Here is a 144,179-nt window from a genome sequence, read left to right as displayed (position 1 = left end):
ACCTACATCTTTGTAGTTGATGGCAAAACCCAGTTAATCCTCAAGGAAATCTCAGGAAAGAAGGGAGGTTAAGACACAAGTCTGAACTTCAGAAACTGTGGTTTAAAACTGCCATTGGCACAGTACCCTGTGTGACCTTTTGAGATTACATCAAGTTTGCCTGTTAACACAGCTGTAGTCTGTGTGGATGCAGTCCCAAGATAGAGCTAACCACCAAGCTCAGGTATTCTGAGGGGAACAGGAGGAACAGCCTTGAAATCAACTCCTGGTAACCTCCAAAGTGGAGTGGAGTACTGCCACAACAACACTAGCAATACCTGATCTCCCTAGTGTACCATCCAGGCAATCCATGTTCACACACCCTTCACAATGGCTTCCATTTCTTGGAGAGGCACCAAGACCATCTATGCAAGAGTGCCTCAGTTTGGCTTCTTCAGCTGTAGAGATGCTGAGAGGGCATTCTCCTGACTATCTCCCAGACCCATGTCTTTTTGAAACTGGCTTTGTGATGAGCCTCCCCCTGAAAATGAAGGAAAGATGTACCACTTGATGTGCCTGTATAGTTTATAACCACTTCACAAGCTCAGTGTCAATGTGTGGTTTTATGGTATCAAATTCTGTAAAGATGTAGCATCAGCTGAGCTTCCTAGGTACCTCAATTGTTAAAATAATGATCTTTTGTAATAAGCAGAGCAGTTATCTCATGGCCAAATACAGCCCATTGGGTTGTTCTTACACTGATGCCATAGAAAACTATTCAGCATAGAAGAAAATGCCAGGAAAATATCATAGAATTGGAGCAATACTTTTTTCTTCTAAATTGAGCAAGTCAAAGAATTAGCTCAAACTAATTTACCAGTGTATGAACCCAAACTCTTACGCATGATATGCAACGTATCACAGACACTTAATGCATCTGCTACTCCATAGCTGCATTTTATTTAGCGCTCTGGAAGTACAAATGCTTCCCCACTAGTGGAACCACATAGTTTCCAAAAGCTGTCTTCCATTGAGAAGACAATTGTTTTCTATAGAGATGAGAAACAAATACCCATGACCCACGTCACCTTGCCCCAGCAGGCTTTTGCTGCGGCTTCCTCTGTGCAAATACAACAAAGTCTGGCAGCAGTCAATCCTGCCAGCCCACACTGAGCCACCACAGAGTGCGTAGCTATTTACCCTTCCTATTAATCTGTCAGTGTTCTAGTCAAACACATAAAACAATATGGTGTGTGCATATCTTGACTAGTCATTGCTAAGTTACTGAGGAGCAACATGAATGAGTGGAAAACCATGCAACAAACTATAACACCAGATTTTTAAGGTATGGAATATTGGAGTTTTCAATTGTCAGTGCAAAGGAAGCATCCATGGTGTTCGTAGCATGGTGACAATAATGCGAAAGCCAGAAACTATGGCCAGTCTGCCTCTTTCAGCGTACAATAAATGGGTCCTGTTTGTTTTGCTCAGATGCAGATTTAATCCCAGCTCTTTTATGGGCTCACTGCTCTGTGTAGTCAGGAAACAATCAGGAAACTTGGGATCCTGTTCCTCGCTTTACTCCACACAAACAGACTGCTACCACAGTCCAGAAACCAATGACTGCGGTTACCAGGGATGTGGCACAGTTATATTTTGAAGCATTTGGAAGTCTAAATACTGTTTACTTACAAACCCTATTAGAGAAACCCATCTGAATTCAAAAACCATGTAGTGGGTAACCCTACATCTACTCCAGTGCTCCTTACTTCGATAAATTCAGCTCAGTGGTAGTAATTCTTGCCCAGAAAAGCACATTTAAGAGCAAGTCAGTACATGTTGTCAGGCTGCTGAGCCAAGCACAGTGCTTGCCCTTTGCAAAGTAATAATCTTATTTGATGATGCTTCAAAGCTCTGTCAGAGTTGAAAACTCACACTGCCTGCTATCTCTTTAATCCATTTCCTTACCATAAACAAAAGGAAGAGCATACATATGAGAAAGCAGAAATAGAGGATGTAGGTCAAAGGGTATATTCTGAGTGTCAGGAAGACTTTATCTCAAACAGAATAGTCTTTCTGCAGTCAGCAAACTCCCCAGAGCCAAGAAATAATGCAAAAAAAGCATGACTATAGATACCACAAACTAAATGACAAGTACAAATAATAGCATACAGGCATTTTCAAAAACCTTGACTCACTCTTTGCTTTATGGTCAAAAATGTTCTCCTTTGGCACCTCTGGAAGAGAAGATAGATTTTGCTTACGTGCACAAGTATGTATATAAATATACATGTCTGAAGCCAAACAATTCATTATGAACAAAGGCAAATTAGAGAGTTGTGGCTGCAACCACTTCCATGCATAGAATTATACTTCTAACTAGGCCCATCAACTTCAGTAATGCTATTTATATATTAAAGTATACAGATGGATAATCCTGAAAGGTTTTAGCCTTATGATCTCACATTTGATTGGTATTAGCAGAACCACACAAGGCTGTAAAGAATGCCTGGATCAGGCTGCAAAGAATGCCTGGATCAGGCTGCAAACTAGTGATTTACAAAGTGATAAATTGCAATAATTAATTATGTTGTAATCGTCCTAGCCAGTATCCACTTGAATATGAGGTTCATTTTCTGATCAACTTCAAGTTGACCAAAATAGGCCATAGTATACATTTCTCTGGGCTTTTGAAAGATGAATGGTCCAGGAGTGTCCAAAAAAGTGTCTGGAACAGATCCAAAGGCAAAGAAAATATCTTAATCTCAGTCCAAGCTCAAGTGACAACTAGTGAAGCATACAGAAAGCAGATCTACCCCACACAATCAAGCTATCAGTCTCAAGTATTTACAGGCAAAATATCACCCTTTGAGTAAACCACTGCTGGTCATGTTGAACTTATTTAACCTCATTATCAAAAAGGACAGGTAAGCACAGCAGCATTTCAAGAGGAATTGGAGAACCACAGTTTCATTGGTAACATAATTAAGGAGCTAAAATCCCTGACTCCATATGGCACTGCAATTTCTTTAAACTTGCAAGGAGATGCCATCTATTCACAACCCTCTTCTGGTGAAGCCCACACACACTGGGTACAGCAGTAGCTCCCCTGCCCCACTTGATGCTGCTTGCTAAGGTCTATGAGTGGTGTTTTTACCAGCACACACAGTCAGAATCAAGTTTGCAAAACATATCCCAAAGCTGTCCCAAATGAAGGAAATATATATATATATATATATATGAAAAAGGTTATGTTTTAGCCAAAGATAACAGACTGCTGTTTAACTCAGGGAAATTCATGCAGTTACCATTTCTGAGACAAACATGTCTAACTCAAAACAGAAGAGGAACACAGGCACATGCACTGTATTTGAAACTCCTAGATGCGATACAGTCATTGTGACTTGCTGAAAGGGGGGGAAATGCACAGGATCACAGTAGTGTGTCCCTGCACAGCAAGTTCACTGAAGTTTTAAGTGGGTCAAAGCTCATCAAGGCAACAGGTAGATTGTTTCATGTGTTTCAATTTTACAGTTAGGATCTAAGGAGTAACAAAACCCTCACCATTTATTCCAGTCATCCTAGCACAAGAGATAACTACTAGAAAAGCAAGAACTTTTCACTAGGAACCAATGTTTTGAACTATAGTACTTTTAAACTGTAGTTTTAAGAGGACAAGCCAGACCCGTACAAGGTTAAATTGCAGCAGCAGTTTTCACACTAAATTCTTCTTGTTCAAGTACATTCAGTGCTTAAACAAAACGGAAACTTTCATAAAACATGTTCAAATTGTTTGAGGAACAGAGAAGATAGTTTATTAAGAACCAAGTAGATCATGTTGTTCAGTTCCTCCTTTATCACAGCAGCTCCCAACATATTGAAGTTTGCAGGAAAGGTGTACAGAGGAACTGCAGATCTCAAGCCAGCATTCTTAAAACTACAAAATAGTAGTTTACCTTTGTGGATCCCTCAGAATTGAAACTCTCTTTCAAGTGACCTAAAAGCCTGCTTGAGTTTAAAAAGTCACGCTTCAGTCTAGACTCCCAAATCAATCAAGCATTGAGGAGTGGCATACAAGACATGAGTGACTCTGAACTCCCCACCTTCGCTTCTGTGGTTCAGGTAAATCATACATCAACAAAATTGCATGCATAATTATATTGATAACTGAAAAGAGGTAGGATGAAGCACATGAAGTTTGGTGGCACTTGAGGCTTTTTATTATTCTTATTTTTTTAAACAAAGTTTTTAGCAACAGAACTAATGAAGACAAGGACTTTTTATATATATAATTTACTAACATAAACCAGGTTTTGTTCAATTTAAGACTGTAGAGTATATATAAAAAACACACACCACAAACAACATATAGAGAGAAATGTGAAGTCTTAAGGAGTTGCATACAAAAGGGAAAAGTGTGAACAGAAAAGAATAACAGCCAAGGATCTAGAGAAATGTAGTAAGTTATATTAACTTTTTTTTTCATGGCAAGAAAGTCTGCTTCATACAAGATTTTAATTCCAAGCAATAATGAACAACTTTGGCGGTTCTGGGGGCAGAAGAGGTTTCTCCCTAGGCAGAGCTCTCCTGGATGCTAATGAGGACCTTTGTTACAAGTTTTGAAAGAAAATAGCTGCCCATTCTGAAATGAATGGGGGTGTTTACCCCAAGAAGTTTGTGGGCCCTGACTCACAATGCACTTACTGGAATGAGAAATTCAGGGGCACAGAGATGTCTATTAGCAGCCTGAAGTTGGTGAAGCAGAGGAGCATTTTAGTAAGCCCACTTTATCATAGTGTTTTACTTTATTCTAATATTTAAGAGGAAGAGGAATGGGGGTTTTAACAGCCCAATATTTAACTAGTTTCTAGCATCCAGGCAAGAAAGCCTCGACTGTAATAGTGGGCCCTATTGGACTGGGTGCTGTAAGGATGCTCCTTCAACTTCAATGCAGACCTTTGCTTAATAGAGCGTGGTGATTTGGTAGCTATTTCAGACACACTTCAGAAGGAATAATAGAGTCTTAGCTCCTGCCACATCTTTGCAGAGCAGTACTGATATCCTGCTGGATTACTAGGCTGATATTTCCATTCCTCTTTTCATCTCATTTCTCTGTCTCCCAAGCTCAACATCATTTCAATGCTGGCATTTGTATTCAGTAATATTTCTGAGGCTTTTCTACACTCTATAGTCTCAGATGAGTTAAATAACCCACCATTGTGTACAATTGTGACATGCAGTGTAACTTGAAAACAATGTCTTGCCTCTCCATATATTTTTTTGTACGTCCTTTACAGCTCCCTCTTTGCAAACCACAGGTGTTTGCAGGCATAATGCTCCCAATGCTGTAGAAAAGAGTTTATTGTGAGGAGCCTTTTCTTTGCCACTTGTCCTAAACCTGTTTGCAAAGTGCTACATGCGTTCTACCGATCACCATAAAAATCAAGGAACAAGAAGTCCTCTGTAAGCCTGCCCAGCAGTGCCACTATGACATCGGTTGCGACAGCTTTGTGACCCTGCATTGTTTTCCTTCATTCACAAGCCTTTTTCTTCGCTTTTCTTGGGTTTTTTTTCTTCTCTCCCTCAGACACACACACACACAAAAAAAGAAGGGGTGAAACCCTTATAGGCATTTTTATCTACTGTAAAAAAAAAAAAGTGTGTGCCAGGATAATAGATTACCAAAAAACAACACCCACCACCACAAAACCCACAACACAATGTGACAGCTACTTTAGAGAACACTGTGTGGACTTACAGTAGTTACAGTTTCAAAAAGCACCTGCAAACAAGTGCAGATACCATAGCAAACTGCCCTTAGGATTTCTTCTTTGTTTTTCCTTACATGGTCCTTCTTTTTCTTTAAGTTCCCCCTTGCCTAAAGTCAGTAATGAATTTATGTGACAGCTATGAAGCTAGTATTAAAATTGTGAATAGTGGCTAACAGTGCTCAAGCCCTTAGTGCTAGCATCCTCGCACAGCAGTGAATACAGGGTTGAGGCTGGTGAATGGAACAGGAGCGAGGCAGGCAGCCAGGCTGATGGCCTGGGTTTTCTCTCTTATTTATCTGTACATCAGCATCTGAGGAGAGGGCTGGGTGGGGGTCATAATGGAAACAGTAAAATGCAAACCAGGGTTCCTTCTTGGGTTCCTGCCAGCACATGCTTTGGGAGAAGGGTTAAGAAATTAGCACAGAGAGAGAGCGGGGTCATTTTTGGCTGGTTTTTCTGTCGGCAAAGGGACTGCCATCGGGAGATGCAAAAAGAGGGAGTGAAAGGCACCAGCTTTTTCTTTTATTTAAACGTGTTTGAGTAGACTGAAGGAGTTGTGATCACAGGTAGATATAGGACAGAACAGACAGGACAGCAAATGGAGGTAAGATCCCTAAAGGTCTCCTCCCAGGGCAAGTGAAAGCAAATTTCTCATCTCCTCCGTTTTGTTTTCTAAACACATGCACACAAACAACTTTAAGGGGGCAGGATGAAGAGAGAAGTGCACAATGCAGCAGCAAAGGGTTCTGCTAGTGCAGAACAGTCTGCAATGTTGCAGTGTCTCCTCACTCCCATGCTGAATGGGAAATAAGGCCAAGGAGCGTGGGAGGACACTACGACACACACAGAGTTAAGGGGTCTTATGGGTAAGGGGAGATGGCTGCATCTAGAAAGAAAACTGTGGCCAAACTTTAATTTGCCTTGCTTGCAGATCGCTTTCCAACAGGGAAAGAAACAGAGCTAGAGTTGGTAGGCAGGGTGAAAGCTCAGACTTCTCTCTGCTAGAAGAGCTGACGTCTCTGGTGAAGACAAGGGCAAGGGGGAGGGAGGATGTTATTAGCGGCGAAACCTCAAGACCAAAGTTGAAGCCAAAGAAGAGAAAAGGAGCAATATGATCAATATGGTTTCATTGTCAAGCCCCGCTTACCTCGGCGGGAGACCATCTGCTCCCTGTCAATGCATCACCTGCTTGTCTGGCCTGTTGGCTGGGCAACGCGCAGGCGGGGGGATTACGGGGGCAGGAGGGGGGGCAGGGGGCCCATCTTGGGGCTGTACCCCCACTGTCGGGGCAGGGGAAGGTTCACTCAGGCTAGGTGGGAAGCTGGGTGGGCTCTTCGGGGCTTGGCTATTTCCAGTGGAGGGCATAAAACAAGTGGGACGTTTCTGGCCAGCGGGGCAGTTTCAGGAAGGCCCTTCCCTGTCGCTGGAAGTCGGCGTTTTGCTGCACGCGCTGGATTTAGGGATGCATGAGTGAGCCTGCCACAATGGACGCTCCGAGACGAAAGGGCAGCAGAGGCACCCCTGCAAAGGCCGGCCTATTGCTGCTGGAGTCACCAAAGGAGAACAAGTCACAGTGCTCTCACCTCCTCTCAGGATGAAAATTCTGTGTGCTAAAATTGCTAAGCAATTTTAGTATCACCACAAAGTCACTGCATTTCAATAGGCTGAGTGCAGGGGGAGGGGGTAAGCAGATGTTGTATAGCAATGACTGCACATAAGGCACTGAGTCTGTGTGTGTGAACCAAAATTACTTTGGTTTTTGAACAATTTTAAATACTTTTGATATTAAATACCATCCACTTAATAAAATTAAGCTCCCTGTATATAGGTGTTATACTTCTAAGTCAGCAACACCAGGATCCTGGGACAGTGTCACAGCCTCTTGCCTAATAAATGAACCCCTTGCTAAACATTTTGGCCTGCTGAGTTTCTCATGAGCAAACTTTTGAATTTTTCTAACTCCAAAAAGCAGTTCCAGGTAAGGACAAGTGATGCACCTGAGAAGCCAAGCAAAACACTCACCCTTGCAGAGTTTTTCCTTTTTACACATCGCTCATCACAGAGCAGACTCCTGAGATGAAAATCTATCAACAGTTTCCATTACAAGCAATTGTATTTGAATATTGTTATGCACTGCAAAGCTATAACTGAGCAGACTGAAGCAAATATTTCCAATTTTAGAAATACCTGCTGTTACATGGAGCAAGCACAATCCAGCAGTGCCAACACAGAGGGGCTGCAAATTCACAGATGACATGACCTTCAGTAAACGTCGCATTACCAATGTTTTAGTGTCACCATAAGCCAAACAGGATAGCATTTGACTTATCCTTCTGAGGTGAAATAAGGGCTAGTAGCCTAATGCTTGTAAAGCTCTAAAGCCGTGAGATGTTTTAGTCAAATAATCTTCATGAAAATGATAACTTACTGTACTTACAAATGAAATTTGTTATAGTGCCACAAAATATTTTTCCAAGCAGTTAAATGAAAATATCTGGTGCACACAACGCATCAAGATGAAGAAAGGTGTTTTCTTGTTAGTTTGTAATCACCACTGAAGCACTTTTTCACATGATGCCAAACTTGCATCTCTGAAATGTTAATGGAGTTTTCTATTGTCATGCTGAACACAAGTAGTACATGCTTTTAGACATTATTGCTAATAGTCCTCACTGTTTGAATGAATCAATAAGAAGAAACACGAGTCTTAAAGATGGATATTTTGTTTCCTAGAACATTATTGTTCTTTTAACTGTCATACAGCTTAGACAAATCCACACAGAAGGAAAATGAAATATTTGTGTTCTGCATTTACTTTGCTTTTTAAAGAGTATAAGTTTAAGAAGAGAAAAAAAAAGGTTACTGCATCAATTACAAGTTAAATGTGGAAGAAATAGCAAGAATCACTTCTAGGAAAACTGAAATCAATAGTTGGATAACTAATAGTGAGAAACAAAGGTAAAGTACACGTCTCATGACAATGTATAAAGTACTTCTGCAATCTCTTTACCAACTTGTTTGGGGAAGTGTTTGTATGTCCAGTGCTAAATGTTTTTCTTGGGTTTGGTTTGGTTTGGATTTTTCCATAATGAGTATTTCAAAGGATTCATTGCTTACAATTCAAGATGTGTAAAGCATTTGGGACAAGGAAGCTACAGGAACATCTTGGTTTATATGAAGGGCTTCTGTTATTTCTTCACTGCTTATACACAGATTCACAAAGGCATTTAGAAGGCTCCATCCACAGGGATGTGATATTCTGAACACCTTTTCCAATCTGAACCTTGGAAGTCTAAACATCAAGACCTATGGTGCAGAAGGGGAGCAAAGTGAATATTCCAATTCACTTGAGAAAATAAGTCCATCAGCTCAATGAATATCACTATAGGACAGTGATGTTGTTAGCTCAAGTTCCTCACCAGCATTGTACCCAACGAACATGCGTTGGATGACATAGACATTGATTCATGGGCTTGTTTCTCAAACCAGAGTTGGCAGTGACAAGATGCTTTGTCAAAGCACTGAAAGACAGGCTTCCTGAGACAACTGAAAAGGTTTGAACCAATCATGAAAGGACTGGGTGCAGATATGGAACTGGGAATTTTCTTACACTCACCTTCTTATTACTGTCTAGAACTACCTGAAGGGAGGTTGCAGCCAGGAGGGGGTTGATCTCTTCTCTTAGGCAATCACCATCAGAACAAAAGGACACAGTCTCAAGCTGTGCCAGGGGAGGTTTAGGCTCGAGGTGAGGAGAAAGTTCTTCACTGAGAGAGTTGTTAGCCATTGGCATGTGCTCCCGAGGGAGGTGGCGGAGTCCACATCACTGGAGGTATTCAAGAGGGGATTGGACATGGCACTTGGTGCCATGAGGTCTTGGGTTACAGGTTGGACTTGATGACCTTTGAGGTCTTTTCCAATTTTATTGATTCTATGATTCCTCATAGGGAATGGGCACTCTCAAAGAGCTGAGGTTGCATGTGCAGGCTAAAATTGTGTCTCCTTGATGGCATCACATTTGGAATCTACAGAGTGGTACTTCCCTTAAACATATTAAAAATTTCTTATGTACGTTAGCTACAAAATCCAGTGACTTTTTTTTTCCTGATTAAACAATTCAGTTTAGTTAAAGAAGTCTTTTATAATTTGTTGTCACAAGATTAAACAACTTCAATAAACAAAATTTTTGCACAGGATAACTTTGATTTTTTAGGAGTTGACTATTTGTGTGGGAAACTGTCTTGAAAGAAAGCTCCCTGTTGATCATAGAATCAATTTTCTAACTCACTGCTTCACTCATAAGGCATGACAGAATTCTTCAATCAAAGCTAAAAGAGACCTTTTGAGATCATCTGGTCCAGCCTCCTTGTCAACTAGGGTACACAGAAGCAGATTGCCCAGGATCATATTAAGGTAGGTTTTATAATGACACAGATAAAATCCTCCAGTCTCTCTGGGTAGTTTCCACAACAACAGCCACACAAAGTGTTTCCTTGTGTGCAGACAGAATTCCACATGTTCCAGTTTGTACCCACTGCCTCTTGTCCCATCACCAGGATCAGCATGATATCAGGCTGACAGCACCAGATATCAAGCAGAAATTATCCCATCTTTCCTTCCACTTGCTCACATTTATCAGGAGTTTTACCGTTTATACTGTTAGTACTCAGAGCCCCCTTTAACATCAAGTCTCCATTAGATACTACTATGAGGCATTCTCTGAAAAGGACAACTTCTGATCCAAACAAGTTTGCATAACTTAAGCCAGTATCCCTTAAAAAAAGAGAGACAAATACTGAAAGGACTAACAAACAGTTGCAGGTAAAATCAGTAAGATGTCTCAGTTGCACAGGCCAGCTGTATGCAGGCTGTCATGCATATGAATTATTTTAATGATCATTTGCTCTTAGCTAGCCTTCCACTGAAGAAAAGATGAGGGGCAGCCCTGGAAAAAGAAGCAGCAGCAGAAAAAAAAAAACATAGGTGGGGACAAACCTTTTGTCATAATCAGCATCACTGAAGAGAATGAAGGGCACCTAGAGTATTTTTTAAAAAGAGTCTGGCTATAACAAACAGCCATCCTGTGGAGGACAAAGTGAAAATAAGAAGCCAAATCAAGATCGTGAAATATGGGGAAAGCTGCAGAAATTACTCCAAGATGATGGTGACACTCTCCATGTGATGCAAAAGAAAGACCTATGTAGGTACAGTGGATGGAGCGGGCACTCAGGAAACTACAGAAGTTAAATTAGTCTGTAGATAGGAGCCAGGAAGGAGCAGTCTGTTTTCATGCGACATAACAGAGATGTACCAGATGGATTTAGACATAGCACCAAGATGAAGGAGAAATTAAAGACAAGTTAAAGACTGAAGAATGTTTTGTTAAATCACTTCAGTTATGGTAAGACTTTCTCATAAGACCACCCACATCATCCAAAAGCCATATTCTGTTCATGCAATCAAGGATGCACATTTTACTGAGGTCTCTAGAGGTAACCAAGGAGTAGCAATGGTACTTGCTTCATACTTCTATTAATTAGAGTCTGGATGAGGAGAGACTTCAAAAAATCCATTTCAAACTATATTAGCATAAAAATAAAACCCAAAAACTTATACAATCTTGAATGACTGGTCTCCAGACAAGAGAAACTTCCTGTTGTCCTCAAAGCTTTCCAAGCCTCTACTACCCAAGATGTTATTTAGTGTTCCCAAGAAAAGCCACTGAACAACACATTTCAGGGATGTTTTTGGTCATTTTAGATTTTCACTCATTTCCCAATTGATGCCCATGATGTTTACATTATACCCTTGTTCTGCTGCAGTAATGATGTAGAACTGCACGCTGTGTTCACACACAGATTAAAATCAAGTAATGCTCAAAAGTCAAAATATGCCAATACTGTGCTGTCAGCAATCCTAAAATGACAGGTCACAAGAGTAGATGTTGTGGTGTTTTATATTTTAATTCTTTTTTTTTTTACATCCCAGAGATCACAGGTATAGTCCTGTGAAACCCACTGGTGTGGAACATGTTATCCATTTCCCCAAAACTTTTTCCATCCCTATCACTATCATTTCCTAGAAGTTTATTGTTTGGAAGTTCAGTGCAAATATTCTTAAAAGCAGCACTAAATCCTTAAAAGGCAGCAAAATTTCATTTTACCTAACTACACAGCGCACAGACATTGTGTTATATCCTCATTCACACTCAAAGGAGCCTTCTTTTAACAATTACATTTCTAATAAATTAAGCACTGGAAAGATAATAGCCTGTACATTTAAAAGCCCATTTAGAAGAAAATCTACAGTTCCCTTGGACAGATCTGTGCTGTCACCCTTTTACTGACTGTGCTCTTTGGGCCTGGATTCACTGTTTTATTTTAGAGAAACCCAAAAAAATATTCATTTTCTGTATGAAACAGTTCAAATTTTACTAGGATAGAGAGAAAGGAGCCCAGAATGCACTCTCCTTTTTTGCAAAATTATCTATGGTTGGCAAGAAGAAAGCAGAGCTCCCTGGTGTCCCCAAATAGCACAGATCTAATACAGTGGTGCAGCCTCTGCTCAGATTGGAATTATGAGCGTGCCAAGATGGAATGACATGAAATGCTTTCAAATATGAAAAATTTGCCAGCACAGGTAAATAAAAGTATTTGGGCTGAGTTCAGTGATGAGGAAAAATTACTTTGAAAGACACTGAGCCAATTAGGTGGTAATGAACACAGAGCTGCACTTGATATTCCACTCCAGCACACAGGGGGCAAGCGTGGGTGGGATGCAGAGCTGGGTCTCCACTGCTCCTGCCATGCATCATTGAGGCCATACACAGCTTGGCCTCAAGTTGATTATTGCTGCTTTTCAAGGGGTTGTCAAAACATGTAAACTGCCAGCAGGAGACACACTTTTATTAAAACTGCCTAGTCTCCAGTGATGTTTTTCAGTTATGAAAGCAGCATCTTTTCATATACCCTGTGCATGTGGGCAAGAGAGCATGTAAAGCAGTGCAGCAATGTTCCCAGAGAACAACATTTTCATTCCAAGTAGGTAAATTGGATGTTTTTGTAGACTAATGTTCTCCATACTGTTACATGACAATGAGATTATTTATTGTGAACTTACAAATACACTATATTTGCAATGTGATCAACCCAAAGGTTTATGCTGTCAGTCAGTCACCTGATTTGTTTTCAATTCTTATGTCTTAGCTCATTGTTTTGGATGAGGACAAGCCCAATTCAATATTGTTTGTGCATATGTCTACACAGACACATGTGAGAACAGATGAGGACTTCAACACTAAGGTTTTGGACGTGTCAAAACACCCTTATCACTCAGTGTGTCTAGAACCCTCTGTATTCATTCTGCAGTGCCTCCTGACTTTCCCCCCAAGAAAAATGAGGTGAGGATGGAGCCCAGACGTCCCACAATGCCTGCATAAGTAAACTCTAGAGATACAGGGATATAGGTGATACAAGCATGTCTTATATGGTCTATGTCCCATTTCAAAACCAGACAAAGCATTTAACAGTAATTTCTCTGATATTTAGGACCCTACATTTCTAGACTTCTTTAATAATCTTACCCATTAACAGGGCTAGAAGAATAAGACCTAAAGAGATGCCATGGATGCAATGGACATAAGAGGATGAAGGCTACCTTCCTTCTAAGCAAAAATCAGGTAGAACCTGCCTTCCATTTGCAGAGAAATGCAGATTAGTGCATATGTGAAATTACAACTAGAGGTCTAAATTTTGACACAAATTCTGAAGGGCTGGATGTACACACCTGTGAAGGAAGCCAGGAGCTCTCTTTTGAAGGCCTCTGAATCACGGCACTTCAACTCAAGAGCCTGGCACAGGGAGCAAGGGTTGCAGTGACATAGTGCATACCCTCATTTCAGTGTAGGGAAAGAGCAAAACCAGGATAGCAAACAAGGACTGACTTTTACCAATAAATACCTTTTTTAATTTATGATACATCTTGTTAAAAGTGTCTTCTAGACATCGAACTACATAGCTGGTGTTTCATACCTAACCCACTCTGCCTGATTTACCTGAAAATACTAAAACATGCTGAAATAAGGAGCTAATGACACTTTAATGACTCTTTTATAGACATGTACTGCTTGAAAGCACAAAATGGTGAACCATTTAAGGATCCCCATATTTCTGGAGAGTTTCACCACTGGACAGAATTTAATTGCTGGTTTTGAATAATTTGTGTTTCTGGCACAATGTGGGGAAGTCACTGCGCCTGTAGGAGTTCTGTTTAAGTCAGTCTGCCTCCTAGCATTCAGACACACAATATTGGTGACACCTACTTTTTTCCCCCCCTAAGAAACTCAAAGGACTCCAAAATACCTTAAAATTTGTGTGTCATTCTCTTTTATCATAGTGGGCACTCTGGACTAAAGGCCATCCTTCCCTACATGCAATTCTCAGACCATAGTGGGGATCATCAACATCAAATTCAAGCTCAATGATTTACAGTGAGTTTGTCTACCCTGCAGGCAGTAGTCACATGTCACTGTGGAGTTTGCTGCAAACTTGCTGCTTCAGGCACTTAGAATCATAGAATCAATAAGGTTGGAAAAGACCTCAGAGATCATCAAGACCAACCTTTCACCCAAGACCTCATGACTACTAGACCATGGCACCAAGTGCCACGTCCAATACCTTCTTGAACACCTCCAGGGACGGTGACTCCACCACCTCCCTGGGCAGCCCATTCCAATGCCTAACAACTCTCTCTGTGAAGAACTTTCTCCTCACTTCCCCTGGCGTAACTTGAGACTTAAACCACCTGGGCTTCAGCAGCAGAAAAAGCAAGGCATTGTCTAAAGTTCACACAGAAGCTAGATAAATGATCGTTTCTTCTGTCACGCTGAGATGACACTGCTACAATGAGATGTCTGCTACAGCTACAGGGCTGCTGTGGTTAGCTGAGAGATAGCTCAGCTGTTTCTCTGAAGGAGCATTCATCACAATAAATAAACCCATCCACACTGAATATCATATAAGCAAGTCTTATAGTCCACCTATTTCTAAAATCTCTATTTCCAGCTTTTTAGAGAGAAAAAAAAAGAAAGTTTTTTTTAAAGAGCTTTTTTAAACACCCTGTTCACTTTTCAGTGAGGGACTATGTTGCAAACAGTCTGTCATTCTTCAATTAAAAGCTGTATAACACCACATACGCTGCAGGAAATTGCTGAACACGATTTATGCATCAGTGCTTCTGACTCTTCCATGTCTTTTTCACAATGTTAATGTTCTTGTCATAATTTGATCTAGTATTTTTAAAATGCTCACTCAAAATTAGGAACAGAAGTATAAATCCCAGAGGCAGAGGTGCAACTGTCTGAGAAGCCATATCTTTGAGACAGTATTACATGTAATTTCTTCAATAAAATTTATTGGACAAAATGCTGAATATGAGATAGCATAAAGCAGAAACTTCCTTTCATCACTGTTCTCATGTCAGTTTGACAGTAAGACTCTACAAAGCTTTGTTCATAGGGACTACATCACAAGCTGGAGGTCACAAATCTAGCCTCAAGGCAATACATAGAACCATAGAATAATTTAGGTTGTAAAGATCTTTCAGATCATTGAGTCCATCCACAAACCTAGGACTGCTAAGTCCCGAAGCACAACATCTATGTGCGTTTAAAATTCTTCAAGAGATGGTGACTCAACTTCTTTCCTGGGCAGCCTGTTTTTCACTTTCAATGAAAAAAAATAATTTCCTATTATCCAGTTGCAACCTTCCCTTGCACAACTAGAGGCTGTTTCCTCTCAACACTTGTTACTTGGGAAAGTTCTTCCCATTTTCCTCCTCCTCTCTCTCTTGTTCTTCTACCTTCTCCATCTAGTCTCCTGTCCTGCCTTTTCTCACCTCTGTGTCCCTGGGGCTGAGGACAGGTAACAGACTGGCCTGATGCATCATCACAGCACCTTTGGAAAAGACCTTGCAAAAATGCTACCCAGTAGGAGATGGGGAGGCAACAAGGATATAAAGGAGGGAACTTCTAGTCTAGAAGTTGGTGGACTCCAGCTTCCTCCAACTGAAGTTAGCCAGTGTTTAACCACAGGATGTCAGTGGCTGCCACGTCAAGCTCTGGTATGTTCAATTAACAGAAATAATTCCATGATAAGAAAAGATGCTTATCTACCTACACTTGCCTTTTAAATAGACTCTTCTCCATTTACTTCATGCAAGTCTTCATATTCCAACCCATTGCTGATATGCTACCATTCTACCTTGGGCTCTTCATTTTAGCTAGCACCACATGAAACTGAGTGCTCTCAGTTCCCTATTCCTGGTACACCTGGCTTCATCAAGTGAAGTTATGAATACAATCCATGCATTATCTGTATGTTTTTTTCCTCATTCTAAGACATATTAGACCATTTTACACTCATAAACAACAAATTATTCCTTTTCCAGAAATTTGCTCTTCAGAAGAATGAGCATAATCATCTGGGCTTTAGTAACTGCGCAGTGTTCTGGTGAGAAAAGAAAAACCAGCAAAACACAACCCTGAAGATGTTTGAAACAACTTAGTTCTAAGTCACCTTCCCAGATGAGAGTATGGAAAACAAATGTTCCTTCTAAACAATGGACTACCACACTTATATCTAATCCCACCCTTGTCTATGCTAACATAAATCAGGACAATAACTAAAGCAAATAGGGTGACATGGGGTCAAATAAGTTTGAAATCTGAATGAAGACCACACACTTTTCATCCTCTAGCAACACCCATAACATTTTGCTGTTGCTTCTCCTAGCCAGGCCTCATTTTCAGGTTCCAACATCCAAGCATTAGACTAACACATATACATTAATGGATTTAAACTGAACAGAAACAAAAATAAGCTCAGTTAAACAACACTCTTCAAGGATAAGTCAGACAATCATAAGCTCTCTGATACCATTTCCTTTAGTGATATGTAGGATTATTTGAATAGTAGTCTTGATATATATTTCAAAATGTAAATAGCCATTATAAAAATTTCCCATCTGGTTCATTTTTCATGGTGTGGCTGGCTTAGGAGACCCTTCTCAGCTTGGCCAAAGGCATCAGGGGAATACTTCCTTCAGTCTCTGACAGCAAAATGTGATTGTCATTGACTCAATAGAAGGGACATCATCCAAAAGCTCGCAGAGTTCAGCTGATCAATGGTGATTTGAGCCTGGGGCAAATCAAAAAGGAAAAGATTCCAGCAACTGTTCATTGTCCAGAATGGCAATAGACTCACAAGGTAAGAAAGCAGCTCTCCTCTCTGCGCTCACTGATATCTAAGAATCAGGGAATGTTATTGTGTTTTGGGGCCACACAGTGATGCATTAACTAGTTCATAATTAAATGTATTTCACACATTTTAACATGTTTTGCTGCAGTGGCATTTTCTTCCCTTTTTTGTTTTCCTGAGGTTTTTTCCCATAGCTGTTTAAATTCAGCTGAAAATTGCTAATGGAAAACATTCAGTTGAGGTGCAGTGTGTTTCTGTGTTTCAATCTAACTGCCATGGAGAACTTTATTTCAATGTTTTCCTTCTTATATTTTTGGATTTTTTCCCCAATTACCTCTATGCTTTTTTCACTTTTTCTTCCCTTTTGTTTTATATATTGGAGCTCATATCTTACTGGCTTTGGCACACAGATTCCTTCTGTAGCCTTGGATGGGAGTTTATCATGCCATTCAACTGCTTACAGTTCATTTTAAGCAGTAGATTTTCCCTCTTCAGCTTGAGATAAAAATCCTTAAAATCAAAGGCTGCTAGTTAGAAGAGCCTACATTTGAAGTGCCTTGAAGTCTTTGGTTTTCCTTTCATTTCTATGGGCCTCGGATCAGCTTGCAAAGTCCTCTTTGTTCATTTATAACCACAAAGAGGAGATTCTCTTTCATTTCTCAGAACCACAGCCACTCAGATAAAAAAAGATATTATTTTTTTTATAAGTGATGTTATGGATTTACAGTTATTTATTGATCTTATAAGTTGAAGGCTCGTTATGAGTTTCCTTTTAGAACCCTGCTAAGGATCTGAGAGAGATTAGCCTACACACAGAGACTGGGCAGGTCTAACCAAGCTGAACTCATGTCTGCAGAAGACCCACTGAAAAAAAACCATTCCCTTTGGAGCGTGTTGTCAAAGTGAAGCCAAGCACGAGCCTGATGTGGCTTGCCAAAGACAGTGGGGTAAATCAGGAGCTGGGCTTGGCCCCACGCGCCTGTGCTGGAATCTGAACTGTCACCACCACATGGAGCCAGGATTGACTTATTAAGAGTTTGACGAGAGGCACTTGGTATTCTGCAAGGAAGGCAGCCTTTGCCTGTGCGTTGGGAATGAAGGAGTTATGGCGTTTCTATGGGTCCTGCGAGTCTTTTATTTCATTCAGCTCTCCACTGCTGCACAGCGTGAACTGACTGAGCCCCAGAAGAGGTTAACGAGCACAACAGCCATCATTTGTGAGGAGTGGGAAAGAGCCATGTGCTGCACCAGCTTCTTTTCAAGGCTCCTGATTTTTTTTTGTCTTCACACTGGCACAGGGGCAAGCACCCAGCATAGCTTGTCTTGAAGAGCTTGGCAACACTCTCCTCTCCTGGCAAACCTGATGAAGCCAAATAAAGTAATCTGTCCATTGTCTATTCCTTCGCTTGGGTGACTTTAAAGTTGGGGGAAAAAAAGAACTGGGGGGAGGGGGATAAGACTTTTGGATTTGGGCCCCTGTTACCATTCATACCATAAGCATCTTGCATCTTGCTTTGGACTAACTGAAATTCTCTATTGAAATCTCACCTATTAAGAAGAAATTATTTTTTGAGACAGCTCCCTCTCCCTTCAATCTTCTCCCCTTTTTTCTGAAGCCATCATTGCATAGATTTATTCTATTCAGCCCTCACATTAGCAGATGTGAATGAGAGAATCTGACTGAGCCTGTCAACGCAAAGAAAGCCATGAAAGAAGAGAGAGAAGAAACATTACACAACCATAATGGCAGCCACAATGGAAATATGCTGGCGTGAAAACAATTAATGCAATCAGTGCTCTAAGTTCACGGCTTACCCTGAAACCAAGCAGCCCCTGGAAGCACGAAGCTTGTCACAGTGTTGGGGTAAACCCCAAGCCACTGAGGAAACACAAGTAAAAAGGCTTTGCTGTGCATACAAAGCTGGTCTGGCAAGTGACTTCTTTGCCTTAAGCTTTTACGGCAGCTGCCACATACCAAAGCCTTGCACAGGGTCCAGAAGGTGGTGGAGGTAACATACGACAAGCTTTGCCTTGCTGACGTGTGTATATCCTTGCAAATACATCACAGTGTGTGAAAGCTGCTCTGAGCAGCCTTTCTCTCCTCTGCCCATCCAAAGACACAAAACCTTTCGCTTCCCAAAAAAGCAAAAAGCCAAAATCCAGAAGAGGTTTGCAAATCAGTAGCCCAGGGGAGAGCTGAAATGCTTTCTTTTTGTAATCTGAAGTGTTCCAAACAAGAGCAATACAAATTGTCATCTAGAAAACACTGAAATAGCTGGTTTCAATAATTTGTCCTTTCCTGAAAACAGGCTTTGTAATAAATAAATACCATCCCAAGAAAGAAGAAAGAACATTTTCTGGAGGTGTCTAACTGGCTCTGTTACAAGTATACTCCTCTACAGCTGACTTCAGATGTCCCTCACAGCAGTTACGAGCCACACAGGACAAGTAGTCCAGTACAAAATTTGCATAGCAGAAGTACCAGTTTCCTAAAGCTCACATTACTAATGACCCATGCTAACAGAAGCAATAACTGGACCAACAAAAAGGCACCTCCTTATCAGCCTACATGGCAGCAGATCTAAAACAGGATTAAAATTCATAACCTCATTTGGATATTTTGCCTTCCAGAATTAATATAAACAAGAAAAAGGAAGACAAGGGAAAGAGGTGGAAGTTTTCCTCTCTGAGGTGTTATGCTGTAGGAAGGGTTACAAAGAGAGAACTTCTGCCAATGTCATTGGTTAGATATATGACCTTCTAAATCTGTAACCATCCACCGGGCCGAGCAGGTATGCTGGGGAAGGAGTTGCTAAGGCTCTCTCTCAGCACTGCCAAAGATTTCACCCACCCATTACCTTCATTTCAAGAAGCACCCCAAGAGGTCAATGAATTCTACCCTTCAGGGCAACCTGATTTAGAGTCTTCTCTACAGCCTCAAATTTAGGGCATTTCTTTGACCTGCTGCACACTTACAACAGCTCTTTGACACAATTGCCACTAGATCTCCAACCTGTTACGTACACACGTGTAATTGCTCAAGAAGGCATGCAACAAACTTGCCTAGCTCCCATTCCCTCTGCTCATATCAGGATTTATTTTTAAACTACCTTAGAAATATGAATTACAGACTGAACAGATTGAAAATATGTTTGGGTGGGGTTTTTTTTGGGGGGGAGGAAACAAAAAAGGTTATTTACACAGGAATTATTTGCCTTTTCTAAAATAGTATTTGCACATAATATGTGACAAGTTACCAGCTGTCTCACCGCATTGTACCATTTCATTTGCATCCTGTTTCCTTTTAATATATCAATAAAAACAATGGTATACATATTGTGAGTCTATTATTAATCCATGTCCTTGTTCAAATAGAAATGATTCCTCAAAATGCAAAGGAGATTCATCAGGGTCCTTTCCCTTTCTTTCTATTTAAAATAATCTCTTTCCTTTGTAGTTATAAATAAGGCTTCTTCCCTTTTGTGAAGTCTAGGGTAGCTATCAGTCACTGCTGTAGGTCACAAACTTGTTACACACTGCAGTGATAAATCACTGTCAGCAGGCAGCTACTGTGGTGTTAAAACAAGACCCTATCCCACATTAATGAAGCAAATTAGTCGAGTGGACCCGCACTATCCCTCTTCACCTGAAAATCCTAAAATACACAGTTGTTTTCCAGAAGTAAGAGTATCCAGCAAGTCCTTTCTCCTTTCCATTTTCCAGAGGAGAAGAGCTTTTCCCATTGAGCTCTGAAGGAGTCTGGGGGTGTCCCAGAGCAAGCTCTGTCAGAGAGCAGAGTTCAGAGATTTAGGGGGACTTTGCTTTGCCATACTAGGCCTGGCCCAAGAATCAGTCAGTGAGCCAGAGACAAAGATGATAAGTGACATAGAAATTCTGGCACTAGAGAAGAAAGACTGAACAATGATTTTTACTGTTACAGAAAATAAATTAATTTAGAGTCAGTGCAAACATATGGTGCTATCAAAAATACCTCAGCTTGTTAGGAGAACGTTTGCTGAACACCAAAAAGTAAACCAGGGATTGAGTGCTGTACATCAACTTTCAGATGAAAATCCCAGCCTCAGCCTTGGTACACAATGGAATTAGTTCACATATCAAAATTTAATTTCACAATGACAAAACTGTGTGTTCATCACCCAACTACCTTATTGCCCTGCTTCCTGAGCAGTCCCTAAGGCATTACTGAAGTTATCCAAAGGAGCATATTTTCTCCATTTCTTCTTGTTCAGAAAAAGAGTAGACAACATAAACAAGATGTTATAAGCCTGCTATGCTAATTAGATTATTACTAGAACGCTCAACTTCTAACTATTTGACAAAATAAAAGCAGAGAAAATGAGGAGAGCAGCAGCAAGCAGCAGTGTTTGCCAGCTCCCTATTATGACAGGGTGTAAATAGAGGTTAGGCTCATGCCTCCGTCTGCGAGGAGGTCACATCAAACCGCTTTCACCCCACAGGCAAGGTGAAAACAAGACCACACAGACAAAGAGGAATTGAGCTTCAGCTGGCATGACTGGAACCAATGCCAGTCAAAGAGTTCATTGAACAGTTCAATCATTTATCTTGACAGGATATGATTCTTTTCAGGCTCCTTCTAGCACTCAGGCACAGCCAGCTCCCTAAATACTGACACAGTATTTAATAGCTCTAATGATCCAAATGAATATTTAGTCTAGAAAATTAACTTTTGATAACAGTGGCTGATATGCCTTCTTATGGCATACTGTGTTTGTCAAATGTTATGGTAATTTATCACAGGGGAAAACAGAATGTTAGCTTTTATGGATAGACTCCTGTACTTCTTTTTAAATGTAAGTTTAGAGAGGGCTTTACAGTTGTCCATACCACACAGGTCGCCAGTGTACGAATTTGACATCCTTAAGGCCAAAACACATACCTCTGTCAGTCCAGAAGAAGCAATAGTGTTCTGGACCTCCCATTAAGAAGGGTTAAAATTGTGTTTTACACATTCATCCTGCTTAGCCTGACTTCCAAACCTGCAATTATTGGCAAAATTTAAAATTCTTGTGAAATACATTATTGACAGAGGGAAAACAGAATTTTAATGAAGATTTAGGTCTCAGTTTTCTTGTAGCTTTGGTCTGACTGAGGAATTTCCAAGCTTCACAGGAATCATGATGCAATAGGGGCCATATGGGGATAAAAACATCCAAGTTTGCCATAGAACTTCTTGCCAGATCCATCATGTGCTGTAACACATCACTGTGCAGCTTTCCATGTTTTACCATTGATCTTAAGGGCAGTGGATCCAACACTAATTATTTTCATGGTCCCACCTATAACATCTCTAGGCCAATTGGACACAAAGTCAACAATCTGTTCTCCTTTTGAACCAACCTTTGATAAGCTTCCTCTTTTCTTACAAATAAGTCACTTTCTCTAGCTGCTGTTGAATAGATTTTTAAATTACCTCCTCAAGTGACACATCACAGATTTCCTCCCCCTGTTCTGAGAACATTTCAATTGTATTCAGGGGGCAATTTCTCTACTTTCTGCTGCCATGAAACCACTTTTTGGACTACAATGAATACAGTATTCAATCTACTTGATAGATTCATCTTTGGCATCATTAACAGCTTCCCAATAACAACCAAAAATCAGCTTAAGTGAAACGTGCCATCTCGACCAGTTGTACTTCAAACATGCACCTAAATCCAAATCTGCAAAAGGACTAAAGTTTCAAAGTGCAACTTGGGCAGCAGTTAAAGACCAGTCCTCACAATGCACCTTAAACCCTATAGCACAGCACTAAATCCCGTTCATAACTACTGGTACAATTACAGCACCTGCTTTTAAAAGATACATAAAATCTTCATTCAGTGCTTAGAGAATCCAGCTTACCTCACTAGGTTGTCATGTGCATTACTTTCCTCTTCCAAAATTGTCTACCTATGCTCTCTTTCTACATCACTGCCTCTATTATAAGAGGTAGCAAGTAGTATTCTTAGCATTAATTACCTCTTGGCTCTGTGTGATTAAACAGACTTAGCATCATTAATCTCTTACAGAAAACCAGATTTTCCAAGAGCTTCATTTTAATACTAACACATTGACACCAGGGCATTGTGGTAATCATCTTTTAATAGCAGTAAGACTTAAAGTTATGCCATTTGCTATGTGTTCATGTCAGAATTCATATTTGCCACTATTCATAACAGAAACAGGCAAAATGTTTGATCTGATATTTTTAGATCAACAGCATCAATATAAAAGTTTTCCTGAAAAAAAAAAAATTATTATGCTTTATATTCCTAAAATAAATGTTTTGAATTTTTTTTTGTTAATTATCTATTTCCTATAAATTTTACCTGGTACTTAGAAAAACAAGTGCTTCTGACCAAACATTTACGGAGATATCTCTTTAGGAATACAGTGTTTCAGCATGGCAGCACACCCAGAGGGATAGCACATTTTGCAGAGAAAAGATGATGGGAAAATAACCAAAGAGAGATCAACTCTCCCATTTCCTGAATGATTGCTCTAACAGCTAAGCTGTTCAAGAGAAGGCAAGTGAAAAGTGATACCAGCAACACTCACGGCATGTGCAAACAAAAATACACATAACATCCATGAACCGTGTACAGCCTGAATTTGGCAAAGGCCACACCACGTGGGCTACTTTGCACTGCAGGTGGGGAAGAGCTGTTGTACTTTTTGCTGGCAGGCAAGGACTAGAATATCATAGGATCATAGAGTCATAGTATTGTTTTAGTTGAAAAAGAGCTTTAAGAACATGAAGTCCAGCTCCAACACCTTACTCTGCAAGTCTGTGCTAAACCATATCCTGTAGCACCACATCTGTGCATCTTTTAAACGCTTCCAGAAACAATGACTCAACCACCTCCCTGGGGAGCCTGTTCTAGTGTTTTATAACCCTTTTCAGTGAAGAAATGTCTTCTAATAGTTAATCTAATTTTCCCCTGGTGCAACTTAAGGCTATTTCCTCTCTTCTGATCACTTGTTACAAGGGAGAAGAGACCAACACCCACGTTGCTACAATGTCCCTTTCAGGTAGTTGTAGAGAGCAAGGAGGTCTCTTCTCAACCTCATTTTCTCCAGACTTAACAACCCCAGTTCCCTCAAACATTCCTCATAAGATCAGTTCTCCAGAGACTTCACCAACTTCCTTGCCTTTCTCTGGACATGCTCCAGTATCTCAATGTCCTTGTTGTGAAGGGCCCAAACTGAACACAATATTCAAGGTGTGTCCTCACCAGTGCTGAGTACAAGTCCTACTTGCCACACTTTTCCTGATACAGATCAGGATGCTGTTGTTGGCCTTCTTGGCCACCTAGACACACTGCAGGCTAAAGTCCAGACAGCTGTCGATCAGCATCCCCAGATCTTTCTTTGCTGGGAAGCTTTCCCTAACCCAAGCCTGTAGTGTCACATGGGGCTGTTGTGACCCAAGCGTTGGACCCAGCATTTGGCCTTGTTGAATCTCCTGATTAGCTTCAGCCCATTGATCCAGCCTGTCCAGGTGCCCCTGTAGAGTCTTCCTAGCCTCAAACAAATCAACACTCTCTTCCATCTTAGCATCACCTGCAAACTTAGTGAAGGTGCACTCAATGCCTTCATCCAGATCATGGATACAGATGCTAAAGAGAACTGGCCCAGATACTGAGCCCTTGGAAGCACCACTTGTGACAAGTCACCAAATCAATTTAAGTCCATTCACTACCACTCTTCAGGCTTGGACACCCTGCCAGGTTTTTATGCATTTTTAATCATTAGCAATACAAATTAATACACTAACCTGGCAAGCATTTATGAGAGACTGGGAGGCATCTGTTCACCTCTCCACCAAGTTACTGAAGCCCATTAAGTGCAACAGGCTTTTAAAAGGATGCTTCACCCCTTTTCAGGCTTTTCTCCTTCCAGGCTGGCAGTTTTTCTAGACACACACAAACTGAGAGAGCAAGAGGCTCCCCAGACCTTGGGACAAAAGGTAGGTGAAAGCAGGAACAGAGGTGTTCAGGTATTATTTGTGCTTCTGAGGCTTTCACTGTTTCTACTGCACAGAGAGAGCAGGGTGAAGAGGCACCCAAATGTTTTGTCATCCATGGAATCTGCATCTTCAGCTGCACTCAGGTAGGGTTTGAATTGATATGGCCATACACTCAAGCACTTTCTATGTATTAACTCAGTAAAGAGAACAAAATCCAATGCCCTTCTGAAGTCAGCAATAACCAGAATGAGAGAGATTGTTAAATACTTCTGTAAAGGACTCTGCAAGATAAAACATCTCAGTGCATCTATCACAAGGAAAATAATTACAGAAAAGCAATCTGTAGCACTGCCTGGCAAATAATAATTCAAGAAATAGAGAATAAAATGCATTCTACCAAGTACCATAAATTGCAGTTTCTGTAAGGGATTTTTATGGTGTTATTAAGTTTGAGAGACAAGCTCAAGTGGTATAAATAAGAGAAAAAAGAAAATACAACTTCCACGATGTTATGTTACGAAGCATACTTCCTTGTATGGAATATGTAAGGCAGTCTCACTCCTAATACATTTGAGATTTTCTGTTTCATGTCCTGCAGATGATGTTTACAGTTCTGTGAAAGTATCTAATTTCCAACCAATCTAAGACATTACACCAGGGGCAACCTGAGGTTAGAGCAGCAAGCCAGTCTGAAACTGCTCAAAAAACACTGTAATTCTTTCCGTCGTGCAACCTTTGCTTTCAAAGGATAGAGCAATATGCTACTCACTGCACAGGCTTTTCATAGAAACCAACAAAATATAGTTTAGATATTCTTATCCAACTTTAAGCCAAGAAAACCAAACACCCAACACCTTATGATATCACTACCACATTTGTTTAGCTCTGAACGAGTGTCAGATGACCAAACACTTTTAATTTCTCTGCCCCAAAGGGTGAAAACAAGTGTTAAATCTGCACTAACATCTTGCTTTTGGGTAAAGAAGTGATAGATGAAATACAAAGTTTCTGGATGATGATACATGCAAGGAATTTTGGCTGAGAAACTGACATAATAGGTTTTCTTTTGCAGCACTGGCAAGAATAGGAATAGGTGATTCAAGATTTGTGAATCGTTTAAGACAGACAGCCTGCTCTTCCAAGGAGTGTAGATTCCCAACTCGGTCAGAGCTATACCCATTTATATGACTCAGACATCTAAGCTGCAGAGTGCAGCAGCCCTTTACAAAAGCCTCTGAAAAAGATAAGTGCATACAGAATAAAGTTCCTTCAGTGGATTAATGACTGACCAATACATAAGAATTAAAGGAATGGAATAGACATTAGAGAGAAATTATTGACAAGGAAATGAGATGCATGACTATGCAGAAAGCATAAGTGAAAGTAGAGTTAATAATGAGGCAACAAAACAGATCATGTTACAAAACAATATTTGGTGAGGTAAATTGTAAGGCCAGTTGGGTGGAGAGTGGCAAGTCAGGGACGACAAGCAGTGAATGAAATCCTGTGTTCATTCACACAAACATGGAAAAATAACCATGACTTAAAGATAGTCTTCAAAGCAGATATACAGACCCAGGAGCCTTGTGGCTCCCTCTGAAACATCAGTTCAATGTTCAACAGCAGGCAGTATACACAATATCAAGACTTTTAAGGAGAACTGAGAACAAAACAGGGAAAATACTGTTATATAGCAACAGAAATCTGAGGCATAAATATCGTGAATGCAGCTTGACTCAATCCATTTCCAAAGCAAAAGAGGTGAGCTAGAAAAGGTTTTATCACAGAGAAGGACAAAACTCAGAACAGAGCTCCTGACAGACTTCCATATGAGGAGAAACTAGGTAAAATACAACCTTTGTGCCTGGAAAAGAAATAACAGGAGCAGAAAATTGAGAGATATGATTCAATTCCACAAAGTCACAAAGACAGTATTAGCTTATTCCTCACACCTCAGCATGTAGGGATGTGCAACCGTGGTATCTGACAGGGCATTTGAAATAAAAGAGATGGTTTTTCATGCAGTGTGCAACTACATTGTGGAATTTGCTGCCACAATATGTTATGGAGGAAAATAAAGAATAAGCCCCAGGTGAAAATAGCTGCTTACAGGTGGAATACTGAAGTACTTTGAAAATATTATTCTGCATTTGGCCTGTGTCTTATACTCTTATGCTAGATGTCCAGTACTGTCATGAAGACAATACTGAACTAAATAGGCCTTTGATTTTTGATGGTGTGGTTGTTGCTATGTTCTTGCATTTTCACATACATTAAGGGTTAAATTCAGAATGCTGTCTTCACTCAGGAGTTTTGCCAAGAACACAAATTTGGGCATTTTGCCTCTTAAACACTGTGGCAGGAATTAGTTAAATCCAAGTTTGTAAAGGACACAATGCTTAAAAACTTCAGAGCTGTCCTCGGGTGCAAACTCTGTGTCAATACAGCCCCTTTTGCCCTTATTCTTTGATCTTGAGATATAAGTCTAACTGGGAAAAAAGATAATCACTCTCACTCTACTGTAGCTCCTTTTGTTACTTATCAGCAAAACTGGAAACTTTCCTCAATAACTGCATTAAATTTTTAACGTGACAGATCCAATAATGTATCTTGCACTGATCCTGAACTAACAGTAGTACACTCAAGTGCAAGCTATGCTGTTTTTGCTGAAACTTTGCTTAAAACTGCTCAAATGTTGAGAGCATCTAAAGGCAAATGACACACAGGAACCAAGAAAATTTAAGGTTGATTATATACATGTTTTTGTGATAAGAACGTCCAGAAAGAGACGGGTTTTACAACAAGACCCAGATGCTATTTACTCACCTAAATAATTATGAAGTTTTCAAAGGAACTCAGCACTCTGTGTGCTGAAATCTTTTGAAAACCTAGTCATAATAGTCACAATGGGAACTGAGCTCTTTTGAAATACTAGTCACAGCCGAGAGTGCCAAGCCAGTGAGAGCTGGATCTCAGACAGAAAATTTGCTTTATAACATCTCTTGAAATACTCAGCACTAGTTGATGGGAGCAGATGAGTGTCTGCTCTACCCTATGATTGCAGTCTGCAGCAGGTGAACAACCAGTAGTGATTTTTTCCATTATATTGATTTCCCAATGGGAAATCTGGGTCCAAAACCACTTTTTTCCTGAAGGAAGATACTGGTTTTGAGGAATCAGTTTTATTTTTCTTCAGAACATCGTTTCCATGCTCTGCAGCTTCCAGGACCTCCAGGCAGCCTGTGCTTCCCAGCTTGTGAATCCACAGAAACCAAACTAGTATGTAAGAAGGAAATCTGCCTCTCAATCATGATTCTGTAGATTTTTGCCTAATGGGGACTTGGAAAGAATATATGTATGGTCAACCTAGGCTCAGCCCTCTGTAGTCCTACAAACTCTGCAGTTCTTCATGCTTTCACATTTCTAGTTCCTTGGAGTCCTTATGCCCATAAATTGCATTTTAGTTCAAATCCAACACATTTTCTGCAAGAAAGAGGAGTTTGCTTATTACAGGTTCTATCTAAATGCTGCATTGGAAGTCTGTGAAACAGAGGTTTGTGCCTCATTCCTCTCAACCACAAACCTATAAGAAATACGATGGTGTAGCTATCTACAATTAGACAACATGAAAATAAGAAGCTACACTAGTAGAAAACAGGAGGGACACAGTTTAGAGGTGACCTGGCTGTATTACAGAACAGCTGGACTTGATCTTAAAGGTCCTTTCCAAGCAACACGATTCTGTGATTCCATGCAAATGTTTTCACACTTTCACAGTCTGGCGTGTCCCCTCTGGGTTGCAGTGGAGTTCCCCACGCAGGGAGCCGCCTCCCGTACCATGGGGACCCAGGAAAGCCTTTCAGGTGCTGCTGCCTGCAGGTTTGGGGCCCGGGGACATTGAAGCCGTGGCTTGGGCTCTGCTGCCCTCCTGTGGTCCCGCGGGGAGGGTCTGGGGCGCTCGGAGACAGGGAGCTGGGGAGGGTCCTGGGCACGCTTCCCTCCCGGGACCCCCGCCTGCCCCTACCCTCTGATGCCGATGCAAAACAGCCTCAGGACAGGGCAAACTTGCCTCCGGAGACGCCAGGTAGAAAGCCCACCTTTGTCTCTCCCCCTCCCAGCAGACTGCTGCAGGACAGACTTAAGAAAAACAAATGCCTGCACTGAACGGGAGAGCGATGGGGGATACAACTGGAGAAACTGCATTTTATTCTTGTACTAAGCCGTCCAGAGTTTTTCTTGTGAAGCCACTGACGCACAGTCATAGTGAAAGGCAGACAAACTATAGAAAGGCAGAAAGAAGAGAAGATGTACCCAAGGCAGAAGGGAGAACAGTTTCTCCTCATCTTTCAGCAGTGGTGCCAAAAACACATCCTAATCTTCTTTATCCCAAATCCAGGTCTATCTCTTAGGGCAATGGTTTTCAACCTTTGGTGGCTTACAACTAGCTAACACAGGCCTGGCAGCACCATACGGCTCTCCCCACCAATATCAGATGTCCCTGTGGGCAACTTGCTACCCTTGGGTCATGGCTTAGGGATTACCATGCTGCATGCCCACATTGTGTTACTCATCCAATACAGCACAGACCAGATCCCTTCAGCCTGATGTAAACCAGGGCAAGTTTTACAAGGATGAGGACTATGAAAGATGGCAGCAGGTTATTCTATTTGTGGAAATTATGCCAGCTCTTATGCATGATTTTCTTTTTCAAAGAAGTTTGGAGATGGCATTTCCTAGACAAGATAATTGGCTAAAATCAATTCACTATAGCTGTAAACACGCACATTTGGATAATGTTATAAAGGCAGCATTTAAAAGGAATCATTATCTTCAATTCAGTTCTATTACTAGTAAATTATTAACTACATTAAGGTAACTTTGTTTAAGTTGGGCTGGCCAAAACAAAAGCATTACTATGAAAACATACAAGCTCTACATAAACCCAAATTACAGCAAACTCTCTTCATTGTGTAGAGCAAGGAAGGAAGTCAGCAGGTAATAACACCACAGTAACAACACAGCCTCTGCTGCTTCCCTCTACTCCACAAGCTCCCTTGCCTTATGGCATCTGGATTTGCCAAACACCCCAGTCCTACCATGGGCAACTACAGAACTCCAGAAGTACAAGTCACACATACAAACAAACCCAGTCCCCTTCCTGCCTGGATGTTTATAAGCTGGAAAATAGGTTTGTTTGAAAGTTGACATCAAGATCTGTCTGAGTTACCCTCCTATCTTGTGTAAGCTCCTCATTTGTTCCTGGTTCTTGATATCCTTTGATAATGTCTTCAATCTGAAGCTTCTTACATGCTGACGTTAAATAAACAGGCAGATATTAATTCAAACTACTAGTTTATTCTGGTGCATTTATGCAGCAGCTCATAACTGTTATTTATTTCATTCTAAAGCTGTGTCAGATTTGTACTCCATTACATATGAGATTTAATGATTCTGAAGAGCATTATATGTCAGGAAGTGCCACAGTGTTCAAACAACTCAAGATTTTGTGCTGTGGCAGGACCTTCTGTATTTAGCAAGCTGACAACAGTGTGGGATCAGAGTCATAGAATCATAAAATCAACAAGGCTGGAAGAGACCTCAAAGATCAAGTCCAACCTGTCACCACAGACCTCATGACTACTAGACCATGGCACCAAGTGCCACATCCAATCCCCTCTTGAACACCTCCAGGGACAGTGACTCCACCACCTCCCTGGGCAACACATTCCAAAAGCTAACAACTCTCTCTGTGAAGAACTTTCTCCTCACCTCAAGCCTAAACTTCCCCTGGTGCAGCTTGAGACTGTGTCCTCCCAGGCAACCAGCGCCAGAACAAGAGAAGAAACCAACCTCTATGCATGGCTTATCAAGAGCTACAATGCAGGAGATGCAGAGCAGAAACAGGGACACAAAGATAGCTTTAATATTCTTCTACACCATCCACATCTCCAGTTCCAGGTTATTTTCCTTCACCCCCATGGCACCCCAAGAAGCTCTATAGCTTCATCCCCCAGTACATCTCAACCTGCATGTCTCACAGCTGAGCATGAGGAAGGATTCCTATAAATTGGGGACTTACATAAGTTTATATCCTGCTGGACCTACAGGACATGAGGCCCTTACTTGTGGCTTGAACACGAATCTTATTTTTTAAGTAACACTTCATTAAGGCATCGAAGGGTAGCAGAGGCACCCATGAGCAGTTCCTGAACTTGTGGTTGTTCATTTCAGAGCATGGCACTTATTTTAAGCTCAGCCTTATAGCTCCCCCACCTATTACATTGTCCAAGTCAGCACCGTGTATGCTACTCTCCTCATGTCTCCCTCGCAAAGCCCTCTCGGCTCTGGCCTCAGCTAGAATGCCTTTTGTTTACAATTTCACCAGCTGAAAGACTCTTTTGAGTACAAAAAAAAAAGGGGGAGATTGAGGAAAGAAAGAAAGCTGAAGAGGCCACTATGAGGATCTAATCTATGGCTAAGACCACCCCTTGACTGGCAGTCTGCATTGCCATCAGCTGTATGCATCATGAACTCATTCGGGTTTAGATCAGCTGTCTGTGCCTTCTCCCTCATTAACATTGATAAAAGCGATGGCCTCTGCCGGGCGTGAGGCATTCCTCAGCATACCAGCTGCAGCTCTATCTTCATGCATCCTCTGGGCTTGGAGAATTAATTAGTTCTGATAGTCACCATGTTTCAAAATGATGGCTGTCATAACCCCACAGATAAAATTACACACCCCTAGAATTTTCCACATTGCCCATTCAGGCTCTCCATAGGCCACCGTTGGCTTCCTCAGATGTATGGCACTGGAAAGATTTAACTTGCCAACTCTTTTTTATAAATCTCTTTGTTATGCTCCAATTAAGTCTGTGTTAATCAAAGGCAGTATTTCCCAAATATTCCCCCCCCCCCCCCTTTCGCCAAGCCTCCTCCTAGGCAACTTGATGGTTTGTGCCCCCCTTCCTCCCACCTACAATTAGCATTCAGACATTTCTCTTGGCAGAGCCTAAGCTTCCCTCCCCCTAGGAAGCTTTCTTCTTCTGAGCACATTTTATCTTTTTCTACCCCTCTGCAAGGTGCTTTAGCCAGTTTCTCAACAAAGAGCAAAGTGACTTTCCTCAGACATGTGGAGCCTCAAACTGTATTCAAACACCCCCAGGACAGTTTTCCTGCTGGGACTAGCTCTAAAACAGAAGCCACATACAGTAAAAAAACAGTTATTCGTTTGTTTTCTGTTGCTTACTTTCAAATTACTAACTGAGTATATTAAATTTAGCTCAAGACTGCCCTCACCCTCAACACTAAGACCTCACTAATGAAGCTGATTCCCTGGGAGAGAGCTTAGCTGCAAGCAGGGTGTGATGTACCAGAAAAGTAGTACCAGATTTTATTATGCAGAGTTCTAAAATGTTCAAACTGCAATTTCTGCTAAAAAATGCTCCTATTTCTTTCTTATTTCTTCCTCTAAAATGGTGCTTTTGTCACAGGATTGCTTGTGAAATGGCTGAGCTTTGTACGAATTTCTGAGAGGTCATCATATGCTGTTCATCCGTCTCTAGTTGAGAGAACATTGTGTTCAGAGATTTCAAGGGAATGATATACAATAATCAGGGGGTTTTTAATGCAAAAAAAATGATGCAGTTATCAAAACCACATAGAGGAAGGTGAGTTCCAAAACCATGTATCTGTATCTCCACTTTTTTTTTTAATTCACTTTTAAAATTACCTCATGCTCCAGACACCTTTCTCTGAGGAAGAACCACCAGCTTATTGTAATGCTGAAACAAGCTGCAGCACAAACCACCATTTTCCAAAACATCTACAGAAATTTACCATCACGTTTTCTTGGGTTGGTCGACACTCTCAGCACAGAAACAGAAGCAGCAACTTTGAAGAGAGAGGGTAGGTGGATGAAGAATGTAGAAAAACATCTAGCTTACATCTACTTAAAGTAGGAGCATCCAGTCCAGGAATGCGATAGCGGAGCAGAGGAAGGCTGTGATGCACACAAGTGTATGCCACAGCACATGGTGTTTGTAGTATTACAGCACACACAGTGACTCCTACTAGTAAATCTTTTTCACTGAGCTGCTTGCAACCTGAAAGTTTCCTGAAGTACAGAGGTGACTAGTAGCTGAAATAAGCATCTAAGTAACTGGGATACATAGAATACATAGAATAAACCAGGTTGGAAGAGACCTTCAAGATCATCGCGTCCAACCCATCAACCAATCCAACACCACCCAAACAACTAACCCACAGCACCAAGAAGTTTGTGGAAGTGGTTTCTTCCCCCTCCTTCTAGAGTATGCTTGGAGTCTGGTATTTCCTTAATAGTGTCCACTTTCTTCACTGGTTACCCCTAAAAATGCTTTTGTCTGGCTAATGAGATAGAATAGAATAGAATAGAATTAACCAGGTTGGAAGAGACCTTCGAGATCATCATGTCCAACCTATCATCCGACACCACCTAATCAACTAAACCATACAACCAAGCATCCTGTCAAGCCTCGCCCTGAACACCCCCAGCGACGGCGACCCCACCACCTCCTCAGGCAGCCCATTCCAGTGGGCAATCACTCTCTCTGTGTAAAACTTCCTCCTAACCTCCAGCCTCCTAACCTCCAGGATATACACAGGGAGGCTTTGCAAAGCCTCTCCATGTCAAACTGATCCCAGCTTTCAGTTGTTTTTGTGCTCACAGTCATTGTTACTCCCACGGTCCTTGATCTCACTTCCCTCACCTCTACCAACATTGTTTTAAAAAAACTAAAATATCCAAGGGGACCAACTTGATAAGTATACTTGTATTTTGATATTTGCCATCTAAGTCTTCCAAAATATCCACCTTTTTTTTTTTTTTTAGGAACCAATGAGAACCAAGATCTCTCCACCACTCCAGGTGGACACAGAAAGAGGCACAGCACAAAGCTAAAATAAAATATCCTGCTAAAGCCAAAAATAACAGTCAGAGTAAGAAATGCAAGAGCACAAAGGTCTCAGATGAGCTGTATAAGCAGCAAGATAATGTGAATGTGACAGCTTGCCACCATGACCTTGGAGAAGAACAGTCCCAGAAACACATGGGCTGGATAGCCAGTACAGGATATAAACACACCCGGGGCAGGAGCTGGAGGATGGCCAAGACAAAAGTCAGCACATATGCAATGATACACAGGGTAGCACACTGACAGGTGAAATCCCCACTGGGGATCCTAGAGGCATGCAGACCCCTTGGTGCATTGCAACCCAGGGAACTGGCAGGGGAGGGGGAGGAAGGATGAAGGTTCCAGGCTGCTGATCCCATCACCATCATGCTTCTAAAAGCAAAGGGCAAAATCTGATAGTCAGGGCTTCTTGCCCACTCTAACTGCACATCAGCACCTGACATCAGTGACTGCCCCGTACCTCAGGCACTGGCCAGACCACCAAGGCAGTCTATACCTGAGCAAGGTGGTATGCCAGGTCCCTAGCTGGCCAACAGACACTGCCACACTGCACATGATGCTTTGAGCACTGGGATGTCTCCTTCCCACTCCCTATATCCCCAGAGAGCCCTGTCCCAAGTGCCACGGGACATACTAGGTTGTCTTTCTGTTCATAGCTGGGCAGGAGCTCACCAGACAGAGTTAATGTTAGGGCCTGGCACAGTCTCTATTTAACCTCAGTAAATGAGGAAAAGTCCTGTCACCAAAATGAGAAAAGGGTAGTGCAGTCCCTCCCGAGCAGGGAAAGCAGTCATCCTGGTGGTTAGTGGGGAAGCCACATTCCAAAGGGAGAGGAAGGAAAAATAAAAAAGGTTTACTTTACACAAATGCCTATACGGGAGGTAACAGCAGATAACAAGAGAGCTGATGTGTGTTGCTTTTTATCTCAATCTACAGCACAGGAAAGGGACATGCTTGATTTACAGCTCCTTTCATCACTGCACTGCACTTGCCACTGCGGTGGCAACAGGCAAGAAACCCAGCCCACCCCTAGCTTCTGTAGAAGCTGTCAGCTCCTGCCATCATGCACACAAGGACCAGGCATACATGTTTTGCCCAGGTAGTGCAGACCATGCCCAGACAGCCACCCTGCGCACACCTGCAGAAAAGGGAGGCTATGATTTACTCCCAAACAGCCAATAGAGGATAGGATGCGGACATTGGCTGCCATTACAGGGGAGAAGAGATTCTCTGGAATTCTGCTGTTCTGGAGAAAAACAATCCACCAGGCCAGATTGCACGTTATATTCAAAACCAAAGCAACATGAACGGCCTTGACCTCAGAAAACAGCACTTCTCGGGACCATACATATCGTCAGCATGTACATCATAACCCCTGGCTGCTATCTTACCTGCACAAACAAGAAATTATTTATGTTCCTCATTGTATACCAGAAAGTAACAGGATCTAATGAGGGCACAGGAAACATCTTAGCCTGACATCTCCTACCAGCAGTGTTACAGTATTCAAAGCCTATAATAAAAGTAGAGGAATTTGTGTATTATATGTGTACCACCAATGAGTTTAAAAAAACCCAAACAATATGGAATTCCAGATAATAGATTACAACTGCATATTGCTTTCATGGTCAAAAGGGGAATGCAACACCTAGCCAGGACTGCAAATGTGAATCTGGAAGGAAGTGTTATGCTAACAACCTCTGTGGACTTTGCAAAAACCTAACCTAGCATCAAGGCACAACTTTGCATTAAGGCACCCTTATGGAGTGCTTTCAAATGAGTGAAAAATTGTTCTGTTAGGGGTCCAAAGTGAAGTTGGAAAAGGGGAGGCCACCAAATTTTAGATGATCCTTGAGATCCCTTCCAACCTGGTATTCTATGAAACATGAAAGAGGCTGTGCTTACACAAATGACCAGAGCCGCAGCAAAAAGTAGCGCTAGAAACCAGCTGAACAACTCTGAGAAGAAAATAAATAGTCTTAATTTTAGCAACTTAAAATGTTTGCCTGCTCATCCTTCCTCATCGTATCCAAGAAACACAGCTGAGTTAATTTTCCTCTGCTTAGCTCCAGGAAATAAGTCAAAATGATTTAACAAAGATAGCAAAATAATGTCTAAAAGAAAAAAAATAATAAACCACAAAACTTTTTATCTGGCTAGCCAAAGATGGAAGATGTTCTTTTGGCCTCCTGAGATATAGTTGGTAGTATTTCTCCCAGAGCCACATTCAGGAGACCCACCCTTACGTTATTGGAGCTGATAAGACAACTTCCAGAGATTCTTCGCTCTGCCTTAGATCGTTTGAATAAATGTAATGATAAGGAGCACAGCAGTTACTCCAGCCCCCTGTCCATGCCCACCTAAAACAAAGAAAACATCTTCTGTCATAACAGTTCAGTGTCCTTTGTTTTGTGCTGTCAACAGCTTCAGAGAAAGGGATAAATGAACAAAGCCCTGTCAGGATATCCTGTCATTCAGTTCGGAAAGGTTTATTCAGCACTGTAGTGAAAACTTCCAGCAAATACTCTGTATTTTGGAATTTTTCCTGCCTGCAAGCAAGTTTCACATGCTGTATCCTTTGCTCATTTTCCTTGAGGAAGAAAAGAGTCCTGTTAAACTCTTGGCCTAAGGATGCAGGAGAAATAGCATCTCTAACAAGCGATCAGTTCACGTCAGAATTTTAGTTCTCATGTCTAGAGGGCTCTGAAGGAAAATAACTGCATTCTTCACAATGGAAAAAAATCCAGCTGTTTTACTATTTTTGGCTTTTTTGGCTGCAGTGAAAATATGTTTGACGTCACAAGGCCCAGATGAGGTAAGACACAGCTTTTTATTGAAGTAATGAATTATTAGGTGTCTGTATCACACTGTGGGGATGGGGGTTGATTCACTGTTACAGAGAGAATAGCTATCACATACAGAGAATAGTTATCTTGTAGAATAAAACCCCACTTTAACAGTTACTGATGCATGTGGCACTGAATTATAAGCAAAGAGCTCTGTAATTCTGTCCTCTGAAATAGCAGAGCTGCATCTGTTTATTCCACATGAGAATTTGGCTCAACGCATGTGTCATGAGCCCTCCAAAAAGGCTCTAAAAAGTGCAAATGTGGCAAAAACAATTAAAGAAAAGCAACAGAAGCTCTGATAAATCAGAAGATGAAAGCAGTAATTTTTCCATAATGGAAATTATCTGCTCTACTAACCACAAGAAGGAAAAGCTATTTCAGATAGGTGGGAAGAGGGGGATAGGTGGGGAAAATCTAAGGCATTGAGATATTGGAAGTGATTGCATGAAATTAGAAATTTGAGAAATTGAAGAAAAATATTTGGTGGTACTTTTTGTCATTACAAGTCCTATGGATTCCACAAAATCTGGTTTTGCCACCTAAAAAAGAGGCAGGAAGTGCTGGGATAGGAATCTGAAGCAGGAGCTCAAGAGCGAGACATTCACTCGTTTAAACCATACTCAACATGAAGTTTTAAATTACTGTGGTCTGGAAGCGGGGAGCAGAATAAACAACTTGTGGAAGAGGAGACAAAAGTACAGGGAACAAATAGGGAGGGAAAACCACTTGTGGAAAAAAGGAAAGAAGGGGGGGTTAGGGGAGAGAGAGCCACTAACAAATAATCTTTTTTTTATTTTCCCTAACCACAAGGAGGGAAAATGAGGAAATGAGAGAAAGTGGAAATAACCCCACTAATCTAAAAGAAAGGGAGTTGTAGCTGGTGGTAAAGAAACCATATGAAAGCATTGTTCCAAAACTGAAATTTTCTGGGGTGCCATTTCAATGGCAACTTATGCACTGAGAGGATTTCAGCCACTCCTATCAACAGGTTTTTTTTCCACTTCGGAACCTCAATATGCTACAAGCCCAGCAGCTTAGCCCAAGCACCTGCCAGGAGCAGGGCTCCAGCAGTGCATTTGTTTAAAGACTCAGAAAACTCAGCCAACACTGAGTTTATGGTTATTCAACACTAAGAGTACTGATCTGATTTAGTGGGAGTGCACACAGGAGTTAAGGTGTCCACAGTTTGCTCTGTGTTGTTCTTGCTCTGGTGCACGAGTTTAGGATGGGCTGTAAGGTGGCAGACTGGTGTTGAGCATTAGGGTTTTGAAAGGCTTGAAGTGCTCAAACCCCCTTGCACTGGTGCCTCATGGACTGGTTTTGAATGGGAAGCAAGGCGCAGAGATGCTTTGGTTTGAGTTTGTGGGAACCACCTTAGACCTGAAGCCAGAAAAGCCAAGCCCCTACACACATACACACACAGTGGGCAGGTACAATTATCCAGCATAAACATTATTTCCTCATATTGGCTTAATAATGGATTCAGACCTTGCCTTAATTGACTATTCAACTGCCTAACTGAAATCCCATTCAGGGAGCTAATTTCAATTCTATTGTGTCAGACAGGAAGTCTCTCATGGTCAATATTGCTTGAGTTAAAACTACCTAAATGGATCCATACTTAGAGAACATCAGATAAATGGTTATCATGGAATAGCAAATGGAACACTTCACAGTACTTCCTCTCCAAGAATGATGATCACATTTATTACATTTAGCTTTTTTTAAGATTATATTTTGCATGAGATAATTTCTCACTGTTTTTCCAGCCCCTACCATTCTGCAGTTTGTTAATTGTGAAATTATTTCTACAAATCCCCACCAGAAAGAAAGAAGATGAAGCCAATATTATAGAGTTCAGCAAAGACTTTTTGCTTTAAAATAGGTCAACTGTTTTAGTAGCAGGAAACAGACATTATTTTAGGTATATAGACATTTTCAAATCTATGATTTCTATATCCACAATATACAATATCGCCACTGTGACAATACCCTAAGCCTTTTCTCCTTTTTGCCACCTTCTCAATCATTAGATTTGCATTCTTGAAGCTGGGACCTCAACAGCAAAGGGCAAAAGCCCCTGGCATTTGAGCTAGAGGACTATAACCAGGTTTCCCAGACTGGGCTGGTTCCATCTGTGGATTTCTCTAGGTTAAAAAAACAGGAGGCTGCTCCTCTCAGTGTATTCTGGTGAAGTCAAGCCCACAATTTCTATGCAGCAGTTTTGAATGCAAAGCTAGATGCCATTTGTTTATGATAATCTGAAAACACCAGCTGTAGTCCTTTAGCTCAGTAGGGTGGCACAGATAACATGAAAACTGCTTTTGACAGGAACAAAGGCTTGTGATGTGCTCCGTGTACACAAATCCAAGAGCAACTTCCTTCACACCTATGTTTAGCTTTTGCCATTGAATGGAGAAAGTACTTGTCTGCACTTGTCTTTCTCCATCCTGCTCTGGGTTTGCAAGGCAACTTCAGAACTAACACTTTGTAAGCTCACACTCTTAGGGTAACCTGGCTTTTAAGTCTGCTGAATTTAGCATTTTCTGATGAAGCATTCTTAGGAGAAATATGGCACTTAGAAGGGTTTATTCTGCAGTGGTTGCACATATTGTGTGCAGACAAAACACTGCAATGTCCTAATATGTGGGCTATTCCCTAGTTTAGCTCCAGAGCAGGGAGCTCCAGCTGAACAGGGCAGAGCTTATGAGGACAGCAAAGCTGAGTGAAATGTGCCATTTTTCAGTAATGCCACTGGGGGCAGAGATAAACCAACTCAGAATTTTTTCCTTCTTTTTAATTCATCTTCTTTGATTACAGATTAAGAAGCATTGTGATCAAAAGCTGATTATTCGAATGAAAACTGAATGTGTGCCTTGCTCTTTAAACTTCAAAACCCAGTGCCCTGCTGGTTACACCAAAGTGACTAACAGGACTGGGATACCAGACTGCAGGTATCTCTACTGTCAGAGTTTTCCTCTATGAATATTGTTCTCCATGAAGTAGTAAATGTTAATTCATATTACAAATGCTCTACTCCATGCTATTCTCTTATCATTTACCATTGCCTTAACCAATTCCAGTACTCAAGCTTTGGCCAGAGTACTTCAAGCCTAAAGTTAATCAGCATATTTATATATCATTCATCTAATATATTGTCATATAAATAATAGATTTTCAAAGAGGGGAGGTGTGTGGGGTGAAGGGCAAAAAGAAATATCTCAAAACAAATTTTAAACCTTGCCTTTCAAACTTAAAAGAAATAAATAACTCTATGACAGTATTTTAGGGAATATGTAGCTGTTGTGAGCTTACTTAGCATTTAATGAACCTTGATGTTAAACCATTTCAAAAATGCTAATTAAAAACTTAGAGAGAGCTGCTGTGTTTAGGTTATAGGAATGAAAAAGAAAAAAGAAAGAAAGAAAAAAACCACCAAACCTATAAATATACAATGCACAAGAAACAGCTCTAAGTATCTTTTTAGACCTTGATGTGTAACATATGTTTTAATGAAGAAAAAGAAGGCAAGATCAATACAGCTAAGCATAAAGAGATCTTCTCTGGAACTGAAAAAAGATAAGTTTAAGAATTTCACTTTTCCCCACAGAAGGCTTTTAATTACTTTAAAGCAGCTCTTAAACCTTCTTTTCCTCAGGTATTATCTAGAAATTAAAACACACACACTTTCTTTTCCGGGATGTCGGCATCATTGTACGAAGGAGTTTGAACAACCTGAGTGCTGCCAGGGCCACTGGGGCCCAGACTGCATGGGTAAGCTCTAGTTTGTTTCATTTCATTAAAAAAAAAAAAAGAACAAACCAAAATTAAAGTAAACCACTGATTTGTCTTCTCTCCACAAACTATTGCCATGAGAAGTCTGAGCCTCAAATTTTATTATAGGAGTAAAAGTAAACAGAAGGTTTCAGTCAAAACTCAGAAGATTTGGAGATGAACACATACTCAAAGCTTCACTTAAAAAGAAAATTTCATAGAAAAAAAAATAAATAAAGGAACCCCCTTGTTTTTGAGATTTTTCAAGACAATCATCTCAAACTCAATGCCTGAAAAATTGCTTTTCATTTTGGAGGACCTGCACAACAGACTTTAAAACTTAAAATTTTCAAGCCATAGGCTAAAATGTTTCATTTTAGGTCAAAAATACCCTCACCTGATTCTGAAATATTTCCCAATCTCTTCAACTCTTTATTTTTTTGATGCAAACCTCAACTTGAAATGGTCTTTCCCTCCAAGTTTTTTGAGGCTCCACTGAATCATAAAGGCCATTCCTGAACCAGGGGTAATCAGGACTACTCCTCACACTGTACCTTCCTCAGCAAAAGCTTTTCAGCATTGCCACAAACCCCAGGCTACTGAACTGGGTATCAAGATCCACAAAGGATGTTTCCCTGCCCAAAGAGAGCATTCCCTCCTTCATTTAAAGGAGTCAAGGTACGGTTCAATACCTGTGATAGTCTCTTAACCACAAAATAAATGTGAATGTCATTTTAGCATGGCTCAAACTATGATTTAAAAACCAATAATTTATCTACTTAAGCAAAATAGTCAAAAATCCAACTTGAAAAAGAGGTGTGCTAATAGCTTAGTGTGTCGTGTGTAGTCCCATCTTCTTCTGAAGACAGCTACTTGTGTAATGATTTACTAATTTTCCATCAAATGTAGCCTAAGTACCTGGTAGGAGGAAAGCAGCACTACATGTGGTTGTCATCCCACGCTTCAGGGTGCTCTGGAAGGCAAGAGGAGGAGCATCAGTATTTCCAGAGGAGCAGAGCTCACTGCTCCTGAGCTAGAGCCTTGCCTGAACTGCTACATGAGGCTACAGAGGCAAGGAAGACATCTCTTCCTTCAGACAAACTTTCCAGCCCCAAAAAGCAAGGAGTCAAGGTCTCAACATTGTTACTGCTGCCACTAGGAAGAAGAAAATAGTTCTTTACACTAACAATATAAGCACATATGACGCACCTCAAAATGTCTGGAGAAAGCCAGCTCTTCCTGAGGCCAGGTCAAAATCCTTGACTGGAGGCTTACTTCACATTTAACAGCTGATGGCAATGACAAAATTAGGTCTTAAATAGCACTCTGACTTCCTTAAATGATAGCACATGCTGAAACAGTGTGAATGATTGCTAATGTGTCCCTTCTCCTTTCCACAAAGTGCCCCAAGCCAACAAGTTGCTCACCCATCCCTCTATAAAAAGACATCAAGGGAACAGGGAATAGTACAGGGCAGGGGGGAAGATCCAGGGGAGAAGAGCACAGTATTTTAACACTGTCAGTACAGTGTGATCACAGATACTAAAACTGATGGAGCTCAGATGCCCCACATGTGTAACAGATAGGCTTAATGGGAGGTACTCCCTACCCCTGAGAAAATATTTGCATAGCTCCGAAGAAAAGCCTGAGTACCAACTGAAACATGTACAGTATGGGCAACTGAGTAGGAAGCACTGTACAAATAATGGGGGGAAAGAGGTGAAAGAGAAAAAGAATACCAAGAGAAATGATAATAAAATTAATTCTATCAAATTATAGGTCCAAAATATATCTTTCCAAGTTCTACTCACTGCTTCAGCCTGTAGGGAGTCAGGCAAAGAGAAGTAATTGAAGATACTACATTTGAAAGTACTTGGGAAGCACTGAATTAAACTCTATGAGGAGAAAGGAAAAAGAAAAAGCCAACAGATTTAAGGTATTTCAGCCTAGATATAAAGATTTGGTAGCATCTGTAAGAGTAAGCACTACCTCCTGCAGCTCCACTGGCCAGCACATATGAGATAAACTGCACTAAAAGTTTCATCTTTAAATTACAGGGGTTTCATGAGCTTTACTCAGATCAAACAGACCTCATAGACTCAGCATTAAGGGATAAATTAAGAAATATTAACAGACTGGTAGATTGCCAAAGCCTTCACTAAAATTAGGTATGTGTATCTATGCACACACACATCCACTTAATTGCCCATCACTCTGTCCAAATAAAATTCATTTCCATTTCTGCATCACTTAAACACTCCAAACCAGGATTAAGTTAGTCAGAGGGAGCATAAATCCAGTGCTGCCCATCCCTACCCACACAGAACTGAGACTCTTTATAAGCAATAAATCTACCAGTAAGATACAGCAGAGAACCTATGAGGGCAGTAAGAGTTTGATACATTTAGATACCACCTGCATCAGGATTATGTTACCTAATGGGAGCTCCAATTACAGGAAGGAAGGGCTTATGGAAAGGAGTTAATAAATCATTACCCTAGAGAGGTAGCACATCTATAAAAAATAAGGGTGTGCTTAGAGGCAGAAAGACCTGAGAGAAGAATCTAAGAGTCACTGTAACATGCATTTCTTATAGGTAACCTTTCAGTAAAAGTTTGAAAATGGACCTCAAAAATTAAACTCTCTTGATCTGGAAATAGAGTCATTGTTTCTTATTCTCTCCTTGTGGTTGAGGTTTTTAGTCAGACTCTTGTCTCACCTGGTATATCACTGCCTGTAATCATAGTTTTAGTGCCAGAGGATCTGAAAAGGATCATCAGTTTCACTAGTGGCCATAGCACAGTAGACAGAAGTGGGTGATGAAATAACCAAATTTCAGTTTTGAAGATGATTTGAATGAAATATCAGTCTCACTGGAAGTAGTAGGGGAAAGAAAAAAAACTTCCTACATAAAGGAAATACAGTTTGTGTGGAAAAGAAGAAAACTTATTTTTACTTAAACACAGCTTCAAATACAATTCTGCCATCAAATTTTCCATCAGTCAGGGTGGTATTAGAACACAGAAGCAGCAGTCAGGTAAACCACTTCTAAAGAAAAAGAAAAAGATAATAGTTCAGAGCGTCTGCAGATAGAGGAAGACCATCAGGGACAAAAATCAATATGGCCCTTTAGGATAAGAAAAGTATTTTGGGGGCAATCCTGTGATTACATTCACTAACTTAAGTTCCCAAATTAGAGGGGGTGACAGTATCCATTGTAGCTGAGATTCTAGTGATGAGATTCAAGCAGCTGTAAGTCAGCAGCTGTCATTTGAAGCCCATGTCTGCAGCCTCTGAGGCTGTTACCTCTGATGTACAAGTGGACCATAAGGGGCAGAGCAAGCTGACTGATGGTTTAAACGTTGTCATTTCCAGCCTGTCCAGGAGGAGCTGCATCACCATGCAACAGGAGAGGACGCTGCTCCCAGGGTATAAATGGGAATGGAACATGCACTTGTCAGGTACATCCTTTCTTTTAAACTAAAACAAAACAAGCAAACATAAACAAATAAACAAAACCCACACAAATTCTTCTAAGAAACAATGCAAACACCATTGTATAAATGCATTTATAAAAGAATTTCAGAAACAGCAGAGATGACCTATTTGCAGGCCTTTTTTTTTTTTTTTCCCTTTCTGCTTGGATTGCACTAATCCTTACACTGCTCTCTACAGATTTGAGCATGCCAGCAGGAGCAGGGAAGTCATTGTGCCCTTGTACTCAGCACTGGTTAGGCCACACCTTGAGTACTGTGTCCAGTTCTGGGCCCCTCAGTGTAAGAAGGACATCGAGACACTTGAACGTGTCCAGAGAAGGGCAACGAGGCTGGGGAGAGGCCTTGAGCACAGCCCTATGAGGAGAGGCTGAGGGAGCTGGGGGTGTTTAGCCTGGAGAAGAGGAGGCTCAGGGGTGACCTCATTGCCCTCTACAACTACCTGAAAGGTGGTTGTGGCCAGGAAGGGGTTGGTCTCTTCTCCCAGGCAACCAGCACCAGAACAAGGGGACACAGTCTCAAGCTGCACCAGGGGAAGTTTAGGCTGGAGGTGAGGAGAAAGTTCTTCACAGAGAGAGTTGTTAGCCATTGGAATGGGCTGCCCAGGGAGGTGGTGGAGTCACTATCCCTGGAGGTGTTCAAGAGGGGATTGGACATGGCACTTGGTGCCATGGTTTAGTCATGAGGTCTGTGGTGACAGGTTGGACTCGATGATCTTTGAGGTCTCTTCCAACCTTGGTGATACTGTGATTGGGTGAAATTTTTTGAAAGTTCTGTCTTGCCTTCCTGAAACAGGTGCTTTCATTTCCTCTGGTTTTTAGGATGTGCTATTACTTATGACTTTGTGCCCTATTTAGAAAGTGCTTATATTTGAGACTGTGCTCTCCGTATAACCTTCTTTTTGCAAAGCATGCAACATGCAGTGCTTAACAACGTCAACCAAAAAGATTTTACGAAAGAACTCCAGTCTTTTCTACTTCTCCCTCTACTGGTCACTATTCTCATTACACCAAAAGCACGTCTGAGAAGATGTTTGAAAGAGACGAAACGAAAAGTAGTCAGAAAATGCAACCTAGCAATTGTAAGAATGATTTGTGCATTGGGATTGGTTACTGTTCTTATTGCTGACTTGATACTCGAAACATCTGATTTGAAGTGTAAGATCTAAAGATGGGGGTGGAGAGGGGGAGTGTTGAAAATCATTCAAAAGACAGTGTTTTCTACATTGCAGTAGTAATTTCTGATTTGCTGAAGGAAGCTTTCATGCTATTTTCTTTTGGCAGCCGTTTCCAGGCTGCTAAGCACGTATCTTTCTGTACAGAGATAGATGAGAAAATTCAGTTTTGATTTCCATTCTGTAATTCACAGGAAGGCTTTAGTGGGACAGCCTGTGAAAAATGTGCTGCAGATAATTTGTTTGGTCCTTACTGCACATCAGGTAAGTTTAAGCTGTCTTTATTGAAGTGGGGGAAAGAAGGTGAGTGAAAGTTGTATTCAGATACTAAGTAATCACAGTGAAATGGGCAGAGCGTCTAAGGGCTTCCCATCAAGAGGTGTTGTCTGCTTCAGGGAACAAAATAGGCAAAGTAAATAAACAGCTGGTCAGTTCCTCAGTGGCAGCAGGCTGAATTCAATTCAGGACTCTACAGAGTCTCAGTGTACTGCTACAAAAATGTCAAATAAAGTAAGGTTTAGAATCACCTGTGTTTTCCTCCAGGTATGCCTCCCTCTTAGCCAGTTACCATGTCATTCACCTTTCACTCTAAATTATGGAGTTGCATTTACTTGATCTAAATACAGGAGGTTGTTATGGTACTTAAAATATTGGGTGGGAACATAACGAATTTCCAGCAACTCACAGTGGTTTGGTATGGTTTTTAAATGCATCAACAGATTGGACCATCTGTATTAAAGCATGTGGCATTTAACTCAGTGTATCTGACTCAGGAAAAAAAAACACATTCATTTTCAATCAGGCCACAAATCTTTCTAGCTTAGTATCCCATACTGGAGGCTAACAACTAATAACTAGGGAAGCAATAGAAGCAGCCAGAGACTGCCTTTAAGTTGCTGTGTTAAAAGACTCCTCCTGGATCCATCCTCCATGAATTCCACCTTGTCTCTAAGTCAAATTCAGTTGTGCTCTCCACAGTATTCTGTGCCATGCATATGTAGCACAACTATACATATTTGTGTAATGTTTTCCAGTTTTGCCTGTTTGTTTTAGTGATTTCTAGTATTTTATTTACTTGCCCTGGCTGAATATTAAACTGGCAAACCAGAAAATTGCCTGAAAAATACACTAAGAAAAATCTCTTAAGTGTTAATAGTTGTTTATGTCTAAACAAAACTCCTTTTTTTCCCCTTCAAGAGCTACCTACAGTTGTTCCTACCAAAGAGTCACAAATGGTCTTTTTTTAAGTTATCCATGTTGGCTTTCTACACCAGTCCCACACAACTGCGGACTCAAAGGCCCTTTTTCCACTGTCCACTGGATGCCAGTGTTGATACACAGAAATGTAACTCAGCCAACATTTGCAGGAAAATAGGGTACCCGAATTAATTCAACATCTTAAATGTAATTCTTTTCCAATAAGCTACCAGAGGAATCAGCTACATGTGAATTTAAGCAACATTTTGCACTTCTGTTTTCTGATATTTGATCTCCTCCAAGTTCTTCTAAGCACCTGTAAATACTGTGCATTTGTGACTAACTGCTTTTCAGCAAGGCCTTAGACATTTCTGGGTTTTGTATTAGGGCTACAAACACAGGTCGAACGTTACCAATTCATTAGTGCAGGTGATTTGCATGATTACACAAAATGTAAAGGGAAGAGGATACTCTACTGCATCTTAAACATGAACTAAGCAATACAGCTCTGTTCACCTTAGAAGCTTTTCCAAGGGTAACTGCAAAGGGCCTTTTTTAAAAAGTACCATTGCCATAACTGAAACAGTTTTCATTATAATGCTTTTTATGGGTCCTTAAGGCTTCAAAATCCCCTGATAGTTGCCTAGACTCTGAATACAGCATCTTGTGCTCATATTACAAGGCTTACAACCAGAAATGACAGGATATAAGAACAGGTCTAGAAAATAGCCTGAGACCTACACAGTGATTAATTATTCCCTTAACTAAATAAATTCTGTGTAGGGGGAGAAAAAAAAATCACAAAACTCATGTCTTGTGGAGGTGGCTGGGAAACAAAACTGAAGCAAGAAATAGCAATTTGCTAAGAGGTATAAAAATGGTCTATATTACACATTATACTCAATTTTGGCTCAAGATTCTATGTCAAATTTTACAAGTTTTATGGTATTAGCAGCTAGTTAGTTTTGTGCTTATAGTGTGTGTCCTGAAGATGTTCAGGCCCCAGGCTATGAATAGCCTGCAGAAATCCAAATGTTAATTTGCTGATGTATTTAGCTGTGGGTGTTGATCTTCCCTTTTTGGAAGCCTACAAATTCAGGTTTTGCCAAAGCTGTTGGTCAGAATGCTATTTGCTATGGGTAACCATTAACAATGTCTTTTGACACCATTATTATTCAGTAGAACAAATCAATCTCTCCATCTCTCCATCTAGTTTGTGACTGCATTCATGGAGTATGCAACAGCGGAATCACAGGGGATGGAAGATGCATTTGCTTGTCTGGATACAAAGGAGTAAGGTGTGATCAGCGTAAGTAGATTGCTTTTCCTATACAACGTATTCAACAGTTCTGACACAGACTTATTAAGGGTGAGTGTAAAATTAGTCTCAGGTTAGTTACTCTAGAGCAACAGAACACAATGAATTTCAAACCCTTTGTGTAAGCTTTCATAGCCATCATCACTGCTTCAGCTGCCACAAAAATGACGACAGCAATGGTATCTATGGTCCCTAGATCAGGCATACTCTGAACTAGTTTACTAATGAACACAACACCTCCTGGCACAGTGTGCAAACACAGCTTAACTTTTCACCCTCTGTCCCTCAGCAATAGCTGAATGTGAGGCCTTGCAGTGCCCTGCAAACTCCAGATGTACTGCCTCAGGTGAGAATGGAAGACAACTGCAATGCACGTGTCTGCCCAACTACCATGGGGATGGTACACAATGTGAACGTGAGTAATTTTCATGTCCATTGAGTTATTTTTATACAACATCATTAGTATTATAATTTAGATACTGAGTGTGCTTTTGAACCAAATCACACCATCTAATCACACCAGGTCACAAACATAATACTTGTTTTCCTGCCCTGGAATGTTTACATTAAATCTTCCTGATCCTAACTACGGTGTCATCCTCTCTGAATAGGCTTCATCATCCAATAACGAGTCCTCAGAAAGTCATTCCTCTGGGAATGGGAGGTTCTTCTAGTAGGCAGCATAAGCAGAGAAATTATATCAACCAGCAAAGAAGGAAGATGCTGGAGTCCTTGGGATGTGTATTGGTTCAGCCTTCATGGGTGTTGGTCCCCTGTCCCAGTACCCTTAGTTAAGCTCATGTGTTTTATGTTGGACTGGCTGGGAAGCAGAGGACAAGCAGCTCTAGTGCAGCTAAGTATGTAAGTGAGGGTAGTAGTAGTTGCCTCAGACCCAGCCTGGAGGTAGCATTACTTATGGTTGAGTTGAGCGTGTGAATGTGTGTCTGAATGATTTTACAATGGAACAGAAGGGAAGGCTCGAAAGAGCAAAGCTGAGAATTGCCATCTCTCACAGTCCCAGCTGAGGAGGAAGAAAAAGAGGAAGAGAGGGGAAGACAGGTGAGCCTGGGGTCTGCCACCTTCCAGATATAATATGTGCTTGACCATATCTTAAGCCAGACATGAACATATGAGAAGCAGCTCTCCAAACACTGCTGGGTTTGTAACAAACAATGATATGGCCAAAAAATAAGTTCATGGAAATAACTAGTCAGCACCCAGTCCTGTCTTGAAACTACAGCAGAATGGATGACTCTAGTAAAGTACTTGCTGGCCAGTTTTCTACATAGCTGAATGGATGACATTATATTGTTTAATTACCGGAAAGAAAGCAGTGAAGGTCTATTGTATTAAGAAATATTTTCCAACTGATATAACACATGCTTAAAGCTTGCACGGCCCTCATATCACCTACCTGATCTTCTCTAGTTAAAATCTACCAGAGAGCAAGGAAATAGTTCTGATGTGTTAATGAGCACATTACATGTTTAATCTGTTTATAACTCAATTTGCCAAGTTAAGAGATCATTTCTGTTCAAAAGAAAACAGTTGGTTTCTACGTTAATATAAACACATTCCTCCCTTCTGTCTTCATGCTGCCACAATGCTTTGGACCTGGGTATTATGAGAAGTTTAGTCTGCTTAGGCTTTGTCTGGCACAGAGGTTCTCTGTCAAATCCTCCTCTTCAGTTTGAGAACTGAGGGCAATAATTCACTTATTTCATTTATCTTTTCACAAGCTATCGACCCATGCTTCAAAAAGGTCTGCGATCCTAACGCCGACTGCATTTACCTTGGACCCAATCAACACAAATGTACCTGTCAAGAAGGTTACAGAGGGGATGGTCAAGTCTGCTTACCCATAGACCCCTGCCAAGCAACATATGGGAACTGCCCTGCACAGTCCACCATTTGCATATATGATGGTCCAGGAAAGGTTGGTGTTGAACAGGTGCCCCAGCTATTTCTTAAGTCAGCTGCCTAGGAAGGATAATGCTCTCTCTCCAAAAAGAAGCCATGAGAGTTGGTAGTTTCTTTGAGTAGATAAAACCTAGAAGGAATTTGGCTAAATATGGATGTTTCATACTTGCATATGGACTCACCAGGCAGTTAACTAAGGCTTACCATCTCTAGACTCTAGGTCTAGAAAGCATGCTAAAATCCACAATTTGTGTCTAATTTTTCTGTGCCCTCTCTTTCTAATTTAGTCCCACTGTGAATGCAAGGAGCATTACACAAACTTTGTCCCTGGGAAAGGATGCAGCATGACGGACATCTGTGAGACAAACAACACCTGCCATAAAAAAGCTACATGCTCGATGGTTGCACCAGGACAGATTACGTGAGTCTTTTTTGCTTGTTGGAGCCTTCACCCAATTTATCCTGCTTCCCCCTAGAAAAGAGGCTGCTAAAACAAATGCAATGTGTTAACACCTCCTGAAGTTACCACTAATGCTTTTTTTTTTATCCAGGACAAACTCCAAGATTTAATGAGGTTAGGGTCAACCAACTAGCCTAGTGTTTGATTTCATCAGTCCAATTACTAATACCTGCCAAATTTTATTTTTATAGCACTCAGAGGTCATTCTACCCCATAAATAAGAAGGCTGGAGACCTCTTTTCTATTCCCCAGAGCAAGCAGCATCGTCTGGCTCACAGTTAAAATCTTCTTCCTAAACAGTGTAACTGCTTCTTGGCAGAGGTCCCTGGCACACACTATCCTTTCAGCTGTGCCTGGCAAAATGCTATTTGGTGTGGGCCAGAAACACACCAGGCAGCACACTAAAAATTAATCAGCATTAATTATCATAGTACAGTGCTGGAGCCCTGTCTCTTTTTAGTGTACTAGTATTAGAGAGTCTGACCTCCATGCTGTGAAAGCAACACCAACCTCAGCAGAGTCCTCAAAATCTCAAGACAAAAACATGGGAAACTGTAAAACCTCTGGCAGGTTTTTTTCCTGTACAAAGCTCTGCTGCACAGATGTTAGGAGGAAAGTCAGTTTTAACACTAAACTTCACAAAGCTATCTTAAACCAAACAATTTAGATGGTGTGTTTCTATGGCCCAGTAACAATTATTACTAGGCTTAAAGAGGTGTCCCCAAAATGTTAGCTTTCAGGAGCTGGAAGTTTGAATGTGAAAGAAAAGAGAGGACATTAGGTTTAACTTGGGGACAAATGATTTATGATATAGATCTATACAGACAGAAAGTGTTCAAGCAGGAGAGTATTCACATTGCCAGTTTGCTGCAGTTTTCTGTTAAACTATTCTTCAGCTCCTTTGAAGATTTTTTTCTTCTCTGCTCAGAAGTGGAAGGGACCATGTACATCAATACAACACATCAATATTTACCCATCAGAAGAAAGGGGTTGGCTCCCAAAGATGAGCTGTTCCTCTTTCCCACCCCTAAACCTTTCATCTGGGTTCCACAGTCACGCCCTCTGCCCAAGAGATCCCCTTAAAAAGGAGATGGCTCACCATCAGAATCATATCCTAAAAATTTGACTGTTATTTTTACCCAGGATCAGGAGGAGTCAAAGCTTAAGCCTCTTGGCCAAAATTCCAGCACCCTTCTAAATCTATGTGTAGCCCTCCAGACTGCAGGAACTGTGAGGATTTTCAAATAATACTGTTATCACCAGGGAAACAGCCATGGTAGAGACCATACACAGGAAATGGATGATCTGGCATCAGGTTGATACTACTGTGTGATGTGAGTGGTGGATTTGTGTTTGTAAGAGCAGCAAATAATTAGGTTATTACCTTCATAAGGGACATCTTTCACTGGTGTGAAATAACATTCCTTCTCTAACAGTGCCTTCAGAAAAAATACCCAGAGAGATGAATCATAAACAGGGCTTATATGAATACTGAACATGCTGGAGACTTAATTAGGAAAGGGACTATTAAAAGCCAGTGTTTGACAACATGTGCCTCCTAAATCTAGTTAGGGTTTTTTTCTGTGCAGGCAGCATGTTGACAAGTACCTGCTTCAATTTTAGCACTGAAGATGAGTTCATGACTGAGCTGACAACTTCAGCCAGTCTCCCAGGAGCAGCTGATTTTCTGAAGCCTGCAGAAGAAAGCTGATACTGACAAAACCAGCAGGCATCAATGGAGTACCCATGGGACAGTCAGAGTGTTACAAATGAGATGCTATTTCCAGTGCAGAGACAGCATCAGCATAAAGCACACATGTGAAAAAGCTTCATCACCTTCAGAAAAATGTTAACGTTGTTGTTGCCCAAGATAGTTACTTAAAAGCCAGGGTAACAAACAACCACTTTGCTTTGGTAAAAGGACTAATACCTCTGCCTGCCTTTTTCTACCAGTCCCATACAGCTATCACAAGGATTGATGAGCTGCCATCATCCTCTTCATGCATAACTACCATTAACCTGCTGAGTCTCATGGAGTGGGGGTTTCACACAACCGCCTCTCCACTGCAAGGGTGGCACCACACACCTTTACGCTGTAGCTTCTCCTTATCCACAGGCAGGCAGACTCAGTGGCTGTCTGGGCTTCAGCAACCACAATATTTGGAAACAGAGTCTGCAACACAGCCAAGGACATTGTGTACTCCCCATTCAAAAACGACCTGCAAAAAAGAGCATTGCCTCCTGGCTCAGCTGTCAGAAGGACATCATACCTCACAGAATATAGAAAGAAAGGTTACACTAAAATACGCTGGTGCTTCCTCACAATGCCTTCTAAGAAGCAATTAACTAACCCTGGAGGTGGAGCTAGAGTCTCTCTGATGCTGCAGCGCATCATCACAAAGCTAAAACCATGATCTCTTCACAGGTGTATATGCCAGGCAGGCTCCGTGGGGAATGGGTTTGTGTGCTATGGAAACATCATGGAGCGCCTCCAGGACCTGAATTCTGAGGTGGGAGGACGCTGGCAAGGCAAGCTGACATCTGCCTTGTTGCTCATGGGTAAGTGACCACACACAAGCAGTGTCAGCTCCTGCTTGACCTTGCCTAGTCTTCCCTCAATGCTCCCTGCTGCAGGTGCTGCTAACAGCATAGCACTGCACACATGCTGCTTACTGCAGACTGTGCCATACAGTTCACAGATTGCATTGGGTAGGAAGGGACCCTCAAAAGTCATCTTGTCCAACATCCTGCAGTGAGCAGGGACACCTCCAACTAGATCAAGCTGCCCAGGACCACATCAAGTCTGATTTTAAATGTCTCTAGGGACAAAGCCTGGAGAAGAGGAGACTCAGGGGTGACCTTATTACTCTCTACAACTACCTGAAGGGAGGTTGTAGACAGACGGATGTTGGTCTCTTCTCCCAGGCGGACAGTACCAGAACAAGAGGACACAGTCTCAGGCTGCGCCAGGGGAGGTTCAGGCTGGATGTTAGGAAAAAGTTCTATACAGAAAGAGTGATTGTACATTGGAATGGGCTGCCTGGGGAGGTGGTGGAGTCGCCATCACTGGAGGTTTTCAGGAGAAGACTTGATGGGGTGCTTGGTGCCGTGGGTTAGTTGTTTGGGTGGTGTTGGATTGGTTGATGGGTTGGACGCGATGATCTTGAAGGTCTCTTCCAACCTGGTTTATTCTATGTATTCTATGTATTCCAAAGCCTCAACCACTTCTCTGGGCAACCTGTTCCAGTATTTTACCACTCTCTTTGTAAAGAACCTAACCTAAATCTACCCTGCTCCAGCTTCAAACCATTACCCCTCATCCTATCACTACAAACACTTCTAAACAGTCTTTCCCCAGCCCTCCTTTAGAAAGAATTCCTGTCTGCAAGAATTTCCAAGCAGAAGTACTAAACATTCCTACAACTCCTCATACATCATTTAGTATCACCAGAGGGGAAGTTATAACCCTCACCCCATGAAGACTCATGCCCACCACCCTGGTCTTCATGCCATAGAATAAAGCATTTTGAATGCTTTGCTTGTATCAAACATGCAGCACCTGGATTTCACATCCTGTCTGCTTTTCTCAATTAGTTGAATTTTAGAATCTTCAAACCCTATTTTTTCCCTTGCACACCTGGCACAGATTACACAGTCCCTTTCTCCAATGAGCTTCTCAAACCACATTTAAACTTTTTTCTTTTCCCCCCTGTCTCTTCTAACAAGAAAATGCCTATGAATGGCCGCTGAGTACTTTGGGACCATTTACCGTGCTGGTAGCAACAAACAGAGGGCTCAAAGGTACAAATGTAAGTAAACAACAGACAGAGTTATAAATAGAGATGGATTTAGCTCCTTCAGAATTCTTACCTGTGCCAAAAGTGTTTTGAGGCAAGATTCAGAAGTTGCTGCTCTAGCTTGCCTCTGGATACATTTAAATCTAGGAGCCAGAAACTGTCTTTTTCCTACTTGTAAGAAAAAAATAATTTGGTGAGTCAGGGTAGAATGTAGTCATGCTTCAAGTGACATGGCTATGGTTACGGTTTCTTCACATAGTTGAGACATGATCTGAATTCAGATCTGAATCTTTTTTGTGAAGGTGATTTTAAAAAAAAAATCATTTTAGTTTAAAAGAAGAAGAAAGTAAAACAAAACAAAACAAAACAAAAGGTGGCCTGATACAGAAGTTTTGAGCATCAGTACCTCCCCCCGAAGTCAGGACAACTCTGGAGGCACTTAATGTTGATGAAGAGGCATTAGGATGCAATCTGACATGAACTAAAACCAGGAATAGTCTCTATTTTGTTCAGACCCTATCATATCATTTCAGAAGCAAACATTTCAGAATGTAACAGCTGAAGGAAAATTAAAAGTATTCACCGTGGCATTATTTTTAGGTGAAGCCTGTATTGAACTAAATCTCTGTTCTGCTCTTCCAGATAAAGGATCTTCTGAATAACAAACAGAAAGCACAGTACTTTGTGAAACTACATGTAATTGCTGGCCAGCTGAATACCAGTACCTTGAATAATACTAGTATAATATATACTATGACTGGCAAGTCAGGAGAGATTTCAAAGGGAGAAAAGGTAAGTGGCCTTCTAGCCTACCTCAGCAAGAGTACAACTCTCTGCTCACCCAACAAGGAGTACGAAAATTCTTTCTGCAAGGAGACATCAAGTTGCAAATAGCTGCTGAATTTGGAAAAGCCACACATGAAGCCATGCATTACTAGGAGCTCAAGTGACATTTTAAACCTTGTCAGCAAGCTTCCCACTATAATCAGTGAAAACAAAAATTACTTTTGTAATGTATCATCCCTGAGTGACATCAGCAGTCTAATGCAGACTGCTCTAAAAAGACTTGTTAAAACTATGTCATCTTGAAGTAGATCAGTGCCATCTGAGACAAGAGATCTATCTTATTTCTCTGGTGAGTGCACACTCCATTTAGAGCAGGAAAATATCGTTGCTGTCTGAGGCCTGTTGGTTTCCTGCAGGCTACAGTCCAGTGCAGATTCAGCAACATGTTGTTGTTTTAAATCTACATATAATATAAGGAAATGTGTTGTAGTCCCTTAAGATTACAGGAATTGACCCTTTCAGTACATTCTAAATCATTTCTTGGCAGACCTTTATTACTTGCATTCATCAGACCCTTTTAGGCACACTGCTCTCCTCACAGGGCCAGTCCCTGCTTGTCTTCTGAACTTTTCTGTCCTGAAACAGAGTAACATGGTCCTGATCCAAAGTTAAGGATTTTTTTTTCCCATTTCCTTGATAAGCTTTGAAGCAACCATTAGCCTTCCCAGATTTAGATGTCTCAAGTATTGGTAATGCAAAGAGGCGTTAGACTTTATTCAACATGCATACTCTGTTGTCATTCCATAATAAAAAGCTCAGTGTCCCTTGCCTGGCTTCTTTCAGGATAATCAGTTAAGAATTAGAATCCAAGGAGGAAAGAAGAAAGGAAAAATTTTGCAGGGAAATATTATTGCTTCCAATGGGATTTTTCACATTATTGACAAAGCCATGGACATTGTGGAGCCAACATTTGAAAGCAGCAAAGAGGTGAGCCATAAACAATACACATGCATCTTTTAAATAGATTCACATTAGCTCAGTGTAAGAGAGGGTGACTGACAGTAGCCAGACAAACTCTGCTGAGCCATTGTGTGCCAGCTCAGAGAAACAACAATCAGTGACACAGTTTCCACAGCAAACAACCGCTCACTCTTCTGCCAGGCTAGTCTGTGGAAGATTTAGTTGTACTCACTGAATTTGAGTAGTTCCTTGGGAAACTGTCAGTCACAATTAGTGCATCTCACTGAATTCCAGAATAACATACTAAAAGAGGAATATCTAGACAGATATCAGGCAAGACTTGCAATTGCATCCCACAAAAGGACAACATTATAATATTTTATAATTCCAGTGTGTTGGGTACTTTGGTGCCTTTCTTAACATACTTCCTTGAGAGTTCACTTCTTTGTATGTTTTTGCAAAACATTTCCTTTTTCAATCCTTTCTCATTGAGAATGAGGAGATAATAGCACTTTCCCAAATACACATTCTTCATATGTTCTTTGAATACACAATGTTTCAGAATAATAACAAACTATAAACCACTATGGCAAAAGGTCAAGAGTGGCTATCACCTCAGCCACTTCTAGCCACCCAAACAGTAAGGAAATCCCAACATATTCAATATATGCAATAACTCAGAATCCTACAGTAATTTTAAAAGTGTGTTATAAGACTTGGTATTTACTCCATGTTCCCAGCTGAAATAAATCTTACTTTCATCTTATTTCAGAAAACCATAATGTCAGTACTTCAAGATAATGAAAGATACAGCCAATTTACATCTTTGATAGAGGTAAGGATCCAGAAAAGCAATTCCATAAAGCCATTTTCAGATGTTATTTAATATTAATATGTCATTTCACTTTTATTTTTAAACCAAAACAGAAGACTGGCCTGGGAGTGGATTTACAGCAGGACAACAGGCCTTACACAGTCTTTGTTCCAAGTAATGAGGCTTTGAGTAATTTAAAAACTGAGGCTCTGGATTACCTGTTTTCTGCAGAGGTATTGTCTTTCTATTATGCAGATCTTTCTCAGATAATAGGTATGTATTTAGACATATAGCAGATGCACACATACGTTGTCCAATGGTTGTCTAAGCTAAGCTCCTATCTTCAATTAAATATCAAGATGACACCAAAAGAGGAACAAGTTTTGGGGTCTCCCATCATATAAAGTGATGACAGTCCCTGACACCAGGTCCACAATCCTCTTGCCTGGACAGCACAGCCCAGACAGCCACATAACAAAGCCTCAAACCCTATCCTAGGAGGTGTCACACTTGGTGGGAACAGTCAAAAGGAGCAGATGCCTCAAGGGCCACATCATTTCCAGTGGGGTCCAAGGAGGTGGATATTAGAGTCTTCTCTGGACACCTCCTGCCTCTCCCAATACACATGACAAGCTGTGAAGGATTCATGCCAAAGGTGATGCAAGAATGAGAGCACAGAGGGTGCATGCTGCAAGTGGAGCACTACCGCTGACCCAGAGGTTTCTGGGGTACCAGCCAGCAACACCATTCTCACCCCCAAACCCTCTCAGCAGGCCAGGTTGGACTGGAGTGACTCATCTTGTGCTAAGACTGTCTCTATTTTCGCTTTGTCAGGGTTCATGGAAGTTGCTGGAGCTGGTTCGATACCACATCGTCTCTGATACTGAGGTGAGCATGACCACTTCACTGATCTGGAGCACAAGAGCATTTTCATCAAGCCCTTTGCCGTTCTGAAGGCAGGGATTTTCCAAGAACAACCTCCACCCGATGCTGCACAGCAAGGCTGTAAAGGACAGCTATGCTACTGCCTTTACTAAGGGCAGTCACATAAAAATCACTAAGAGAGAACACAAACCTTTCACCTCAGTGTCACTCATTAAAATTAAACCTTGCCGGGAGCCATGAGGTAGTCCTTGAATCAAGGCAAATCAAACCCATTTTGTGTCACACTAGTGTGTTATGAGTAAGTAACTATATATCTTTTGATGATGGGCACTTAGTGCAACTGGGGAAAAATTTAAAATACATAATCATCCTGAACCTGAGACCCCAGGCCTGCCATGCAGCAACAACTGCTGTCAGGTGTACTGTCACCTTGGCAGGGCTGCAGGAAAAAGTAGCAGGAAAAGTACTGTCTGCTGTTGAAATTAAGCTCTCTCTCCGAGCCTGTTCTGCTAAAATTAGTCATCTGTTTATCAGAAAGAGGTGGCTTTGTCACTCTCTAAGCACCCTGTTTTTTCCTTTTTCTACTGGGGGGGGGGGAAGAGCAGAACGCAGCAATACCAGAAAGGCTAGAGGAGACTGAAGTTCATCCCCATCCCAGGCCCTGCTGCAGGGAAGGAAGGATATGCTCATATCATAAACAAAAAGACCTATACAGTGTCCAAGGTGGAGGTCACTCTGAGCACAAAGCAGGATCACAGAGAGCAGAGGCATGAGATCCACATGTCCCTTTGTGGGATATCAGTGCCACCATTTCCACAATAATATAAGGATGCAGAGCTATTTTTAGGGAGAAGTGATAACTTTACTTAGACTAGCTGCTATAATTAGAAGAAAAGTTAATATTTGGGGGGGGGCAGGCCAACAAGCACTTCACATGCAGCAATCAGCAAGCTCACTCAAAATTCAATCACTCTAAGTTTCTTATGCAAGCAGGTTAGTCAATGCAAGGTTGCCCATGTAGCTAAGAGGGTCATTTGCTCACCCTAAAGGGAAAGGTGGTATTTCTTGTAAAATCCCCATGGATTTGAAATGAATAATGATCTTACATTTCTTTCAATCAATTTGTATTTATTCCAGCTAGAGATTGCCAGCCTCGTCTCAATAGAGTACATCAGAAGCATGGCAAAGCAGCTCATTTATTTTAACAGGACCAGCACTGTAAGTCAAAGGCAGGTTTCACCTGTGAGCAGCTCACTCTGATCTAGACAATCATTTGCATGCAGGGGGAATAAAAAATGGAGGAGGGGGAATATTATGAAAGGAACTTCTTGCTATAATGAGGCAGAAATTTTCAGCTTGGTTGGACTGGATGATCTTGATGGTCTCTTCCAACCAGAGATATTCTATGATTCTGAGTGAATCTGTAACCTGTCAGTCCCATGTACTGTTAGAAATTAGTATTACAATGAAGCAAAAGACAGCCTGCAGTTTCTTTCTCCTTATCTCAAAAATGATCCTCATTCATACTCTGCTAGTTTTAAAAAACAAAACATGACTATTTAAAATATTTTTAAATCACTGTTATATATTTTAGTTGTTTTAAACACTTCTCGGTGCATACAGATATTTTCTCATTCCCTTTAATGCTATACTCGCCAATCCTGGTGAACTTAGTGAACACCTTTTAAACATCTTAATTTGTCAGTACTTTTGCTAAGCCAAGCTCACCTGTAAGTTGAATCTTATTATATTATTTATTTATCTTTTAGCCAAATATGAATACTCAAGAGAAGAGCAGATGAAGTAAATGTAGAAAGAATATTGTTTTTTCTCCCATGATTTTGGGTAGATCACAGATTATTTCACCACTTCTCCCTTTTCTCATAAGGGAGACCAAAGTTTGCTTATGCCCACCAAAATCAATGTCTGAAGTCAGCAGCAGCCATCCCATTTTGGCCAGTCTTTTAAACACCAGTTCCACAAGCTAACAGTGCAGCTTAAGAGGAGAACTTTAGATACCACTGTTGTAGACCAGTATTTAAGACAATGGACAACACATGCATGCTTCTTGCATAAAACAACTGTAAATAAAAATAACCAATTAAAAACAAATCTGACTAGAAATTTGTGAAATTAACTTATCAGAAGATGAGATGGTATGAAAATGTTATTATTAATAGCACTTCATTGTTTCATAGGGACAAGTCTTGGTGAATGGAGAAGAAATTGAAGAAACAGATATTGTTGCCAAAAATGGGCACATTTATACTCTTGCAGGAGTCCTTATCCCACCCACAATCGTTCCAATTCTGCCACATCGCTGTGACAAGACAAGAAGTCAAGTTGCAATGGTAAGAAAATCACAACAAATCAGTAGTTCATAACTGCTCCATACATGGCACTCTGGCTCCTTCTTTACTACTTTTTCTGATATTGTCCATTAAAATAAAATTGTAGATATTCTTGGATATTAATATATCAATGGCATACAGCCACCTGGCTGGGAGTATTGCACAGATACGAATAACTTGCAAAGCTCACACAAGCGTATCCTATACCTATTTAATGCATCTAGTCCTTGTAGAAGCCCTTTTTAATATGTTGTTTCTCTAGCCAAACTTTCTCCTGCAGTTCCTGAATCCCACCTGTGCATACAAGTAGATGGTACACAGGGAAAGCAGCCAGCAGGTTAAAAATATTAACATAACAGAAATGTGTTCTCTTCAGAAGCTACAATTTTCCCCAGCCCTGTTTTCTTCAAATTAGGCATTACAAAGCTGTTTCGTATTCCAAAGACTGGATTTAGACATACCTTGTTCAGTTTGGTAACACAGTGCAGGCCTTTACACTTGGTAACATTCAGATGCTATTTCTGGTAAGGAGAATGAGGATCAGACTGAGCTTTTAGCTTGCAGCAAGCATGGCTCCAACAAGCTGTTATTGGGCTGTCTTCAAGCATATATCTGGGCCAGTAACAGTTCCCGTGCAGCAATGCAAAACATTTATTAACTTACAACAGTCCAGATCCACAGCCTTGAAAGAGGTTCCCAGCAGAGCTGGACAGCATCAAAATTTAATGAAGAAAGCACAAGAGTTGGCATTAAAGAACTATTACTTCAAAGCGCTGTATGTGCAATATAATCATAGACCAGGCAAGGTGCTGAGCTGCAGACTCTGATACAAAAAAAACCAGCCAATGCCTTACAAATTCAAATTACACTCCAGTAATTTGAATTCTCTACCAGGAACCTATCTACAATCTATGTCAGACACAAATCAATTCTAAAGCAACACTGTGAAAAGTTATTTGAAGACAAAACAAATATCCCCTGTCATAAAAATTCTCAAAGCTGAAGTCTGAAACTTTTGTCAGCTTTGAAACAGTCATGCATGTTTTAAAATGCAGTTAGATATCCAAGCCTATAAGCAGAGCACTGCTACTAAGAAAAGTACCAGAGGGAGCAGTGGGTTTGCTGTTCACCTGCTGCCTCCTTCACAGTATCACAGTATAACTAAGGTTGGAAGAGACCCCAAGGATCATCGAGTCCAACCTGTCTCCACAGACTTCATGACTAGACCATGGCACCAAGTGCCACATCCAATCTCCTCTTGAACACCTCCAGGGACGGTGACTCCACCACCTCCCTGGGCAGCCCATTCCAATAGCTAACAACTCGCTCAGTGAAGAACTTTCTCCTCACCTCTAGCCTAAGCTTCCCCTGGTGCAGCTTGAGACTGTGTCCCCTTGTTCTGGTGCTGGTTGCCTTCATTCTTGGAAGAAAAAGAGCAAGACCACCTTGTAAATACTACTCATGGTATCTAGTGAAAAGTGACAGACCACATAGGAGCTGGAAGTTGTACACATTTACAAGAGCTATACATGTGATTCACCATCACAGGTGGAAAAGGGGAGCAAATAGGTGACTCTGAGTGGCACTGAGCATCTGAGAGAGCAACGCCAACAGCAAGAAACACTTTCCACAGTCATCAACCAGATTTCTAAATTCTAGAACAACGACACACTTGAGAAATGCAAGGAAAAACATACATCAGATTCTGGCTCTAGAATTATTCTGACTTGATTACAACACAAGACATTAGCAGTCACAAGTTACATGGCTTTGACAAACTCCGTATCTATACACTGGAAGGTTCAATTTCTCTGAACTTACTACATATGGAACTTGTTAGAGGATACATCTTTAAAACTGCCACTGGAGTTTAAATCTTCTCAGTGTTGTAATTGCCAGTCTCTGTCACCACATGGTGATAAATTTGCTAATAGGTAGAGGGAACCAAACATAGCTATACACTGCCAGATCACAGTGAGTACACTATCTATGACTTGGAAATAAAGAATGTTTTTCTCTTCACAGTCTATGCACAAGAGAAATTTCTGTTCCAACTGTCTATATATGAGACCAAACTAATTTATGATCTTCCTGGGAAGAAATAAAGAATTCTCATAGAAGCATGCAGACTGCACTAAATTCTCTGACAATACTAGTTAGTAGATTATACTGGGTTGAAAAAAGGATGCCAGTGCATTCATGACCATGTTTATCTTCTGTTTAGGAATCTTCCTGTTCTTAAAAGAGAAGGGATTGGGGGAAGGACAAATTAAACTAAAGAGGGGAAGGTGGAAATTAACAACCACTCAGCAAAAATCAAAGCCAGCAGATACCACCCTGGTGCTACTGTTCAGTTCCAGATTCATGCTGTAACAGCTAGAAGTCATAGAACAGATACACTTCAGATTTTCAGGGTATATCATCTGTAAGTATGCATCTCAGTACTTGGCATAATACATTTTCAAATTACTGTCCTTGTTGTTTCCATCTAGGGTGTCTGTACAAGTTGTTTGCCACATGCATTGGCTCCCTGTCCCCAGGACTCAAAGCCCATCGTAAGTGACATTTGCTGACAGATTCCCCAGTTCTACAAAATGCATAGAGGGAAGGGGTCCCCATGTGCAGATTACTGCTCTTCCAATACAGTGAACAAAAGAACTAACAATGAATACAGGAGGGCACATGAAATACAAATGGTACTTGAGTCTCATTTTGGCAATAAGTGACTCATCAGGCAACTTCAGCATTATTTTTTTTGCTGTGGCAAGATCCATGATACACTTTATATAGAATCCCTAACTCTTTTCCCAGGTAAAGTTAACATCTGTTTCAGATAGACTTTGGCAGAAGAGAGAGGTGATGAATAGGAATTACTCTGATAATGTTTTGAGAATTAGTAAATGAAAAATAGAGGAGGGAGATGTTTCACCTGTTAAAAATTTCCTTTTGATTAAGCATCCTCCCAGAAGCATCTGTCTGCAGAAGCAGCTTCAGAAAGGACTGAAAATCTTTGCATCTAAGAGATGCAAATCTGTCTGCATTGAGCTCAAGTCTAGGCACCACAGGAATTACATTCTCCATGGTGGTAATTAATCCTAGATGCCATATTCAATAATGATGAAAAGAAAGTTCACATTACAAAAAAATACGTAACTATAGCAAGGGGCTTTGTGTTCTCCATTTAAATTATGTTGCAGCATTCAGACTGTGTCACTGAACCCTGTGATGTTTAGAAATACTAATGCTTCCATCTTGTGCATGTTGCAGCATTGACTGTGTCACTGAACCCTGTGATGTTTAGAAATACTAATGCTTCCATCTTGTGCATGTTCCAGCCTTTCTCAAAGCGGAGATGCATTATTGAAGGCCCAACCTTTCAAAAAACCGGCTGTGCTAGAGCCTGCAATATAACAATCAAGGTATAGAGCTATGGATCCTTAAGGTGAAATGTATATAACAGTTTTCTAAATTATTGTCTTCTATGTTGTGAACTTTACTTTTGGAGTTGAGAGATGCTTGGAGACGTCCATATAGTTTCCATGCGCTTTCACAAGGGGCTGAGAGGAGCTGCTGTAAAGTGTTAGAGCAAAATACCAGGCAAATTCCAGTGAAGTTTTTAGCTGCCATTTATTATTGATAGCAACACTCTCACACTCTGTGATGCAGTTTTCACATAAGGCTCCAAGCCAAGATGTTTTTCCCCATACAGAACCCATGAAGAACAGGACAACTTGATCCCCTCTGGTTCCAGCCCCTCTTTTCCCAGGGCTTCACACAATATTGGGTAACAATGTATGGCAAACATTCCTGAGAATCATGCTCCACTTGCTCTTCTTGGCAAGTCTAACTCACGGAAGTCATTAGCCCCTGAGAACTACTTACACTTTTCTGCTGCTGGGGATCCTAAATAGGCTTCTGCATTTCATGACTACCATTAAGTAACAAGCAGAAAAGTCTACAAATCCATAAGATTTGAGAGCTTTTTGTTAATTCTTATTTCCTTTGAGTCATGCATGTAAATCAGGGATTTTTTTTCCTAATACACTTTCTGTGCTCTTGATAAATAAATGGATCAAGCAGCCAGCTCATGAATAAAACAAAAGATGCAGTTGAGAAAAACATTTAGGACTCTGTAGTGGCTAAATCCCATACTAGTGCAGATGGGAAGGAGGAAGATAAAACACCATGGCTAGCTTTCACGGTGTCTCCCAGGTATAAAACATACCTTCAAGTTCCTGATCTCAGATGCAAAGAAAACTGCCTGTCTCTGAATTGTGCTGCACTCCCACTGCCAAATGTAAGAGTACACACAGCATGAGCAGACACACACAAACACATAATTGGTGCTGGACAGGGACTGTAACACTAATGAGTCTAATAAGAGCAAGGGAAGTATTTGGTGGTCTCTGCATTGCCTCCTTGAACTGCCAACACCCCTCCTGGTTTTAAGAAAGGCATTGCAGAGGTGGTTCTGGTTGAACAGAAGTCTTAAGACCTACAGGCTTTTGCCAGAGGGCCAAAACACAATGGAGAGTTTTCTTCCATGCATTGCCTCCACACTAAGGCACTGGAAAATAAAATATTTATTTTATTTCACAGGAACCAGAGTGTTGCAAAGGCTTCTTTGGTCCTGACTGCAGTCCGTGTCCAGGAGGTTTTTCCAAACCCTGTTCAGGGCATGGACAGGTAAGCGTAGCACCCAGCAGCAACCTGCATTCCCAAGGAGGAAATTGCAGACTGCATCCCAAGTGTCTCTCAAGCACTTCTGCACACCAGGAAGATTAGGTTCCCCAAGTGCTGCACCCTCCATTTAGTCCAGTGATGACCACGACTTTCAGGTTCAGTGATAGAGAGGAAGGAAAAAGAATCAGTCTCCTCTCAGATGTTCAAACTGCAGGTTTCTGAGGTTCCACCACATAGCACACAGGCAAAGCTGGAGCTGGGTGACCCATTCTGATACTTACACTTAGCATAGGGCAATTACTTGGTTTACTATTCTCATTATAACATTGCAAATGTAGAATACACAGCAAACTACAAGCACAAGGAAAGCTTTTGCTTTGAAATGTCCTTTAAATGAAAGCTGCAGTTCTTCCTGGTAGTTTATCACAGTCAAAACACAGAGAGGTACACAATCTCTTCTCTGGGGGATGTGTAAAGGTTTATTTCAATTTATGCATAGAAATCATCTCTGTTCCATATCACAGTGCATGGATGGCCTGGATGGAAATGGGACCTGCATTTGCGCTGAGGCATTTCAAGGCTCACACTGTCAGTTCTGCTCAGACCCAGGCAAATACGGACCTCAATGTGACAAGGGTAAGTACAGCCAGACTTCAGTTTAAGAGCACGGGCTATTGCTTTTGAACCCTACTAACATTAAGATAAAAGTTAACTGCTTGCTAAACGGTCTCTATGGCAGGTCAGAAAGTTGTCTCTGGAGTACTTTTATTTCTTATTTCAAAAGGCATCTAAGTCCAGAGGCAGTGAAAATCTTCTCACTGACCTCACCAGGCTTTCCAAAGGGACCATAGCTTGCTTTATATCAATTTATTGTTTGTTTATGTCTCACTGACAAAAGGAAATCTCTCCTATTCTATTCCCATCTGGTATTGCCCACAAGAGAACAGATTCTGCCTGCAATGACAAACATGTAATCTAAGAACAACTAGACCTATAAACAGATTATGTTTAAAGCCACTTAATAACCATTACTGAATTATTTCTAATCTGTTGAACAGTTTATAGTTTCAGCAGTCACCTTCTTCATACTGACAGATTTCATCCTGCTATGTCAAACCATTCGAGAGTCTATAGAATATACATCAAATATTCCCCATCCACAAAATAATTTTTAAGTTTTGTTGGGGGGGTTTTGGTGGTTTGGGGGTTTGGTTTGTTTGTGTTTGGGGTTTTCTTTTGGTTGGTTGGTTAGTTGTTGCTTTTTTCTATGAAACAGCCTGTCATTCATGAAGCACAGCTCACTTGAAGGTTCAGAACTACAGGGCGGGGTGGGGGGGGAAGGCATTCCATAAGAAAAGGTGATATTGCCTAGGCTCCAGAGCAATACATGTCAGCACTGACCCTTCTTGGGACTGCAGAAGCCTTGCCTACTATGTCCTTTGAGCACACTGCTACGAGTTCCAGCAGCACTAATATGCTGGTAGGTCTGTGTTGCTGCTGCTCTGTGTATTAGTCCAGCACCAGGCCAGGCTTAGTATTAAAAAGCTTCCCATCTCACTGACAGCATACCCAGGGCTGTGCAACAAAATAACTCTAGTGTTAATAGCCTAGGGTATAGTATTTTGCTCCTACTTCTCTGAAGTGCTTGGAATTCCACAATAGATTTTAAATAGTTATGCATAAAACACATCTGAGAAGACACAGATGTGGTAAATAAATAATAAGTCACCCAACAAAGTGATAATTGAAAAACACAAATATTTAGATTCTAGGGGAAAAAAGGAGAACCTAATTCACAAGAAATGCAATGTAAGGGTAGGTGTCTTTCACCACTATAGAGCTGTGCATTGTGATTTATCTCTGGTAGACTGCCTCTGCATTTATGGGAAGTGTGATAACCGAATAGACAGCGATGGGAACTGTCTTCCTGGATCGTGCAGAAGTGGATACACGGGGAAACTTTGCAATCATCAGATTGCTCCCTGCGAGCCCTCCCTACAGCTCTGCCATGCACATGCAGACTGTCAGATTACTGATGGTGCATTGAAGTAAGTCAGGAACTTGCATCTAATTAATACTAACTATGCTGCAGCTCTTTCCAACTTGCTTGATCAAATGGAATCTTGTCGCAGCACACAAACATCAGCTACTGAAATGCTGCTATGCAGAAAACCTGCATGAACCTTGGGTTGCAAGATAGCAACTAAGCATTCTCCACACACTCTCCTACGCGTATTTGACTCTGGTAATGTACAGATGCATACAGATCTGACCCTTTTTGAGAAGAATGCCTTCCTACCAACAGCTACAAAGTCTCTTAGGAACCACTTATTTCTAACCATCCATTAGTGAATTAGTTTGAGCCTCACTGAAAAACAAACTGTCAGAGAGTTTGGGGATAGATAGCTCAGACTGGTCAGCTCAGGTACGAGTTGTGTAACACAACACTGTGGACTTCAGCACAGGATTTAGAGTACTGAAAGGACTGGTCACAAAACACTGTTATTGCTACAGCTGTCTTGCTTTTGCCTCACGCTCACCTTAAACACATAGTGAGTTTGTATCTTGCCGCAGTCACAATGAGTCACCACACAAAGCAGAATGAGAGATGCTGTGTCACTTGAGTGCTTAAGAAATTCCTTCTAATCTTGTGGTAGGTCAGTCCAAGGAAACAGGGGTGTGCATTGTTTTGCATGTATTGCAAAGAGAGAGCTGTCTTCTGTATCACTGAAAGAGCAAGCAACCCCAGCTCCTAATTAATTTACAGCTATTATCTCACATTTGCAAAGATCACTTCAGTACAGAATTAATTTTACTCCCCAACTCATACACAGAGAATGGATCCCTGATTCAATTTATGTAATGTATGCACTTAAGCTATTTGTATCATGATTCCAAGGTGACGGATTTCAACCTACCTCTACATAGCATGCTACAGTGGAAAACAATCGCTTTACTGGTTTCCTATCATATTTAATGCCTCCCTCCTCCTCTTGTCTCTATAGCTGTGTTTGCAAACCTGGCTATGAGGGAGATGGCATGAGCTGCAGCAAAGTTGATCCTTGTGCTGCTTTAAACCCAGATGGCTGCAATATCAATGTAAGTATCTACCTTTCCCACAGAGCCTGGCACTGTAGCAAAGGAGGCAGTAAGGAAGGTTTGGACATAAACTTTAGCAGAAGGAACAGTTATAATTTTCGCTTCAGTTTCAAGTTTATTCCCCAGAGAGGAGCATCACTATTGCTTAGGCAAGCATCATACCTAAAACCAGATGCCACCTACCTGTCTTGATCAGATGTCTCTGCATCTCCTCCAGGCCGAGTGCATTCAGACGGGACCAGGAGAGCACGCCTGCATCTGCCAGGCAGGGTGGACAGGTGATGGAAGGGACTGCTCAGCCATCAACAACTGCCTGCTTCCCACTGCAGCAGGGTGCCATGAAAATGCCACCTGCATATATGTTGGGCCAGGTCAGGTATGTCCTCCTTACATACATTGCCACCTTTGGCACTAGATCTCACCCACTTTGCCAGTGCTTCCTACCCTGTTTTCTCCCCAGATTCTCCTCTCCCTCCCAGTCACAAGATTAATTCCACCCAGTACACTTTACTCAGTTTCCTTCAGCTCCTGTCCCAGTGCTCTCTCCCTCCTATGTGGTGGTGTTCTGGTATCAAATATTTTTTAGTAAATACATTAAAGTAGATGCCAGGTATACAGGTCTTCTGGAGATGTTAATCAGTGTCATTCCACTGAAGTCAAGGGAGCTATGCAGAAACACAGAGATGAATTTGCCCTATCTAGAATATGCATGCTATTTTAATCATTTTAATGAACCCCTGTGTTTTACTGAAACGACAGAATGACTGCAAGTGTAAGGATGGATTTCAGGGGAATGGAGTTGAATGCACACCCATAAACTCATGCCTGGAACAAACTGGAAAATGCCATCATCTGGTAAGTAATTAATCATTCTCTGAACAAAGTGTTCAGATACATATCACTCCCCTCCTCCTGCACACACCATAAAATTTCTTTACCATTCCAAGCCTGCAGTTTCTGTTTGAGCTGTAACAAAGCTTACTGAGCAGCACTACAAGCACCAGAAATACTATGTGAGCCACGTCAGTACAGTATGTGTGCTGAGGACAGACTGCAAGGGCTGCTCTCAGCTCTGCTTGTACAGAAGGACTGTCTTGAGCCTGGAATAAATGAACACTGCTCCTTTACCATGCTTTGGATGCACTTGCTTCTTGTCATGCTTACCCCAGTCATGCACATCTGTGTGGGCATCTATCAGCTTTACCAGCAGCTGCATGTGTTCAGTGACCTGCAGGCTCTCCTGTGCTTTGTGATGTCTGCAACAGCCACAGCCTCAGAGATAAAGCTCAAGCAAAGAGTACTGGGGAGCAGAGGATGGACCTGCCATAGCCTGGGGAATGAACAGGGCCTTGAAAAAGGGTGGAGCAAGGGTTTAGATCCCTACAGACTTAGTGCAGGTGAGGAAGTCAGTGCCCTCAGCTTGGGCAGTTTGTCCTACATGAAAGTAAAGAGGTCCATGCAAAATGGGACAAAAATCCTTTAAGTTTATATTTGTATACAAATGGCTTTCAGGAAGAGGCTTTATAGGCAAACCTTGATCTAGAGGGGTCTCCTAAGTATCTAAAATTTTCTCTTTTTCTGGTTCAAAGGCAACTTGTCAGTTTGAGTCTTCTCATGGCTGGGAATGTGTGTGCCCAAGCGGTTATGAAGGAGACGGCAGAATATGCTATGGAAATGCTGCAGATGTAAGTAAGATGGTCATCTTCTCTGAGCACAGGGCTGGCTGCACAGTTTTCACGCTGGATCTTTACCAGAGATGTAGCAAAGCCATTACAAACAGCTAGAAAATATGATGCTCACCAGTGCTATCTCTAGGCTATGTTCCTGCTGGACACTGTTGCCCAATAGAAAAATGATCTGTCGTGTGTTCAAAACATAGCTTGGAAAGGAGCCTATTTCTTTAAGACAAATTGAAGAAGCTAAGCCCAGAGGCCTAACATGCAGAAGTGCTAAGCACTCACTTTCCAGATGGGAGCGGGTAGCACCTGCACATCTGAAGTTCTGCCTTGAGGTTATCTCAGTGGAAATGGTCAATTTACCATGTTAAAACAAATCATGTTGACTGGCAGGCAAATAAAACCAAAATAAGTAAATTGGTGAAATAAATATACATTTAACAGCATAGGAAAAATGAAAGTGTCAGCTGCCTCACCCACTGGCAATAATCTTCCACAGCACCTGGCAGGATCTGCTGACCCTGCTCATACCACCATCTATCTCTGTTCAAAGTACTGCTGCAGAACAAAGGCCCTCTACTAGCAGGATGAAATGTAAGATGCTGTACAAATACCAAGCAAAACAATATACCTTTTTAAAATCAATTTTGCATTGAACATAAGATTTAGTCTTGTATTTCCAGAAAATTAACACTTAGCCTGAGGTCTATACATGTTACATACCAAGGTGAGGTACACTTAATACACCTAAGCAGCAGATGGTCTCATTTTCAGATGTGTCCATTACCAGAAAGTATCAGTACTAGAAAAACATTAATGTCTTCCCTTTTCAGATACACTGAAAGTTTTCTCCTTCATGTCACATCAGCCAGGCCAGATGCAACTGGTTACACCACAAGCTACAGCAAGAGTACTTTAAGACAGATAATCATATCTTACATAGTTGTTGCTCTTTCTTTCTGTTTGTAATCAGGAGTTATCTACTCTGTCAGAAGCAGCTGCATTTAACCAGTGGGTTAATGTAAGTACACTTTATGGCTGTTTGGTTTTTTTCTTCAGTATGATCAGGTTTGCAGAAAAGCAGGAGTCTTTTAGTCTGTAGAAATGGGGACCTCACAGCAATATTCCCATCACAGCACAGAGCACCAAGCTCTGGAAAGGCATTGGAGTGCCTCTTCCAACAGTCACAGCAGTGCTCATTATCTGGTTCCCTATTCCTGCCTGAAAAACAAAATTCCAATCCCAAATTTAGGTGAAAAAAAATGAAGAAGCTCCACAAGCAGAAGAGCAGGACAAAAGCTCAGTCTCTGAGGCAGGGGGCTACATAACTCATGGCTAGCTCTGTACATAACTACTCTTTAGTCCAGACAAGAAGAAAGCCTGGTACAAGAAAGTCTGAATACTCCAAAGTGACTCTTTCCAGCTTCCCTCATGCCATAAAATTACAAGCAAGAGGAAAGGGAAGACAAAGCCTAACATTTCCCCCCAAAAAACAGCTCTGCTTAATCTTTACTGAAGTGAGGGACATGAAGAAACAGATTCATTGATTTGGCTTTAGATTAGAGAAGCACCAACCAATTTAAGTTAGCATAAAAACTCTAGATAGATTGATTGTCATTGTCTACTTATTTTCACACACTATCATCTGTTACTGGGCAGCAGTAACATTAGAGGTCCTAACTCACTATAATTGTCACTGTAAGAATAAAAATCCAAACCAGTTTCTCCCACAAAGAGCTAAAAACCTAAATATAAGATGTGTATAGCAAATACACAGCAAAGGGAAAGGAACAGGGGTGTGTTGATGAATAACATCAGAAGTAGAATTCACAGTACTTCAGCTGCTTTCATGATTTTCAAAGTTAGACATCTCAGGGATCATTAATGCACAAAATTGTAAGAGGGACCTCAGGGAGCTACTTAAAAGAGAGGCCAGTGTGGCTAATTTAAATCTGTTATCTGCCTGGCCCTGGGCTCAGGCTACAGCACTGGACACTTGGTAGAGAAACTAATGGCATTAAAGAAATGAGCACAATAGGAGAGGTTGCTCACCGGCTAACGTGCTCTTTAGATAATGAAGTGGGGGAGGAGGAAGGGGCTCAGGGGGTCTAGAGGTGCTGGGTGGAAACTGGGGAGCAGATTTTTGTTTAATCTGTTGAAACAAGGAGGTGGAAATTTCTACCACACTTCAGATAGACATTATCTCTTAAATAATGGTAGCTACAAACATGGGCAAAATAGGGAGGTATATCCATCAGTGGGGTTTTTAACTTCATACTTGAGCGGGAATGTGATGTTTATCACTTTTCATAACCAACTTTTTTTTTTTCTTTGCTGGTGAGGAAGGGTAAGCAAGGGAAGTCTGTTGCTATTTCTATATTTAAATATTTAGAAGGTGACAGTGATGACAGATATAAAGAAGGATGATCTTTACAGAGGCAAAATTCCCAGCTATTTAAGGGAGCAGATTCCATTCTCTGACTTAAAATGCAGTGTGGCTATCAAAGGACTACTCCAAAGAAGCCAGCCCCCAGGCAGCATACCAGCAGCAAAACTGTAGAACCCAAGCTCCTATTTCTCCCTCAAGTTTTGTAGTATCAAGAAGGGCAAGCTGTGGAGCCTGTGAAAAGTTTGGAGAACCACATCTTTGGCAAGACTACATTAAAAACTTTATCTCTCCTTTTCCTACCCCACCACAAAAAACCCGCCAAAACAAAAACAAAAGCCAACCAACCAAAAAAAAAAAAAACAAAAACCCACCCAACACAAAAACCAAACACCAAACTCAAATCACACACACAACTGGAAAAATCCTCTCCAATGGAGGCTCTCTCCATCTTTAAGGCAGATGCAAACACATGGAAGGTGAATCAGTCAATGCACACTTCAGAGTCCTCATCCCCCATTTAAAATTAGAGCTGTCAGTAGCAAGCTCCACTGCAAGCTCCAGTGCTAGTGGGAACAGATATCCCTTAAAGATCTTGAAAATACCAGCCATGGTAAAGTCTTATTCCACATGGGAACACCATGTCATGTGGGTTTCTTATTTCATGCCTCATAACCGTCCCTGGAGGTGTTCAAAAAGGAATTGGACATGGCACTTGAAGCCATGGTTTAGTAGTCATGAGCTCTTGGGTGACAGGTTGGACTTGATGATAGAATAGAATAGAATAGAATAGAATAGAATAGAATAGAATAGAATAGAATAGAATAGAATAGACCAGGTTGGAAGAGACCTTTGGGATCATAGAGTCCAACCTATCATCCAACACTAATCAACAAAACCATGGCACCAAGAACCCCATCCATTCTCCTCCTAAACACCTCCAGTGATGGTGACTCCACCACCTCCCTGGGCAGCCCATTCCAATGGCCAATCACTCTTTCTATGAAGAACTTCTTCCTAACATCCAGCCTAAACCTCCCCTGGTGCAGCTTGAGACTGTGTCCTCTTGTTCTGGTGCTGGTTGCCTGGGAGAAGAGACCAGCTTCCACCTGTCTACAACCTCCCTTCAGGTAGTTGTAGACAGCAATAAGGTCTGCTCTGAGCCTCCTCCTGTCCAGGCTAAGCAACCCCAGCTCCCTCAGCCTCTCCTCAGAGGGCTTGTGCTCTGAACCCCTCACCAACTTTGTTGCCCTTCTCTGGACACACTCCAGCAAGTCAACATCTTTCCCAAACTGAGGGGCCCCTCCTTGAGGTCTTTTCCAACTTTATTAATTCTATGATTCTATAATCCTTCTATTACATAGCATTGAGTGCTCTATAAGTGTAGGTTACTTGAAGTTACCAGTAACCACTAGTATTTATCACCATGGTTTTGAGGCTTTTAAAAACATTTAAGTGTGTAAACGAATCCATGAGACAGACTTTTATGGGAGGCAACTTGTGTATTTCATAATAAAAACTGATTCTGGCACATTGCTTGTGCCCTTTAAATGCTGGCAATTTATCTTGTAAAAAAATAGACACTCATTTACCATTTCTGTACAGCTGTATGTACTTTTCTTCCAGTCATTGCTCAGTATAATAGTTTTTCCTGTCCAGGCTGGTCACAAAACACGTCACGTACTCCACCTTGCTAAGATGTCACCAGCTGCTATTTATAGATCGTCCTTAGGATGAATTATTTTAGCCTCTTTACTTTCATGCAGGAGGCTGAGATAAACTCGGTGTTGTCCACTACCTCAAACCTAACTGTCCTCGTGCCTTCTCTCCAAGCAATTGAAAACATGGGTGAAGACGAGAAAGCCTTTTGGATGTCAAAGAGCAACATCCCAACTCTACTGAAGTATTTTAATGGTTTGGGGGTTGGGTTTATTTTTAATGAATTGCTTTCTATGCCAAGCAAGCCTTTGGTTTGAAGGCAGTAGAGAAAGACAGTAATTAACATTTTAAGGGAGGGACATAAGATTCCCCTTCTAGTTACTGTAGTTTAAATCACTGTAGAGGTAAAACAAAGGCATTATTCATATTATGTTAGAATTGTTTAAAGGCCAAAGATTGGCACATAGGTAAACTGGGTATTGTACAAACAATTACTGCTTTAAACTATGGTTTTAGACACACTAAGCATATTTACCTTAGGGAGAAAAACAAAAAAAAAGGAGGAAAACAAAAAAAAAGAGGAAAGACATTCTCTTTAAATCCAGTTAATTTCCTTCAGGTATCATGTACTGACAGGAGCTTACAGCTTTGCTGATTTCGAGAATTTATCATCTTCTGACATGCTGCCAACATCCCTACAGAGCAACTTTCTACACTTGTCTAAAGAAAATGGGGTAAGATGACCCTTCTTGCATTAAAAAAATAGCACTAAGACATTACAGACCTGTATGTCTTAAAAGACTGTGTCACAAATTTAAAGAGATAGAACAATGATACAGGATGCTCAGGGAGATACATTAACCTGATTTTCTCCACCACTTTACCTAGCTGAAATTTGCCCACGACATAATTTATTCCTAATGTGCAAACACTGGACAGCAGCCAAGCAGAAGCATAGTCCCCACCTGAAGCAGCCTTTGACTAAGAACATCAAATAAACATCTAACTTATTTCAGGGAAAGTAGAATGTCATGCATATGTCCACACATGCAACCAAACTACCAAAACTACGACAACTGGCAGTCCTGCCCACTCAGCCTTTCCATTTAGTTCTCATTTTCTGGGAAAATATATGGTGCATTTAAGTATTTCACCCACATTAAGGGGAGAAAAAGTTCCCACCTCCATACCCTGAAGGAAAGGTGCACAAAAATTAATTGCGTGAATCAGCACAGGCCCTCATCCTGCCATGGGGTGGGGATGAACACACCTACCCCAAGCACCCACCCTCATGCAAGCAACCATGGATTTGTCAGTCTGCATGCAGGGACCAACACAGAGTCACAGAGTCAGCTCTTCTGTGCATGGCTCCCTGAGAGTAACCCAGCCTCCAGTACAGACAGGCACAAGTGAAAGCAGCCTGGAACCCCAGGAAAGCATTTGGGAGGGTGTGGAAATCCACAGCATGAACTACTAGGACAACACTGCCAGTGTGCTTTGAAAAGAAGCCCTCTCTTCTCTCGCTCTTTCAGAACCTCACCCTTGAGGGCGCTCACATCGTGGCTGGCGACATCACATCCACAAATGGGATCATACACGTTATTGATAAGGTATATGGTCACATAGGGCGGATTTGCTCCTCTGCAGTACAAGCAGTGTAACATTATTAACAGCTCTTGGGGGGAAAAAAGGTGCTTGCAAAGAACAGCATTTTGTGCTTGCACAGAACAGCATTTTGGCTTGCATTTGATTCTTGCAGCTGTGACCACAGCACACACACATACACTGACAGGGGTTATCTGCTCCCTCTTCAGGTTCTGACACCACTCCGCAGCACTGTCATGCCGAGGCTGCTGGCCCGCCTGGAGCAAATGCCCGACTACTCCATTTTCAGGGGCTACATCATTGTAAGGTTTCAGAGCGTTCTAAGAGTAGAAGTGATTCTCTGCTTTATTTGCATTTGGTCTGTTACCAGGTTATCAGTGGTCATTCTGATTTGGTTTTGTGTTTCACAACAGCAATACAACCTGGCAAGTCAAATAGAAGCTGCAAACACGTATACTGTCTTTGCCCCAGATAATGATGCCATAGAAAATTACCTAAGGGATAAAAAGTCTGCTTCTTTGGTATGTATTACTTACAAGACATAACCACTCAGTATCTCTTCTCAGTTTCAAATAGAAGGATTGAGAGGATACTAAAATAGGAAGAGGGATTTGTTTTCCAGAGATCCAGTAAGTTTGGGGTTGTATTTAACACCAGAGGAGGAGACAAGGGATGTATTCACCCATATTTTCCCAGCTTGCTGGAAGAGCCTAGCTGTGTGTTCTGAGTTTCACTCTTCTCTAGATTGGAGCTATGCTGATACTATCCAAGACATTTAATCAGTAGACTATTTTTTTTTTGTTGTGGTTTGGGGTTTTGTTTGGGTTTGCTTTGGTGTTTGGTTGTTTGGGGGATTTTTTTGTTGTTGTTGGATTGGGGGGGGGGGGGGGGGGGTGTTTGCTTGTTTAACAAAGAAGATCAGAACAGGAAGGATCATGAATAACAGTGAAATGAGTTTCCTAGGTGAACAAGTCCAGTCCTTTGTTATCACTGGCAACCCAATCATTAGTAACACCACAAAATATTCTGACTCTTTCTGCAAACTATCCAGATGCTTACTCTGTCACTCCTGTGGGAATGCTATTACCCAGCCACTTTCTGCAAGCCATTTCTAATCTCAGTTTATGAGCACCATTAGTCAGTCACAGGGCTCAGAACAATTTTCAAAATTTTCCTGGCTTGAAATATTTCCTCAGGCAAGTTGCTGCTGCCCAGTCCCAGGAGACCCACATCAGGCTCATGCCTGACCTGGCCGTCAGCTCCTCCAGCCAGCATGGTCTTGTCCATCCCACCTCCCCTGCTGACCTGAGTCCTCGTGCCCAGAGCTAGTTCATATTCTTTTGACAGCATACCTCTGGGCAGTTTATATCTCTTTATTCTTATGCCAGGAATGTGCTTTAGCTGAAACAACTTTCTCTGGCATTTGTGCCCTGACGTGTTTACAAGGCCAAGTAGCCTTCTCAATTCTGTTAGTCTCTGCCCAAGGTAAGCTGTTTCCTGCATCACTACAGTGCCCATTTCATATTTGATCCAGTTCGAAACAGCTTTAGCAAATGCACATGTCGAGAGCCACGCCTTGCAGAGGAAGCTTCACCCATAACTGTTCAATGACATTGGTGCTTCTCTGCCTCTTCCATAAATATTTACCCTGTCACACTCTGTCCCTACTTGCCAGGAAGCTAAGGAGTTCAAATGACTCATCCCAAAACATTTACCACCAACTGGCAGACCTACAGCAAAAGTCCTGCTTGCTGCCTCACCAGAAGAATTTGTGCATCATCAAGCTATGTCTGCTCAAATGACTTTTGAATGCTCTTTTAGTTGATTCGTGACATGATGTAATAATTTCCACATCACTTACAAGCAGCATTTATAACAAACTGGAAGACTCATAGGACATCAGTCCCATTGGATTCAGCTTGCACAAGTTCAGTAGCCTTTTATCCCCCATGGTCAGTAGAAGTTTTAGTAGGAGAGAAATGCAGGGTCTCCAGAGTAGGAAATATGAAATAACCTGCAAGCTGAAAAAGCTTCTCCTTAAATTCAGGCAATTTCTGTTTGGCTTACACCCTTTGAGAAAAGCTATCCCTAGTAACTTTGGATGCTTTGCAATGCATCTGTGACTGGAACTGTGTGTTTGCAGGAAGAAGGGCAAATCCGCTATCACATTTTGCTGGATGAGAAGCTCCTGAAGAACGATCTGCACAATGGCATGCACAGGGAGACCATGCTAGGGTTCTCCTACCAGGTTGGGTTCTTCCTCCACAACAACCAGGTACTGGTGCTGCTTTTTGTGAATCCAGCTCGAATTTCAACTAGTGTGCAGTCAAAAGCAGCTGTGCTCCCCCCATTAGCTTCTGAGATTTAACAGCACAGAAATTGAATTTCGCTTGAAATGCCTCTCTCAGACCTGATTAATCCAAAGTCAGTCTTGAAGGGATCTTTGATTGAATTTTATTTCAGTTGTGCTCTTCACATTTAGCATTGCAATTTAGAACCTACCGTGGTAGACCTCTGTCTCTGGCAGCTATACGTCTGCATCACAAAGCAGTCATTAATCTGACCTCCAACAGCTATTAGAAATTTGCCTTCAATTATAAAACATTAATTCTATTTTCAATCCTAAGAGCTGAAAGCACTGGACAACAAATATGAATTGTCTTTCAAGACCACTCCTGGGAAAATCAGGCACAGCAAGATTAAGCAACACACCCAGTTCTGTGGCACAGGGAAGGAAACTTGATTCTCCTTCTCTGCTCTAGGGCTCACTCTGGGCACAGGCAAAGGAGGGAAGAAAGCTTCTCACCAAAGCAGTTTCAACCCTTCTGTTTGGAAAAGCATCTTGGGGATGCGGCTGGTGAGGTCACCATGGGAGTACAGGGTAACAGTGAGATGATGAAAGTCCTTCTTGAAAGAGCAGCATCTGGGAGGGCTTCCCTGAAGCCTCTCATTCCCTGACAACAGCAGTCCCAGCTCCTGTCTTGCTTTAGGCTTCTTCTTCTCCACCCCATGGTGGAAAAACCTGCTCTGCCAAATCGTATTGCTAAGAAATTTCAACAGGCTGCAAGTCGTCTTATGCCCTTCAGTCCAGTCAAGCTCTTAAATGCAGCGACTGGGATGTGAGCAAGTGCTTGAAGTTAACCCCATTCAGTGAAGTGAACCTTGCACTTTGCTCCTTCTTTGATCTGCTAATGCTGTAGTTACCACATAGTTACTAAGTATCTCTGGTGCTTGTTAACAGGTTTCAATTCTTTTGTAGCTATTTGTAAATGATGCACCTATAAGCTATACAAATGTTGCAACAGACAAAGGAATGATTCATGGGTTGGGAAAAGTCCTGGAAATACAGAAGAACAGGTGTGACATCAATGACACCAGGATCATTGTAAGTGGTTCTGCTTCTTAAGTGCTTCAAGGCCCATCAGAGAAATCTGTAGCCAAACATAGCTCAAATGTACAGGATGCCTGGCACTATTTCCCAGTAAGGAATGCACACGTTTTCCACAAATGATATTCCTACCAGATTTTTATTGTCTAGTAAGACAGCTTTCATCTTGCACTCAGCGGACTGACAGCTTGGATAAAATATAACCCAAATAACATAGGAATAAGCAAATCCTGAGTTTTAATTTTCAGAAAATAATAGTAACACACTATTCTTACATATCTTTTTAGCCAGGCCACTTGATTATATAGTAAAAAGGGGGAGGGGAGCAGAAAAAAATATTTTTAGTAGGGAAAAACAAATTATCTTTGCATTCCAAGTGCAGGTTACCACTGCACATACACGTGAACTCCTTGTACCCCCCTGAGTAAACTGTCCTTGTTTTGTTCCTTTACACATGGAATACAAATGGTTGTACTTGCCTTTGTTTTCCCAGGGAAATTTGTTTTCCCTGCTGTGTTCAACTGCAGCAACATACTTACACATTCTTTTAAGCCTTGCTAGAAGCAAGGACATAGCTGGACAGAAATAATATTAAACCTCATGCACTAGGTACAACATGTATCTAAGCATCTTGCAGAAACTGATCTTACACAAGCAAATGATTCACATGCACATGTGGCATGGGACATACACATGGCACAAGGGCTCCGTTTCAAAGCTGCCCTTGCACCACAGGCAAACCACATCCAAGCTCAGGACTTGCTGCTTCTTATGCTTTAAATGAGGAGGCCTTTGGGAATCATTGCTTTAGGAAAGCAAAAGAAAATATGCAAAAGAACTCTCCTTCTTCACCTTGGAAGAAGGTGTCCCTACAGACCTCCTGCCAAGCAGTGCAGCTACCCTCTCCACCTTTACCAAAGGGATTATCCTGACTGTGCATGTTGAGGTGCATATATTTAAAACATAGATGGAAGTTAGGCATTTTCTGGTGAGCAACCTGTCTGCAGCCCTATAAATTCTACTAATTTCCTCCCATTTGTGTTGCTTAAGGAAAAGTGCAGTATTTGTTCAAACCCATCAAAGTGTCCCCCAGGAACAAAAGAAATAGTAAGTATTTTATCATTAATACTAATATTTATTTTTTTAATCAAAAATTAGCATAGATGTATTTAATTCTGGTTTTAGTATCATTACTTCAGCTTCAGTAAGTTATGTTAGCTATTTCGGCCTGCTACACACATTGCTTACAGTCAGTAGACTCAATCCACCCTGAAAGGAAGGTAGCAGAATTAAGTGTAGAGAGTTTTATCTTGAAAGCCCAGTTTCTAATAATGCACTGGAACAACTGAAGATGACTCAAACTGCAAAGGTTACCTTTACCATGAAAAACTAAGGGAGCTGAATATGGTCTGGAGTACGCTTGCTGCAGGAAAAACTACAGAAGCATCTCTGAGCCCTTCAAATCAAAGATGTACAGAAAGGTAAATTCAGCCTGTCCCCAGCAATATGATGAGAGTCGTGGTCACAGGCAGAGTGCAAGACTACAGAGACTTTGGATGCCCAGATCCAGCACATGAGAACCACAGATATTTAGAGGTCACTCTCAACCATCACATGACCTAGAGTTTCTTGACATCCAGCTTTCTCTGGGAAAGCCTCTCTCTTGGGATTATATAGGCATATTTTCCTTTTTTTTTTTTTTTTTTTTTAATATATTATGACTGTAGGGATTGCAAAGTAGATCAAGTCTCATCCACTCCATTAATGTGATTGCTGACAAAGCCAAACAGAGTTGCTCATGCGTACAACTCAAAAACATTAACATTTCCTTTGCTAGGAACAGCTGCATAGATGCTTCTATCAACCTCCTAGCAAGGGTACAATGAGATCAGCAAGGCTTCTTCAGCAAGTGATCTTTCCCAACTGTGTCCAGACCTAGAAGATAATGTTTCAGTAGCTGTTTCTGCAGAACTTCAGCAGTCAGTGTGCAAAGAAAAAGCAGAAAGGACAAGAAATGTGCAGGGGAAAAAAAATGCTTGTCAGAATTCAGAAAAATAATCTGCTCAATTCTGAGCAAAGGCATTATTAGACACAGCATTAAAATGCCACAGGCACCAAGCTAAATTGATCCCAGGTTCACCAGGAGAAAATCATTCAGTTAATGTATTTTTATTTTGAAAAGTGTTTCCGTCATTTTAATTGTGAATGCAAGTCAGTGCACAGCATGCATAAAGTTAATGACCCATTTCTCAAAGCACTTGATCAATATGACTCAGAAGTGCAACTGTTTCTCTGTCGGTTTTTATTCAGACAGGGGAGAAGAAATACTGTGTTTTCTCGGAGAACAACATGAGAATATACACCATCCAGCTCAGGTGCTGGACAAAGTGTGCTAAAACCATCATTGTGAGTATACCCTTTCTGTTATGGTGAAAGCCAGGAACCCACATTCCGGAACTTCACCGTCCTCATAATCCCCACTAAACACGCAGAGCATGTCAAGGCGGTCCCTGACAATGGGTCTTTGTGCTGGATGCAGCAAAGACTGGAAAGTTAAAGGCTGATGATAGCTGCAACATAGGAAGGGCTGGGAGCTGATGTGGTGCAGAGGGAGCACAGGTTTGGAGAGGGTAACCCCATGCTTGTCCCTAGCAATCCCATTCAGTGGGAGCACAGGTTTGGAGAGGGTAACCCCATGCCTGTCCCTAGCAATCCCATCCAGAGGGAGCACAGGTTTGGAAAGTGTAATCCCATACCTGTCCCTAACAATCCCATCCACGTTTCCCTGGGGTGGTGGAGGGCAGCTGGGTCCCACCAAACACTTAGGGTAGCAAACAGAGCCCTGGCACAGTATAAAGCAGAGCCAGAGACCAGGAGAGATGAAACACTGCTAAAAATTCAGTTTTCCAGTTCACCCTCAACCTGCAGCAGTTCCAAGAGTCGATATTCAGCAGCCACGTGCTTGCTACGCTGACCTTCAGCACAGCATTTCTGGGTTTACAGACAAGGGAGTGCTGCGCAGGTTTCTTCGGGCAGCAGTGCCAGCCCTGCCCGGGGAAAGCAGGGAACACGTGCTCTGGAAACGGAGTCTGTCTGGATGGCATCAACGGCACCGGGATCTGCGAGTGCGGAGAGGGGTTTGTGGGTACAGCCTGCGAAAGCTGCACTGAAGGCAAATATGGTCTCAACTGTGATCAAGGTACTGAACAGCCCCAAATCACTCAGGCACACCTGCTACTCTTGTCAGATGTCAAAACCTTCCCCTTAGATCTTTTAACCGTGCCCATTCCAGATCCTGAAAAGTCACATCTCACTCGGGGCAGTAGGCCAGTCTCAAGAACATCATTAACCCTTTTCTTTCCCCATTATGGCATTTCCTCTGTGCTCCCTTGTTTGGAGATAGCACCTTCTGAACCATGTCCAGCAAGACTAACCCTCCGCAGCACTGCTTTTTCAAATGTGCTTTCCTATTAAGATACAGTTTTAGTCCCTGTATTTGGCAATAGAGGAAATAAGAGCATATTTTGAATTTAGATTTATTCTGTAGATAGAAGTCAATAGGCAGAAGCCAAAGCATTTCTTGAAATTGCCCAGAGCAGAATGTGCCATCAGGAGAAGACATCTAAGCCATCTCTCTTGCCTTCCCTTCCCCTCACTGTCTTGCTGTGCACATTGCTACCCTGATCAGGTTTTTCCTCCCATCTCTCCTCGCAGTGTGTGCTTGTGTCCATGGGAAATGCAGCAGTGGGATCAATGGGGATGGCTCCTGTGAATGTGATGTTGGCTGGAGAGGAGTGAGGTGTGAGACAGGTGAGTGTGCCCTCATTTACTTACTGTTTCCTGGAGCAAGAAGTGAGCATTTTAAGAAATGCCAGAACTACAGTTGTGATCAGATCCCATTGCACTACCAGACATCCAGCAGCTTTCCACATGCAGTGAAACACAGGTGACACTCCTGTGTTATGACTATTAATTACTGTACTAAAAGAGAGCCAGCTAAGAATGTGAGACCTAAATGCCTTACTCAGCTATTCTCTACCTGTGTCATCCTGTATCTGCCCCAAAATAATAGCCCATTTTTTTAAGGCTATATATTTTTCAGGGCAGTTACCTAGCTCATTTTGGACACAGATAAAAACCCTCTCGAGTGCTTCAATAAGTTGATTCAGCTCTACAGCACTGTATTAAATAACTATTTCAGAACTCTATGTATAACAGTACAAAATAAACAATGATATAAGCTTGTTAATAATAGCATTCAAAGTCAGTTTTACATTTGCTCAAGGAAAAATACAGTATTGAAATTAACTTTAGAGTGATTATATCAGAGCAAATTTCAGTTATTTTGATTATGTAAGTGTAGGTTTTTCTAAACTAATAGTGTGCAAAACTCTAAATGACAACAGGTAAATGACAACAAGAGAAATATTTTCTTGGTGATACATGGTCATGCTGCCTCCTCCTCACAAAGGAATTTAAGTGGTACCCACTGATTTGTGCAGATGGCGTCTCTACACAGACTGACAGCAGGGCTGTCTGCTGCAGAACTCAGACTCCAGTTCTGCATGGTGGGAATGAAAGACTGGGAAACTTGAAAGAGGTTGATCCCAAAGGTTTTGGTCTCTGTTTCATCTCTTGTTTTCCCTCTTGCAGAAATCAAAGATGATGCATGCAACGCCTCCTGCCATACCAGTGCTAAGTATGTATGAAGTCCACTTACTTGAAGGACGGGAGGGAAAAGGGAATATCTTACAAGGCAAAAAATATAGTCCATTTTGCTCTTTTATGAAGACCTCTCAGCAGCATAGACAACACTCATGTTTTCTGCCACAGAGATAAGGAGCAATGTTAACAATGTATCCAGTGATGAGGACAAAAAGTTCAGAATTGCCCAGAGAAGGGCAACAAGGCTGGGGAGAGGCCTTGAGCACAAGCCCTATGAGGAGAGGCTGAGGGAGCTGGGATTGTTTAGCCTGGAGAAGAGAAGGATCAGAGGTGACCTCATTGCCCTCTACAACTACCTGAAAGGTGGTTGTAGACAGGAGGGGGTTGGTCTCTTCTCCCAGGCAACCAGCACCAGAACAAGGGGACACAGTCTCAAGCTGTGCCAGGGGAGGTTTAGACTCGAGGTGAGGAAAAAGTTCTTCACTGAGCGAGTCGTTCGTCATTGGAATGGGCTGCCCAGGGAGGTGGTGGAGTCGCCGTCCCTGGAGGTGTTCAAGGGGAGATTGGACATGGCACTTGGTGCCATGATCTAGTTGTGAGGTCTGTTGGAACAGGTTGGACTTGATGATCCTTGGGGTCTCTTCCAACCTTAGTTACTGTGATACTGTGATACTGTGAATGTGCATGTCAAAAGGGGAAACAAATGGGATTTACTTTTTTTTTTTTTTGGTGGGTTGTGGAAATGAGACATCCTACCATGTCATGCAATATACAAAGAAATAGAACCTGCAGCACTAGAGAGCAAAAGGCCAGGGCAAGACTGATCACAAAAAGTGGATTTCTGAGATGGACTTTGTCTGCTTGTCCTAGTTGCCCCATTCATCATGACACATGACTAAAAAGGAGCAAGTCAGTGATCCATTTATTGATGTGCACCCACCTGCCATTAATGATCAGAGAGCAAGATTTACATTAACCAATAAACTTGAAAAAATGATCAAACATGAAAGGTGGCTGGAAAGCATCCTCATTTTCAGCCACGGCTCTTCCATAGGAGCAGAGAAACTAGAGGGGCAAACCCCCATTTTCCCCATTATCTACTCCACTTTGTGAACTTCAGTTCACAGCAATGACATTTTACCAGGCTTTCTTGGTAAAACTCCGCTCTCGTATTTGCTTGGGGGGGATCCTACACATGTTAACATCAAGACATTCCTGAGGTGAGAAGCAAAATGTTCTTCTCTTGAGCCTTATTCATCTGCTGCTGCAGGTATGAGTATAGATGCAGGCATAGCAGGAATGGGAAGCAAGGACAGGATTGTGCTGTGTTGTGACATTGTCCCTGGGTGACATCGTAAAGTGATCCCTGTGTTATACAAAGTTTGTTTGGCAGTAAACCCACACTTGTATACACAAGGGCATACTGTTCAAAAACCCAAATCTGAGCCCAGAAAACTCAGACATGTGGCTCCTGTGCCTGCGCATCAGTTCAGCTTCATCCCTCAAAAAAGTGTGTGCACAGTTTTCAGGTAAGCAGGCATGCAACTTCTAGGGTTCTGCACAAGAAAATAGGACTCTTGCTGGTGAAAGTGTGCAATTTCAATCTTTGAAACGGTGCATCCAAAATGTATTTGTAAAGCTTGGTCAGAATAGGTTCATTTGTATGGTTCCAACCACATTATACTGTATGGTTAAATGCCCTGTTATTTCCATGTAACATTAGGTTCAGAGCAATGCACAAAAGCAAGGGCTGTACAGGAGACCTGATTACTTTGGTTTTGTTCTTTTAATGTCTCCATTTACTTCTTCAGCTGCCTTCTCCTGTCAAACGGCACAGCCTATTGCAAGTGTGCAGCTGGGTTTGAGGGGAATGGGACACTCTGCACAGGCAAGTGGACTTTGTTTCTTCCCCTTTAAAACAGAAAAAGACAAAACATGCTTGAAGCAGTCTGTGGTCATTGTGGAGCTGGTGAGAGATGACCATTTCCCTGTGTACCAGTTAAAAAACAGGAATTGTTGCCAATTTGTTCAAAATAAGCAAGAGCCCAACAGGTGCAGATTCACAGCGAACAAAGGGCTCAAACTCTCCAAGCTGTGAGGCATTGTGCTAAGGGAGACCAGAGAAAAGGGAACATGCTGTGCACAACTCAGGCCCCATTGTTTGCAGAGTAATGAAACCTGGATTATGACTTTTACTCCTTTTCCTAACAAAGCCCAGCAAAGAGAGGCCAAGTCAGGGTACAATAGCACTTCCAGCTATTGGAAGCTCTACAGCTCTACTGTTTCCTCAGCTTTCTGAACTTGCACAGATTTCTGAGTTGGTAAAATCAGCTTCTTTAGACCAGAGAGATCTGAGACCTTCAGAAAGGGGCAACAGTATTTTATCCTAGGTGTCCCTTCAAGAGTCTGGGATATCCAGACTTATGAAACAGCCTGCTTCCAGCTACACTGATTGCAATTAATTTTTCAGTTGTTTCAATTAATCCTTAACTGATTAAAGTACTAAGGCTTTTGAGAACAGAAGCATAGTTGTCTATTGACAATAGTTGGCAGGGTTTTAATCCAAGATTTTAACATTCTTACTGGGGCTGCTTTCATTTTCTCTTCTGGCACAAATCAGCCAAATCCATTTCAATCTACTGTTGGGAAATTCCCCATGTGCAGGGAGAGTTGAGTGACACAGGTCACCCACAGTGGCTCTGCACTCATCCTTATTCCCCTGTACACAATTCCTGGGCAAAACCAGTTATAGGATAAGTAATTTCTCCAGTCTGGCTATTACAGCTTCTGAAACAGCAAGTTGGGATCTTTTGAGGCAAAAACTGAAGTAATTTTTTGGTTGGTCTTATTCACCTTTGATCTCAGGGTAATCTGAGCAATTAATTTTGTGAGCCTCTAACTCATCCAGAATTGGAGAAAAGACACGAACATCCACCTGAATAACAACTAGAGAATTTTGTCACAGGAGGGCTGGATGGTATTATGGTCTAGACCTCTTGAAAGAGAAGAAATGTGATCTCTGTGTGGAAAAAGGCAAGCTAAGGCAGAGCTTCACATTTAATCAAGAGAAGAACCTGAAGGTCCCTTTATTATGCTTGTTTGAAATGGGCAAAATCTGAACATGGGAAGTTACTGTATGTCTGTCCTGGGTGAATTCAACAAGACTAGAAGCACCTTCTCAGCTTTCACTCTTGTCATCTTGTAAGATGTATTAAATACCGGGCACTAATGAAATTATGGCCTCTTAAATCAGAAAGATTCTCTGTTCAGAAAATGTTAGCAAATCTATTAAAAACATAGAGACAGCTTAGCCTGGAAAGCAAAAAGCCATTTAAGCACATGGGTTTAGTCTGGTTTGTTGTCACTGTTCAGCTATTGATGCTTGCAAGACCAGCAATGGTGGCTGTTCTGCCAAGGCAGAGTGCAGAAGGACAACGCCTGGCAAGAGAGTGTGCGTCTGCAATGCTGGGTACACTGGAGATGGAGTTGTCTGCATTGGTAAGTATTGTAATGTCCCATATGTCACACAGGACAATAACAGCACTGAGAGTTTCTGTACACTGAAGATCTTTCCTTTACTATGAGCCAGAAGTGAAGTTTCCTGATACTATAGACCTTGATGCCAAAGGTATCTCTACCTGCCATATGGTTGGTACTACTTGACAAACCATGCAACCACAGCAGTGTGGTGTGACAACACTGGTTAAAACAGATCTACCTCTCAGTAAAGATAGGCCTGTCTTCAGCAGCTTGATACACTAAAGTTCCTCTGGCCATTACAAACATAAAGACATTGAGATGCTCTTGTACCATACCTCTCCAGGTATGGTTTTAGAAATGCTGGTAGCCTTCACCAAGACAACTACAAGACCTAGACTAAGCTATTAAGTAGTTAAGGGAATTGGTTTCATTGATTCACAGTTGTCTTAGACCTGCATTCCCAGTATACTTTACTTAAAATTCTCCCTACTTGGGTTTTCAGAAGTCAATCTTTTCTACTGTATTGTTTCTGTTTCATAAAGAAATCAACCCTTGTCTGGAGAACAATGGTGGATGTGATAGAAATGCAGAATGCACACAGACTGGACCCAATCAAGTGAGTACTTTGTCAGTACAGATAAATAAAATTGGTCAAGTGTTTACAGTTGGGTAAAGAAAAAATTTGTCCATCTCCACTTTGTTTTTAAATGGAGGAATGGATTTTTTTTTAAATCCTGAAAAGTATACAGTTCCCTCAGAAAGCTATTTGAGAAAGAATGTGGACAAACATGAAAAAAGTATTTTCAGTAAAAGAAATCCAAAGCTTTGGAGGAAAGCAGAGTTTTGCCATTTCAAGCAGTTGTTTTTCTCTACTGGGAGGTTTTGATATGAAAACCTGTCAGTTTAGAAGTATCACCAGATAATGTTTCTTTCACTGTTATAGAAACTGTCCATGGAAAAATTCCATTACAGACTAGCCCTTTTCCCAGCATAGCTCAAACATGCTCACATGAATACAAAACAGCCCACATCATAGTTCTCTTATAGGGGTTACAGCTCACCAGCATCCACTCACTCCTCCACCTGTCTGCATCTCACATGCAGAAGTGCTACTTACTCTCCAAAGAAAAGGATGCATAAAAAGACAAGGGATGACAGGAGAAACAAATTGGCCCAGGCAATCAAGTGACACAGATTAGTGTTTCTATTTTTAAAACAGCTTCAGAAGAGGCTGAACACCCTGATTGCAGCACTTCTTATCATCGCCCTGTCGTGTCATATTTGCTATTGGCAGGACTGCAATCCTGTGAGTGCTGTACAACAGAGTCTCCTCAGAACCAACGCACAAAACAGTGACCAGACATCAGAGTCCACATCCTGACTTCTAGTTATCCCAAGACAGGAAGGGCAATAATCCTGTCAGTCCATTTAGCTAGTACCAGTCAATTAACTTTTTGCCTTGGCTATCATTTGCAAGTCAGAACATTTCTAGTGGGAGCACAGAGCCACCAAACTCCTTCCCCATCCCTCTAGATAAGACAGGTGGTAGCTATTTTTTTCCATACACCCTCACTGCAGATAGATACAACATGATTGTTTATACTTCCTTACCCATAAGAATATGGTTAACATCAGAGCAATAATAATCTTCACTGTAAAATCCCAGCACTGCAGATCTAAACTCACAAAACATAATATGGCTTTCAGTCATCCAGGTACATAAACCACTGCTGTTACACTGCCTAGTAGTTTTATTTCTGATGCAGAAATCTCCTTGAATTTTCAGTCATGTATATAGCAAATGTGCATCCTAAACTGAAAATCATTAAGCAGTGAATTGGAGAGGAATATAAGAAATTTCCTTGCAACCAGGGTTTTTCATGATTGTGATAACTGCAAGTGCAAAACAAAGTTACTGTGATGTGTCAAATGCATTACTGCTGCATCAGTAATGTCAGGACACAATTCCAAGTGTGTTTTGAACATAGGTTTCATCACTTAAAAAACCCAACAAACAAACAGAAGAGACCCAGAAAAACCACAAACCAAGACAACCAAAAGAAGAGAAGAGAAGGGAATATAAATCCATACAGATAAAATGAGGGGAAACATACTAGGGGTTTAGCCTGTTTTGCCAGCAAAATGACCACGTGCAGACATCAAAGGCATCATTTCAAATGACCAGGACAACAAAGGAGAGACAAGAGATAGTCAGTCAAGGAATGGGCAGATAGAGCCTCTGAGAAATTGTTATTCCCCAATCTCAGTCTATGGTTGCTCGTGATGGCAAAGAAACTGCTGTATGATGCAATTTTAGCTTAATAAATTGTACACTTTATCACTGTGAAACAATGGGGGGGGGGGAAGGCAAATTAAGTGTGTGCTATGTTTTTTAAAATATCTTCTTTCCCTGTATGCTTATTTTTTGGTTTTGCTTTGTAGGCCATATGTAATTGCTTGAAGGGGTACTCTGGAGATGGCAAAAGATGCACATATATCAGTCTGTGCTCACAAGTGAGTATCCAGTTAAGGAGAGGATTTAAGTCCTTGTAAGCATTACATTTTGGATTTTGTATGCATTTAAAAGTAAGTCAGATATGCCCACAATCACTTTAGGTTAATTTACCTGATCTTTAAATGTCCTTGGTTCAGAATGGGCTTTAGTGCCGTGGCTATTTCAGAAACTGAGTATGAAGTAAAGGTTTTCCCTGGACCACAGCCTGGGCGTAACAAAAGTGAGGGCCCAGATTCATCACTGAGTCTTAAAAACCCACTTCAGATTGGGTCTAGACAAACAGACCCTAGTCAGTAGTGGTAAAATGTCACTCATATCTTCTCAGCATATTTTTTGTCATTACTAGAGTTCATATAAAAAGCTACTATCTAAGTTTATGTCTGTAATAGAGAGATTACCAATATTTCAATTACTACTGAAACAAATAAATGAGTACAGTTTCTAGGCAAGGCAATTAAAGAGCTTGGTTCAAATGATACCTACATGGTACTTGTAATGATAAAAAAAGCCCCAAAACCTATAGTTCACATTGTTGATGCTCAAGGGCTACTTCTAGCAGTTCTAAGAGCCAGGTGTTAGGGAGCCAAAGAGACTAGTCTACAGTGGATCAAAACACCTATTTATTTTTAATATTCTCTTGTCATTAAGTCTTCTGGTGCAATTTGGGACCATGTCTGTGCACCCTGAACAAGAGAAATTATCAAGTCTCAGCATACACATCAGCTTCTTGGACTGAATTTCTTCTAGTCCAATCAGAGTACCAAGTCCTCACATTGCAGCATGACCAGTGAAATTCATATTAGGGCAAAGAGGTGCTCAGTGGGCCTGGGCTCCCTGGAGTAGATGTTTCCATCAGAGGTCCCATCTTGCAGGCTCACTTAGGACAGAGCTCTCATGGGGCAAGTCAAAGAGCAGAACTCCACAGCCCCTTCAGCCACATAGTCTGAGTCTTGGACGCATCCCCATGGATGCATGATACAGATAACACTGCCAGCTGAAGCAGAAGCAGTTCAGTGAATAGGGAAACAGAGGAGGTAAAGAGGTGGATGAGGAGAATGGAAGCACCTCTTGATGAGAAGGTTAACAAGAGGGGGCGGAAATCAAAACACAACAATCATTCTCCACACCAAACATTTCCTTTCTTTCCCTCCACAACACACAATGCAGGGTTTCCTATAGTATTCCTTATTTTGTCTTTCACCTACCACTGCAGGCTGAGATTCAGCCACCTTTGTTTCATACTAGCTAGCTCACATACTGCAAGCCACATATTTGCAAGCAACATGGTTCTCTGCACCAGCAGCACTGCTTTACTCCTTGGCAAGCTGCAGCAGGGGCATACCCACTCTCCCATGCACATTGATCTGCTGCTCTGTGCACAGAGACAATAATTCTCACCCTCCCAGCCCAGCCTGTCAGCAGAACTTCTCTAATTTTGAGAGGCTGCAGAGATGAAAGGGCAAGGGTTAACACAGGAGCTGGAAGAAGGGGAGCTCACAGTTATGATCTACTGCTTCCTACAATTTTGTATGCTTTTGCCTTTTCTTATGCCTTATCCCAGCAATGTTGCTTCCAACTATCTAAATATGCCTGGTTAATTAGGTATATAAACAAACGTTATGAGAGGTGAATCTGTCAGACTAGAGACTAAATTAGCTCCACTTTGGCAAACCTCTGTGCTATAAAGCTTCATGGAAAGCTGTGATAAACCCAAGACTGCAAACGGTTCACCTAAAGCTAGGAAATGAATAACAAACACACCCAAAGCCCCTACTTACCATGGTCAAGTCAAGCCCCACTAGTAACTCCCAAAGAAACTTCTACACTCATTCATGGCCCATAGGGAAATCTGCATGAAATGACTACTGACAGAAAGGACACTATGAAAAAAAGCAAAAGTGAAGATGGCTTCTCAGTTTTTCCTGATTTGCTCTCAAGTCTAGGATAGAAACTTCTTTGCAAACTGAGGTGCTAGTTCACTGCCTGGGCAGAGCTCTGACCCCCAGCATGCTACTGCTGGATGAGGAACTTCTCCCCCTAGCACAGGGAGCTTACTGGAGGCAGATGGCTAGGTCAGGTGCATCGTTGCTACTCCAAGCCTTAGGTCACATTGGTGGTGCACCCAGAGGCAGACAGCTGTTTTAGAGGAGAGCATGTATGGCAGGTCCCCGTTTCAGCTGACCTGGGCCATCAGACAAAGAACAATAAACAGTCCTATGATAATGCTTATCTAGAAATCCAGGCTCCTAGCACTGTAAAAGTCATTTGCAGCTATAGATAGTTCCCTTCAGTCTAAGTCACTGCTGGTTTGCCAGACCAGCTAAGTCAAACCATCCCCAAGATGCAGAATGAAACCCGGATGGAAATGTTCTGGATCCTTATAACATTATGATCTGACGATATAGAGAAGGAATCAAAACTACATCCTCTGCATAAAATGAGAGTTATTTCCTATGAACCTTAAATACTCTTTATTGTTTATGAGAAAGTATACTCTGTGAGAAGTTCCAGCAAGGTCCCGTTTCAAAAAGCTGTTCTGATTAAGTCTTTCTAAGCTACAGACATTGAGGGCAAAAGTGGTGTACTGGACTTGCTCTGTACACTGGCAACAAAGGAATTAAATATTTTCCATTTTAATCTCACAAGAATAACGGAGGCTGCAGTGAATTTGCCATCTGTAATGACACAGAGTTGACAGAAAGGACTTGCACCTGCAAACCTAACTACGTTGGGGATGGATTTAAGTGCCGAGGAAATATCTTCCAGGTAAAGTGTTGCACCTGTTTCTGTCCCTTATTTTTCTTCAGATATTTATTTAATAAAATGTTTCTCTTGGAATGCATCAGGTTGGTGTTGGTTTTAGTTTTGTTTCATTTTTTTTTCTTGAACAAATTGGTAAATCTACCACAGAATTTGAAAAAATCCCAATCCAAGGAGCCAGGAATAGGAACAGGATGCTGCAAGATAACATTTCCTGCCCAAACAAAAAACCAAAACCAACAGACACACAATTGTTATGACTGCAGTACTCAGGAGCTAACATTGGTATTTTTAGATTTCAGAGAAGCTTGTTCTTTGATAGAGCAAGGTAAAAATACAACAGGAGCAGGTGGGCAATGTCTATTCCAAGCCAGAAGTTCTCTTTCTTTACAAGAGCTGTATTTGTTTGTACTTCACAGATGCTGTCCCACATTTGCAGCACTTTAACAAAGTCTCCTTTTCTGATTGCAGGAACTTCTTAGGGACTCCAATACATCTAGGTTTTATTCCCACTTAGAGGTAAGAAAAGGTCATGTACTTTTTTTTCCTTTCTTTTTGAGGGGGGTCGGTGTTCCTCTTGGGTTTGGGAGCTTTTTTTAACCTTAAGGAGAGGGGCAGGGACCCGGTATGAATAAGGCATGCACCAGTATCTTTCAACTAAACTGGAACTGGACTTGGATCACCAGCCACTAATATTGGAGATGTTCTAGTTTAAACTATTAACTGTCATTAAAACCTCTAAAGAATTAATAATAAAGACTGAGATCCTAGAGAAATGTAGGTGCCCCATTCACAGTCTCAGATTTTCTAGCACATCTCTCATTATTTTCATGCAAGTGAATACCGGTCTCCTCCTATCCCTGCTGCATTTACAAACTGCAATGCTGATTTCAGTTGCCCCTTGACAATGTCACAGGATGTTGGTGTGCATTGCCAGACAGCAAGTATGCACCACTATGTGCTTTTTGGGGACTGGCAGAAGTAATTCTTCATTTACCAGAAGTCGCAGAGCAGCACAAATCTGTATGGTGACCTTCTAGTCCAAAGACTCCTTCTAGCTTTGATTGTGCTACCATGGTAAACTGCTTCCTCTCACTTTAGCAGAGCTCTTATTATTTTAGTTTGTCAATGGTGATTGCAAATTGCCTGCACTACCCCAGGTCAGTTTGGACCTCTAGCAGAAGTTAATCTATGCCTAAGTACTAGCAACCATGTATCAGCCAAATGCACATACAAACACCTGCACTCCTCAGTATCTCAGGATGAAAGTTTTATTTATCTACCCTTGCCAGGGAGGGAATAGCCCTCCTCCACCCTCCTGATGCTTAGAATTAGTTGGCAGCTTTCCCTCCTCTTCTGTTCATCATTGCAGAGGAAATGGAATTGGCTATAAGCTGAATCTTCTGTTTGATACCCATGGGCACTGGTGACATACAGGGCTGGGAAGGAAAGCCACCACTGTACAAGTTTCTCTCACTTTCACATGGCAGGGAAGGGAAACCAACATGCATCCGGAACAGCACTGCAGACTACTTCCCACTGAGCAGGGCTTGTCCCCATTGCTGGATGGCACTATGTACATTAAAGACTCATTATTTCTTTGTCCTCTTAAATTTGGCAGACTTTGTCTATCAGAGATATTGCAGGCCCTGGACCTTTCACTCTGTTTGTACCTCGCACAGACATACTGAAGAGTGACCCACGAGTAAGTATGAAAGCCAGAATGTTTTGGTGAGCTGGCCGTGAGGCTTTGGAGTTACAGACCTTGCTCATCTGCTTTTCAACTCCCCCACTTTTGGCTGCAGGTCAAAGACTGGATTGACAAAGGAGTGATGGCTCAAGTCCTCCGGCACCATATGGTGGGTTGTGCTAATCTGTTGTACAGTGACTTGACAACAATCACCAACGTCACCTCTCTCCATGGGGACCCAATACACATCAGCTACTCTCAGGTAACAGACCATGAAAAGGAATGGGTCAGAATAATAAACCAGTCTGTTATCATTCCATTTTTTATGTTTTTTTAAAGCAGAGTGATTCCCTTTCCTCCTCTGATGTGCAAAAATAAACAAATAGTATTAAACCAGGGTTGTCCATTCAGCTGAATTGTTCAGCCCTTACCTGCTGTGCAATGTTTTACAACCCTTGCTTTGACACCCTATTTTATCCTCACACTCTGGCTTTATTTCCATGAGGAGAGCTTTAAAAAACAAAGGGCAGTTTATTAAAACCAAAGCTGTTTGCTGCACAGAAAGAATGTTCTGGCCTCACTGTATCAAAGAAATTTGGCATCAGCCTCACCCACCCACATAAGGTTCCACAGAAAACATAGTTTTGTTGCCTTTCCAGAACTCAGTGGTTTTGAACAACAACGCTGAAATCGTACTCAGTGATGTGGTGGGCACAAATGGCGTGATCCATGTCATAAACCAAATTCTGGTCCCATCACGTATGCAGGATTTCCCCCTTAAGAAGGTATGTGCAGTTCTTTGTCATTCTCACCCTAGGGACTTTCCACATTTGCTATTAGATATCTAAGTCATGTAAGTCACAAAACCCAGTGATACTAAATAGGCCTTATACAAGTTGTTTGGCAGTGCTGAACAAGTGAAAATTAGAGACAAACTTTGCATTTAAAATTAATTCAGGAACTACAGTTATTTTAAGAACAGCCTAAGAGGACTTCTACACAGGGCTTTTACGGGCACTGATTTAATAGCAAAAAGTGACTTACAGGATAAAGCAATATACCTGCTTTTTGAATATCCATATAATGTATGTATTAGATAAATTACTGAGCATGCCTTTCATTGTAGGAAAGCCTTAAAATGGTTGCGGCTAAACATGGATATGTCCTGTTCAGCAGTTTGCTAGAGGTAAGGACACAAGACAGCAGCCATTGGGCAAAGGTTTTAAACACTTTTCTTGAAAAGAAGAGCACAGACACGGAAAGTAGCGTCACTGGCAGAAAGATGGTCAGTGGAGCCAAAGGGTTCACCACACAGTACACAACCCTGGTAACCGTGAGGTCCATCTCACACAGAGGTGGAGGGATGTCAAGCAGACCTACAGCCATCTTCCTCCCTCCCACTCAGCTCCATCCTACTGTACACCAAATTACATGGCCAAGGTCTGACCCACTTTTTTGAGAACAAAACTGGGCTGTCATCCTGCTTTTCAAGGGGCAGCCCTGGGTGATGAAGCACTTCTGAGAATTGAGTCATGGAACTAAACTTGGACACCTCAACGCTGGCATGTTTTTTTGTAGTCATATTGCTTTCAGGCTGCTGACCAGGCAGCCCACAGTCCATTGCATCCTAGTTACACCAGACATGCAACCCACAGGGTCAATGTCAGCTTAGGTGGAGCATTAATCTCCCACCTCAAATTTTGGTATGTTGCAGAAAAACAACCTGCTTGGGCTGATCAACGATCCTATTCACAAACCCGTCACGCTCTTCTGGCCCACAGACACAGCTGTCCGTGGGCTGCCACAGGAGCAGATTGATTTCCTCTTCAAGAAGTCCAACACTGACAAACTGGTGCAGTACCTCAAATTCCACATTGTCCGTGATGCTGCAGTAAGTCTTTCCATTATAGGACCATTGTGAAGGCCAAGACATGCAAGCCCAGACACATGCATATCCCCTCTTTCTTCCCCAGGTATTGGCCTACCAGCTACCAAGCTCCACCTCACTGAAAACCCTGCAAGGCTCCAATCTCACTGTTAGCTGTGGAGATAACAAGGAGATTGTAAGTGTCTACTCTCTCCTTGCCCCTGAAAAAGCACCTGTTCATGCAGACCCCACTGTGCTGGGTATATGCCCCAGTCAGCATCAAAACTCAAATGGTTTTGTAAATCCATGCAACAAATGCAAAACCAGGCAGATGCTTTGTAAGACTCTTTGGAGTTGTCATTTTCTCTTTTGTAAAATGCTATTTCTCCAAACAGCTCTCAGTTACCTCAAAACTGAAGAACCAGCACATTTTAACTTCTCTTACAATGGAACACACAATAGAAAACTAGTAAGATGACTCTAGCTTTGGCAGAAGCCCCATCTGCATGTAAACTCTAGTTTGTAAGTATTTACAAGCTAAAATTGCAGGTGTGTGCATAGCCTGCTAAGCCAGAACAATGGCACACTTTTTCTTTGAGAATGTACAGGATCCTACCCACATAATCCCTGCCAAGCATCTGCTTCTGAAAATATGTCTAAGCCTAACCCTGTGTAAGTTAAACTTGTGGACATCAAGTTGCCATACTCTGTCACCTTCAGGAAAGAAAAATAAGATATGCCCATCTGTGATGTTACAGCTTTCAGCTGTAGGAGGAGAGGTCCTCAGATTTTTTTTGAGGCGAGAATTCTCTCTAACACCCATGCAGGGATTCACTCCAGCCCCAAGGAATACTGACTCATGCGTCACACACCTCTCCCTCTCTCCATCCCATCTCACAGGGCACGCTTTTCCTGAATGACAGACAGTGTAAGGTAGTGCAACGGCAGCTGGAGTTTGATGGGGGCATCGCCTACGGCATCGACTGCCTGCTGACAGACCCCAGCCTCGGGGGACGCTGTGACAGCTTCTTCACCATGGACTTCATGGTCAGTCCCATTTTTGGGTCCCCTGCTATGGCAGAGACACAGGGCAACCCTCTCTGTCCTCAGAGACCAGGGCAACCCTTGCAGCAGATTTGGCACTACTGAGATTGAGTGTCACTATTTCAGGCTGGTTTCATCTGCCAGACTGTATAGAGCTGAGGTTAAGAAGGGTAGCACAACACTTGAAAGATGCACAAAGGAAATCCTGCACTCCACACTAAGGAACTCATGTTTTGTTCCTCCAGGGGCAAAACCAGACCGGTTTAGAGCAGTTTATCAAGCCCTAACCTGTTTTCAGCAATTTTGCTCAGACCAGAACAGTGCTTTACAAATGTCAGTATGAGTATGAGCACAGATGGATTTTCCCAAGATGCTCTGAAGTTAATATATATTTGCACTATGAATCCGGTCATAGAGACTTCATCTATGAAGATCCCAATTATACAGGAACAGCACTGCTGCCTCCACTGCACAGGGCATTAAGGACACAAGGTGGAGAGATGTCTGGACTGTAATCAGGCTCTCAGTCTCCCACATTTCTTGTCTTTATGGTAGTATCCTTTAGCACACCTGAACAGGCAGTGTTAGTGTGGAGGAAGTTTTCTCAATGTGTCACACAAACAGGGTGTCTTTGATACCCATTTTAAAATGGCTTCAAGACCAAATTTTCTCCCAATTAATTAAAATGTGTTTTTAAAATTACCTCAAAGTGAAAAAAAAAAGTGGAAAAAGAAAGAAAAAAAAAAAGCCATGTGGTCAGTCTTTGAAAACGTTACTGGGATTTTATTTCAGTTGTAAACACAACTGTCCCATCTGCTCAAGTTACCTTTTGTTTCCTGATTTTGTTAAATAGAATAGGTGCTATTTCCTCAGATCTGGGCAGTGCTTCCCAAGAAGTAACCCTTTACCTCTACTCCAAATTACACATCCAGATTTGATGCAGCCCATATCAAGATCTGAAGGATAGCCACCATCTCATTTAAATCCAGAGCAAACTTTCCTCTCTCAGAACTTATATTTCAGTATCAAAACTAATTTGGTATATTAAAGGGCATTAAGTTAATGCAAGTATTTTGCTGTCATTCTCTTTTCTTTCTTCAGGGCTCTTACATTTCAAGCCTACGCTTTCCTCCACTCGTATTTGCTGCTCTCATAAAACAGAGGTTTTGCCCATTTCTAAGAGCCTTTTGTTGCCATTATTTTAATTTGACTTTTTTCTGTTCCATTTTGTACAACAGGGGCATTGTGCTAGCTGTTTCCGTAATTTTAAATGTCCTCCGGGGACAAAACCAAAGGTAATACATCGAAATCTTGCGTTTAAGCAGTCTAACCTGCTCTTCTCTCTACTCCACATAAGCAAATTAGAATAAGTTGCTTGGAAAAAAAGTTAAAAAAGAACCCTCAGCAATGAAAGCACACCGTTAAGGGATGCCAGAAAGCCTCCAGGACAAAGGTGCTCCTGAGCAAACATCCAGGCATCAGTGGTGAGGGACACTTACTGGTCTCATGAAGTACCCACTCTAACGTGCTTCAGTTGACTTCAGAGCAGCCCCTCTCTGGTCATTAATGGTGCTTGGAAAGTTGGGAATTGGAGAGGTGAGGACCTCACACCTGCCCTCTTCACACATATTTTGATTCAGCATGTGTCAGAAATCATGATTTAAAGATAAAAAAAAACCCAAACTGCCACACAGCACTCATCTTCCTGTGTTTTTCTCTCCCCCTGCTTATGTTGGCACATGCAATGCCCAGGAAGGGATTGACTTGTGTACCTATGAGTCCTACGGGCTGCAGAGGAATGGCTGCCGCAGGAACTGTTCCATGGTCATCCACACAGCCAAGTGCTGCAAGGGCTACTTCGGGCCAGACTGCCAAGGTAGGAGCCCCCTCCCCACCACTTGCCAACAGGCTCCCCAAGCATAGAAGGGTTGCACCCAGCAGGGTGATAGGGCACATGAGGAAAGACCATTCACAAGACAGAGCAACTCTGTTGTGAGAGTTGATGTAAACAGGAAGTATTGTTGCTTTTCCACTCCAGATAATCTTTTTCATGTTTACAGCAAAGCTGAAAACTCCATGCTAGTGGCAAACTAAGTAAATGCTACAGAGAGTACAGACTGCTCTGCTGTAAAGAAATTAAGCAAGTCTCAGTAGTCACCAGCTGAAAGCCCTTTCAATAAAAGAGCAGACATAAGGCTCATAAGAGTGATATCAGAGTACAGCACAGACAGTGTACAATTCCTCAACCACCTGTGAGCACACACAGCCCTGGTGTAAGCTCAGAAATTGTAGCTTTGACCAGGTATGATAATGTTTGAGAAGTTTTATCTCTAGCTGTTAGCAAACTCTGTGCCTCTTCTCTTACCAGCTTCACAGGGGAACAGCACTGAGGCTCTCACAAGCACGTGTAGGGTCAGGTTACGTGTTAGAATCTCTGCTGCCAGACAGGTCCAGGGACATGGCTCACGCTGTCCAGATTTCACAAAAAGACACACGAGGATCCCAATCACTTCTGGCCAGCCCAGCTTGATCTGCCCTTAGGCTTACCCCAGCAACACACAGGCACAAACGAGGCTGGGCAGGGGCTGGGCAGTTCCACTCATTGATGGGTCTGAGTGAGAAAGCACCCACACCCAGGGCTAGAAGAGTCAACAACTTCTGACAAGAAAGCACATCACAGACTTTGAAGCATAAGCCTCTCAGTCACTGCTGGCACAGCTGTTCTTATAGGCCCCAGCAGAGGTGCGTTCACGGGTGTTCCCCTACTCAAGGCTTTTCACAGAACAATTAATATCAAATAGTGAAAACAACAAATGCACACTTAAGCTCAACAACTAAAACATGATTTCTCTAAACCTTTCAGCTTGCCCAGGGGGCCCAGAGACCCCATGCAATAACCACGGCTCGTGCAATGAGGGGTACACTGGGACAGGAGAGTGCCACTGCGACAGCGGCTTCAACGGCACGTCCTGTGAGCTCTGCATGCCAGGCAGATACGGCTCCAGCTGCAGGCGTATGTTCAAGTTTCCTTTCCATACTGTTACCCATAACACACCCAAATTATTTTGTCACAGATGGGTTAACTAAACCAAGAAACACTTCCCCCTTTTAACACCAACATTTTCACCAGGCTGCCCCATGCAGAGGGATGCCGCAAGATCTCAGAAGGGAGGAAAAGGAAGGCGGGGAGGGTGAAACAGAGGCTTACTTAGCTTTCTCTGCAAGGCTTCTCCTATTCTTATATGGTAGATAAGAAACAGGGAATGCCGACAGGGCCTCTCCCAATAAGGTTTTTCAACTACAGTACAGCCTTCTTCCCCCATCCCCATAAAGGGCAAGACAGCATTTTAGCAATGTGGTTCCTCAAGGATTGCAAGACACCAAGGTCATGCACTGCTTTTGTGGAAGAGAAGAAAAAGGGCACTGAGATGAAGGCAGTTTGTGAAGAGGGACAGTAGCCAATAAACTGCTCACACAATCCATTTTGCTGTTGTTTTAAATGTAAACTGCCTAGAACCAGAATCAATATTGCCCTTTAAACTCAAATGTTTTCCCAACACAAAGCCTTCATATGGGAAGCTGCAACATTAACCCTTCCATTCCGACCATATGCATTTGGAGTGTTCACAATGCATATATAATGGAGTTTATAAAATAGATATCCTGAGGTGGAGGCAAGACACTAGGCTTGGATATCAATGCTCAAGAATATGCGTATCTGCCACTGTTCTTGACGAAGTTTGCTACTTTACAACAATGCAGCTCAATACTCACTTTTGGAGGCACACTGAATCAATGCCAGTTATAAAATCATAGGATCAGAGGAGAATTTGGGCTGGAAGAGACCTCAGGAGGTCTCCAGACCAATCCCCTACTCAAAGCAGGGTTAGCTCTGAGCTCAAACCAAGTTGTTCAGTGTCTATTCTGTCAGGACCAGCAGATTTCCAAAGATGGAAAGTGCCCAGCCAGTCTGCACAGTCTGGCCCACTGCTTGACTGGCCTCATGGTGAAAAACCATGAGGTTACATTTATCTAAATAATTACTAAATACTTCATCTAAACTGACAGTCTAGGGGGTGTTTCTCTAGGGAAATGTTTTCCCCTTTCCCAAAGGCAGCTCTGTAAGAGATCCCTCTGCATTTCTTTTGCAGCCTGTGAATGCAAGTCCACTGGGCAGTGTGATGAAGGATATTCAGGAACAGGACGGTGTTTCTGTGAAACAGGATGGACAGGACGGCTGTGTGAAACCAAGCTAGGTCTCTGCCTCTTCTCACCAGGCTCTGTCACGTGGAACCATGGGTTGCTAGCACTTACAATTCAACAGAGGTTTTGTGTAGAGGAAAGAGAGAAAGGGTTAATAACAGCAGAAGCCCTCACTGGAGGCTAAGGGACTTTGCTCTGGTCTCTGAACATGTCCTTATCACCTTCCTGTCTCCTCCTTTGTGAAATGGGAATGTAAGTAACCCCTGTGGAGGGGTTCTGGGCAACATGAGGGAAGGTATCACTGCAGAGCTAACAGTTAAATCATTCTTACAGATTTCCCAGTTAGGAAGAATGGCATGAGGGCTTGTCTTTCTTACAAAAAAAAAAAAAAAAAAAAAGAGGGGCAGGGGGGGCACTGCAAGATAAACAGCATCTTCATCTCAGCTCTTCCTTCCCCACAGCCCTGCAGCCAGTGTGTTCCCCAAGCTGCTCCACCAATGCTGTTTGCACGGAGAACAACACATGTCAGTGCAAGCCATTTTACAATGGGGATGGAATCACATGCACAGGTGAGCTTCCTCTCAGCACAGCCTACCACAAGAAAGAAGGTTGCATTCTCTCACACATTTACCATCCAGTATGAAACATTGGCTAGCAAACCTGAAAAACTTCCACAATACAGCAAGCAGAACAAATTTAGGGTAGACACAGATGTTTACCAAAGCAGGAGCATGAGAAGGAAGTGAGCGTCAATCAGGTTTTGGAGACAGCGGTGTTTTACTTACAGGGTTTTCTTCACCTCAGGCAAGGCAGCTCCCCAGCAACACCACTGCAGAAACAGTCATTCTTTGTAAGCCAGGTGTCTCACATCCTCTAAAATCACCCTGGCTAGAGCAGAATCCCTCAAAAGAGCTGCTCTCTTGGGCTGACAAAAGGTGGAGCAGAATCTCTGGGGGAGTGGAGCCTTGTCTCTTAACTTGAGGATATCATGACAAGGGCTTCAGAGCCCTGCAAGATAGTCCTCACACAACTTCGGCAAAGTCAAACAGGTTTTTTTTGCCTCAGAGAAGCATTGAGGTATTGTTAACATGTCTTTAAAATCTGAAAGTGGTTTGTCCTTGTGAAGAACATCCGCTGTAAAAGCAGACTACTCACCTCTTTTCTTTTCCCCTGTGCAGCTGCAGACCTTTGCAAACAAAACAATGGTGGATGCCACAAGGCGGCTGAATGCACCCAGCTGGAGGTGAAAGTCTTCTGTAGCTGCCAGAAAGGATACAAAGGAGATGGCTTTACATGCCTTCCAATAAATCCTTGTGCTGATGGGTTCAATGGAGGCTGTCATGAGCATGCCATTTGCATTGTCATAGGACCTGTAAGTTGAATGACTTCATTCTCCAGCAAGGAAGACTGATACATTTCCTCCTGGTGCCAGCAGAAGTCTTTTCTCTGGCTGGATCACACTCCACACCTCTTAAAATCCCTGTTTTCCAAAACAGCCTTTACATAGCTCCAGCCTACTTTCCACATTAATTTGGTATTCTTTTAGCTGAAGGGTGACAAACACTTTGACATCTTTGCTCTAGGGAAAGAACTGCTACAGCAGATAAGGTATTTTGCATGCATATTTTTTTCTGTCCTCTTCTTAGCTCTCCCTAATCAGATGTCCCTATTTGAAATAGGAGTTTGCTGGATACTTTGGTAGCTAAACCTAAGGTCATCTGTGTGCCTAGTGTCATGTGTTGATTGGCCAGACAGCTTAAAAAGCTCTGCAGCCACATGACACAAGTCCCTTGGCCTTCATGGTCCATGTTTTGAGTCAAATTTGTGACAGTGACTTGATCCAGCATACATATACCCTGGTGCTTTTGTGATCACCTGTCCATTCTATGTTGATGGCTTACCTAATGTGTCTTCCAGGTGCTATCTAAGAAAGCCTTCCCACTAGTCTGTTCCAATCTGCCAACCATCCCTGGATGTCACCAATTCCTGTTTGGTTTACACTGCTGTTTATTACTACCAGTGGCTTACTATATTCCTTTGATGTTCCCACACCCAGTCATTTAAAATATCATTTTGACATCCATTTTTGTTAACTGTTTGCCCCATAAATCTTCAATGCATGTTATTAGTTTTGTGGATGGAATTATGCTTTGGTATTAATTTAACAAAGTATCCAAGTGCATGTGTAAATGTTTTGCTTAGAAGAATAAATGGCAGTGTCAGAGTTTGTTAGTAACAGCTTTCCTGTTTGTCCATTCCTGGCTACAGCAAGGGAATTTATTTTCAACATTTAAGAACGTTGCTTGGAATACCACTTTTGTGTCAGCTAAGTACTTAGCCAGGCCTTTTTAATTCTCTCTCTGACTAGGACAAACGCAAATGTGAATGTAAAAATAACTACATTGGTGATGGGCTGAACTGCTCTGTGATGCAGCTTCCTCTCGACCGCTGCTTGCAAGACAACGGGCAGTGTCACGCTGACGCTGACTGTGCTGATCTTCACTTCCAAGGTGAGGATGTCACACACAACATCTTCATCCATGTGCCACTGCACTGCAGCCAGTGGCCACAATCCTTGTGTCTGTCAGCTCACTCAGTCCTCTACCTATGTACCCTTGAAACAATGAGAAGATTAAAGTTAGAACACATGCTTGCATAGTTTACAATACCACATCTATAAAACAGATGAGGACGTTCCAGGTAGGAATTACAGGATACCTCTAAGGAATCACTCTGTCCAAACTACATTTCACAACATCACAGATATTTGTATGGCATAGCTGACACTGCATCCAGAAGTGGAAACCCTTTCAAGAAGAGCTGGTTCTTCTTCTTCTTTGCAGATGCCACAGTTGGAGTGTTCCACTTACGGTCCCCACAAGGGCAGTACAAGATGACTTATGAAAAGGCAAAGGAAGCCTGTGCCAATGAGTCAGCCACCCTTGCTACATATAACCAGCTGCTGTATGCACAAAAGGTGAGGCATCCTTACTAGTAGAGGAGGCCCCTAGACCTAGCAGCAGTATAAACAAGGAGGAAAGAGAAAGGAGACTGTTCTGTGCTAACAAGTTTCATACTCCCTTGCTTTATTTCCCCATGTCCCAGGGTATGCTTAGCTGGAAGCAGCTTTCAGACCGTTTATATGTTTCATACCTGCTCATACAGCACCAAACCCATTTGCCAAGTTCTTTTTCCCAGTCATACTGGGATAAAGTGGTAGAAGCATGCTTACAAAGTGTTTTCATGGTGGTTTTAGAACAGAATAGAATAGAATAGAATTAACCAGGCTGGGAAAGACCTTTGAGATCATTGAGTCCAACCTATCATCCAACAGCACTTCTTAAAGAAAAGTTCCCTCCAGAATTATGCTTAGAATAATTTATCATTTTTTACAAACAGCAGGAACCTTTTCCTGAAATGCTGTTGAATTAGCAGACTGATTTCCAGAATGTTTTCCCCTCAGTATGTCATAGACAATACATGGCTGACATCAGTAGGATAAGCATCATACCTAGGGCTTGCAAAAACTTGGTTTAGGGCTGTAGGTCAGACTATGCCTTTCTGGTTCTTTGCTATCTGTGGAAGGAAGAAAGACATTATTTAGGGACACTTCTATCAAAATTTGAGCCTGAACCACAGCCAGCACATAGAACTCCTTCTGTTGCTTGAGAAGATTCAGACTGTAGCCAGAGCTGTATCCCTTAAGACTTGTAGCTTAGATACTGACCTCAAAGAAGCGGCAGAGCTGGCTACAGTGCTCCTGGAAACATATTTTCCACATAAAGCTTGTTTGTCAGGGTTCCTGCACTGACAAAAGGTGGGCTGGCACACAGTAAGATTGCATATTCCCTTTCGTCCTTCAAACCCACCTCTGATCCTGCTCAGCTTCAAGCTTGGGGGAGCTTTTCCTCAGGAGAGGCTCCTTTGGTCCATATGGAGAGCCACTGACTTTCAGAGGAGCCCCTATCTCTGCAGCCCTTTGGCACATGGCTCAGCACAGGGCAGTCTGCAGGACAGAGCTCCCTCAGAAATAATGTTGGCAGCTTGGGTGCTGCCTGAGGACCCTGGGAAGATTGTTTATCTGCAGCATCGCAGCACCCAGCTCTTTCCTCTGTGTTTTTCCCTACGGCTGTGCTGGCTGCAGGCAAAGTACCACATGTGTGCTGCTGGCTGGCTAGACGGTGAAAGAGTAGGCTACCCAACTGCCTTCTCCTCCCCAAACTGTGGCTCTGGGTACGTAGGCATTGTGGACTATGGAAGAAGAGTCAACCTGAATGAAACCTGGGATGTCTTCTGCTACAGGGAGAAAGGTAAGAAGGTTCTTTGCTGCATCCCTCTGCAAAAGGGGAAGCAGCAGGCCTGGTTTTCTTTCCTTTGGTTGGCATAGGCTGCTAGATAACAGTGTAAGAGACTCTGCCTCTTTTGAACATTAACTTAAAAAAAAGTAAATCTCCTGCTGGCAAGTTATTTTCCAGACACAGGAGAAGCCTAAAGCCTTCTGGCAAAGGGCATTTACCCATGCAGCTATTTGTGTTTGTGACTTCCAGATGTGAACTGCACCTGCAAGCCAGGCTACGTGGGAGACGGCTTCTCCTGCAGTGGGAACTTGCTGCAAGTGCTGATGTCCTCCCCAACACTGACAAATTTCTTGTCGGTAGGGCCCAGTGCTGGTGTGCTGTGTGGTTGGGAGAGCACAGCCAAGTGGGTTCTGCCACCAGGTTCTAGCTGAGTGTTTGCTTTACTAGCATGGCAAGTACAGCCAACACTAACATGCCAGTGAAGCAAGCTGGAGTGGTCTAAATCTTCATGGCCAAAACCAAACCTAGTTACTATTTTTTTCATTAGCTGCTCCAAAGAAGTTTCAGGGCCTTAAAACTCATTCGGAATTAAAATGCTGCAGCAGCTTTAGCTTAAAGGAGATTCTGTGCACAAATGCTTCTGGCTTATTAAGCATCACAAGGAGGTCAATGCTTTGTAACTTTATTGAATTACTGCTGTGGAAAGGCAAAACATTTAAAGGGTCATTTATTTGCCAATAGTCACTAGCCTTACAGCCAAAGAGGACCCAACTCCTAACAAGTCAGTTTAAGATGTGCTCACCAACTCAGCAGCTAAAACCAGTGTTTAAATACAAACTTCTTCTGTAATGTCACTCCAGAGCTGCTACATGGTTCTGAGAGTCTCTTTGTCACTATTTATATGATCTCATCTCTTCAGCTCCCTACACAGGAGCACACAAGTGCTCTTTAGTAAAGCATGATTTTGTTTTTGTCTAGGACATCATGGCTTACTCCAACAGCTCCAGGAAGGGGAGAGAGTTCCTGCAGTACCTCATGGACTTGTCAGTGCATGCCACTCTCTTTGCTCCAAATGATAGTGGATTAAGGGAAAATGAGGTCAGGGGTTCTTTTTATTTTTGCTTTCTTCTTTCAGTAGCACTTTTTAAACAGCCATTATGGGTTCCTGTATCCTGGTGAAATTGAAGTTTTAAAAAAATATCTTAGTATGAGAGAACTTCTATGTAATCCTACACAGTTCAAACTGTGCATCTAAAAGAGGTTTTCACAGTATAAGTTTACTGAGTGTTCAAGTCACTACACAAAATTTTCCATTAGGGCTTTTAGTTACCCAGTTATAATGGATTTTGCCTAAATGGAATTTTTTTTCTGACTTATTAACATCAAGAACAATTATTTGAGAAAAGCTTTGCTATTTCCCACAAATACATTAGGAGTATGTGTTCCTAGCTTCATTACTGTGCTTATCCCTTCCTCCTTCCCTTCCTGCATTGTCTCAAACAATTCACATGGGTTTATGCCCTAGCTTGCATCTTCGGACTGTTTGGAACAGCTCATCAGGTTATCATAAGAAAGAGTAACATTCTTCCTCCATCAGAGGCCATCAGGGACAGAAGATCCTACTGTTCACACCCACATTTCCCAAAGCCTCTACCGCAGATTTTACTTCCTGCAGCATTAACAGCAAAGAGGAGAAAAGGTCACAGGCACTTAGCCTATTGGTAAGTCCAGACTATTAATGAGATCAGTTAAAATTCTTTGTATCTTGCTCTCACTTGCAGACACTTTCTGGGCGAGACATTGAGTATCATTTGTCTAACGTCAGCGTAATGTTTTATGAGGACTTAACCAACGGAACCACTCTCCTAACACGTCTGGGGGAAAACCTCCTCATTACAAACAACAGGCACCAGGAATATCAAGCCCCCACTGTAGAACAGGTACCTTTTTAATAAATCTCCCATCATTGTGTTTATCCCCCCACCCTTATGCTATGCCCTGCAGTGGTTGGGGTTCAGCCCACACCTTTCCCCACCTCCCTTGCAAGAGAAACCAGAAGCAAAAGTTTTCAATAGTGCAGATGCTCATGAACCCATCCTCTCAAAACAGACAAGAGAGACTCGAGCAGCCCAGAGCAGTCAAGGACTCCTGTTATGAGCAGGGTTTAGAGAAGTGTTGGTGTTGCAAACATCTCCCTTCCCGATCAGCTGCCAAACAGGATCACCTTCTAGATCACAGATGCTAGACCACCAAATAAATTGCAGGCAGCAGCTCTCCATCAATGCTGACACAGCACTCCTGAGCCAGCAAAATTCAGTGCAAATGGCACTCTCAGCACAGCAAGCAGCTGTAACAGAGGCAGGCTGCCTGGCACAAAGGAGTAATAGCACAACTACACAAAGCTTGGCAACTGTATAAATGTCACAAACCCCTTTACTTAAAAAAAAGCAAACAACCCCCTCACCAAACTGGAGAAGGAAATTCCTGAAGGCAGTACACAGGTAATGATGATGGCTACTTCATGCATGGGAAAGCTTGGTGCTGATGTCCAGGGAGGCAGCAGTCTAAATCCTCATGTGAGAAAACAATCTCAACGTTTACTTCAGTCCCAAAGGGAGAGGGGTCAAGGCTCAGCTCCCATTGCTCTTTCTCTCGGCAGAGTGAGATCAGATACGTGGACGGAAGTGCTATTGTTGAATGGGATATAGTCGCTTCCAATGGGATAATCCACATCATTTCAGAGCCTTTGAAGGCTCCTCCATCACCTGTAAGTACATAGTGATGTTTTTGTGTAAGGGGTGGTGGGAAGCAACTGGGACTTCATACCATCCCAAAGCCATTGCTGACATTCATATACTTCTCCTGCTTATGTAGCTTTGGTTTAAAAGGTTGCTTTGAAATAAAATTTAAAGTTGAGAACAAGGTGCTAGTGGAGCTTGTTTGAAATGTTTCTGTCTGGACAAGTTCTTCCCACATTTATTTTATAGAAATGAAACAAAAGCTCCATTTTAAAATGGAGCTTTCATGTTTGTAATGGAGGTTTTATGAGGCTCCATTTCAGTTCTTCCAAAAAGATCTTCCAAGCATCTAAGGAAAATGCTTTTACTCTTGGCTTTGCATTCATTCTCATCCAAAACAACAGATATTGAAAATAGATTTATTTTTTCCCCTGTATGAATCCCAGCAATGGTCCCAGTTATCTAATGATCTCTCCCATTAGAAAGACCAAACCAAACTGTGCGTGGCAGAAAAGCACAGCTCAGAAAGGGGTGCTGTCTTTCTGAGGAGGGATCTAGAGTTAGCAGCTGCCCTGCTTCAAGCTGGAATCACAATGGTACATGGCCCAGCAGCAGGGAGGCAAGAATATTGTCTTTTTTGGCTTTTCACCAGCAAGGTTTACTGCTTTTTATAAAAGGAAGGAAAAACATTTTGTCCACCTGCAGTACAACAGTGATGTCTTACAAAAGTGATCCCTGCTGCCCCTGGGCAAGGTGCACAGCGAGCACCATTTTTTCCAGTACAAAATATTTTCCTTAAAGTAAATGTTCAGATGCACAGTGTTAGCACTCTTCAGCTCTGTTCCACACAGAGAACTCTGTGACAGCCCAACAGAGACACAAGCTGACCTTGCAAGATGACCTACCATTTATGTAATCTGAAGAAATTCCCTTCTATGGGGGTGACTCATCCTGATCCTTCTCTCTCTCTTTGTGCTGGAGGGGGCCCACTCTTGTTTACAACCTATCCACCCCAGCTCTGATTTTGGAAGTGGCTAAAACAGGCTGCCTCCTTGGTCCATGAGATTAATCCTAGGGATATCTCATTTCTCACCTTTGTTTTGTCCTGGATGACCTTTTCTCAGTTGCAAACCATCTTTCTTGCTTCTGGAAGCTCAGTAATATTCCTACATAATATCAGTCTACAAAATTCTCTTGCAGCCTACAAACCTCAGAAGCAGGAAATGACACACTTGGGTAAAAGCATAAATTATTGCCTGAAAATGATTCCCTTTCTGTCAGTCTACAGCAGCATGGTACCACAATCTTTATAATGCATTTCACATGCTAGCGGCAACTGAAAGTATTCTAATATTTAGCTGCCCAGCTGCACCATGTAACTGGCATTGTTTTCTTACAAATAAATTAAGAGCGCATATCTATGAAGACAGCAATGTGATTATTTTTCCCAAAGTAAGTTTAATAATTAAGTTTTCTAGGCAGGAGGCCACAAAGCTGAAACATCACATGGGAAATCAAGAGTAACGGCAAATGAACCTTCTGCCCATTTCCAGACCCCTCCTCACCTCCTGGATTGTCAGCAAATGGCACAGTGCTTTGGGGAGACAGCAACCTGAGTGGCTGCATGCCCTGGGATCTCTCAAATTTAGCATTACCCCAACCTGCCAGTCACCTTCAACCTGTCAGACCACAGAGCTGTAGAAGGCAAAGCAAAGTCAGACTGGTCGCTTTCCTCTCCTTCAGATTAAAGCCAGATCATGCATGAATTTTTCACCTACGTATTGAAATACTTATAACCAGTTACTTGGATTGGCACTTTACCTGCTTGATCAAAGAATGATTTCAGGTCAAAGGCATCACACATGTTGAGGCAAAATGACCTACAAAAGGCAGGTGTTGGGCCACTGGTGGAACCCAGCCCTGTGCACTCTGTGCACAATCTGATGGGCCCCCACACCAGCAATGAGATGGACCTCAGCTCAGATGCAGTGTGGTTGGAGCCCTGGTAAACAGGACTGAGAGAACAGTAGAGTTGCCAACAGCTCGCAATAATCAACTGCTCCCCAGTTCACAAAGCAGCGGGGAATAAGCTTGATCCCATACAGAGCCCTCTAGGGTTTTTCTGAAGCAGTTTAAGGGAATTTGGTACCAATTTCTCCTCCTCAGTCTCATTGTAACTTCTCTACCTTGAAAAACCTGACCAGAAAAGGTCACTTAGGCATTCTCTGTAACTCCAAAACCACAAAGATGAAGCCATACTAGAGGCAGTGTGCAGAACCCCCAAAATTACATGCAAAAGGCCACATTTAACTGTCTCCAGAGAATATGTAGCAGGAAACTGGAGCACAAAAGCAGTTCAGGTCCAAGACATATCTCAGAAAACTATGGTGTGTTCTCACATGCTGGAAGGTGACCAGTGCCCACCTGTAGCTCACTCATCCTCTCTCATTTCCAGGTTCCTCTCCACACCAGTACTGGAACAGGAATATTCTTTGGCATCTGCCTGGTTACAGGAATTGTAGGATTGATTGGATATTCTTACCTCAGGTTCAGGAAGAGAAACACAGGCTTCCAGCACTTCAAGGTAGGTGGCAAACAAACATGAAAAGGAGGCAGCACTTCCCCAGACCCACCACACCTCTCAAACTCACAGCCTTCAGCTTCTCCTTGCATTTCGTTAAGCTTACAAACATTCCCGATTGCTTCCCATGGGTTCAGACTCAGGTGCAGATAAAGTGGGGAAGGTTCCCACACTTGTCTTGGGCATGACCCTACATTTGCCTTCCACTCCCCCAGACCTCTCCTTCCAGGGTGCCCAACAGGCTCCTTGCTCTCAGAGACTGAACACCAAGATCTGGGCAAAGGTTTGTTTAACTACACAGGACCAGTGCAGAGGCCTTTACTTCCCCAGAAAGCTTAGTTAGGGAAGCAAGTGATTACAACCACTGTAAGGGCACCTGTTCTCTTCTCCCTCCTCTACAGCATTGCTAACAATTTTGTTGCTCTGGAGGTTAAACCTTTTGGTAGGAAAAAGGCCAGATTCAAGAAGCAAGCAAGTTGAAATTATTACAGGACTGAAAGATCCAAACTTTTATAATGATGCACTCTCATGCCTGCTTTTTCTTAACTAGCTGGCCTCACATGGGATCATGATGCAAAACCAGCCAGCAGCAGCCAAGCTACTCAGATAAGAGATGACAAAAAAAAATACAGTTAAAAAACTCCACAAGAATCAATTCAAAAGAAACTCTACCTATAAGTAACTAGAAATCCCTTCCTATTCTTGTCCCTGCATGCAATGTGAATCATCTTCTAGGAAACACATCCCTGGGGAAGCACTTGTGTTTTGATATAGCTGCTATGAGAATGCTCAGGACCAGCTAGGTAACTTTTACCCCAGGCATAATGTCAGGGCAACACTTCCTCTCCTAATCTTTGCTGAGGGTTAAAAAGGGAAAGTTAGATACCAGTTTTATGTGACCTGAGATAACACAACCACCCAGAACACTGTTCATGGCCAGAGACACTGATTTAGATCATAAGAACTGTTCAGTCACAACACTGGTAGCGAAGCTTAAGTACCTCACTTAATGCACTGCAGGAGGAGGATGGATTTTAAGCAGGTTTGTGTGATTTTGTGTAGTCAAAAGATGACACTGATGTAACACCACTGGACAAGTCCCAGCCTTCAAATATCACGAACCCTTCCTATGAAAGTTCTTCTGCACTGACTCCACCAGAACCTACTTACGATCTTTTCTCAGTAAGTGTTCATTTTGATTTGTGATTGAGATGCAGCTAAAATAATGGTAAGAAGGGATGACTTTATAAAAAGGAAAATATCTTACTGGGATGGGGGGTGGAAATGGAATGGTGTTTTTCCTCATCCTGGCTTTCCTCTCTCCTCACTGCTAGAAACCGGGCAGCCTTACCTGTACCAAAATTGAGGCTGTGGTCCTCAGCTGTATCTCAAGTTTACCTTACTCAAAGGAGAGCGGAATTAAATTGGACTTCAAACACTACTAGATGCCAGTGATGTGTCTATACAAACTTAAAACCTTTCCAATTTTGTCATGCCTCCTCCATGCTCCAAAAGCAGCCCAGTACTATGCTAGCACTCCAAAGAATCACAAACATAACAGAAAAGGGGCTGGGAATCAGGAGGGGGAAAAAAAATATTGAGGAAAGCCAGAGTATCTGAATAGCTTCAGTGGTCTAACTGAACAAGACCCTCATGTACACTCTGTCTAAAAATTAAAACAAACCTTTCTGTATCCAGTAAAAAGTCTTGTTTGGTACAAAAATATCAGGTGAGAACTTTGCCATCTGCATGGCATGGACAAATTTGCCCAAACATGACTTTTATTACTTAATGCAATGTTCAAGTCTGATTTTCTTTTTCTTCTATTTTATAGGACCTGGATGATCAGCAGCTCGTCATGAGTGGTCCTCATGATCAGAATTAAAGATTGAATTTGGCATTGGCCAATTATAAAACACATTTCCATTTATACTTACTGTGACAAAACATCACCTACAACCTCTCAGGGAATAGATTCTCACAAACTAAAAAGAGCACAGCTTTGTTTAAGCAGCAGCGTAGAGAGTTCACAGTTACCAATCTCAGATGTGTTGGCTGTATCTGAGCAGTACAAACTATGAGTGCCAAATGCAAAACTGAGTCCCAGCTAACCTAGCCAGAAGCAGGCAGACACTTCTCTGTGACAAGTAGAGGATTTTCACTAGCCTGCAGTTTAACTGCTTCTGTTCTTCTTCACAGACTTTTATCTGGCCTGAAACACACAGGGCTACTAGCTTGGAAAATACCCTAAATTGGCTAGTACTCCAGCTCTGTGCTTTCATTTTGGCTCGCTTGCAAGTACAGCTGGCAAAAGTGAAACAGACCATGTATTTTTAAACTAAGGGGACTTTTCTGCTAGTGTAATTTCTTGCAAGAATTTCAGCAGCAGGAAACAAGCATTCTGTCTCCCTCTTTGCTGCCTTTAGCTTTTCTGTCTTTCCTCAAACTTGACTGTTTTGCTTCCATCTCACTTCACTGTACAAAGGGTAATTATAGCAGCTTTTAGCAAGAAATACAAGTGGTAAGAGAGCATTCAAGCAGTGATCAATTTTAATGTGAGCCATTTTTGTGAAAAGTGGAAAATGAAGATGAACAAATCCTGGCCCTGTCATGTTGCTATTCCATTTTTTAAGGCCTGTGAGAAGCAGAAGCCACCTGCTCGTTCACTCACCCATTTTTTACCAAGCACATTAACTTTGCCTTCCCACCAAGGCACAGCAGTAACAGCTGCAATCTTCACTCTACTATTAGAAGAGCTGAAATTCAGAACCCAAACACATATTTTGTGGAGTTTCCCCCCCCCAGAGTTTTGTAACTAACCCAGGTCATATTCTTTTCTTCTCCCCGGTCACACAAAAGGCTCATAAGGACCAGAAGATAAAGTTCAAGCATTTATTTTTGTAATAATCATTAATTATTTTTTTTTTAAATCACAGAAAAGTGCAACAGTTCATTAAACTCTTCTTTTGCTGACAGAGTACTCCTCTCTGTGTGTTTGACAGAACAAGAATTTCTTCTTGCTTTGGTGTTCAAATGAACTATACTGCGAAAAATGAATATAAAAGAGACGCTGCCCTTTAAACATGCTCCAAAAAAATCTCTCTGAAATAACATAACAAGGTTAAAATAATTAGTGGAGAAAGTGCCAAAGTGAAACCATTAAAAAAAAAAACAACAAACAACAAGGCAAGACATTTTTTAAAGTTAAAAAAGCAGCATTCTAGCACTGCAAAATAAATAATACACATTAAAGTTCTCATCTAAATTCCTATTATATATAGTTGGTTTGTTTCAAGGGAACAAAGCCCTCACATAGTTATCTCTTCTTTTTTCCATGCAATGTTGTTTATTTCAAGAAGGCATGCAATACAAATGAGATTTTACTTCAGCTGGTTGTTGTAACTTAGCCTTGTACAGAAGTTTCATTTGTAAATTAAGAGAAAAGAAGGAAGGGAGGGGGGGGAAAAAATCATCTTCAAACAAATTATGTAGTATTTTATTGTGGATAACATCCTCCAATCCTGCTTCAGGCAGGAAAATTAGGCAAACTGACTCCTAGCCAGCTTTACAAGAATAAACATCACAGAACAAAACCAACAAAAACTATTATCAAAAAGATGTGGACGTGCTGGAGCATGTGCAGAGAAGGGTCATGAGGATAAACAGAGGGCTGGAGTACCACTCCTGTGGAGACAGACAAAGAGCTGTGGTTGTTCAGTTTGTAGAAGAGAAGGCTCCAAGGGGACCTTGTTTTGGCCTTACAGTATCTTAAGGTGGCTACAGGAAAGCTGGTGAGGGACTTTTTAGGGTGTCAGGTAGTGGTAAGACTAAGGGGACTGGAGCAAAACTAGAAGTGGGTAGTTTCACGTTGGATGTTAGGAAAAAGTTCTTCACCATGAGGGTGGTGAGACACTGGAACAGGTTGCCCAGGGAGGTGGTGGAAGCCCTATCCCTAGAGGTTTTTAAGGCCAGGCTGGATGTGTCTCTGAGCAACCTGGTCTAGTGTGAAGTGTCCCTGCCCATGGCAGCGGGGTTGGAACTGGTTGGTCTTTGAGGTCCATTCCAACCCTGACAGTTCTATGACTCTATGAAATCCAGTAATGCAGAACAGAGTAAAACAATATTAGTTGCTAGCAGTAAGATAGAGCAGGTACAGTAATTTGGGTTTGGATTTTTTAAAGAGTGCATTGAAATCTCTGGAGGGTGAGAAGTGCCACATGAATGTTAACACCAAATCTGGTTCTAACTGAGCACTGGGATAAAGAACTGAAGGCAAATTGAGAATATTTCCATCCCCACACATCAGTATCAAGTCAGGTTACATTTCCCACACAGCCCCACCAAGTCTCCTGATAAAGGCAAAACAAATTCCTGCCAAACTCTTTTTCTTCCAACAACAGCAGAACTGTTAGAACTTAGCTCAAGTACATTCATCAGTTTAAATACACATACACTCTTCAGGGGTGTTCCACATCAAGTTTGAAAGAGGAGCACAAGAAAATAATGAATATAAAAATCTTTAACCACCTACCTCTGAAGACTTCAGACTAATTTCAAGCATACAGGAGAACAGGCTAGATTAAGATACATTCTTTACTTTGCAGACATGCTTTTAAAAATACCAAAGATGCTGCATACGAAATTCAGTACAGGTACCTGCACGTAATACAGGCAGGTTAAAACACAAACCAGAAAACTTTTGGTCACCAAAAGTTTGTTTGCCCACCCAACAATGAGAGTAAGAAGCAAGCAGTAACCCAAAGTTAATATCAAATTTTTTATATATATATAGTTGATCATGTGCTTTTAGAAACAGAGCCTTTAGTAATTAAAATATGAATCATAATATGCCTTCCTAAAATGGCTGGGGTGGGAAGCACCACTGGGAAAAGTTTCCTTTTGATGAAGAGAAAGGGAAACATCTTTAACTATACAGCAGCTCTATAAAGTGCCTGTTGGAGGAAACACATCAACAGATGTTTTCCTTGTGCAAAATCAGACATTTTTCCACTCAAATCTTTGGAACAGATACGCTACCCAGAGTTTGTGTTCGTGCATTACCTGCAATTTCAGTAATTCAATAAGGCTCCTAATCTTGACTGCCAAAATTATTTCACTTGATACAAGCTGTCCACCACCCCCAGGTTCAGGTTTCAGGGCTTGGGCTCTAAAATTTTCATCAAAAAACTCCAATTTTCATTTTCTGATTTCTTCATTTTAACTCCTTTGTCCATTGTGCACGTTTACTTTTGACTTTGAAAGTCCATTACTGAAGGCTATATAAAATACATTCTTTCTTAGGGAACAGCAAAACCACATTTATACCACTGTAAGACACTTAAAAAATTTTAAAGCAGCATTTAGGATCAATCTCAAGCCTCACAGAGATCTAGTTTCACTCTGAAATGCAAAATGCAAGACCTTGAAATGGCTTTTTTCAATCAGAGAGTGCATAAGCTGTTTTGAAACTTAAAAAGAAAGACACTTAAAAGTTAACAAAAGGAACCTAAAGCAGCCTAAGTTACTCAGTTTTAGGCTCAGGTCCACCTACAGCCAAGCACAGAGTGTAAAAGAACATAAATTGCACAGACAGGAGAAAAAGCCGATCAGCCTGAGCCCCCCAAGACTGCAATTACTGCAGTGCAGCAGAGCCCAACCAACACAACAGTGGTTAATTCGGTTCCAGGTAAGGCTCTAGCTATGGCAGCAAAGAAAGCCATCCCTCTCAGTCTCACCATAAACTGTACTGACCATGTATCACTGAATTACTAATACTAGATTAGAGCTTTTCAGTGCCATGACAAGCTCCACGTGGAGTGCTGAACAGGACCAGAACAGAGAGCACAAGTATTGCTTTGTAAACTGCAGATCAAAATTCCCCATGAACAGACAAAAGCAGCCACTCCGGAACACCACGGGTCCTTCCCCTCAATGTGCTCTCACTCCCAGCCCACTACTATTTTGGCAGTTCATAACCTCTTCTATGTGCAAGAGGAGCTTTCACATCTCCAAGCAGGAGAGGAGAAAATATGTACAACACTTATGAGAACAAGTATGAATTATATCTAAATCAAGATAACAGATTCAAGTGACTTAAATCAAATACATGTACAGTCAGGGGGGGAAAAAAAAAGGTGTATTTGCTTATTTTTGAGAGAAGCCACCAAATGTTTATTTGATCTGAACTGTCTCTTGTAGGAAAGGTATTCTGAAGGTACCAGTGCACAGCTGGTCTGACCAGCCAGGAAGTTCATGCTGCAAAGGAGTCCTTCTGGGATAAAATGTGTAATCAAGCTCATAGTTCAAAAGGCAACTCAGTGATGCCATGTAGATATCTGCAAATCTAGAGAGACGCCTTAGGAAGTAGGTTGGATTCTCATCAGTTCTGAACAAGCTTCCAAATTGTGCGTTGAAGAAATTCCTGTTCATTTCCCTGTTCCAAAAAACAAAACAAAAATTCAGACAAAAGAAAGTGAAGAATTCTGAAGAAATCATCTAAAAAAAACCTTGATAGAGTTACCCAAGTCTTGATACAGAAACACATTTTTAAATCATGTACAAGAAAAGCTGCACAACTAATACCAACAGTGACAGCTGAACATAGAGTGACAGGAGAACTGAGATGAGAAGCAAAAGTATTTGACACAATGTCACCCTTTCACGCAGAGAATGAACATCTGTTCCATGGCAAGGGAACAGGGAAAGGGGGGGAAAGGAGAGGAAAGCAGAGATTCTCTAGAAACAGGTAGAATATTGCTTTACACTTATCATTTTAGAAGGCCTGTAACTATAAGGGAATATAAAAGAGGGCTGGAGAAAAATGAAGAAACCACCTGTGGAAGACATCACAAAACATTGAGCTACCACAATGTATATTGCAAATTCTTCATCTCCTATGTCTTACCTCATTTCCTTTCTTTCCTTCTTCCATTCTTCTAAAATCATTTGTGACTCAGGATCACGGTGAACCTGGAACATAAAGTATGGATAACAGGTAACTGAGGAAGCCTGTGTAAAGGAGCCTTCCCATTAACAAACCCTACCTAGGTAACAAGACGAGAGCAATGCTTCAAAGATCAGCATACCAAATTTTTCCAGGAGCATTTTAAACAACCAAAAGCAGGAATCAGTCCAGGATGACCAGAGGAGGAAGGGGACAAGATATTGAGAAAACCCTTGTTAACTTAGCCACACAAGTAATTGTATTTTTTTGTTTACAGTCAAACTGATGACCTTTAATGAAACAGAATGCACTTGCACTGTCAAGCGTCCACCAGTTAGAAGCTTGGTTGGATCCCTTCTGCTGAACAGAGCCGATTACACACACACAGAACAAACCTGCATGTGTTCTAGTAATCCTGTCAAGGTTTGCAGCCAGGTCATGGTCTGAATGTACTTCTCTGTGTTCATGATTTTAATCTCTGATCGCAGCTCTGGAATAATTGCCCCAGTGCGCCAGCCATGTTTCAGAGTCAAATCCTATTTACCAAGAATTACAAAACAGGTATTAGTCTTAATGAGAACTACTTAAAAGAACTGAAGAATCTGACCATTGTGTAGCCAAAAAAGGCACTAACTTAATTGCTTCTTGCACATAAGCAGGAATATTGAACAGTGAGACTTAACTGTGCCACCAGGTTCATAATTTCGAAGTAAGATTTAAAACCCATATTTTCAAAGACAGAGAGACAAAGAACTCAAAAGCACTAGCAAATAAGCACTAATTCATTAGGTTTAAAACAAACAGTAGGAAATTCATCTCATAGATGAGACCTCTGTTGATGTCAGAAATATCTGGAGGAAGCCATGTGTTGGGTTTTTGGTATTCACACATACACTCATCTGACAGAAAGGTCCTATCAGGACCCCCAGCTATTCAAGCTCCTCCTGACAAGCACAGGATGAGACAGCTGCCATCTGTACTTTCTTCTCCGTTGTGCCAGAGAAGGATAGAGTTGTCTCCATCCCTTAAGCCCTCAGCCTTCTGAAGTACTCTCAGGAAAAAAAAAAAAAAAAAAAAAAGAGGCAGGCTGGAGCAAAAATGTTTCACTATCAGCAGATGTTCACATGTTACCACAGCTTCAAGTGGAAAGTCATGTCCTGGCATTTGTACTCATTGAATTACAAAAGAGTTATGTGGTGGTCACATACTCTAAAGTACTGTTGTACATTCATTTGTTGACAAAGTTGTAAGAAAACACCTGCCTAGTGGGTCTCCACACCATAGCAAGATCTCAGGAATAAAGGAAGCTTACCATTAGTGACAAAAAGATGACCTCCTGCATTGAAAACAGAAGTTCGTTCACCTCTTAGCACACTTGGTAGTAAATGTCATCCAGAGCAGCCACATCCTGCGTGTTTGGACGTTTGTGTTTACTCTGTTACATGTGACACAATCGCTATCTGGATCACACATTCCCCAGCACGATTTGTAAACAAGTTTGATGTTACAAGTCAGGTGGAAAACAGAGTCCACCTATTATGGCACCAATCTCTCTATTGGAAGAAAAGCAATACAGCTTCATTACCAACTCAAATTTGGGTGTATTTAGATATCTCGTCACCATCCCTGGAGGTGGTCAAGAGGGGATTGGATGTGGCACTTGGTGACATGGTTTAGTCCTGAGGTCTGTGGTGACAGGTTGGACTTGGTGATCTTTGAGGTCTCTTCTGACCTTGGTGATTCTGTGATCTCAAGTGAAGTTGTGTTATATTGAATAACAAAGCAGAGAGAGCGGAAATTTAACAAAAAGCCTCATTTTCTATCCTATTCTGTGATAGTAAACTACTTACTGCCAAGTCACTGTAAATGTGATCACCAAAGTAGAGAACCTTAGAGCCCCTCCAGCCAGTAAGCTTCAGGAATTCATACAAATTACCCTGTGGAAACAATGAAATTGTAGTGGCATGAAATTTGCCGCTTCACAGGCATGAATAAGAAATTTATCACACCCCTAAAAATATTTTCATAACAGGAATTGTCTCTTCACTTTATACATTATGAATCTCATCCCTTACAGGCAATTTCAGTAATACTGTCACTTCAAGCAGCGAGTAAACTGCAGACATAGGATACCAATACATGCCACTTTATACCACTTCAGTCGCTAAAATTGCTCTTACAGAGCACCCCTACTTGTTTGAAGCCTTTATGATATCTCAGGAAGCTTGGAACTCCAGGTGTTAAATCTCAAGTGAAGGGTTTATTGAAAACATACCTGTTTGTAAATCTGGCCTTTCTGCAGCTTATGAATTTTATCCCAAAGCAACACTCCCCTTTCATTTACCTTCCGAAATGGTCTGGAATAGAAGTATGCACAATTGTCACACAGCTGTGGAGACTCTGTCACATTTTAGGAGAAAATTTACATTTTATTATTAAAAATACCTGTTTTTCAAAAGGAAAACGTGCTTTCTAGCATATGAACATTTTGTAATAAGGCAGGAAAACCCAAAGCTCCAAAACCTCATTTAACCAGTGAAATGAAATGCACAGTGCCCCCATGACATTTTTAACAGTTAGAGAACACCTGTTGAGAACTAAGGCAGGGATCCCAGCCAGCCAGGAAGGGACAGTGTGATTTGCCTGCCATTGACAAGGAGAGAAAACAGCAAAAAAAGTGAAGATGTGTAAAAATCTCGCCCAATACCTCATTTTGCAGAGCTGAGCAACTGAAGAAGGGGGCAGAGCACTGAGGGCAAAATGTACAAAGTTGGTTGTTTTTTTTTTTATTAAATGAAAAAAAAATGAAGGGAAAATGATCCCACCTCCCTCTATGTCACTTTCAAATCCTAAGGCACACACAAAGGAATACAGCCTTCAAACTCAAGAGCAGTGCATAGACATTAAAAATGTGTTTAGCTAACTGAACAACTAGTCCAAATACTCCAGTCTGTCAGCCTGTCTGCCCTTTAAATATCATGTGTGACTGAAAAAAAACCCAAACACAAAACATTTGGGCTTCAGAATTAGGTGTTGCTGCATTCTGTAATGACCTTAAACAGGAGTTCAAGTATGATTTCACTTTACATTGCATCCAAATTGAAGTATTTCATAAACACTGTATAGCCTTATATGGAATAAGCTGCTTTACCAAATACCCACCTCCGCTTATCATTGAAAAAGCTGGGCTTTTCAGCCTGTACAATGACAACATCAAAGAGATCCCTCCAGTCCTTGCCAACTATGAACTTCATGCCTTTGTCCCTAAAAGGAACAGAGGGATATTAACAGCAAACTAACAGAAGTGCAGTCCTGTGCAGTGTAATGAACTAGATTTGAGAAGCTCACTCTCCCCATCCTTTAAAAACGTGTCATTGAACAGCAACACCCTGTTCACTTACACAAAGCTGCTGGGACTGTTTGTGATGAGAAACATCTTCTTGCCGTGATCAGCCAGCTTTGCTAGCACCGCACGAGTCTGCTCAGCGTAGCAGATGTATTTCTCTGTGAGGATTGGGGGAAATACAGTGAAGTTTCACAAGAGCTTTCTCTGCATTCAACCAAGGTTCAGAACATGAGTTTATAACTTAACAAAAGCACTGTAGACAAGTGGAAATAACCCTTTCAAGCTTTAAATTTTAGGACTTGTGATCTTGAACAAGGAAGCCAGAAAGATCATCATACCATCAGTGAAAAAAAGCATTGATAGATGATGTCAGTAGCACTTACCAATATCTGCTTCAATTGCCCTGTACATTATTCCTTTGATGTGGACATCCCGGATTGAATCCTGTCGGGAAAGCAACAAAGCACTAAAGAGCTGGAAAATATTTTGAAGTATATATATACTATGCTCCCTGCATAGCAGTAGTAATTTGATGTTTAAAACACTTCCTTTCTCTGAATTACACTTTCAACTCCACAAAAATGCTGTGTGACATTCACTAGATGTATGTCATTCCTAGATGAAGAGTAAGCCTGTCCTCCAAGAAACTAACTCAATACTTTGGGGAAGTACAAAACTGTAAGGTGCAGGGACTCTTTTGCATAATGAGTGGGAAAGGGTCATTCAGAAAGTGAAGTGGAGTGAAAGCCCTCTACAAAAGCAGAGTCATCACGGATTTCCAATTACCTTTGGAGTAAAACACATTCCATTCCTTTTGGAAAAAAAAAAAAAAAAAAAAAAGGTTTCAGTCAGACAATTTTTGGACTATGTTCACTCACAAATGCCCCAGCTATTTAAAAGAGAATTTTATGAACAGAGGAAAGAAGTTAAACGCTTCAGCAAAGACTCATAAAGCACTCTGAAGGTATCTGGGAGCTCTCCTGAGCCAGCACTGCACCAAGCAGCTTTGTCTAGGATGTGGTACTGCCACTTTGGCACTTACATGGGGTACATCCTAGAACTCCTCCAAAAATGCCACTATAGGGTTTCCAAAATGTTGTCAGTGCTAAGCAGTACAGAATTTTCTATGTGCTGTTCAGCAGAAAACACAAGAACTAGCCTCCTGACTCTGAAGTAACCACAGGCAGGAAGGAAAACTACTCTGGAGGTCACAAGTTTCTTAAACCCCATCTGATCCACTTGGGAAAGCCAAGTGAGAAATTCGACACTGAGATACCTTACAGATGCTGATCAACTACACAACTTTAATACATGTCAACAAGGGGCCAGGAAAAATTTTTGTATGGCAAGCCTGTGCAGATAAATATATCAACTTGAGCATGACCTCACCTCTTCTTAAACAACAAAGACAAAATTTCCTCCTATGCAGGACACATCCTAAGGAATAAAATTAATCATTATTACTGTCTTTTTTTGGAGGAGAGAGAGGAAAGCAAACAAAACAATATGCCAAAAGCAAATAATTGCATGCTAGCAAAGGTACAGAGACAGGGCAACTGAAAGTTCCAAACAGGAATTCTCTGTAGCCTCTTCCAATTCTTGCTAGTGAAAAAGAGTATGTTTAATAACAAGCAAAAGAAGCTTTACAGATGTAGAAGAAGCTTCTTCACTTTCCTCCATCTACCCCTCAAACCTATAAAAAGAATAGCAGTTCCCAAACATCAGATTTAAAACAAACTTCAAATTATTTTATGCTTCTCTTCCAAGGCCTGCCTTCATTTTACTTACATTTTTATGGTTGTATAACAATATTTACTCTATAGAAAACCTAAAGTTGAGGTATTTCAGTGGAGCTGACGCAACAGGTTGAAGCTTCTTGAAGCTCCACATTTGTGCATCAGAGGAAACTCAGAGGTTTGTCTAAATCTTCAAAGCTAGTACCTTGACATCTTTGTATAGATGAACAGGCTCATAGTCTATGTTGTTTTTTAGAAAATATTCATTCACACAAGAAAGGAGTGTCATTTCTGGCAAGGAAAATATGTCCATGAATTGCTTCATTGTATTTCCTTGTGAGCTCTACAGTGGTGGAAAGGGGGGAAAAAACAGAAGAAAAAAACACAATAGGTCAAGCATTTCTCAGAGCAGAACACTTTCATTCATTCAGTATAAACACTTTCATCTTAGTTGCAGGTATCCAGCTTTTGTCATCACTGTTCAAATTGCTTTAGATTATTTTTGAACTAACAGACTTTCACAGAAACAACAGAAGTGCTGGCTTTAAGAATTAATCATGACTCATTACTCCTCAGAGCAGTATTTTAATTCATAAATGCATGAAAAACAGCACTCAGTTAAAAGTCAAGAGAGTGACTTAAAGACCTTTGCTAGAAATCTGCACTTCTATAAATAAGAGGCACTAAGTATTTTGATGGATGGGTGGAGGCCTTGTGATTTATTTTGTTGTTTGGGTTGGGTTTTTTTGGGGGGGCAATGGTGTTAATCAGTAGGATAGTGATTAGGACTGCAAAGAAATTTACCTCCTTGAAAGAGAGAATAAAAACTTTTAATAATCTAGAATAACTAATGTAATAACAGAGGAAAAGATTTCCAGCCTGCAAAAATTGTAACTATAGTTACGTTTCACAGAAGTAGAGAACCTCGTTATAAAGAGCAAATACAAACCAAGTACTTCTCAAGATGAGAAGTGACCAGCTCAAGATCACAGAAACATACAATGGTTGAGGTTGCAAGGGATCCTCTGGATCCAAGCCCTCTGCTCAAGCAGGCCACCCAGAACCAAGTTGTTCAGGACCTTGGCTAGACAGCTTATCAATGCAAGGATGGAAACTCCACAACCTCCCTGGGCAACCAATCCTTGCCAGGGCTCAATCACCTACACAATGAAGGAAGCATTTCCTGCTATTCAAAGGAAATCTGTGCTTCATTTTGTGTCCATGGCCTCTTGTCCTATTGCTGTCCCTTCCAAGATCAAAGAAAGCATAGCCCTGCAGAGATCATGACACCCCATGGAGAATGCCAGGATGATATTCAGAACTGCTGGAGAGACCAGTTTTTTAATTCTGGGTTCAGCTCCTGAGAATAAGAACAAGTGCAAGAACAACTATGTGCTCCACAGCCTTTCACATCAACACAGAATTAATATCCATAAAGGGGTAAAATAAACTTGTTTTTTAGTAAAAAGACAGCAAGGCATTTTGTTTGGGAAAGAGGAAGGACATTATCAACAAGAAGATGAACTTTCCCAGCAAAGTCAAATCCTAAGTTTAAAAGCTTCATCTTTCATTGTTCATCTTTTGTCAAATCCTCTTACAGTCACCCTGTCTATGTGCATGAAAGAGATTCCCCCATACATTTACTTGCTGTTACATCAGCTAAGCCATTAGACCACTAGGAAGAAGCACATAGCCAGGGTAGGGCCCCAGATACAGTTCATTTCCCAGCTTTTATCAGATTTGCTGTGCAACACTGAGCAAGTCACTTGATTTTTTTATGTTCTGCTTCTCTGTTGATGACTGGGCAAGGGACAGTGAAAGAAAAAACTACAGCAAGTAGGAGAAAGGAAAGCTATTTTTCACTTTAGAGGGTAAACCTCCTATCTGGCACTCTATCATGTATTGAGAAAACATAACTGCTACTAACAAGAATAAAATGCAAAGACCACAATCCTCACTCCCACCTAAAAAAATTTAAAAAATACAAGAAAACCATTTTTAGAGCAGTTTGTGGTTTTACCTTTCCATAAAAGTCACTCATTTGTTCTAATGGGACATGAGAACCATCATACATTGCAATGACTTCTTCATCTGGGACAACACTGAGGCCTCTGGAAAACAACATTAGCTTTAGTTCAAAAGTCATTCTCAAAACTGTCAAGTAATTACAGAATTAAAGTGACAGATTAACATAGATCTGGAGCTTATTAAAATACTAATTAGGTCATAGGAACAGTTTGGTCTGTAAGCTGAAAGAGCCTCTTTCCTTACAGAACATGTAATATTTTAACCAGCTGACTCACATGGAACACTACAATTTGAAGTCCTTTTTACTTTCTTACGGGAAAAACTAATTTGTCTCTATTGAAATTATGCCTCAAGGGTTCCTACAAAGTAGCCAGAGCTACCAGTTTCTTAACACAAAGTAATTCCTCACTCTGCCTTTGTTTCATACAGCACTGATGATGTGATAGTGTTTCAGTCAGATTATTCTGCAGCATGACCTTGAAGATACAAGGGAAAGAAAAATGTTCACAACCTTTAACTAAGAACTTCTTTTAAACTCCAACAGTTCTGTTTCCCAAGATTTAAGATTACTTGAAGGATTGTTGGCAAGCAATTAAAATATAAAAATATAACAACAAATGAGGAAGGAGACAACATCATGTCTCCCCAGAGTGGCTTTACCAACCATTAAGAGATTAAAGGCTTTGGTTTAGTTTTGAATGTTTACAGTATTGAACATCTTGCAGTAAAGCATCTAAAATACTGCAGGCATCCAAAGATCCTCATCAGCCTGTCTTCAGTAGGAGAGCTGTTCCAGCCATCTGATCACTTTTGTGACTCTCTTCTGGAGTCACTCCGACAGGCCAGCGTCTTTCTTATGCTGATGACTCCAAAGCTGGGCACAGTATCCTAGGTGAGGTCTCACCAAAGTGGAGTAGAGAGGTAGATTTGCCCTCTTCAACCTGCTGGCCAGACATTTTTTGATGCAGCCCAGGACATGGTTGGTCTTCTGTCCTGCAAGCTCACATTGTCAGGTCCTGACCAGATTTTCATCCACCAGTAACCCCAAGTCCATCTTGGCAGAGCTGCTCTCAAACCCTGCATTCCCCAGCCTCTATTGATACCAACAACTACCCTGACTCAGGTGCAAGACCTTGCACTTGGCCTTGTTGAAGCTCACGAGTTTCACAGAGGACCACTTCTCAAGCTGATCCAGATCCCGCTGGATCACATCCCACCCCTCTTGCACATTAACTGGGCCACTCAGCTTGGTGTAATCTGCAGACTTGCTAAGGGCATACTTGATTTTACTGTATCACTGATGAGGATACTAAACAGCACTGGTGCCAGTACAGACTCCTGAGGGACACCACTGGTCACCAATCTCTTTCTGGACATTGAGATATTAGCCATTACCCTCTACACACAACCATCCAGACAAATCCTCATCCCGCACACAGTCCAGCCATCAAATCCATAACTCTCCAATTTGGAGAGGACAACATTGTGGGGGGCATTGTCAAAAGTCCAAAGTCTACTTAAGTTTTGCAGCCTTGTTAAGATGAACAATTATTTCAGTGCCTCCCTTTCTTGATCTTACCCAGAAGTGCTGTGAGGCATTACAAACTAAACTAACTAATAAGGCCTAGTGCTTTTGGTGTTTAGCAGCTGCATCAGCTCTGCAGTGGAAGGGCATGGCACATGAACTTCCTCACGGTTACTATGATAGTAAGAGTCCCATGTTAACTAACTCCTTTACTGCATTTCTCAATGCTACATCCACTTGTACACAGCTCTGTGCTACAGATAGCAAGACTCCAGCATTCAAGCTAGTATTGAGCACAACCAGGGCAGATGATAATTTAGGTTTGTAACATACAGAGTCCAGCATCACCCACTCCACAGCAGAAAATAAAGAAATGCAACCAAAATGTTAAATGTACACCAAGTAATATGACTAAAATTGAGAAGGACTCATCTTCTAGTCTGCAGACAGTTATACCAAGTCATATTTGAATCACAGAATCAACAAGGTTGGAAAAGACCTCAAAGATCATCAAGTCCAACCTGTCACCCAAGACCTCATGACTATTAGACCATGGTAACACAAATGCTTATGAATCAGGAGCTACCCAAGCACAAACCAATAGGTAACAATAGACACACAAAATCCAGCGAGGAGAGATGACTGTGTAAGCAAAGCTGTAGGTTAGCTTTACCAGAAGACTCACAGTTCGTAGTCCAGCTGTGCAACTACAAAGTTCATTTTATTCTGCTGACAGCATGGACAGATGGCACTATAGAAAAACACAGCTTCCCTCCAGCACTCCCAACGCTGCTCTGAGAAACATGCACTGTTAGAAGGATACCAGAATTGCTTACATCTCTCATTGCAAATGAGGCTGCACACCTGGGCAAGCTACCATCAGCTGTATAATTGACCCACATGCACAGAACACAAAGGTTAAAACTGAGAATTACAAATAGGCAGCAACTGACAGCAAAGCTCCATGTTCATACAGAACAGCAATTTTAAACAAAATTAAGATAAAATATTCAGTGAGATGGTAGCTTTCACTCTCACCCTCACAAATGCAAGTATCGGGATGTGTGGCCTAGCAGTCTGCCCAGAATTTGGGTGATGTGGAGAACAAGAGACACCAGCTCTCCAATAAATTTCAACACCATTCTAGAGTTTTCTTGACCAGTCATCACATTCAGACTCTGGATGTGCCTTTAGTTCTAGGAGCTAACAGCAACTGTGTTCTTCTACCCCTTCATTTGGTCCCACTCTAAGTCATAAGGCAACCCTACTGATGGGCTCACCACCCATTCATCTTCTTATCTAGGTCACTATACAGTCTCAGTCATATAATCAATCTTCCTGACATCTTTCAAAGTCTTCAGCCTCTTTCTTGCTCCTCCCATTCCAATATGAGTATTTGGAGAAACAGCATGCAGATGTGATGATATCCTGATGACCAACCGATCCAGGCACCACCAGCACATGCTATCCTTTTGTCCCTTCTATCAGTATTTCCTCTAGTGCTCTCACCCATACACATTTCCAATCTTAACATTTCTTCTACATACCTCTACAGATAAAAGTATAATCCCCTACATTCAAGGGGGGACAAATGCCCTACAAATCTCTTTGAGGTTATATTATCTTTTGGCCCCAAAAGAAAACTTTCTGTCCAATGACATTACGAAAGGTGCCATTTCAAATCTGTTACCAAGTGTGCTGTTCCTGTCAGTCAAATGCAAACTACTTCATTACAGCAAACTGAGCCATACTAAAAACTCTCCTGTCAAAAAAAAAAAAAATCAATCACATGTAGTAACAAAGTACAGAACAGATGGCCAATTTTACATGAATTCAGTAAGCTCAGAAAGTGTTAGGCTGCGCAGGCACAGGGCAGCTGCGCTCCACCCTGCAAGGATGATGCGGCTGATGTGCCCAGACTTAAAAGCTCTGTGCAAACACAGCAAGACCTCTCAAGCGTCCCCACAACCACACCAAAGTCACGCTAACAGGCACGCTGTGACAATTATTTACATTGAAGGCAATGGCAGAGAAGCCATCAGTGTATTTTTAGATGTCTTTCAGCACAATTTAACAGCCGGAAACAAAGTGAGTCAGCACTATGTGACCGAGCAGCTTGCCAACTTCCCCAGCTCTGAACCAGGGAATCAGCTGTACTGTATCAGTCAGTAAACATGTGCATGTCTGTGTGTACACACAGAAGTGCAAAGAAACCCCCTTCCAGTGAGGCTGCATAATTCCTTCATTTCTGCTCATGATAGGAACCTAAGATGTATGACATAAAACGTAAATACAAGAGTTTAAAAGGAGTATCTATTTTTATTATGAACAAGAAATCATTTTACACACCTGTAAACTGTTCCCAGCTGAATATAATGAAAAGCATCAATCTTCATTAGCAGTGCCTTGAAGGGGAGAAAAGAAAAAAAAATTATCACATCAACCATTTCACATGAAATAAAAAAAAACAAAGCAATTTTATCCCTAACATTTCTGTCAAGAACATCTGAGTACCTTCAACTTCCTTCACATCATCCAAAACATTTTTATCAGGGACATGTATTCAAGGCTTGTCAAACCACCAAGGAAACATTGACCTGAGTTAAGTCATGAAGAGGTAACTTCTACCAGCAAATGCCTGCACAGGTTTATTCTGTTGTACTCTTTCTTCCCCTACCCACCATGAAAATGAAACACCCAAAATATTTTCTACTTAAGAGCCACTGTGGCAATGCCAGCAACGAGCAGTGTGAGCAATCTGGCAGTGCAGGCCTAGAGCCTGACATGGTGGTAGGCCATGCTCAGCATAAGTGCGGAGCCAGCTAGCAGTGTAGCAAAACAGTGCTGTGCCTGCAGCATGTAACTGAAGCAGGACACTGGTAGCTATATACACAGAAAGTTATCTTGGGACAACGGGACATGCACCTGCATCAACAACCGCGTGTGTCATTAGTAGTTGGACCAATAATCTATAATAGTGCGATGTGTGGTCACTCATAGGGAACCAATGAAGCCATGCCAACGAGGCTCTCCGAGTTTATATAAGTTGTAGAAGTTCCCCTGCTACACACTTCTGCCTTTCCTTTCCCTTCTTCTTTGCTTTACTTTACTGTGCTATACTTGCACTATACTGGGACAATGAAGGAACAATACTCGATCATAATTGGTCAGCGTTGTCGATAAGCCACTTTAAAAAATACAATCCCAAAAGACACAGCATAACAACAAAAAGCAAACCAAACCAATCAAGTTTGCTGATGAAAAACATAAACCAGAATCCTCACACATGAACACAGAGTGGAAAGTTGGAAGACTTAAGCCCTATTTATTTTTTTGGCTAGGTCCTCAGCACAAGTCATCACAAAGTTATTTACACAAACACAGAGAATCACCACCCTTGGAAAAGACCTTCAAGATGATCAAGTCTGACCATTATCTACATACCCGGTGCACATCATAATGAAGTCCTCTGATGGCAAAGTTAGGATCGTAATCATATTTTCTTATTTCAGCAGGATACTGAGAAGAAAGCACAATGATTTGAGTTTAAATCCACACCAAAACCAAACTGAAACTTGATTTTGCATAGTTTTAAAAGCCTGCACTTTCTGTGCTTCTCACTTCCATGAGAGGCTTTTTGGTAGGTTTTAAAACAATGATCTTGGATGCAAGTCAAGCACCTGAAGTTGGGACATCCAAGTACTCTGTAGTGATTGCCTTTGGACATTAGCCTCCTCTTCAGAAAGATATATTAATACTATGCACCTTTGAAAGCAAAATATTAACTTCCTGAAAATGTAATGGTTTTATTACCCTGCACTGAGAAGTCTCCCTATGAAACAGACTATACAAACACAGTTTAACTCAAGTTTCTGGCTACAAACCCAAGAATATGCCCTAATTTATGGGGATACCTGAACTTTACAGCTTTTTCTTTCAGTATAGGCAAGCAGTAATCATCATCATCATCAATATTAATAGAAGAAAAAAAAATATCTTTGACACTTTCAAGAAATAAAATGTGGCACTGTTACCTGTTTTGACTCCCTTTGGGCAGATCATACTTCTCATCTTAGATTGTCAAATTTGAAATGCAGACCCCAGAGGTGTTTAAAGATACAGATTATACAAGCTTCAACTCAAACTCTGGCTACTTTTACCTACATAAATAAATCTCAGTTTCTCCACAAAGTTTTTATCTATGCTGCTGTAGACTGTTAGACAGTTAAAGAAAATAGACTTTTCTCCTAACTTCTGAACTATCACCCCTACTACTGCCTCCAGAGAGCATGGGGGAGGCTAGTGATCTGAATGAAGAATAGCATCAAACACCTACAGATCGATTAGAAAGGTGTATAGATTTGGCCAGGAAACATGAAACAGAAAAAAGTAAAGGGCAAGAGGTAGACATAGAATGTGACCAATTAAAGACTACAATGTACTGCACACCCCTCAGAGCATTCTGACTTTGCAAATTTCTGCACACTTCACTGTCCTACTTTAATTTATTCTACTAGAAGGTTGTCTTTTGGATGCATGCCAGTGCATTTGAGAAAGACTGAGCCTATCTTGGCACACAAATAAATTTCCTCACAAGCCAAAAAAAGATAAAAGTTGCACTGCTTGCTTACCCCACTCTTAGTAGAGATAAGATCCCTATCTGGACTGAAACAGCAGCCAGATAAGGTGGCACAAAGCTGCTACATCAGGAAAGAAATAAACCCAAGAGCAAGAGTTTACATTCAACACCTGCTGCCACCTCTGAGATTAGCATTAAATTGATGTTTATTCTCTTGGACACATTTCAAAATTCCTTGCTTCCTACACTGCATTTTGCAATTACTGATGAATTACCTTACTCTGCCATGACCAAAATTGGCCATCTTTTAGGTTGACTCTGACAGTCATAATGGGCAATACCATCTAGAGTTTCTAATGTTGAAGGCAATAAAAACATTAACACTATAAGCAGCTACAGAGATAGCACTCATAAAAATTGTGGGCCCTCAGTAGATTCCAACAGGAGATTATATATTTCAATAAACTGATTCAGAAAGTAATTACAGCTTCTTTTACTAGAACTCAAGAGATTTGAATTCAGACAGACTGGAAACTTACTACTACCTGAATTCATTCCAGTAGCAAAGCCAAAGCACCATTTGAATTTTTGTCTGCAAGAATCAATCTTGACTCACACAGTAACATCAGGGTTTAGAACAACCACTTAGTCTTAATACAGTGTATTTACATATCCTACAGAAATTGCTACAAAGATACGCCAAAACCTTAAGAGGATCAAGTTGTGTATGTTTGTAGCACCCATCAAGTTTTGTTTGTTCTTCCAGGGATATTTATAGATGTTTATATATAGTTCCTAACCTTTAGCTTCAAATACGAAAGTAGGATAACACCACCCATTCAGATTTAGACTGTGCAAAATACACAAGCAGTTTTATTCATTAAGTTACTCTGTGTACTTCATTTTATTTTGCAACAACTCCTACAGTTCAATAAACTCTGCCTCTCTCAGTACGCTGCTTGATGGCGACACTCCCTCTTAGGGGACTACTGAGCTTGGGTCTCTCTTTAGCCTCCAATCACAGCTGCCCCGTCAGCTAACTCAGCTGAAATGCGAGGCACACACTGAGCACCTTGCACACACACAGTGCAATCAAAGACCTCCTATGAAGTCAGGCTAAAAATATTTCATATGGAAATTAATCCCTGCACTCACAGCAAGGCATAAAAAGGAGTGACAGTAACTTTTAAGCATCTTATTTATTCAGATGACTCCAATAATTGATAATCAGAGAGGAAAAACAGAAGACACCACACAAGTACCACCACGTTAAAAAAAAATAAACCAAATAAAACTCTACTCCTTAACAATTGTCAGACTGCTCTGCTCAAAATTGCAGCTGAGAATAAACCAGGACTTCTGTGGTTCGTGTGTAGCTGCTGTACAGAATGTGTTTAAGGATGCCAAGGTAGAACTGAAGCATGAAAAGATAAGTTATGCCCCTCATGGTTATAGATCATTTGTTATACTCTTTATTTAGAACTTTATGGTCACTCCATTAGTTTTACTCACCCGATGCTCATTAATAAGAAGATCTCGAGCAGCATTGAAGATCAGTGTGTGCAGATGTTTTGAATAAAAGACCAGCGTGTAGTCGTAATCAAACCCATAAATTTCAATGTCTGACAGGCTCATTTCATTGTTTGAAAAAATTGCATCTGGATTCAGCATGTTACTCATAATTGAAGGAACCAACTCTGGGACAGGAGAGAGGAAAGAAAACAAACAGGGGGGAAAAAAAGAAAAGGGAAAAAACCTCACACCAGCCTCATAGTTTTATGTAAATAAACAACATAGATATTCATTAGCAATTTCTAAATATAGATGAATGATGATGGAAGCCATCAAATTAATCCACACTAACCAGCTAATCCTTAACAATATGATGATGTTGAAAATGCCATCCCTGACTTGTCTTGGTGACTCATAGTTTTCATCTGAAGCTGTTCTCGCTACCTTTCAAGTAGGAGAGAGAACTTCACACTCAATACACACATTTCTTTTGTTAACTCTTTTAAGACATTTATTACTATTTCTGCAGATGAACTCTGGAGTTGGAGGAGGATGACATTATCATTATTATTATTACATGAGACTCGTCGCCTTCTCCCATTGTTTGGTTCAGCTTCTGTGCCAAAAGCAGAACTGACATTGTTTTAATTTGATATTGCTTTAATTTGACATTGCTTTAATTTGACATGGCCCTTTTTTTCTTTTGGCTTTACCATTTCAAAGTACCACACTAAACTTTATGTGATTGCCACACTTTCCAAACAACAGTTACGTACACACTGCTATGCTTATTAGCCTGCTAACAAATAAGGAAACCAAAAACATTCTGCTTCTTCACTACACACATGTACCTAGTGCCTGTAAATCACTTCCATTTTTTAAGGGTGTGTTTCTCTTGATATTTGTTTGTTTGAAAAGTGTAGTGAGAAGGACACTTTCATTGAGACATAGCATGTTAAGTAACTTTAGGACAAATACAAACATCGGTATGAAGGATGTTTGTATTTCTTATTTAGAAAACTTGAAAGAGCAACATTAGTACCAGTGGAAAGAAGAGCTTTCATCTAAAATCTTGTAAGGCTGAGTTTAAAAGGATTGTGATTTGTTTGGTTACTTTCTACATGTTAAGTCTAGCAAGAATTGGTCTTATTTCATCATCTTCAGCTCTCAGGACAGATCTACTATGTGCTCCACCACCGTAGGAAACCATCCCAACAAGACAGGTAGGCACAGGGACTCCAGATCTGTTATCAAGATAGTGCCCCATTCAGAACACTCTGGTCAACTCCAGAAAACTCTGGTCAACTCGTAGGAAAAAAATAACAGCTCTCTTGTAAAAGCAGGGTCTTAAACTGCTGCACAGTTAATGGGTAGATACAAGAAGAAACAAACAGATGCCAAATAGCAGATGGTAATTTGAAACCATTAAACTTTATCAGTTGTAGTCTTGAGCCTTTTAATCTGAGGGAGAGAAAGAACAGCAATTTCACGGAGTTTAATTCCAAGTTTCAAATAAGCATCTCTTTCACCAAAAAAAAAAAAGACCCCAGGAGTTTGCCAGCGTAAACTGATATGAAAAGCTGTATCTTTCATTTCAGAGGACTTAAAATAAGCCTCAATCAAAACATTAGCTCCCACTACCCCCAGTTACTGCTTATAGTAATGCAAGAGATAAATGTTATGCTCAGTTGAGGTAACAAAATAACAAAATGCAATTTGACACACTACTATTCAGGCAAGTAAGTCTATAAAAAGGGCCATGAATCATGTACCTAACTTGAAGTAATTTGAGTGAACGTCCAAAATCACGTTACAGCACCCATTTCTGTATTATTTTTTCAAATGTCAGTTGCAGGCTGATGAGTCAACAATTGTTTTAAAAGTAAAGATATTAATATACCTATATATAGTTGTGGAAAGAAAGTTATTTCAGATTACAGAAAGCTTGACTTTGCCTGTCTGAAAACAGACAGTATAAACACTTTGGAACTATTAGACATTCTGGTTGTCAGACACTACCCCAAGTGCTATAAACCTTAGGTCAAAAATCCTGACGGCTTTGTCACCTCAACATTCCACCTACGTGAAGCATCACATACTTGAAGCCATTGGTTGCCTTTGGCTGCCATAAACTATTCTGAATTATTCTAAAAACACTTGCTTCATCTTTCACCAATCCACACCCACTGACTGACTTTTCTCCTAATATTACCCTGTTCTCTACCCTCAGCTCTTAAGTACTACTTTCAGCGCACTTTAGAGTAACAAAAAGTTAATTCCAAAACCAGTTAGAGTTTTTAAAGTCCTATTCTTTATCCTACCCTCCAAAGTCACCGAATCACCGAGGTTGGAAGAGACCTCAAAGTCCACAGCATTATTCTGAGGTCTCTAACACAGCTTATTTCATATGTGAAATGCTGCCACTATTTTTTTTTGTATGTTTGTGCCCAGCACAGTGAAGCCTCAGTTCATACTCAAGACTCTCAAGTGCAGGACAGTACAGTCATAAATTGGTTACTTTTTAATTATTATTATTTAGTAAGGGCAAAATATGCAAGACTAAATTGTCATCCAATGCCATGATAAGACAAGCTTTCCTATTGAAAGCTTTTGAATGCTACTGAAAGCACAACACAGGCTACCTCCTCCCTTTCCGGCTCTCTAAAGAGAGCACATATTCGGGTACCTTGCAAATACTCTTCGCACTACAGCAAGGGCAGAAGCAAGCATTTGGCCCTTCCCTTTTCGCCTAGGTAGCCTGGAGAACAGGGCTTCCCCTAGTCAAGAGCGTATCAGTAGCATTTTAGCCTGGCTTCAATGCTTCACAAAAATTTAATGCAACCTCAAGCAAAAGGGAGAAAAAAACCATCCAAAACTTCGCAGCATTTTAACTTGTTGGAAGAGCAGCCTACTGCAAGAAGTCCCTCAAACTGACAATCAACTTTCCAGTTTTCTTTTTACGTTTGCTTTTCTCCACGCACCCACAACACCAGCCACTTCGCCCAACCCAAGCTATGCTTTACAAAACGTTGCTTCCCAAGGCCACGTTCCCCGGATGGGTCAGACGGATGATGGTCTGATGGGATCAATCTTTCAAGCCTTCAGAGCAGCTGACCACCCAGTGTCCGGCCCTCAGGACCTACCGAGGTGACGGTCTTACCCGTCCTCCCAGTTTGGCACTGGGCGAGCACTTGACCAGAGCCATGACTCCGGGAGTGGACGGCAGCTCCGCCACGAGCTGCGGGACAGTCTCACGGCTGCTCGCCACGGCGACCCTCGAGGAGAAACCCCACGAGCACCTGACGTTGCCGCCACGGCTCCTACAGGGTTCACCTTTCCTCCTCTCCGAGCCGACAGCACCTACTTCTAAACCCGGCGGCACTCCGACCTGCAGCCGGAGGAGGGCTGGCAGGACGGGGAAGCCGTGCTGCCGCCGCCCGCGGGCCCCGTGCCCCGGCCCGCCGCTCACCCTTGGTGACTCTCTTGGCCTCCTTGTAGCGCGACCACAGGTAGCTCTTCATGTCGGGCGCCGGCGGCTGCTGCCGCTGCTGCTGCTGCTGCGGGGCCACAGTGCAGTAAGGAGCGGCTCCCGCAGCGGGCAGGGCCCGGCACCGCCGGCCGCCTGCCCCTGCCCGCGCCCGCCCCGCCGCCAGCAAGGACCGCGCCGCCACCGCTGCCATGCTCTGCTCCGTCTCTCAGCCCCGCCGTGCCGCTCCGCTCCGCCGCCGGCTGAAGTCACTTCCTCGGGCCCCGCCCCGGGGCTGCGCCGAGGCGGGAGGCGGGCCGCGGCCGGGCGGCGGCAGGTAACGTTCTCCTAGCGACCGCCTGCTGCCAGAACGCCGAGACCGGCACCGGTATCCGTAACCGCCGGCAGGGTTTCTTCAGCAACTGCTGAAGGGTTATGACTCAGGTCAAGGTCAAGAGGAGCTGCAAGGGAATGTATCCCGACTTTACACCTCCACTGTTCCTTAGGTCTTTTCACAGAAACAGAAACATTCAGGTTGGGAAAGAACCTCAGAATCACCAAGTCTAACCAATAACCCTACTCTGCCAAGTTCACCCCTAAACCGTATGCCCAAGCACCACATCTAAAAGACCTTTAAACACATCCAGGGTTGGTGACTCAACCACCTCCCTGGGCAGCACATTCCTGCTGCCCACAGCACTCTTTCTGTGAAAAACTTCTTCCTAATGTCCAGTCTAAACCTACCCAGTTGTAGCTTTAGGCCCTGCCCTCTTGTTCTATCACTAATTACCTGGGAGAAGAGACCAGCACCAGCCTCTTCATGACATCTTTTCAGGTAGTTGTACACAGCGATGAGGTCTCCCCCTCAGCCTCCTCTTTTCCAAACTATAGAGCCCCAGCTCCTCTAGTCATTCATAAGATTTATTCTCCAGGCCCTTCACCAGCTTCATTGCCCTCCTCTGCACTTCCTCCAGCATCTCCACATCTCTCCTGTATTGTGGTGCCCAAAACTGGACACAATATTCAAGGTGTGGCCTCACCGAGCAGAGTACAAGGGGACAATCACCTCCCTACTCCTACTGGATACAGAATTTTTGATACAAGTCAGGATGCCATTGGCCTTCCTAGCCACCTGGGCACACTGCTTGCTCATATTCAGTTGCCTGTCAATTAGAACCCCCAAGTCCCTTTGTGCCAGACAGCTATCCAGCCACTCTTCCCCAAGCCTGTAGTTTTACTTGGGGTTTCTGTGACCCAAGGGCAGGATCTGGCATTTGGCCTTGTGGAAGCTTATCCCATTAACATTGGCCCATCAACCCAATCTATCCAAGTCCCTCTGTAGAGCCTCCCTACCTTGGTGCAGATCAACATTCCCACCTATCTTGGTGTCATCTGCAAACTTACTGATGATACACTCTTATGTCTTCATCAAGGTCGTCAATAAAGATGTTAAACAGAAGTGGTCCCAACACTGAGCCCTAAGGAACACCACGGATTTGCCTTGGATCTCACAACAACCACATCAACAGCAAATACTTTTCCAGCCAGGGTGTACTTGGGAAGTGCTGTATACATCTGCTTACATCCATGGACAAAATAAGCTCACAACACGAGCTGGATGTAAAATACAACAAACACCATGAAATCCACAAGAAGTCTTAGTGCTATTTTGTGCCACACCCCTTCCTTCCCTCCCATCTTCTTGTGAAACACCACTGATAGCTGTAGACCCTGTCAGTCCAAGAACTTGAAACATTTTCTATTAATACCTGGAAATAACAAAACTTTAAGAAAAAAAAAAGAGAAAGAAAACAGAAAGATGATGCATGGACAAAGAAGAACAAATGGCAGACCACTGCCACAGCAGAAAGATCTCAGGTCGACATGCAGAATTCCTGATGTGCTCAGAAACTTTCTTTGCAACAAAAGGAATGCATTCTTTTTCCAATACAGTAAACATCAAACATGGCTTGTTCTTATACCAAGATCTCCATAATCCATTGTCATGTCTGGAAGTTACTGAGCTATTTTGCCCCATACATCTCTAAAGAAGCAATCCTGAAGGTTTTCAGACCAAATACTACTCTCAGCATTCTGTTTTGTTTTGTTTTGTTTTTAACTAAGAATTACATCCACCTTATTTTTACAGGTGAAACCACAACAAAGAAACAAAAAGAATCAAGTTTGGATTTCAAAGTGTCTTGTCAGTGAGTAGCTGCGTGCTCTATCCTTCCCACTGAGGCTGAATTCTTGATTGACATTACAATTCCTATTGCCAAAAGTCTGATGCTCAACAGACTTGGTTACTTGTGGACACCAGATACAGTTTTTGAAGCTCCTACACCATCATTTACGTTGCAGTCATTTCGTTATTGCAGTAAGGGATTCTAGTGTACATTCCACCAATCCATCATGATAAATTCCAAGTGGAGGACAAGATGGTCGATGCTTAGAAAACAGACAAGGTGACAGAAAAAACAACTTCATAGAGAATTTCTAATCTGGTACTTTCTTTCTCTCATCTTTTCACTCACAGAAGATTTTTTACAGAATGCTTTTGCTACAGCACCCTGGGGCATTAAAAATGAAGACTCCCATTCATCTTTCAGCATCAGACTTTTCCATGTACAACAAGGGGAAAAAAAATTAAGTCACCTATGAATTTAGTGGACTGTGAAAGTAATTCTGAATTCATGGCATTACTTCTAGGGTATTGTTTGGTTTCTTGTCATCCCAACTTCTAATTAATCAATCACCTTCAACAAGGCAAAAATGCATTAGAACTGGATAGCTTTTTCACTGCAACCTATAGGCTAATTAATCCCCATGTGCAATTCAACTGAAATTAATATAAAAAGGCTCATTGTTCTTCTCCTGAACACAGCCTAGCCTGGTATCCAAGTCCCAAGACTATAAATATTGTGAACAATAACCCCATTGGTAGGTGAGGCATTCTCAGGGCAGAATTACAAGGACTGCTCTGAATAATAAAAGAAGGAGCAGTAAAGGAGAAGTCATTTCCAGCAGTCAGTGGAGGTGTTGCTCTTCTGGCATAAGCATTAAGAGAATACTGCCAAGTAAGGAATTTATGTTCCTTTACTGTGAAACCAACATTAAGGTTCAAAAACCTATTTGAGATAAGTCTGTAAAAAGACAATACAGTGATCTGTAGCACTGTCACTCCTTCTTTAAAACCTGAAGATTTTCAACTTTCCCATTCATTTTTATGCTATCAAACTAGAATGTTAGTACTTCTATTTGTTCTTCAAACACGTGCAAGACAGGGCAGTGAACATGGAAACCACTATGGCAGGTAGTTTTGCTGCATGCAGTTTGTATTTAGCTCCTCAGATAGGCAGGACTAACCTATAGAAAAGAGATGTGTGCCTGAACACCTAGTCCTGGTGCTTTCAAAGACCATTCTCTATGCAAGTCAGGCAACGTGCTTTTGTGATGCTTGATATATGTGATAAAAATAAAAAGTTGTTCCATTTATGCAATTCTGTTATCTAGAGCAATTGCCATGGGGTGTTTGCTTCTGTATAGGCCAGAGGGTTATTCACACAAATCAAAAGTAATGCCTAAGTGTTAGCAGCAAGACTAGAGACAGAACTAAAACATGAAGTAGTGGTGTTTAAAAATAAGTTGTTAAATCAGCTTCAGACAGCTCTGTACTTTCCCTTGTCTGCTGGTCTCCAAATAATAACTCAAATACTGGAAAATATGTGGTAATGTTAACTGGCAAGCAGAAGCACAGATGGAAATGAATTTGTTTTTACTTGGAGTCCACAGAAGATAGATGGGTATATATACCTTCTTGCAAATGTTAAACAGAACATGAGAGAGGTAGAGGAAGTCAACCTACAACATTTTTTTCTAAAATGACATTTAACATGAAATACAATCCTACAGGTGTGTGAGGTGTCCCTGCCCATGTTGGAACTAGATGATCCTTGAGGTTCCTTCCAACCCTAATAGTTCTATGATTCTATAATGATGTAATTTTACATGTCCTTTCTTAATCAGATCAGTCCAAGTGATCCTAGCTGCAAGATGACAAAAAAAGCGGGTGTCCAACACTTTACAGAATGCACAAAAGACCCCAGACTTTCCCTCATGTTGTTGTCAGAATTGACCACATCTGTAGTACTTTTTCTGATACAAACTGAATCTGAAAGGTGTTTAACTAAGTATGACTGGCAGCTTAAAAAACCAAACCAAACCACTCACACCTAACAAAGAGCTTCACAGAAAAATTATCCTTCAAACAGAATCTCAGAGAGCTGTCATACTGCATGGATACAAGAAAGCGTGTGGACCCAAAACTAAAAAGGTATGCAGTTAAGTACCTACCATGCACCCTGAAATATATCTGGCATCCAGCTACCATTTAGGGCCTGTCTGGGTGGGGATAATACTCCCAATTTCTTTCAAGATAAACAGAATGTTTATGAACCAAGGGGATGAATTTTTGGTTGAATTTTGTGATCAGGAGTAATTCAGAGAGAGGCTGCACACCATCTTCAGCTCACAAACACCAGCTCTATTGCTACTGTCCAAGGTTCAGGACATAGATGCCATGTGATCCCCATATGTGCATACATAAAACCTTTAACTGTTTCACATATAGTATGTATGACAAGTAAGTCCTGTGTTTACACAACTGTCCAATTTCTTTGCTTTCCATAGTTTTGTTCACACAGAGGAAACATGCAAATTTTCCTGCAGACTGCTCAGCCCTGCCAGTTCCTTCCATGCCTGTGATTACTGAGAGAACTCAACACCTCAGAAACCATTTGGCTTATAAAGACACTCCTACTCTTAAGTGACTGCAGGAGGGATTTCTAATCAGCTAGTACAAGTAAAGCCAAGGACTGGGCTAATATATTACAATTCAAAGCCCCACTGAATTAAATTAAAATACAGCACTAGGAAAGCTGATGATGTCTTACTGCAGCTTCTGCAGTGCAATGTTCCAAAGGGAACAGCTTCCAAAGCAATAAAACCACTTGGCAGATTGTATCAGACAGTTGTTTATTAGAGGTGAATGACCTTGGACTGACAGAGAATAAGCAAAAGCAACACAGAAACGGTCTCTTGCGAAAGAAACAGAAGTTTTTCTTGCTGCTTTAAAAGAGTCTGAGGAAAGTAATTTTCTTCATCTTTAATATATTGCCTGCTTACATCAATATTCCTAAATGGGTTGGTAGAAATTATTCTGTTTTAAAAGGCCACAGAACCATTAGCTCCTGGGTAACAGTTTTCAGCCATTATTGACTTGACCTCTGAAAGTGTACCCTGTTACAGCACCTTTAGCCAGCCAGTACCTCTTCCACCAACAAATGTTTCCATGTGGAAAATTCTTGCACACATAAAATTCTCCTGTATTTTTCATTTGGTATCTGAAAAGAAGTGGAACTTGCTTTGCCAGCATTATTATTTTGAGATCTGTTACAAAATAATTCAAGTTTGCTTATTTTTTACCTTGCAGGCTCAGATGCTTCCCTTTGAACCAGATGCTGGTGAAGTGTTCATCTGTCATGTAACAAGTAGCATGCTGGATGGCATTAACAGAGAAGAATAAGGGAGTTAAAACCCTTCTGGTTAAGTTTGCTCTTGACTGGATATATAGTCCAAAATGTGCTTCATGTAAAGCAAAAGTTTGGTGTTTTGTGGGTTTTGGGTTTGGGTTTTTTGGGGGTGTGTGTGTGTGTGTTTCTGTGTTGTAGATTTTTGTTTGTTATTTTATTGCCATTTAATCTTCCCCTTAAAATAGGACTAGGCTACAAAGGTGGGAAAGCTAGGAAGCTGGACAAAAGCTGCACCCAGAAGGACAAACTTCCTGTGCCATTATAAGTTGTATTAAATCACATTGAGAGTTTTAGCTCTGTACCTAAATTCACAGTGGACAGGAAATGTAAAGCTACACAGTAGAGAGACAGACAAACTCTCTGTGAGGACGATGGGTCACATCCTAGACATCTGTGCCTGGCACTGCACTCAACCACTCCCACTATGTCTTGCACAAGTTTGTTTAACCCTCAAAAATTATCTAGAACTAAGACAAGTCTACCAGGCTCTGTTCCACCCTGTGAAACTACATCTAATTCAGTTTTGCATTGTAAACATATCATAAGCACCTGACCAAAGAAGTGTAGATAGACTCTTTGTTTGGCCAGGGCAGTCCCAAGATGCAGGTATCTCTCCTTAAGAGTCAGTACATGATTTCCTCATTACTTTACACTGTGCCAGAGGATTTTCTACCCCGCTTTCAGTATGTGCCTGACAACTCATCCCCAGTGCAGCAGAAAGGAAAAAATAAAGCCTATTGAATTTAGCACTTGTACCAGACCACATCTTAATGCTGGCAATTTTCCCCCTCCAGAAGGAGTTGCTAGAGGGCCATCTTTCTGGCTGTCACCTAATAATGCCAAGGAGCAAGCTCTGGTCAAATGACATTCCAAAGGAAACAGGGCCCAAATATATCTAGCAAAACCAAATTGGTTGCCTTAGTCTCTAGGGCACAGACTGCTTCCAAGTCATCTGAAAATTAAACCATCCAGAGTTCCTGTGGTTAATTTATTCCATTCCTAGCTAATAATTCAAATTATCTGACTCTGGGCAGAGTAAGTTACAGAAAAATACAGAAACCGGTGCTGTCACACCAAGTTACTTCTGGTCCTGGCAGAAATACTGGAAAGGTAGCTCAGGCACTTCTATATTATACCAATCTAAATTAGAATAACTCAAAAGGCAAAGGATATTTCTGGACTGAACAGACAAGCTGGAACAGGCCAAAGGACTCAAAGTTACACCAGCTGATGCCATGTTTTCACTTTCAAAAAGTGACCACCATGGAATTACAAGCACAGGAGCTGGAAATTCGTTCCCCAAGATGTGATTCACCTTAAGGCTGCAGAAAGAGAAGCTGTCGTAGTGTTTACTATCTTGTCTTGATACTATGAGAAACCCCTCTCGACATGACTGACTTGATTATCAGCGTAACATGTCACATCATGTCATGAGACTAAGCAGGACTGGGTTTTTTTCCTCACTCTACCCAGTTAGAAGTAAATAAACACTCATTCCGTGATCTTATTTTCAACAAGTCTGTCAGCAGGCAAGAAATGAGAGGCTGCAAGCCACCACCTGGCATGATTCCCCTCATATCCAGGGAACAGGGTTGTGTTCCCTCATCCAGATAGACAGATAACACTGACAACAAATTTGAAGAGCTTGGAGGAAATGGTGAACAGCTGTAAATCTTTAAAGAAGCTAACAAAATTTGAATCAGGTTTCAAATTCTTGACATATAAAACATTAGTTCTTTTACAGACAAATTTAGGTGAGGTGATCATATAATTAATTATGTCGCTTACTGCTCAGCTCTGTTTATATATTGCTGTGGTAGGTTGAGAGAGGGCTTAGCTCTCCCTCCTCCACAGAGTGAGAAACCACAACTAGCCCAATCGAAGAGCAAGCTATATATTTACAAGCATATATGGAAAGCAGGTTATATATGACACAATATATACAGGTATTTACAATATATACACAGAAATACACAGCAAAGAGAAATAACACAACAAAAATCCCTCCCCGAAGGAGGGATCCCCTCCTTGGAACCCCCTCTCTCTCCCCCCTACCTCCCTTTTTCCCCAAAAAGGGGTTAGAGAGAGAGAGAAAGGCAAGTTACTAAGGAAAAGAGTTGTTAGTAAGCTTCAAAAGCCCATGCAGGATTAGTGTTTGCTTATCTGAAGGCCAACTCCAGCAGTTCGCAGAAGAAGCAGGCAGGGAGAACAGGCTGAAACTCCCCCCAACTCCCAAGCGAAACTGAACTGAGGAAAAAAAAATTTCCAACTGCTTCACAATCTAAAGTTGAATTTTTGTTTATCCACCAATGAAATTCGTTTAGAATATCAGAACGTTTTGGTTCTAGTACCGAAAACATTTAGCCAGTGTTTCAGCACTGTTTGTCCTTAAAGGCACAGCCTCAAACAACCACAATTGCCCTGACTTGTCACTGTTATTGAGATCACTTGAAAACTCTGCCAGCTGTCATTGACTTCCAAATAAAAGACTCACCTGGCCATGCAAAGCATAACTTGCATAAAAGGAAAAACTAAAATATCCTTTACCTCAAAAAAACCCCACCAACCAAAAAAGAAAAAACCCCAAACCCACCAAACCTGAAATAACTAGTAACTGAATCACAAGAACTGAAGCATTAAAACCAGTTGGTTTGTTGTTGGTTTTGTTTGTTTTCTTGTTTCCTGAGCACAAGCATGCAAAAGGAAATTTTGGCTGTAATAAAAAAAAGGATTGTTTTTGAAGGACACTTTGCTTGCCTTAATAAATTTAACTGATCAAATAAAGTTACATTGAAATCTGATACAACTTTGTGTGAATGTCAATACCATAGCCCGCTGGGCTCTCTATGGCTTCAGACAGTGGCACCCTCAGAGAGATTTAGCCAAGTCCCTGTTAAGCTCATACAAACTGTAGCTCTGCAGAGGCTTGCAAGCAGATTTTCAGAGGGACATTTGCAGCAGCCAGCACACAGCCTCACAAAACCAGAATAGTTTAATTAACATTTTATACTTCTTCCTAGACAAATTCTACTTGAAATTTCAATGCAAAGAAAAACAAACAAACAAACAAAAAACCCAACACTGTTGTAACAACCTTCAAGTCCACATACAGACACTCTGCAAAAGTGAAACCCAACTGAGAACAGTCTTATTAAGCTTGTGTGACATTTCCTATTACTAGAGGCAGGGCCTATAATTCAAAAAAAGCCTATAACTCCAGAAAAGGTGGGGTGGGGTTACCTGCTTTTAAATAACATCAACATTTCAAAGCCAAGAGACAACTTAAAGGTATACAGCACCGCTTCAAACTGCATATATCATACCTACACTGTAAAATTGCAGCCTCTTTTCATAGAGGTTTCTTCAAAAGCAGATACTACATTCAGAGACA

At 41.6% G+C, this 144,179-nt stretch overlaps 2 protein-coding genes across 2 annotated transcripts; one reads left to right on the top strand and one right to left on the bottom strand.

Annotated features, from left to right (window-relative positions):
* The first annotated feature begins 36,677 nt into the window (after positions 1-36,677).
* Positions 36,678-112,265, top strand: STAB2 (stabilin 2). Its single transcript, XM_054167733.1, has 69 exons — positions 36,678-36,761; positions 39,616-39,749; positions 40,454-40,569; positions 43,945-44,030; positions 45,432-45,501; positions 47,648-47,743; positions 48,042-48,167; positions 49,492-49,688; positions 49,960-50,093; positions 52,558-52,691; positions 53,859-53,941; positions 54,572-54,721; positions 55,559-55,702; positions 56,448-56,510; positions 56,603-56,722; positions 57,324-57,377; positions 58,512-58,592; positions 59,573-59,725; positions 62,218-62,280; positions 63,061-63,144; positions 64,325-64,411; positions 64,933-65,044; positions 66,276-66,456; positions 67,414-67,507; positions 67,725-67,883; positions 68,267-68,362; positions 69,097-69,192; positions 70,157-70,204; positions 73,336-73,472; positions 73,848-73,962; positions 74,761-74,838; positions 75,043-75,135; positions 75,247-75,354; positions 76,977-77,108; positions 78,093-78,218; positions 79,272-79,328; positions 80,532-80,627; positions 81,225-81,420; positions 81,936-82,031; positions 82,875-82,920; positions 84,698-84,774; positions 86,259-86,384; positions 86,909-86,982; positions 88,809-88,880; positions 91,528-91,647; positions 92,113-92,160; positions 93,263-93,346; positions 93,447-93,593; positions 93,991-94,116; positions 94,458-94,517; positions 95,046-95,222; positions 95,305-95,394; positions 96,099-96,245; positions 97,481-97,537; positions 97,995-98,118; positions 99,106-99,255; positions 100,394-100,498; positions 100,907-101,014; positions 101,624-101,817; positions 102,814-102,955; positions 103,289-103,422; positions 104,590-104,755; positions 104,993-105,099; positions 105,722-105,841; positions 106,525-106,683; positions 107,403-107,510; positions 109,937-110,065; positions 111,125-111,244; positions 111,897-112,265. The coding sequence occupies exons 1-69, from the start codon at positions 36,678-36,680 to the stop codon at positions 111,945-111,947; spliced, it is 7,647 nt and encodes a 2,548-aa protein (XP_054023708.1). The 3' UTR covers positions 111,948-112,265.
* Positions 112,266-115,591: 3,326 nt separating this feature from the next.
* On the bottom strand, positions 115,592-135,371 carry NT5DC3 (5'-nucleotidase domain containing 3). The gene is made up of 14 exons (XM_054167935.1): positions 135,201-135,371; positions 131,732-131,916; positions 129,085-129,159; positions 127,990-128,045; positions 124,108-124,198; positions 122,293-122,430; positions 120,735-120,795; positions 120,407-120,509; positions 120,168-120,269; positions 119,281-119,362; positions 118,856-118,942; positions 117,401-117,541; positions 116,967-117,031; positions 115,592-116,495 (listed from the first exon to the last, which is right to left on the bottom strand). The coding sequence occupies exons 1-14, from the start codon at positions 135,250-135,252 to the stop codon at positions 116,234-116,236; spliced, it is 1,500 nt and encodes a 499-aa protein (XP_054023910.1). The 5' UTR covers positions 135,253-135,371; the 3' UTR covers positions 115,592-116,233.
* Between the last annotated feature and the right edge of the window lie 8,808 nt (positions 135,372-144,179).

The sequence above is a fragment of the Dryobates pubescens genome, chromosome 15 (assembly GCF_014839835.1).
Source record: "Dryobates pubescens isolate bDryPub1 chromosome 15, bDryPub1.pri, whole genome shotgun sequence".
Lineage (NCBI taxonomy): Eukaryota > Metazoa > Chordata > Aves > Piciformes > Picidae > Dryobates > Dryobates pubescens.
This window is presented reverse-complemented; position numbering and strand designations above follow the sequence as displayed.

Bases quoted from the DNA above. Each gene is read 5' to 3' on its own strand.
- STAB2 (XM_054167733.1), top strand. From the start codon at position 36,678: ATGGAAAAAAATCCAGCTGTTTTACTATTTTTGGCTTTTTTGGCTGCA. The intron at 53,942-54,571 runs GTAAGTAAACAA...CTGCTCTTCCAG, and splicing joins GAGGGCTCAAAGGTACAAAT to ATAAAGGATCTTCTGAATAA. The intron at 107,511-109,936 runs GTAAGTACATAG...TCTCATTTCCAG, and splicing joins TGAAGGCTCCTCCATCACCT to GTTCCTCTCCACACCAGTAC.
- NT5DC3 (XM_054167935.1), bottom strand. From the start codon at position 135,252: ATGAAGAGCTACCTGTGGTCGCGCTACAAGGAGGCCAAGAGAGTCACC. The intron at 131,917-135,200 runs GTGAGCGGCGGG...CTCCTGTCCCAG, and splicing joins GGCCAAGAGAGTCACCAAGG to AGTTGGTTCCTTCAATTATG. The intron at 117,542-118,855 runs GTAAGTAGTTTA...CTTGGTAAATAG, and splicing joins ACATTTACAGTGACTTGGCA to GATTTGACTCTGAAACATGG.